This window comes from Caloenas nicobarica, chromosome 1 (assembly GCF_036013445.1).
Source record: "Caloenas nicobarica isolate bCalNic1 chromosome 1, bCalNic1.hap1, whole genome shotgun sequence".
Classification (NCBI taxonomy): domain Eukaryota; kingdom Metazoa; phylum Chordata; class Aves; order Columbiformes; family Columbidae; genus Caloenas; species Caloenas nicobarica.
The window spans coordinates 31,027,300-31,153,101 of NC_088245.1; the positions used below are offsets into that span (position 1 = coordinate 31,027,300).

The following is a 125,802-nucleotide window of genomic DNA, read 5'->3' on the forward strand; positions in this document are numbered from 1 at the left end:
GAATGTCCTGTGAGGAGTAGCTGAGGACTTTGGGTTTGTCTAGTTTGGAGAAAAGGAGGCTGAGGGGTGACTTCATTGCTTTCTACAGCTGCCTGAGGAAGGGAAGTGAAGAGGGAGGTGCTGAGCTCTTCTCCCTGGCATCCAGTGATAGGACATGTGGGAATGGCTCAAAGCTGTGTCAGGGAAGGATCACACTAGTTATTAGGGAAAAATTATTTACCAAGAGGGTGGTCAGACACTGCAACAGGCTTCCTAGAGAGGTGGTTAATGCTCCAAGTGTGTCAGTGTTTAAAAGGCATTTGGACAATGTTCTTAATGATATGTTTTAACTTTTGGTGAGCCATGAAGTGGTCAGGCAGTGGATTAGATTATCGTTTTAGTTGCCTTCCAACCGAAATTATTCTATTCCTGTTCTATTCTATTCTATTCTATTCTGTACTGTTCTGTTCTGTTCTGTTCTGTTCTAATTTTAACAGATCTCCTAAGGTTCTCCTTTGTAATACTTCTGGTTTAGTTGTCCTTTTTCATTCTCTTGGAAACAAGTTCAATTGCTGTATTGATTTTATTATTAGGTCAATATGATTAGATAGTCTGTATTTTTAGGAAATATGTCTCCTTCCTGCTTTCTCTCATTTACTTCAGTGCACAACTCCTGTTTTACTGCATTTAAATAATCCTTCACACATCTATTCCCTCTCAAGTACTGATATGACTGTTCAATAGCCAGCATGAAATTTGATTCTGAAAGAGAAATTGCAATTATTTGGCTTAGCATGGCAATCAGAAAGTTCATGTGCAGCAAGTCCTTTATTTTTTAGCATTTATAAATGGTAGATTTATAACATTATTTATTCTAATTGATCTTTTGAAAAAGTGCTGGTTGTGGCATTCCAGATCAAGAATAGCCCCATCTATAGAAATGCTTTAAGCCTAACTTAAGAGATTGTAAACCAGTCTCCCTTTGTCTTTACTGCTTCATAAATATCAATAATTTTCCTTAAAATTTAATGTTATAGATAAACTAATAGAGAAAATGGTCAAGGCAAATTCAGGCTGGATATACAACATTGCACCAGCAGTATAATACCACATAACTCTCATGAAAACAGGTGTGCAGAGCCTGTCATCCTTGTTTGCTGAAATGCCTAACAAAGTACTTCTACTTAGCAAAAAGAGTGGGAGATGCTGGAGCTAGGATAATTTATGCAAGTTATTTTGAATTACATACCAGTCTACTGGAAAATAGAAAGTTCAAATTCTTTGTCTTGGTCTAGTTCAAGAAATACGCACTACCACTAGGGCATCCACTCTAACCCCGGAAGAGCTACTAGAATTCACACTTCAGAAACACTTCACCTGATGGATCAAATGTCTCTTGTGGATGAAATCAAGCAACTACTGAAAAGCAGAATAAATTCACAGACAGACAATAAAAGAAAAAAAAAAAAAGCCTGGTTAGCAATAGGGGGAACACTTTCCACTAAACAACCACACAATCTCTGACCTCTCAGTCCTGAGCAATAAAGTCAAAATCACCTCAACCTCAAAAGAAGAGGCTGCGAACTACAATTTTTTATTTCACCGGACACTAAAAATATTTTATCTGGTAGAAAAACTGGTTTCATGGCATGTTATTATTTGTGCTGCTTCCAGCTGCAGCAGGTAATAATGTCTCTCTCTGTTTCACAGTGATTCAAGCATTGTTTCTTCTGTTTGCCTTTTTGTCTCATAGATACCAAACACCTACTTTTCTTCTTGTACTGTCTTATTAACATAATTAAACTGAGAGTAATTATTCCCAGCCTATACTTAGTTTGAATAAGGTTGCTTCTACACCAGACCTACATCTGGAAGGCTTATGTGCCTGAAACCTTGTCTTTTTTTCTTCCAGCTACAGCCATGGGTCTAGTAAAAGATACTGCTACTTTATACAGCTTGTTCTTTCTCTGTACCTAGAGACTTACCATTCTTACACCACTATTGAAAAATGCAGTTATTCCACATTTTTCAAGTGGAAATAAAATATAAAAAATCAGAGAGATTGTTTTGGTGGATTTTGTGGTAAAGTGGGTTCCTGCTGAAGTGTTGTGTTTGATGTTGATGTGTATGACATTTCATTTTTGAATACTAGAAATAGAGGCTAAAGGTTGCTCAAAACAACTTTCAGTGTTCTCTGCTCTTGGAAATCCACTCCAGGATTATAATCAAGCGTTTATTTATAAACCACTAAGGTTACAGTAGGGTGATTTGGCATTTATAAGCAAGTCTCTTGTTTGCTTAATTTTATGTGTATATGTGAACACCCACAGAGTTTACACACAGGATATAATTTCCAGAGGTGATTTTTGGCCTGTAGAATGGGAATTAATTTTGTATGGTAACTGCCTTTTCCCAGCAGCTACCATTTCCACAGCTGGTTGCTGTTTCACTCACCCATAGTTTCCCATCACATACTATTCTTTCAGCAGCCTTCTTTTACATCACCAAAGAAAGAAAATATTTATCCAAACAAATAAAGTCAGTGAAAAAATGCCACTGAAAGTGTGCTGTTTTCTTTCACAATTGGAGAAAGCTCACACATATCCTCCTTTGACTTCATTTACCCAACGTTGTAGTTTTAAGAATTTAAGGATCAAGAACTTCGAATTGTGTTTATTTTGACTAATAATATCAAAATTAAATGTTTTATTACACTAAATAACACCGTTGTTTTATTAATACACTTTAAAAATAATTGTCTTAGATAAAGTATTGTTAGGCTTTTATTTCTTTGTTTATCGGAACTTTTTAGGAATATCTGTGACTAAAGTAGAAGAGTGCTGCCTCTCCAAGAGAAAGATTACATTATTTCAGCAGAGAAAATGAGATTAGAAGGAGCTTGAGAAAGCGTTTTTGAGATAAACCTCAAATGTCAGCACACAGAAGGGACTCACTACCTCTGCTGTTGAATCCTACAGAAAAAATACTTATAATAATTTTTCTAAATATTTTTGAAGGACTGAAATGATGGACAGTTGCATTAATGCTTGAAGAAGTCTTGAATGATGAATCAGAGTGGGGGCATTTAAAGCTTTTCTTCATTCCGATTAACTGATGGTAATGATAGATGTAAGCTCAAGGCAATGACATTGTCCCTTCAGGCAAGGACAAAAGTCATCTTGTTTGTTCCAGTATAGGTAAAGCTTTGACTTGCCTGTTTATCATAGTAGAATTGACACAAACTTTAATCATTCAGCTGATGAATGAAGAGATGCAAAGCTATAAGAGATGCATCATTTGTTTTACAAATTAATAAATGTCATATGCACTGAAAATCAGCCTGTATTAAACAGCCTATAACGCTTTTCAAACCATTTTGGTCACCAAGAAAGTGAGAATAACTTAATGATTACTCTAATGTATTATATAGGGGAACAGACAGAAAAGCACTTGTGAGACCTGAGATGTCAGTCGAAGGAGTCTCTGTGTCCTGTCAGGAATTACTTCCCCCAAAATAGAGTCAGCTGGAAGGATTTTGTGCCTGTACTTCGGGTGTGTCTGTACAGCATCCTGCAGCTTGAGTTAAGTGGCACGCAGAGATGGTTTTAAGACAGATGACAGACTCTGCACTCTATGGCTATGGCACAAGCAGGCACTTTGTTCTGTCTGCTCTCCTCAGGGAGCAATAAGCTCCAGGAGGAGGAAGGAGCAGGCAGCCAAGGACAGGTATTTCAGGAAGATTGGTTAGATCTCCCATGTTAATCCCTTATCTTCCTGCATGTGGCTCAGAAGACTACTTATGTCAGCAAGACATATCTTCCAAGGAAGAAAGGATGAAAAGGACAAAATGAAATTTGAGCAGAATATTAAAAACACTCAAAGGGCTATGTTTATATCTCTTTTAGTATCCAATTCTCCTAAGAGTTGCCATTTAGCATTAAGTATTTTGAGACCGTCTTTGACATGGTAATGACTGTCATCAGTAATAACTTTCCTTGGTGTCCAAGCCTTTCATGGCCCAGATGAATATCAGTGCCATTACACGTGCAAAAGTCTATAGTTCCTGTGATCAAAGTGTGTGGCGGGTCTGGCTGTGATGGGATTAGTTTTCTTCACAGCAACCTGTATGATGTTGTTTTGAATCTATGACTAAATAGCATTGATACGGACCAATGCTTTAGCTACTACTGAGCAATTGCACCAAGACTTGCTTTGTTTCTCATCTTGCTTCACTACTAGCAAGTAGGCTGGCATTGGGCAGGAGGCTGAGAGGGATAACAGTCAGGGCAGGTGACCCAATCAACTAAAGGGATATTCCAAGCCTTATAACATCATGCTCAGTAAAAAGGAAACTGGATTTGTTTTTTATAAACTGCTCAGAGAAAGGCTGGGCATTGGTCTGCTTTGTGGGAGGTGATGAGTGATTGCTTTTGCACCTTTTTTTTTTTTTTAATCCTTCCTTCAGTTATGAAACTGTCTTTAGCTCAACCCACGAGTTTTTCTCAAGTTTATCCTTCTTATTCTCGCTCACCTTGCTGGTGAGGAGACTGAGCAAGCAGCTGGTGCCTAGTTGCTGGATGGGGTCAACTCCCCACAAACAGGCATAATCAAAGTCAGTATGACAGCTCATATCTGGCAGAGAATGCAGTACGTCATTTAGATCCTGATAGTAACAATCTTTTCCAGCTTCATGACAAACATACAAATAGGAATGTGCAACTGACTACAAAGAACTCTACAAAGACCTCCTAATCTTTCATAGAAAGCTTTCATTTTTAACTAAACTTATTATTTCTTTGTTTCTAGAATATTGTTAAATTATAGACTGCACTAGCTATAAATACTTCTAAATCATTCCATTTAATCATTTACTACTTTCCCACTTATATCAGCAGTGCTTTTGACTATGGTTAAACTAAGCCCTTATTAATAAAGTTGGATCAAAACCAGCAAAATTGTTAGAGATACAGTGTCTGATTTTAACATTCCTGGTAGAAGTATAATATTAACAAATGTTCATAAATTTGGATTACTCCAGATTTTCATCATAGTTATTGATAGGACACTTCAGACTATTGACTTTTTTCCATGCCTTGAATTTTCTGAAGTCCATTCTTTGTCAATCTTTACTTTTAGATTCAGGAATGTAACCTTACTGTAGCTGATCCCTAATAACACTAAAGTTTATTTATTTGGCACAAGTGGAGATTAATAAGTCTATGGTTTAACTTATCAAGCTAATATAAATTCTATATTTTGGTCTGTTCGTCTAATGGTTCAATTCAGTGTATGTGATCTTAGCGCATCATTTTCAGGCTTAGGTCTCTGCTTTACATCCATCTTATCTGTACAGAATAAAGTGTTTTGAAGGTTTTTGTAATCACAACAGTTAAGGTTAAGATCACAGTCTAAATTTTACTGTCCCAGTAATATATCTTCCTCAGCTCAGAATATGTTATTTCATACTGTGCTCTATCTCCTGTCATGGGCAATGAAGTCTACCTGTTAGCATCATAATCCTTCTGTTGATGAGACAGATTTACCACACTTCCTTATCTTACTTATGTCAGTTCTTTAATCTTTATTTTCTCAGAGGAGAAAAGCTGTACTTTGAGTATTATGTTCTCCATCTTATAATGCTGCATTCTGAAGTTTTCTCCGGCCTTAAAATTACAAGCCATTTCCCCTAACAGTTGTTTAGTACCACCTTTCATAGCTCAATTTCTCAAATTCCCTTATATGTTTCACATTTTATTCCAGTATCACTGGATCAACAGACATTTAATATTTTTTCCGATATTATTTCTCCTTTCTCTTTCAGATTTTGTGATTCTACACTTGAATTTTCCACATTAACATTCCCTTCCACTCTCTGCTTCTACTCCAAAGATTTGGTAACCATGCCATCCCTTTCTTTGCCTGCCAAAAAGTAACTACAAAAGTAAATTTCAAGGAACTGAAAAAGAGAGGTAAGAAAAAGCATCATACATATTAATAAGCCTGAAACAATATTCTACTAGCAACCTACTATTATTCCTTTACATCAAAAGAAAATACAGAATGTAAGCCTGAGAAACTGCAAAAGTGAAATCGAAAATTACACTACTGTCTGACAGAAGAGAGTTCAAGGAAAGAAGTCAAAAGAAAACAAAACAAAAGAATATAAAGTTAGAAGCACTCTACAGTAGTAAGTGCTATATCCCTATAAATGGATAGCAGATTTATCTACCCTTAAATGATAGGTGTGTGAGGTTGCTCAGCCTATAAGCAGTCATTATAGTCACGTGTAAGCCTCCTTAGTTTCATCCACTCTTAAGAACGAGGGAGGAAAAAAGGGATAATGACAAATTCAGAAGACTACAGCAGGAAGAGTTATTATTCATGGAGTTAGCCAAAAAGCCAAATACCAGCACCTCATATAGGCCAAGCCATTCTACACTCGGGCTAAGAAATCTCGTGGCACATAACTCCACAAGAAGTTCCAGTGGATAAAGAGCTTCTGTAGAAAAAAATGTGCTCTCAGTGTGGGTGAGAGTATTGCAATCTGGTCCATGATGTGTCAGAATATATTTGGAGCAGACTGAGGACACCACCTGTTCACATTACCCAGAAGCTTAGCTAATAACTATGTCAATATTATCAGACTAAATTTTAATGAAAAGCGTTAGGAAACAAATCCCGCTTTGCTTGCAAGCTTCTTGTAGGGTATGTTGAGTGATGCAGTGACACCAGAATTTCTGCTTGGCAAAAGTCAGCAGGGTCAGGGCCCCAGTACAACACAACCTGAAATCAAATGGGATCATTGCTTTATCCACAAAACCTGTTAGATTAGAATCAATGTGAGATAGAAGCCTAGTGGGATAGAGTGGGTCTGCAGCTTATCGTAGAATTAGATCTGATTCTTCATTCCCTTATACCACATGACTTTACTGAATCACATTAGATGAAACCTGTCTAAGATGGTTTCAGCCGTTATTGTGGTAAAATGCAATGACACAATGAAGGCTTGGCTTCCGTAATAACAAATAGTATTACTGAGCACTCTGATCATACTAGCTTTCACTTCTGCTATAAAAAGCTGTATTTACCTGATTTTAGCTGAATTCTCTTTAAACCTTATGTCTTTCTTTAACTTCATAAAATCAGATTTGGAAGGATCAGAATGGACCAATGTTATAATCAGTAAGGGTGAAGCACCAGAAGTGGTTTTGGAGACCACAATTGAGAAGTGTCCAGTTCAATCCCAGAAGAGCTAAAATATATGTTCAAGGATTAAAATTCTGAGTACTTATTTATGAACCTTTTAAGTTCAAGATAGTTCAATTTTCAGGGTGAAATGGATGAAATAATCAAACAAGAGCTAGCTGATTTAGAAATTCTAAAATCAGTGTAATCTTTAATAATTTGGAATCAAAACACATTTTTGCTTCTATACCACTTTAATAAAAATGGAATATTATTAATAATCACACAAAAATTATAAAGAAAGATACCGTATGACTGGATGCATTTGTATCTAAACCTGAAAAAATTACCAAATTATAGAAATTCTTATTTCTATGGTAAATATAAGGCTTAATAAAAGAGATCCACAGCTATTTATAAACTCAGAAAATCTGTGTCTATTTTTACAGAGAAATACAGAGCATTCCCTTCTGAATCCATTAAAAGTAAGTCCCCTAAGGCACTGCAAAACTAAATATTTTTGTACAACACTTCATAATAAGTGCTGTACAGTATGTGAAAATAGGCCTCAGGGCAACAACACACATCACCAAATTCCCCTGCATGAAAGTAGGTTAGAATTGTGCTTTCTGGCATACAGATAAAACAGAATTTCTACTCTTCTACTCAAAACTGAAGCCATGTACTGTTTTCTGTTTTAAAGGTGCATCCAAGACATTGAGGTTGTTTTTATAAATGATCAGCTAATGCAAGCATCAGTAATCTCACATCAAAAGAGCTCTGTTTAGATCTGACAATGGAAAAGGAAAACTTGATGGACATAATGTTTGTTGAGTAGTATGTAAAGAAATGCAGATCTTTGTTGTTCTGTTCCTACGATCAGCTATAAAAACAACTCTGAAAAAGCTGCACTAACTCCAGAAGCATCATACATATTAATCACACTGAATCAATAAGGATCTAATCCTGTTTTCCTTTAAGTAAATGGTAAAGCTCCCATAGATTCTGGTAACAACTCACTGTAGGTTTTCTAAATACAATGAAGTGAAACAACTTTTGAAGTGAAGGAAATATTTACTCTTGTAAATTTACTTGTCTTCTTATATACAAAAACAAAGACTTTGTTCACAAACAGTATGCAGAAGTGAGCCTATACAAATGTCTAGAGGAAAGAAAAAGAATTTTATATTTGTTGCAAAATACATGAACAAATTACGTCTCTCTGAAAATAGACAGATGGTGTGGGTTTTCTGGTTTCTTTACCAAAGGATTATCTCCTGTGCACCAAAGTTCCTACTCTTTAATTTTTTATGTGTCTGAAATCACCTTGAGGTCTGTAAGATATTATTTGCCTAGTTTCAGGAAAAACACCCCAGGAAAGAAATAAGATTATTCAATACAGGATGTGAATGAAACATTACATTTGATTTAGTGGTCTCTGTTTGGAGAATAGTTTCATAAGAAAACAGCCTGTAAGTAATGGTTTATTCTGACCCATGAAGAATATTGTCACCATCTTCCTTTTCCATCACGTTGTCAGCCTGGAAAACATAGTAATCCTGGAAAAGAAAAAACAATTCTCTTTGAGTCTGATGTGCATTTTTTCCCTCTTTGTTTTTTTTTTTTTCCTTTCTTTTTCTTTTCATTTTCACTTTTCCTTTTTTTTTAACAAGGCTTTAAAAATCCCTATTCAACTTCCTCATGAAGCTCTTCAGGATTCTGCAGACTTTTCTATATTATCTTTGTAACCATTTTTTAAAGGCTAAATTCTGCAATCCCCTTGGCCGCTCCTCACACTGAAGTCTGTCTGTCTGAGCACCCTTGCTGTCCTTGCCTGAGGAAACAGTAGTGTAAACAGTACCCAAGATGCAGACATTCTGTTTTCTACAGTGGCAGAATGCCATTTGCTGGTTTGTTTTATGTTCACTTTTTCTGATTCAGTTTATTTTACTGGCCCCTGCTCAGTGCGTTTCCATTAAAACACCCTGGTTCTTTTCCTAAGTGGAAATATTTGGTTCATATTTTAATATTGCATCTAGACATTTAAAAGCTTTTTCACATTTTTTATGTTCATTTACTCTGAATTTTATCTACCATGTTAATTATCTAGTTACTTGTATCATGAGACCCTTATAAATCTCAAAAAATTGGGTTTGGTTTTGTTACCCTAACAACTTAGCAGCACTACCAAACCATCAACCCATCTTTCAGTTCCTTTTCAAGGATATTTATAAATTAATTCCTTCGTTTTTTTAGCTTTGATATATAACTAATCTGTGAATCAAGCATTAAATTTTATATTCAAGCCAACACCGGGTTTAATATTAGCTGTGGATTTGACAATTTTTCTTCATCCCATGTTTAAGGAGTGGAGGCTTCTGCAGTTTCCTTATTTGCAGGTCTGCCACCTCATCTTCTTAGTAAATTATTAGTAACTTCTAGATTAACTTGCTGACTTAATCCCAGTTTAACACAGATTAAAGTCTTCAAAGTAAGGTTCTTTATATGCTCATAAGAAAATGATGATCAGAAATTAACATTCTTAAAAAGTCAGTCAGAAACACAGTAACATCTGAAGTGTACTTATCATTTTGTGGAATAAAATGGTGAGATAAAGTAATGCCTGAGTTCTAATGCATGTGGCTGCTACTCCAAAATCTACTTTAACTGGAAGGAGAGGAAGTGCAGAAGAAATGTTCTGATTATTTCCGATGGCTTGTAACTCATTAAATCTATTGGTCTTTTTATAAGTCCATGAAAAGAGAAAACAGGAGAAGAGAAAAAAAATCTTTAAATCTTAATGCCTGCACTGTTGTGCCTTAAGAGCACACAAGTAATGTGAATTAATGTGTGCACTGAATGCAATCCTGACTCCTGAGTAATGAGTAATTAGTACTAAGTTTTACTACATTAAGGACCATTAGGGGATAATACTTCTTCTTAGCCCAGTTTTACTGGGGCATTTCTTTCAGATTAATTTGTTCTGTTCACAGTAAAAAAAATAAATCACAAAATAGATAAAAAGCAACAACAGAACAGTAGGCACAAATAACTTCTTTATATTCCTGTGCTAGTTGCCTTAAAGCAAGCACCAGTGTGAAGTGGAAAGCCTGTGCAGGAAGAAGGACTAGTGGAAGGGGGAAGGAAGACAAAAAGCAGGTGGGTGAATGACTAGTTACTTTCTTCACACGTTGTTAATACATCTGTACCAACAGACTGAGAAAGATATCCTAAACTTAGCGCATATCTCTTCTCACTGGAGTCAGAAAAAAGCTATGATGCCCTGACTCACCACTTCTTCTCTCATCACTCCCCAGTCACTAGTCCCTTCTTTTGGAACTGTGAAAAAGCCACTATACAGTGAGATAACTTCATATGTTAAAATCAGCTATGAGCTACCTGGATTTGTTGTGGGGACACATTTTATTTTCATCTCTCAAATTTGTTACAAATCTGTTTGGACTGTTGTGGCTCCCTTTTTTGAGTTGTCTATGCCTGAAACTTCCCAGGTCCTAAAGTAGCAATAATCTCTCATGGTTTTGTTTAACCGTGGACAGATTGCAAATGCCGTAGTGCCTTTCAGTTGAATATTAAAGCATAAACGTAAAATATGCATTCGTGATTATAATTTTCTAGTGATGGTGTCATCTTACAGATTCTTTGGTGGCAATCAGGGGATAAATTCACGTACACTGTCAAAGAAATTCATGAGTTTACAAGCACTATCTCTCTTTAACCTTATCACCAATTGACAGTAAGACAATTCATGAGATGATCTTTAAGACTAGAAAAATCTGGTTTAACATGTTATGGAACCTGCCCACCAAACATTTGAATTCTTTGTGCTAGCACAAATGCCACTTTAGCTAGGCAATACGTCTGATATAAGTGTAGTTTATTTCTAGTATACCTCTGATATACATCTTTTAGAGCAAGCAACTCTCTGCCCTAGACCCACTAGGACCTTTATTTTGGGTAATTAAAAAGTATTTGAGAATCTTAATTGAGTACTCTAAATTTGTCTGTTGTACATAGACGCTCTCCACTGAACTGTGAATTTAGATGTTAATTTCACTCCCCTTAAATATGTACTGGTTTGATATTTATTGGAACTAAGTTGAATACTTTTCTTCCAGCAACTATATTTCTGAGTATGTATATATCTATATACTGTATAAATAAATGCACTGTATTTATCCATATATGTATCTCTGTTCCACTACTGGGAATTACATACAGGAGAGTAAAAGTTTTGCATGTGATATACCACAAATGTGCTTTTGTTTTGTACAATTAGAGGATTCCGAGTAATCTAAGAAGAATGAAGGTGTGAGGAGGAAGGCCGATATTTTCAAATATGCCTGAGAAATTCAAATGCCTAAGACTTATTTTCAAGAGTGGATAAATGGGCTTTTGAAACTTTCAAGACTGTTTCTAATCTCACTGTCATGCTGGAGTGGGAGAAAAGGAGAAATTACCTACCACAATGTACAACAATGTATAAAGTGTGAAACTTTATAAAGAAAGAGTTCTTCTCTTGTACTGCTTGGCAATGTCATCTTTTTATTTACTTAGGCCTCAGAAACAGAAATTTTACTTAATCTGAATGTTCTGTCTAAGTCAAATAAAAAGTAGAACCCTGAGTGCTAGAAAATAAGGAAGCTAAAATTTTAGCACTTTTTTCTTAATATAAGATTTTGCTTGCCCTAGTGTGGATTTACTAGACAACTTCACTCCTAGCTCCACACATTTCAATATTAACTGAATTTGGATTTTACCTAGTGAAGACGAAGATTATATACTGTAAGTTCAAAACATCATGTTTCATTTCTCAAAACTTTAAGAAAGCCCATCTCATCAGTTGCACTGAAAGTCTGGCCATTCCCCCTATTGAGAGGTACTTGGAGAAGAATAGGCAATATCCTTCTTGTGTGACAGCCAGCTCAACAGTCCAGATGGAAGAAGTCATGAATATTGACACCTAAGCAGGTATCTGAGTCAGAATTGGATGGAGCGTCCTCTCGAGGGCCAGGCTCTCTTCTCAGAATGTAGAGAAAAACAGAAAAAGTGCTGTATGTCTAACATTTTCATGGCTTAAGTTAGATGAGATCAATAATTCCTGTCAGTCTGTGGACACGGGATCACTATAAAGAAAACGTGACTCTGACAAACTTCCTTCCCTGGTTTCCTTAACAGGTTTAGCATAGAGGTAGTTTAGCAACTGCATTTCAACTTTTGATGTTTGTACGGGCAGGATTTCCATAATGGAAAGTATTTCCTGTTTTGCTTTCATACTCAGAAGAAGCAATCTTCCTGATTTTTTTATATCTTTCTTTATGTCGGGTAAGTCAATGGGAGCATATGCTAAACTTTCTTATGGACTAAATAGAAGTCCTCATTGAAATTAAAGTTTAATGGCCAGGTACCTATTACTTTTTTTCTATAGCCGTTCTTTATTCCTATTCTTTTTGATCTATACTTGTTTTCTTTTCTTACTATAGTAACACACTAACAAGAAGAATGCAATCAGTGACACAAGCCTGTGATCCATGCTACAAAAAAAAACCCCTAACATCTAATCCATTTTATTTATGACAGGTTCTGGTGACTCACTTTGCAGACTTATGGTAAACCACTGAAAAATTTACACATCACACAGTATATTGCTAGGACCTCTGAGCTAACTCAGCACTTTTATAGCAGTACTGTTTGTTGGCTGGTTTGACCCTTATGTTACCATTTTCAAAATTATTGATCTCTGAGGGAATTCTGATCCTCCACAAATTCTTAAATTTTCACACCTTTTGTTATTTTTCTTACATTTTAGAGTTCCATATTCTGTAAAGAGAGGATGGAATAATAGTATTAATATAATAATAACGTGATATTCTGTGAATCTGTGATATCACCCTTTGCAATACATATTGTCATGTATCATGAGCTATTTATTGATAGTTACAGACAGAAGAAGGAAAAATTTCGGGAATACTATCTGATATTTCATGGTTAAACCTACTCTCAACAATACTCTGCCCTGGTGAAGCTGCATCTGGAGTACTGTGTCCAGTTCTGGGCTCCCCAGTTTAAAACGACAAGGAATTACTGGAGGGAGTCCAGTGGTGGCCTACGAAGGTGATTAGGGGTCTGGAGCATCTTTCTTATGAGGAGAGACTGAGAGAACTGGGTCTGTTCAGCCTGGAGAAGAGAAGGCTGAGACAGGATCTCATCAATGCTTATAAATATCTCAAGGGTGGATGTCAAGAGGATGGGACCAGACTCCTTTCAGTGGTGCCCAACAATAGGATGAGGGGCAACGGGCACAGACTGAAGCACAGGAGGTTCCATCTGAAAATGAGGAGAAACTTCTTTACTTCGAGGGTGCCAGAGCCCTGGAACAGGCTGCCCAGAGAGGGTGTGGAGTCTCCTTCTCTGGAGACATTCAAAACCCACCTGGACGCATTCCTGTGCAATCTGCTGTAGGTGAACCTACTTTGGCAGGTGGGTTGGACTAGATGATCTCCAGAGGTCCCTTGCAACCCCAAACATTCTGTGATTCTGTGATACCTGGAAATATTTGTCAATCTGCTAGGCCTGACATTTTAGGAATATGTGGCCCTAATTCTTCATCTAAAATTTCTTCCAGGCTGGAATTATAACCAGTGTACCATGTACTTTAATTGTCATGTATAATAGAAAAATCTCTGGAGCTTGCATTCTCTTCCTTTTGCATACCAGTTATACCTCCACAAAGTGGAAGAGTGGGATTTAGTTGTGATGATATTAAAAAAGCTATGAAAAACTGCTACACTAAGACAGAAATATTGCATGCCAACTTCATTCAGAATAAAGCAAAATTAAGGAATTAGGAATTGAACTCAGGAAACATTATCTTTGTTTCGTAGACTAAAATCTCTTTTCTCAGAGACAGCCTACATATGGTTATTGCATAATAAACGTTCTCTACATAGAGAAGTGTAATAGCTTCTATTCTTAACTACTTAGAAAAATAATTATGTGATCTGACTAAAAAATTTTGTATACCTAAATATGGACATATCAAAGACTTATTTTAAACAGACTTGAAAGAGAAAAGCTCAAGAAGCAAATTCCTTTGATTTCCTTCTGGGCTCAGTTCTACAGTGCCTTATGTGACTTTAATCTATAGTATTTGTACTACAGGCTTCAGTGGCAGCGAGGTAACCTCTAACAACTTCTGTCACTTATGGAAGGGTATAGTTGAGGTTTAAACTATTACAAAGAAAAACTTAAATGACTGAGTGAAAAAGCAGGTATTTCACATGCACTAAGCTTCTTAAAGTCATTGACTGAGACGCTAAGGCTGTATCTACTCTGCAAAGTGGAAAGCACAAGGAACTTTACGATCCATTTCCTTCCTTTCCCCTTTTGGTTTTCCAGCTTCTATGTCTATTTATAGCTGGGGCAGAAAACATCCATGCTCTTCTTAGGCAAAGTATATGCACTTGTGGAGTGAGCTTTGCCCTTCAGTGACACTTAAAACCAAAACGAAAAGTTTTCCTAAAAGGCATGTTCCCACACAAAGAGGAATTCAGTCAGGGGAATGCAAAAGGCTCATTACATGAGACCGACTGATAGCAGCAGTGTCGCGGACATCCCACACTATTCACTTATGTAAACCTGAGGTAGATTCACGAAGGACCATTTCTGCCACATGCTGCTGCAAAGGAACCTCAAAAGTTTTCATAATTACCTACAAAGAGGTTTATTTTCAGATTGACAAATATTAATGTCAAATTATATATCATTATAACCATCTAACTCAATATCAAACAAAACATGTGGCTTTTCTCACAGAAATTTCTGGAGAACTTGTGGGTGATTCTTGATGTCTGAAATATCAGTACACTGAGGCAGTTTTGCTTTTGACCACTATGGAAAGAGCTGGCACATTTTTAAGATCTAATCCAAAACCCATTGCACGATGGAAAGCAAATGCAGATGTCTACATCCAAGCTACTGATTTTTCTGCCTTCATAGTTAATGAATATAAATAGACACTCTGATGGCAGTTTATCTCATGCCAAAGCAGATATCTAAAAAGAGCTCTATGAATCACACCTGGAAGTGCCTTTTTCTTTTCATCAACTGTAAAAGAAGCTTAGGATGAAGAGTTCAGATATACACATATACACCATGCACATCTAAAGTTAGATGAAATGAAAGCCTTCCTAAGAACCTTTTTGCAGACTGTAACTGAATTTGGTTCAAACCTGTCTTTGCATTGCTGTTGTATATGAAAGGACTTCACAACACAACAAATGTAATAATTTTTGATATATGTAAAATACAAAGGGTCACCTATAACTCTAGGAGTTGATGAGCGTTTCTTCAGAAATCTTTTCAAATTTAAAAAAAAAATCACTTACTTGATACAGTGATAGCAGTGAAGATACTGGCTAAAACAATCCTACAAATCTGTTTCAGTGAAGAACTGATAACAAATGCATAGTATGCAATATGCATAAAAACTGCTGATTTGTAGCATGTTACAACAAAATAACTGATTTTACAGACTACAAAATATTTGTGCTTATGATAGCAGTATACTTTGAAGCAATATTTAGTATCTTGCAAGAAGTAGAAATGAAACTGTAAAGAACATATAGCTAAATGACAACTGTAACATTTCATCTGTTCAGGTAATCTACACGTTACTTCTATAAACTGGAATGCATTTAATTTCTTCAACATATTGTCTATAAATGCTATGCGAGATTGATGATTTTACAGTCAATGGCCTACATCAGAGATAAAATGCATGCTGATATGGCATTTTGCTCAAGAAATATTCATTTTTATTTCCCTGGTGTTACCAAAAACTTTACTTCTTTTAAAAACTGTTAAAATTAACTACAGTACTTCCTTTGTGTACTCACATCTTCATAATTTACAGTTTACCTGACAAACTGAGAAAGTCATTTCACATTGGGTTTAGCTTGTCTAGATGTTTAAAACAATCTCCTCTGGTTTTATTAAATCAAACAAGCATGTGCAAGACCTTCCGTTAAAATGAAGCAAAGAATATGCAGTTTTGGAGCAATGCTAATAATGTCTGTTATCTGTATTTACTGATTGGAGCAAAAATCACAGTCCTATTTCAGAACTGCAGAAGAATGAATTTTCTTAAATCTTGGAGTTGTATTTTTCATGAGTAATGCATGTGGCTAAAGCCAATACTGTTAGATTTATTAGGAATGTGATGCTCAGTATTTCTAAGAACTTAAATCAACAATATTAATCCGATAATGTTAATTACGGCTCTACTATGCAAACACACATGATTATTCAGGATCAAGAATTAGTTATAGTACAATAAGTCATTTATTTTTCTGTCCTTTTTTAAAAAATAATTTTGAAAGGATCACCATAATACAAAATGGCCTTCATAAACTTTAAGCATTTATGTGGATCCATGGTAAAAATCCTATTTTTAAGAATGAATCAGGGATTTAGGAGTATGAAACGCATTCAGATTTACCAAGGCTTATTTGTTCCAACCCAGCACTATACTAATGTGACTATACTGTTTCTGCACAGACCTGGCTTGCCTCCAGACAGCTTGGGAGTGTCTGCAGCCATCCATGGAGATACACAGTTCAGTACTCAGTATCTAAAGGTCACATTCAGACCAGCGACCAGAGCACCGAGGATGGATGCTGGCTCCTACTACAGCATGCATATTCAAAACAGAGGTTAGCACTTTACATTGCCCTGTTAGCCAGCCTGTCAGGTCCTTTACACATTTTTCTTAGCCTTTTTAAATGATGCACCTCCTACCATTTTTGGAGAAAACACATGCAGTACTGTGTGTTCTCCCATTTTGTGAGTGGAGGAACTGGGATGAGAAAGAAAATACCTAGCATACAGCTCAATTAAGGGGTTTTTTGTTGTTTTGTGGTTTGTTGTTGTTTGGGGGAGGGTTATTTGTTTTTTGTTGTTGTTTGTTTTTGTTGTTGTTTGTGTGTTTGTTTGGGGTTTTTTTGTAGAATACAGTAGCTACTGTTAAAAAGAGGATATGCAATCCATGAAAGTCACTGGTACTTAAATCTTAATGCCTCCACTAAGATTTCCTGGGAAACACAATCTGTATCCTGGGTTTACATTCCATGGACAACTTTGAATGGAGAAAGATGATATTTGGAAGACTTCCAGTGAGCCCGGGTCTTTGGTGTCACAACTACTGCCTCCTTTAAGTACCAAGGTCCCACTCAACTGGAGGCAGCCTGAATCATTCAGTGCTCTCTTAAACATGGATGCCTCAGCAATATGATAACAATTGGCAGGATGTGGCCATATATTTTTTTTCCAAATGTGGTTGACAGAAGGTGGAAACCAGCATCTACAGGGAACAAAAGCACAAAGACAAGGTTATACATATTAGTCTGCTTAGTCACTCTGAAAATCATATATCAGGGTTGAGGGTTTTTTGGTTTGTTGTTTGTTGTTTGTTTGTTGTTGGGTTTTTTTTAATTTAGAATTAAAAGAAACTGATTAAAAGGCTAAAACCTTGGGGAAACTAACACAAAACCAGCTTATTCAACTATACCATAGTTACAAGAAGAAATGAGAAACCATTGGAAAATAAAAAGTGTTTAGGGACTGAATATCATTGTAGTTTACATATATGAGTCTTTTCCTTCACATGACCCAAATAGATTTTTCTGTAATGACAGAATGAAGTCTACTTTTTATATCTTTCTTTGAAGGTATTGAAATCAACACTTCGGTATGAGATGAATTAGTTGCAAGACAGAAAGATTAATTCGCTACGACTGAGGAACTGGATTAGTGTTTTAGAGGATTAGCCAACTCCATCTTTTGCTTCCCCTATGCTGGGAAATATCTCTTCTGTACTATAAATCAGTAGAAGATATTTTGTTTTAACTGCATGGATAAAATAGGAAACATCTCAGGCCAGTTCCTGCTACCCTGAATTTCCTGAAACATTCAGGGGCTAGTACTTTGACTTATTAAATGCCTCTGTGTCACGCATATTAATTGAGAGGACTTTAACTACTAAACACAAAGAATGCTAATTTGTGGTCACAGAGTAGGTATTTGAAAGCTAACTCATACTGATGGATTATAGAGAGAATTTCTTTAACTAGTAAGGTACATAACAAGAATTCTCTTAAATGCCAATATCCTAATACTGGAAATGAGATGATATCTGGCATATGCTGGCAGTGTTAATGTTTAAGAGGAAGAAAGTGGTAATACAGTATTAACCTTGGGACCTAGAAGAAGGAGTCTTATGGCTAGAGTCTTTAAAACTGTGCTGCAATCCAACTAGCAAGGATAAAATCAGCAAAAACATCTGGTACTTGCCATCAGAGGACTGATTCCTTCCTCCGGATAACTGACAACTCCAGCCAAGGGTTTTAAATCTTTATGGTCTATTGATCTAGCTGACACAGCAGAGGCTAAGTTTCATGTAAAATTCTGTTCTCTCTTCAAATCAAATCAAAGAATAGGTGAGTGATTCATAAAATATCTATCAGCTCAAGCAAAGAAAAAAGAAATTGCATTGAAATGGGATGTTTCAAGGGCCATACCTGTGATCATGCCAGAACTTCTTCCACACCACCATTATTTATTTGACACTTCTACAGACTACTAACTATTTTGTACTACTACAGTGAAACAATACAATGGGAGAGTTCATTCTGGCAGAGAAAGAAGAGCCAAACCACAGCCAGTCACCCAGACCATCTTATATCAGTACTCTGCTAACAGAATATATTTCTAAGTGAAACACAGGAAGACTGACATATGAGTCATTTTGCAAAGAGTCCAAAATAACAGGTCTAGTGATTAGAGAGGGATTCCATGAAGGAAATAGATTTTCCTGAATCTCAGATTCATCAAATATCTTTTCTCAAGAAAACTATTTTATGTGTTGCTTGTAGAAGTTTTCCAACGATGAAACAGCAAGTCTTCTTTGCTAGGGGAAAACAAAAAATAAAAGAGCAGTCATATTTCAAGACACAGCCAGCAGAAATTTTCCATAAGGGTTCTGCAACATTTAAATGTTAATCTTTGTATTGTATGACAGAGTTCTCTACTTTTTAGCATTATAACTAAATTTGATACATTGAGGATGTTGTAATACGGTTCAAAAAAAAAAGGCAAAAAAAAAAGGAATTTCAAATCATATGATATACAAATATATCAGGTATTTACACAGTCTGATAAAGAAGATGGAAATTAAGTGGAGGTGAAATTTAAAGACTTATCAATATTTGATACCAAAGAAAAGTATTAGAAAATTTATATACCAACAACATAGCATCTTAATATTTTAGTAGAATATTATTACAGTAAATTGTTTGTGCTCTAAAAGGCTATGACAGTTCAAAAAAGGTTAACACATATTAAAACAATGATTATATTTCTCATTTGATGTGCATCTTACTTTCATAGAGCACCGGAAATTCATTGTCCCCGCTGTGATCATAGATTACAGAAAATAGAGGATGTAGATTGTCATGCTTCATTGATTACATTTTTATTACATTTAATGTTATTTAAATGATTGCAGAGAATACTTGAAAAATTGGGGCTGCATCCTTGCCCAGAACCCTTAATGAAAGGCTATGACTAGAGCAGAAAAATATATGTTAAAGGCTATCCAGTCACTGCATAATGATTGCAACACTTTTTTTCTATTATTATTGTAGTGTACCTTCAACTTATGTTTAATCGCAGCTAAGGAAATAATTAAATAAAAATAATGTTGCATAAATATTTTTCCCCAAGATAAAAAACATATTTTACAAAGTGAATCTGTGAGTATTGAAGATAAAATGAACAGTCTTTCCTATAGACTGTTTGAATTTTTCAGAAATCTTTGTCTGAAAAAATAGAAAGAAACAGCTACACTTTTTAATGGGCACAGATAATCAAAAGAATAAAGACCTTTACAGGCACCTGTCACTATCCAGAATGAAGCCTCCTGCAAGGCACAAAAAGGCTGAGGGATTTCATTGGCTTTTGCTTCACAAAGTTTATGTAGCCATGAAAGGAAACCTGAAAAGATCAGAGAGGCTGTGAGAAAAGACAGCAACGAAACCAGTTCTGAGCAGACAGGTGAGCTAAACTGAGCAAAAGCAGTTCTGTGTTTTAGTGAAATTGGATTTGAGGCTGAAGAGATATAAAAATGCATGTCATTGAACCTCTGATACTGTCATGAGTTTCACCTAACAGAATCAGCCTCCACCATCCTGAATTACTAATTAACGAAACAGAGCAACAACATGCTGCTTGAGCATATGAAATCTTTTCACATGTTTTAAGCACAGATGGATCTGCTGAAAGTCTCCAGTAAGTTTACAACATCCCATTCGTTTGTGAAAACAATGGAGAGACATTGGTTTAGGTATGAATATAGCAAATTAATTCTTTGATCTTAAAACCTATGTTTTAAAATGAAATTTTTAAGTAGAAATTTGCATTTTTGTATGTTTGCATGAAAAAGCAATGACATCTAGTGGCAGTTTAAATTAGTTACTACTCTGTAGTGGTAGTGAAGGACACTGTAAGGAAATCCATCATTTGGTTGCAGTGGTATAGAATTAAATGGAGAAGATCCTGATAACGTTTATCAGTGTCATTCGCTTTGCGCCTATCAGAGCAATTACTGACCAAGACTCTTTCTTTAGAAAATTTGAGAGCATATATGCAGGACTAGACCTGAAAGAAAATAAAATACAAAAGGAGTACATTGTCAAAACAAACTATTTAAACTATACTAACAAATATGACTGCAAGGAAAAAAAAAAAGGTATAGAAAATGTCTTTGTACCTGCACAAAAAACTCTACAACAGTGCAAGCAACTCTCTATCTCTTTGCAAGTTTTGTTCTTTTACATCAATTTTAGGTTAGCCCAGATACTCTTTTGGAAGATAGGGTAGCTAGGAATGCTTTCTGATTCCTGTAATTTTTAAAAAATAAGGTAATTCTTTCTCAGCTACATTGTATAATCTAAATAGATCGCTTGAGGTAACTGCTACTTTTGTACGGTCACTTAGTGCGGTTTTTTTAATTTATTCTTTAAATGATGTAATAAAAAATAATGAGCAAGGCAAAGAATCACATCATCCAAAGATATGGGCCACTTCCAAAAATTTAGATCAGAATATTGAAGAGATCAGGTTTTCTTCAAAGCTTATGTTTTGGGAGCATACACATAATTTTAATTAAACTGTATTTGTTGTCTAATATGCAGTGATTCACTGGGTTATGTCTTGTGTTCTGATGGGAAATATAGTCTACTGAGTCACTGCCATGTCAGATAGGAGAAAGAAAGGCAAAAAGAAATTCAATGTAGTACTAAATGACAGGTAAATTTATCAATTTATATTCTGCTAATTTCTTCTTTGCCTTCCAAAAACTGCAGTATTGTTAGGCAAAATGACAGTCTTCAGTTGATGCTAGATGAAACATTCCGTAAATAGAGATCAGATCCCCTCAAACCTCATTTATTGCCAAAACTTGACTTGTGTTGCAGCTTTGATAAATTACAGCAATTTCCAAATGCATGATTGGGATTCAGAGAGATATGGCATGTGTTATCATGACTGATATACACTTGAAGACTGTCAGGAAGATATATGTAAATTCATAGATGCATTACTTTTTGCACTCTAGTTGATTTCTATGTAGAATATTGGCAGGTGTATTTTGCTTGTCATTTTAATCTCTACTTTTAGAAATATGAAGTTTTAGGAATGGTTCTTCTTTACTTGAAAAAAAACCGCACTAAACAAGACACAATGACAAGCATTCTGATAAGACTGTTTGCATTGCATTTTATCTAAACATTATTAAACATTTTACATTGAAATGATGTCGATGTGATTTCATCTGTAAGAGTCCAGCTTCATAAAATAGTTTGGATGAAAACTAACCATTGATCGGTCAAAAACTGCTCCAGTCCTAATTAATGGGCAACCTGTAGTCTTGGACAATACATTCTCTGTGTCCCACATACAAGTGTCCCACTCAGTAAGTATGCCAGTTCAAGATTTCCAAGTCATAGGCCCACAGAAACTCAGGGGGTTTTTTTGCAAAAGCTTGATAACTCACTTTAAAATTGGCTACTGGCTGCACATGCAGATCCATGTTTCTGCCACAGCATGAATGCCTAAATTGGGATATCTTTTAATATCAAGGGATAATAAATAATATATACTTAGCAATATGCCTCCAACAAAAGCCTTCCATAACAAGTTTGGAACTATTGGTTTTAAGTGTTATTTCACAAGTAATTGAAAAATTTGTCTTAAAAGTTAATCCACTGTCTTTCCTCATGTGTAAGAGTTCTTGATGTCACCCTTAAATTGGGCAAAGAGCATGTCAGGATCTCTCTATATAAGCAGCTATGACTTCATCTCCAGCCACTGCTTCAGTTCCTGTTACAGATCTCACATAAGGTTCTAAACGTAAGTTTTTCTAAAAACAAGAACCAGAAAATTGAATTAAATTATTCCTTGTACACCGACATGTAATTTTCACTCTAAGCCTCTTTCCTGTCAAGCTTCATTAATTATTTCATGTCTTTAGTTAACTACTTCTGTCTCCTTATCACCTTTCTCTTATCCTTCCTTCCTTGTTGCATACTGATACAGTTCTAGTTTTTTTGCCTGCCTTCCATTTCTCCTCTCATCATGTCAGTTTGAATCTAAAAATTTTTCTCAGGTAGTACCTCACATTTCTGGGTGTTTCTGAAGTAACTTCGTTATTGAACATCTATTAACCCAGAATGATGAGGGCGTAATGCCCATTTAGGTAAGTCATTAACAAGCTTCCATGTGTTCCATTATTGATCTGCTGAGCCTCATACAGCAGAACTGCCTAATTCTCATCTGAAATGAGAAAAAGAAATGCAGATTTCAGAGGATGAAGTCTATTATATTAACAGAATAATAAATAATATCTTCTCATTCTCAAACCATAAACACACTGTCTAAAGGTTTGATCCTCTCTGGCTGAAGTTAATGCCAAATCTTCTCCAAAATTTAATGAGACAGGAATAGCTTTCAAATTTCAAACATTGAAGAGCATAGATGACAGAATTAATCAGAATTTCTTTTAATTTATTGCAGCAGTTAGCTATGTTGCCAAAGCAGACGAATCCAAGTGAGATATTTGGCTGTAAACCTTTGGTTTCAGCTTGGTCCGGACAAAGCTTTCATTGCACAGCAGTGCCAGAGCACCATTTTGTACACTGGCACATATCCTTTGATGAAAGTTAATCCTACACATTTATTTTATTGACAATTCCTTACAATAAAATTAGACATTACACAAACTACATCAGAAACATGTAAGTGGCCAACACCACAACTTTGTAAAAGTAATTGTCTTTGTATTTTCTCCCAATTTCTAAATGGGCAAACAGCAACACTTACTTAATTTCAACCAGCCAACAGAAGCAAACTGGCAGCCAGACATGATGAAAATAAAAGTATTTATCTAATGAATAACATGGACTTCCAAATGCTGGAAAGAGTGCACTTCAATAGCAGTCACTAGCATGGGATTTTCAACTGACTTCAGTGATTTCCATGCCAAATAAGCAGAGAGCTCCTGGACAGGTCTTTCTTTCCCCTCCTTTTTTTTTTTTTTTTTTCTTTCAGCTGGAGATATAGATTACATCTGGAAAACAGCTCTTTTGTTGTTATTCACAACTACTGTGCCAACTGGTAAGAAACAACCTATTTCCACTATCACATTTTTTTTCGTGTTGCAAAGACATTAGCTTTGAAGATCTAAATGGATACGTACCCTTCCCCCTCGAGGTAAGACTTGTCCTGGGTAAAATTATGCTGGATCTTAATGATATATCTAAAAGAAGATGTAAGCATGCCATTTTTGCAGCAATTAGCATATTAAAAGGCACAGATAAAGTTCTTCCCTGTAATGTTTCTGGGGTTACTGCACTATTTCACATGCAGAATAAATGAGGCGCAGTAATTAAAAAAAAAAATAGAATTAAATTAATTAAAACAAAGTAAAAAAGTCATTTTCCTTTAGCGATAATGTGACAAAGGAATGATCTTCAGGAACTAAAAAAGCACTGAGGTCTATGGGATGGAGCAATGAACCAAACGCTGAAAGACCTGGATTTTATTCTTGCCTCTGCTGTTTTTCACTCAGGTATTTAACTTCAGCCAAGTTACTTCACAACTTGTGACACATGCCATTTGTCTTAGCTGTTTTGCAGATATTCCAAAGGGCTGAGATTCTGGGTTTCTAGAAAGAAAAATCACCTTTGCCAGACATGCACCCACAAGAGTGTTGTAACTCATGGACAAGAGAAGTTTAGTCACATTTCTGGACTTCCTATTTCCTCTTGGCTAGCTCTAAAGCAGCTTGCTGCTCCATGTGATGGCTTCAGAGATAGGGCCTCAAAGACATTTAACTTTCTCCATTAGGGAACCTATGCATGATAACCTCAGTGCTTTATATCAACTTGTTGAGACCAGGCATCTCACCGCTAAGTGTTGCAAAACATAAGCTACAGGCTCCTTAGAGAAGTGCCCAAAATCTCTCCTTTAGTTACATCATAAGTAGCACACCCTACTTCTGGTGCCTTTCTGCTGGCAACTGAGAGTGGCTTATGGTCTGGACACTGTATTAGTTCAACAAAATGTTTGTCTCTTTTTCAAAGCTTAATTGACTTCTTGAATGTTAATTTTTGTATCAAGCCACTTATTGGGTCTGTCAAAAGATCTGTAAGTCAACACCCAGAAGTTGCTGTATGGCTGCTGTCACCTGTCCCCGTGAAGATTGCTACAGACACACTCCAATACATTGGCCTGTTGCAGAGCCACCAGAAATCTGTGGTAAACTATTCATCCTTCAGAAAATGTTGCCTGGATATTTAGCTGGAGATCACTATCTTAAGGCACAGTAATTTAGCAATAATACAATGGCTCTGTCTGAGCTTTATAGTTTATCAGCTGTGTAGAGACTTTTAAAAAACACATTATTTACCTAATAGGCTATAATGACTCCTTCAGCGCCTCTAGAGAGGCTATATAATTTTTTCTGACTTCATGGATCATTGACATGATAGATGCATTCTCTTTTCACTCTCCTGCAGGCACATAACTTCCATTATCATTAATGAGACTTACAAACACATACTGAGAAGAGAACATATCCCTTATTGGTATTTGTTACCCAAAGCACCACAGTTGAATTAACCTCTCTGCTATGAAGCAGCCAAGGACAGATACTAACAACTAGATTGCACCATGATCTCCACTATCCGTTGTGTATTTAGTTTGTTATTTATTATCACCACAATACTTGAAAAAAATGAATAGTGAAAGAAGCACTAGAACACAATGCAATTAATTTCTAATTCCATGTCTAGAACTAAATTGCTATATGACTTCAGCAAGTTGAAACCTCTTTATTATTTGTATAACAAGGATAGAGCTACTTACCATGTCTCCCTCAAAGGGGCCATCTGATGCTTAATTAATATATGTTTCCAAACCTCTATTAGATCTTTAAACAGAAGGCAAATTCTATGTGGTAAAAGAGCTCTGATGACCCCTCATGGGCATTTTCATAATCTAAATGCAAAGAAATTATTATTAAATTAAACATTTTTCTGCATTGACCCTTCTAATAACATAAACAGAAAGTGAGTTGTTGAAAAGGTTTGCCATTTATATAACAGAAATAAATGTAGGATAGTATGCAAAGGTTTACCTTTGACATAGAAGAGGTCAAATGGTTTTGTTAACAAAGCAATAAAACTTTTCATACCTGCATTAATTAGATTAAAATGAACAACAGATAATGGAGCTCTTTTAGAACTTCAGGTCCTCAAAATGTAAATTTGAAGCTCGGCTTTGTTGACATTTAAAAAAAATGCTTGCACTGCTAAGCAGTCATAAAGCTCCTGTTAATGTTACTGTGATGTAAATGTGATACTAACAAACAAAATCAGGAATCCTAAACAGGTTGGGGGGCACATAACTGCACATAGCTCACAAGCAAGTGTGAGCCTGTGATGGAAGAACTTGGATGAACAAGGAAGAAAAATGGAGCTTTGTCTTGGAGCTGTTTTCTCAAATCCATAACTATTATTGTTTATTTTGTTTCTACAAGACCAAAGAGTCTGGTAGTACCATAACAACCTGCTAGAGAAGTTATTTTATTAGAATGATGATTTTGATCTGTCAATAAAACATATTAATCTTATTTGTTGTTTATTTCTGATGCGCAAGATTATCTTCAAAAGGTAAAAGAGGTTGATTTGCTTATGGAAATCTCATACTACTGTTTTTTAAAATTTGAGAGAAGTTACTGCCCTCCTCATTTGAAGTATAAATAAATCACATAATTTCTTTCTTTTTACATTCCAAAGTAGGAAGTGTCATCATTTTTTTTGTCAGTAAGGTGTAAGCAAGAGAAGGGAGCAAAACATTTAAACAGTCAAAAATAGTGTCATGATTCTGATATTGCCCTATTTCTCCTTGACACACATTAAAGCTGAAATATAGTATCTCCTCACTGTTTTATAATCAATGAACTTCTTGAATTGGATTCATAACACTGCAATAGTCAGTTGTGCATTAAACAGATTATTCAGGCATAGTAGGGTTCTCAAATTATGGATGCGTATCAGGATTCCCCACAAGACAATGGCAAGAAAAGTCTAATTTTTTTTTTTTTTCCTAATCCCATCAGAAAAATGAAGCAATAAGAGAGTGATCTACCACATAAGAAAAATCAGTCCATGATGCTTGTTCTGGCTACTAAGTACACATGATCAGCTTGGGAATTCAGGGAACTAGGTGACATATATAGAATAACATCTCCCACTTGACCTCATGCTAGCCTCAGATTCAAACACAACTTCTGAAATATTTTTCAAAATTTCCATGTGAATCCAGCAGATGCACAAATATTTGCAACCAAATTTAAAATAAACAAATTCATTAAAGTAAATAGATTCACCAACAATTGCTGAGGCCCAACTGTATCACTAGCTTAATTATACAATAATGTACACCAGGGATTTTGATTGACAAAGAATACATGTAAGTCAATGAGAAGAAGTGGCACTTTAACCTTAATCTGAGCTTTGGAAAGAAAACAAAAAGGAAGCCAGGGAAAACCACACAAAATTGCCTTCAGAGAACAGGACACTGGAAAGCAGGAGTGCATTCTTGCACAGAATTCTTCATTAGACCTACCAACCAGTTATGCGCCCTCACTAAAAACATTCCAGAGGATGGCTGCAGAAGAGAAATAAACATTATTCAACAGGATGAAAATTTAAGAAACAAGATATCATCTTTAGAGTGGTGAAATATGGTTTGCACACTCTTCATGTAACCAGTAGTCTGAAGATAGTTTAGGGGATGGAATAATTTGTTAATATGTGTCAAAATGTCTCTTCCCTCCTTTTCAAAGCTCCTGGTAGGGAAAGTTCAGCTAATGTAATTCCTCATCCCTCCTCAAATGGCAATTCTAACCAACCTCTGAAGTAGAGCGTGTGTACAATACTCTTCATTTCCTCTCGCCTTCTACCTCCAGTTCATGCACAGATGGGGAATATCCAGTCTTACCTGAAGTGAAGAGAGAAAAACTGTATTTTGTAAGATCTGACATTTATTTAAGGTCCAAGAAGTTAAAATGCCAGTTTCCCTATGAGGGAAACAGCACAATTGATTTCAAGGTATTCAGCATACATTCTAATTTCCGTTGAGTCTTTGCTAAGATAACTATTAAAATTACATCAGTCTAAGAATGATATTGCTGGGCATGTGTAAGATACAAATGAATTGATATTTAATTCGTTGAGGCAGCCTGACGCCCATGCTATTTTACTGAAAGAATGAAAGATAATATATCATTACCACTGCAGAGCCATCTCCCAAGAAAGGAACATGACTAATATAAAAGCTTTTCAGCCCTGCATTTAAGTGTCAGTGTCACACAGAATAATCCAGAAGCGTTTTGTGTCTATGACCAGGCTAAAAAGTTTGCTCATTTATAATGAAGTATTCGTCAAATGAGTATCCATCTTACACCCATGTTCAGAATAAAAAAGCAGTGGCTGATACTGTGGGAATGAGTAGAAATATAGATGGGTTTCCTTGATTAATGGAATCAGCTGCATTATCTCACTTGTTCCCCAAGCACAGCTAATCTGCATCACGCCTAGTTTGTCATGATGGCATGTTTGTAGCTTTTATTATGTTAATTTTGTATATGCATGTACCAAACATGGATTAATCATAATTTAACTTTTACTTTTGTTCTCTAATTATGTTCAAGCATACAAAGTCTTGCTTTTGAACTCTCAAGCAGTTTTTTAAGCTTTTTTTTTTCCTAAAAATAAACAAGATTAGTTCTAGAAGCCTCTGACATTTTATGTGGGCAGAAAATGGGACATCTCTATTACCTCCTACGGGATGTTGCCTTCTTCACATATATTCTTCTACCTCCCATTAACCTTAATAGGATTTCCTCATGCCAATCCACGAGAACGAATAATATATATAAAATACACTTAATACAATGTTCAAGGGCGACAAGCTTTAAGAACCATTATTCTGAAGGGCTTTCAGTACATAAGGATATATGGTAGCATATCCTTCAGATCTAAACATATGTGTTTTGACAACTTTTTGCATATAGGATCAAACTGGAAGTGGAAAAAAAAAAAAGTTATTTTCACAAAGACTAGATCAGAAAAAATGCCAGAAATGAAAGAGGAAAAAACGTGTTAATCTACCCTCCTTCTGTTCTATAGTATTACTACATTTTTCTCCATAAGGATTCACAACAAAATCAATGAGATACATCAAAACACTAAAATGGAAACTGGTGGAAATAGGCCAAAGTTCCTCATAGTTATTTTTAGTACTAATGGCAATAATGATTCATTCTTATTCAGAATCTTCTATCCAAGGACTCTAAGCATGAATACATTAATTCTCGCAGTCCATCACTGAAGTTTGTCTCAGCATCCTCATTTTGCAGAGGAAAGACGGCTGTGCTGTTCTCTCCTTGAGCTACCGTTTAGGGCACCTGAGATTGAAAAGCTCCCACAGGGCTTCATTCATATGCTTTTCCACTGATTAATCTACTCAAGGCAAGTCTGCATCTACAAAATTGCTTCTACCTCCAGCAAAATGGTAAGACTTGTAGAGGTTTGCCTGACAGAATAAAATTGAATGTGGCTTTTCTTTATGTGGGATAATGTGCTTACAAAGGGCACTATTCCAATGCGTAAGGAAGCTATTGTGGCATCGATTAGACAGAAAAATATAAGGTCTCATCTCAAACTGTATGGATTTCTTCTTTATAATACATGACTGCAAACCACTAAGGGAATGATAATTTTTTTTCTTTTTATGTACATTGTTTAAATGCCATGATATTTTTGTAACAGCATTATTACAGAAAAACTGAACACTAACAGGTTAAACAAAGTTTTATCAGATTTGCCTAAAAGGAATAGCTAATTGTTATCTAATTTATAATCACATGACAGGAAGGAGAACTCTCCTATGGCCAAAATAAAGCCTCACAAAATAAATCTATAACCTTTTTTTCTTTAAGATCAATGTAATTCATAGACACTTTGTTTTCTTCTTTCCGACAAGAAACAGAAATTTCACAACTGCAAAACTCTGTAGCAAGCTAAACAAGATGTCTTTCTAAGTCCAATTTGCTTTTAGCTATTGACAAAAATCCATATTTAAACTTATTTTTATTTCTAAAGAAGATAGAGCCTCTAAAAACAGAGGTTTTATTACCTCTGGGTAAATACTGGTAATATTTCCCAAATTGTTTATATAATTTATACCCACATCTCATGGATATGCTTGTAAATCTATTCCTAGTTGCTATAAACACCAGTGTAGACTTGAAAATGCAACCTATATGCGCACACTAGTTCTGAAAATGTTTCTAGCCTGTGTATTTTACCACAAAGCACTTCTCAGTCTTTCAGTGGTCAAAAATCCCTAAGCTTCTGAAGTTCTTCAAGAAAAAAAAATGTACATTCATACAGTTGCTGGCTGCAGAGTGCATTCATATTCATGAAAACACTTCCGGCATGTTTAATGTTAGGTTTGTTCTTAAAGGTAGTTTGTGTTTTTCCGTCAGGAAATAACCATTGTGGCACACATCTGTGACAGACTGTGCACACGCTCCTTGTTGGTTTGCAGGTGAAAAGCAGCATGACAGCTGACATTTCTATTGGACTTTTGGAATCCATCTGTGTAAATATACTGTGTCTGAGCCTGCCTGCCAGCACTGGGCCTGATCCCCAGCCCGGCCTGGCCTGACATCTCAGCTTGCCCTCAGAGCCGCTGCCTCACCGGGCACTTGCTTGTCCCTCTGGGCTCTTGGCTGCGCCGTCTGCCTGCCCGGGACTGCCCGGCTGGCTATGGGACCCCCTTGTGCTCCCCGTCCCCAAGGGAGCAGCATGCCTGTGCTGCTCCCTGACACCGCTCTCTCACCACCCCCACAAGAGAAAATGTTTTTCCTTAGGCTGAGGTGGCATTCCCCCATTCCAGCTTTTGCCCACTTCTTCGCACCTTTCCCCTCGGTGGGCTACAAATCCATCAGATCCCTGTGGGAGCTGCAAAGCTTCCATGGCTACCAGAAGCTCAACCACCACCTTCTGCCCAGACCACCAGGAGGATTGCTCTAGAAAGGCGGGAAGAGTCTGGTAACTGATTATTAGCAGTAGCTCAGTGCTAGTCCCCGATCTGAGCACAATCATGGCTCAGGGCTCCCCAGAGGAAAAGGACACAGATGTGTGCTCCCTGTTGCAGACGTCTGCACGACTGATATTCCTTCAGAGCAAGGACAGAGAGAGACGTGTATCTAGTGGAGTGCCTCGAGGGTCAGTACCGGGGCCAGTATTATTCGGTATATTCATCAGTGACTTGGATGAGGGAACTGAGTGCACTGTCAGCAAGTTTGCTGGTGACACCAAGCTGGGAGGGGTGGCTGACAGGCCAGAAGGCTGTGCTGCCATCCAACGAGACCTGGACAGGCTGGAGAGTTGGGCGGGGAAAAATTTAATGAAATATAACGAGGGAAAGTGCAGAGTCTTGCATCTGGGTAGGAACAACCCCAGGTTCCAGTATAGGTTGCGGAATGACCTAGTAGAGAGCAGCGTAGGAGAAAGGGACCTGGGGGTCCTGGTGGACAGGAGGATGACCGTGAGCCAGCGTTGTGCCCTTGTGGCCAAGAAGGCCAATGGCATCCTGGGGTGTATTAGAAGGGGGGTGGTTAGGAGGTCGAGAGAGGTTCTCCTCCCCCTCTACTCTGCCCTGGTGAGACCGCCTCTGGATTATTGTATCCAGTTCTGGGCCCCTCAGTTCAAGGACAGGGAACTGCTGGAGAGAGTCCAGCATAGGGCAACAAAGATGATGAAGGGAGTGGAGCATCTCCCTTAGGAGGAAAAGCTGAGGGAGCTGGGTCTCTTTAGTTTGGAGGAGACTGAGGGGAGACCTCATTAATGTTTCTAAATACGTGAAGGGTGAGTGTCACGAGGATGGAGCCAGGCTCTTCTCAGCGACAACCAATGATAAGACAAGGGGTAATGGGTTCAAACTGGAACACAAGAGGTTCCACTTAAATTTGAGAAGAAACTTCTTCTCAGTGAGGGTAACAGAACACTGGAACAGGCTGCCCAGGGAGGTAGTGGAGTCTCCTTCTCTGGAGACATTCAAAACCCTCCTGGACGCATTCCTGTCTAGCCTCATCTGGGCGTTCCTCCTCCAGCGGGGAGATTGGACTAGATGATCTTTTGAGGTCCCTTCCAATCCCTAACATTCTGTGCTCCTGTGATTCTGTTAAGTGCCCACATGGGTTGAGAGCCTGAGTGAGCCTTCAAAGATAGGACTGTCCCCATCCAAACCCGCGAGGTCCCAAGCGCTCCAGTTGGGCAGCAAAACGAAGACACGGACTAGACGACACAGTTTATTAAATAGCAAGCTGCAACAGAACAACTGGAACTAGATGCAGGGCAATGGCTGCACAAGGTGGAATGGAAAGGTTTGCAGGCTTCATTCCTGTCCCTTGTGTGCTCTCTGTTTCCTGGCAGCGACACTTCCTCTGCTCCAGCATCTTCTCATTGCTAATGGCGGAGGTTCAGCAGTGACTGGGGAAGCGTGGGAAAAGAAAAGGCTTTGTATTAGTTTTACAGCAGGCTGGGCCAAAGGCTGTACTGGGAAGTGGCTTCTGGAAGTACAGCACTAATGCGCAGATCCAGATACCAAAAACCGAACACTCAAATGTGTCAACAACAAAGCTACAGCCTGTGGGCTACAGCCACAAGTGGAAAATTGTGTTCCATGGAGATAGGGATCAACTCCTTGTGGTTTTTGCCTTGTTTCCTGGCCAGCTCTTTCTCCCATCTCTCTTTTAGACTGCTTTACTGGGCTGTGACCTACCGAGGGAGTCCCAAATGACTTCTGAGCCTAATCCTGGGTTCTGGACTGGCTCTCCCTGAGCCCCAGGCAAAGCGGAAAAACTTCTCGCAGGTCCTGGGTTGATCTTGCCTGCTGCACGTGTTGTTTCAACTGAATCTCCAGCTGTTGGGAAACGTCAACAACTTGTAGGCGGCAAACCAAAAGCAAGCCAAAGAGAGAGCTCTGAAGTTACTCACTTCTGTGGAAATCCGCAAGGTGGGAGGCCATCGAGACTGCATTTGTCACCTGCTGACAGAATGTTAAAATGTTTTAAAATCCCGGGCTATGATGACGACCCGCTCCGCTCTTCTCGCTTGGCGCCCCTGGGACTGCATCCTGCTTGGAGAGGCCATTGAGCTCAGCAGCCCTGCTGGGACTCCTGGCTCGTGGCTTTTAGCCATCAGGATAACTACATCCGTGTTCCTCAATGTCATCACCATCTAATGCTACAACGGCAGCAGGAGCATCAAGAGAATTCAATCAATTGCAAAATACAGCTAACAGATAATCAGCAACATGGAAAATAGTATAGGACGAGAATCATACAGGTTCCAGCAGAAAAAGGAATCACCTCCAGTCCACCAAACGAACCAGAGCTCACCTTTCTTCTTTGTTTACCAGCTTGCTGGGCCACCTCAGAACAGCTCTTCTTCATGTCTCTCTGGACACTGGGCTGGGACTCTCTCTTCCTCCCTGCGTATTCCATCACCTTTGTCTGAGATGCCTCCAGAAGCGTCTCCAAGCTGTACAGCAAATTAGTAAGGAAAGTGTGACATAAAGCAACAGTCGGTCTTTTTCACCTCCTCTTAGGTAAGCAGCACAGCCATGGCTTGCTTCATCTGTAATGCGCTTGACAGGCCAGGAATTGCTGAGAGCAGCCAGCGCTCCAGTGCCACACATCACTTGGAGGGCTCAAAGTTCACCTGAAGAGAGGAAGAAAAGACTTCCTTCCCTCCCAGCAGAACTGCAGGCAGCCTGCATTTGCAAGGCCTCGTGTAACTTTCTAAAACCAGGGACTCGTGCAAAGAAGCGCCTTACAAGATGGAACATGAGGCTTGAATTTGCTCCCAAGCGGTTAGTATGTGCTGTTACGTTAAGAGTTCAGTAACGCTTGACTACTACTCAACGTGCTGGTTTTTTTAAATCACTAAAAAGCCATGCCTGGTAGGTTCTTCCTCCAGCGCGCCATTACTTCTCCGTGTTTTCTCCGGAAGCGCTTCCAACTGGCGTTTCTTCTCAGACGGCCTCTTCGATTCCCTGCTTTCGCTCCCACGCTTTCAAAATACAAAGATACTTCACACACAGAGCACAGGAACAGGATCCCTATGCAGAACGTCAGACAGATTTCTCCAAAGAAGTCAGGCCTTCAGGATGAAGCGCTCGGCACCACCACAGCCCAAGGAAAGTCTGCAGCTGAAGGTACCAAATGCCTCTCCACAGCCACTGTCTGAAGTGCTGCCTGAGGTCTCAACCTCACAAGTGTTCTAAAGCAGAACACAGCGAAGCCAGTCCCTGTCTGTCAAGTCCTTAACAAAGACGGCATTAGGTGGGACTAAAGTAGGACCGGCTGTAGTCTCATGGGGCAACTCTCAAAGCCAGAAAGCTGGGGAGTGAGGCAGCAGGACTTTCAGGGCAGCCTGTAGTCAGTAGAACAGATGAAATGGTCTCTCCCAGGCTCTTTGGGAAAACCTCTTCTTCAAATTTCCCCACCCGAATATGGACCTAGGCTCTGGTAGCTCGTGAAAAGGGAAGGTTCTGACTAGCTTACTGAGGCAGAGGCTTGCAGGTCTTTGTGAAGGGCCTCAATGGTCTTGGCTTGTTGCTGGGCTGTGGCTTCCAGCCTGGCCATTCCAACTTGGAGCCTGAAAAAGAAGTACAGGTCTTATCACAGAAGTCCGCAAGACCACAAATCCCAAAGGAAGAGTGTGATAGAACCTCATCTAAAACAAAAGCATCTTTGAAAACCATGTAGTAGTATCTTGCCGGGATGCAGGAAGACAGTCCAGTTGTTTTCCCGCAATCGCAGAAAGCAAAGCCTTGCCCCACTGTGTGACTTCCTTACTGTTGCAGGCGTTCTTCCAGCTCTGGGATAGCCGCAGTTCCAGAAGATGTGACCAGAAGGCTCTGCAGGTTCCTGGAAGCTGTTAGCTCCCTCTCCTTATTCTCTATGGCATTCTCCAGGGACTCGGCATAACGCTCGCTCCGGATAAGCCGTTCTTGCAGTTCCTGCAGCTGTCAAACCAAAGCAAGAATCGCCAGCAGTCAGCTTAGGTTTGATAAAAAGGAGCGGACCCCCAACTAAGGCTCTGTTCCTCACTCTGGTTTGCAACAGAAAAGGCCTGGGCCCCTGCCAAGAGACAAGAGACAGGCTTTCTCCCTACCTGAGATTTAGAGCTGTCCAGTTCCTTCTGCAGCTGCAGTTTCTGTTCCTGCAGGCCCCTGCTGTAGCGCTTCTCGGCTTCAAGTGAAGCTTCTGCCAGGGAGTACTTTCTGAAAGTGTTGGCAAGCTCCTGCTGCAGCCATGTGAACCGTCGCTAAAGAAACGGTGTTGCATGAGCATGGAGAAGTCAATAAGAAGATGACAACAGGACACATGCTTTTAGGCATGGGATCATATCATTAGATTGATCTTCAGCATGGCCAGCAGCTGGAGGGAGGTGGTCTCCCCTTCTGCTCTGCTCTGCTCTTGTGAGCCCCACCTGGACTACTGCATCCAGCTCTTGGATCCCCAGCATAAGGAAGACATGGGCCTGTTAGAGTGGGTCCAGAGGAGGGCCACAGAAATGATCAGAGGGTTGGAACCAGAGTGGTGGCACACTGGACCAGGCTGCCCAGAGAAGTTGTGGATGCCCCGTCTCTGGAATTGTCCAAGTCAGGCTGCACGGGGTGTTGAGCAACCTGATCTTTGGAAGATGTCCCTGCCCACAGCAGGGGCTTGGACCAAATGATCTTTAGAGGGCCTGTCCAACCCAAACCATTCTATGCTTCTATGACTCAGTGAATTCAAAGATGAGAGATTTTGGCCACCACCAGCAGGCATCTGCTGGCACCTTTCTCAGCTGAGCACACCCAAACTATCTGCAGCTCATCATGAAGCTTTCTCTTTCCTAATACACAGAAAAGGCTTCCGTATTTTCCTCCTCAGAACAGAGGCTGAGAGGCTGTGCCACCGGCTTTTTTCTAACCGACTGTTTTCCCTCTTTATGCAGCACTTCTGCTTCACAACGGGAACAGAATGAGGTCCGAAATAGACTTCAGGTCCCAATTCAAAAACTGCCTCTCAGCAGCACTCCTAAAGGAACTCCGTAGCAAGAACAGGTCTCCTGACACTGACAGGCTTGCTTTACAGATATCTGCATCAGGCCCTAAGAGTCACCTGACTGTCGCCTTGACAATCGGTTTGTGTCGAAGCCTCCTTCTTGAGCGGAAGCTCTTCTCTCTCCAGCGCACAAACCTGAGCGAGCAAGAGCACAGACCGACAGACAGTGAGGAAAGGCATCTGCAGCAACCCTGCAGCATCACGCTGCGTTTCAGCAGCTGGGCTTAAGAAGCGTAACAATTGCGTTAGCTCAGGAAGACAAAGTACCTCATCCAAAGAAGAGGAGTCAAAATCTTCTTCTTCTTGTGCTGCTCCTGCAGCTGGCAACACATCTACAAAGAGGTAAAAAGCGCCACGCTGCTGGGAGTGCTTATTTCACTCTGCTATTCCCCATCTGCTTCAATCCAGAGAAGCTTACAAAGGGAACCATTTAGTCCGTCAGGAAATTACCATTGTGGCGCTCCTCTGCAACAGGCCGCGCACACGCTCCTTGTTGGTTTGCAGCTGGAAGCAGCACGGCATCCAACAGTTCCGTTAGACCTTCAGAATCCGTCTGTGTAAATATAAAGATACGCGTTAGAACTGCCACTTCCAAAGAAGGGCAATGAAGCTGGTGGAGGGTCTAGAGAGCAAGTCCTCTGAGGAGCAGCTGAGGGAATCAGGGCTGTTATTCAGAAGATAAGGAGGCCAAGGGGAGACCTTATCGTTCCCTACAACTACCAGAAAGGAGGTTGTGGCGAGGTTGGTGTCAGTCTCTGTTGCCCAATGTGCAGTAATAGGACAAGAAGAAAGAGTCTTATGTTGTTCCAGGAAAGGTTTAGATAGGATATTGGGAAAAATTTCTTCACTGAAAGAGTAATCAAGCACTGCAGCGGGCTGCCCAGGGAAGCGGTTGAGTTACCCTTCAACCATACGCTTGGACTCGATGATCTTAAGGCTCTATTCTGGCCTAAGCGATGCTAGGATTCTACCTCAGAATCAAAAGAGGAGTCATCGTCTTCTTCTTGTGCTGCTCCTGCTGCTGGCAACACACCTACAAAGAGGTAAAAAGCGCCACGCTGCAGAGAGTGCTTCTTTCAATCTGCTTTCCCCCACCCGCTTCACTCCAGAGAAGGCTACAAAGGGAACCATTTAGTCTGTCAGGAAATTACCGTTGTGGCGCTCCTCTGCGACAGGCTGTGCACACGCTCCTTGTTGCTTTGCAGATGGAAGCAGCACGGAATCCAACAGTTCCATTGCATCTTCAGAATCCGTCTGTGTAAATATAAAGATACATGTTAAAACTGGCACTTCCAAAGAAGGGCAATGAAGCTGGTGGAGGGTCTAGAGAAGAAGTCCTGTGAGGGGCAGCTGAGGGAAGCAGGGCTATTCAGTGAGGAGATAGGGAGGCCGAGGAGAGACCTTATCGTTCCCTACAACTACCAGAATGAAGGTTGTGGCGAGGTGGGTGTCGGTCTCTTTTGCCAAATATGCAGTAATAGGACAAGAAGAAAGAGCCTTATGTTGCTCCAGGAGAGGTTTAGATGGGTTATCGGGAAAAGTTTCTTCACTGAAAGAGGTATCGAGCACTGCAGCAGGCTGCCCAGGGAAGTGGTTGAGTCACCCTTCAACCATACGCTTGGACTCGATGATCTTAAGGCTCTATTCCAACCTAAGTGATGCTAGGATTCTACCTCAGAATCAAAAGGGGAGTCGTCGTCGTCTTCTTCTTGTGCTGCTCCTGCTGCTGGCAACACACCTACAAAGAGGTAAGAAGCACCACGCTGCTGTGAGCGCTTATTTCAATCTGCTTTTCCCCATCCACTTCACTCCAGAGAAGCTTACAAAGGGAACCATTTAGTCTGTCAGGAAATTACCATTGTGGCACTCCTCCTCCTCGACAGGCTGCACACACACTCCTTGTTGCTTTGCAGATGGAAGCAGCACGGAATCCAACAGTTCCATTGCATCTTCAGAGTCCGTCTGTGTAAATTAAAAGACATGCGTTAGAGGTGACACAGACTCCTTCTCGAAGATCTTAAGGGTCTGTTTCAACCTAAGTGATGCTGGGTTTCCAAGCCTGAGTCAGAAGCAGCAGCAGAAGGTAAAGAGCCAAAAAGTAAGCACGCCCAGCCGGGCCCCACCTTCAGAGAAGGTACCTCAAAATCAGACAGGGAATCAAAATCTTCCTCTTGCTGTGCTCCAGCTTCTGGCAAGGCACCTTCAAAGGAAATAAGAGGCACGATGCAGTTGTGAGTGCTTATTTTACTGTGCCTTCTCCCATCCCATGGGCCCTGCCTTTAACAAAGGGTTCTCATTCCCCTTCAGGCCACAGCGATTTGTCCTCATCACCTCCTCCACGGTGGGAGATCCTACCTGCTCCAATCTGCACAGGTGCTCCCAGGGGAGGGGCAGCAGTCGTCCCAGAGGAAGAGATCTCAGGTACTGCTGCACCTCCTGTGCCTCCTACAGAGCATTCTCCTGTCCTTTTACTTCTTGCGTATTCCTCCAGGATCTTAGAAAGACTATATACAAAAAGGAAGGAAACGAAATTGGTGAACGTACCCCCATACTTGCATACGCTCTCTACTGGAAGTGCAACAGCCATTCTGGAGCCATCGTACACATATTCAGAACCAGGTGCGAAAGGTAACACACACACGCGCACACACACACACGTACACAGAACTGACTGCAGTCCTGTTGCAGACTGAAGTACTCACTACAGGCATGTTCACAGTACAGGTGCCTGTTCCTGTTGATGGGGTAATTCACCCCTGCTGGCTACAGTCTCATGTTATAAACCCCCCTCTTCTCCATTTTGGGGGCCAGCGAGACTGACATCTAACTACAAGGCTTCTACCTCAGTGGGATGCTATACTAATGCTGCAGCCACTCTTCACGCCAAGCTGGGGTAACGTCTCCTGAAACTCCTTCCGGACTTTGAAGGGTTTCAGAAATTCCCATCCTTATTCTGAGGCCCCGAGAGTGTAGAGAGCTCCTAAGTGGGATGCCAAGAGGCCAACAAAGATTGCGGTTGCATTCCAAGCACTGCAGGGGTTAACTACATTGCACAGGTGTCATGTTCTAACAACCCTGGCAGAGGGGCAGTTGGGGCTCTGGAGAGAGACCACTTTCAGGGTTGCTTCATAAGCAGAAGTAAAAACAAAACAAAAAACCCCAAAGAAACAAGAAAACAGTAAAAACATGCTCCAGGCCAAGGCTGCTACGCAAAACGGTGCATTAGCGCAAGACTGCTACTGTGCCAGAAGCCTGCAGCGAAGGAACCAACCGCTTGTTTTGCTAGAGCAATCGTCAAGCATGCTTTGTTCCGAAAGCTGTGGGTTTTTACTCCACGGAAGGAGATGCATCAGAAGATGTCACTGAGCCCAGCTTCAGAAAAGGTCTCAACACCCCATTCAAGCAAAAAGGGCTGTACATCAGCGCGGACATGCTGACAATGCAGCTGCTCTAACAAGGATGTCAAACACTTACCCAGAAGTAAACTGATCGAGATAACCCATATCTGTGAAGTCGTCCTTGCCGTGATGAGAAAGAACAGCACCATGCTGAAGAAGAAGCCGTGCTACATTCGTATTCCCAGCATAAGCGGCAATCTTAAGAGTGGTCCTAAAGCGTCCAAGAAACCATAGGAAATAGATCAGCTTCTGCAGACATTGACTTGCCCTTACTTGACTCCTCCTTTGCTCCTCAAACAATTCGTTTCCCCTCCTACAGGCAGAGTGAAATTACAGCAAAACGTGTGGATGCGTCGGACAATTGAGTGTGGTGGGACCTCAGGAGGCCTCCAGGCCAAGCGTCTCCCCAGAGCAGACTCAGGAGGTCTGTGTGTGTGTGTGCCTGTGTGCATGCGTGCATGTGTGTGCACGCTCACGCGCACGTGTGCGTGTGTTGGCACCACAGCCAACGCTTTCTTGCAGTCCTCAGTGCAGAGATCATCCCCTGAGGTAAGAGAGCAGCAGAGTGTGGGTCTGCTTTCCCAAGTGGCACAGAACGAGCTCCTTCTGGGCAGCTCCTGGTTCTTTTTCAAAGCTCATTCCTATAGCTCCCAACAATCCAATCGGAACAATGCTCAGGAGTCCCACGCACGCTTTTGACAAAACTTCACCTTTGACACTTATCTCGAGCGTTCACGTCAGCTCCGTTTTGAAGGAGGAACTCAACCATCTCTTCACGGCGCTCGATGATTGCAACGGCAAGAGGAGTATATCCCAACTGAAAGGAGAAATCGTCTCCCTTAGAAGAACACAGGAAAGTCAAGCGAGTTTGGGGAAGAGAAGCCTTACCCAAAGCCCAAGCTTACGTCATTCCGAGCATCAATATGGGCATTGTGCTCGAGTAAGAGCTCCACCATCGATTTGCTGGGCATGACAGCAGCCATGTGAAGGGCAGTGTTGCCACCAGCACCTTTGTGGTTGGGGTTGGCGCCGTGCTCCAGCAGAGCAGTCACGCAGTCTTTGTGCTGATGCTGTACTGCCTGGAAACAAGCCACAAGGGAGGAGTAACTTCCAACATGGACATTTCTCTCTCTCACAACTCCTGCATCTTTGCGACACGGGAAAGTACGAGCGTCTTCTAAGATTACGTAATATATGCTCCTTCCCCACTGACTGCAACATACCTGTTTCTACGCAGGCCTACGTAAAGAATCCCGCGAGGCAGGTATCGCTCAGTGCATCACTGACAAGCCCCACGTACAACAGCCTAACGTATTCCACGTACCAGCATCAGCGGCGTTTTCTTAAACATGCCACGAGGGTTTAGCTTGCACTTCTTGCCTGCCAGAAATCGAACGACATCTGCATGGCCGTTCGCACAAGCAAGATGCAGAGGCGTCCTAGAAATTAAATACAGCCAGTTAACACAGACAAGACAGCTGAAGACATCGTTTCGGGCTGCGGTGCCCACCGCCTAGGGCCACAAGGCTCAACTGCCAAAAAGGAAGCCAAAAGCCAGCTTTCTCGTGCCAGAGCCGGTGGCAGCACTTGCACACCCAAAGCCTGGGGCTGGCTAGGCACAATCCTCAGCACATCTGCTGAGCCAGGAGGCATCTCCTAAGCTGTGTCAATGAAGCTGCACGAACGGACTCCTGTGCCCAGGCACTGGTCCCTGCCTCCAGCCAGGCCTGCCCGGCCACCCAGCACAGCAAAGGACATGGCGTCTTGGCAGCCTGGAGCTTCTGGAGGCCACGTAAGTCTACGGAGACCGTGGAGTCTGCGTAAGCTCCTGGCTTTGCCCCCGGCGAGTCCTGCACCGGATGTGTCCTAGAGACAGGGGAGATGGGATTTCTAGCAGCAACGGGAAGCTGTGCCCTGTGGCTCTGCGGCTCCATGTACCGCTCAAGCAAGACCGGCAACAGTCAGGCAAGAGGAAAGGAGCCGTCTCTGCTTGCACAAAGGCCTGCGGAGCTCCACAGAAGGGTCACTACAGGGAGCAGGCTGGCAGAGCAGGCAGAGTGGCGCATCCGCTGGCCCCTGTCCCAGCTCGGGCGGCCCTCCGGTACGGGCAGCGCTGTGGAGCCGGCCTGTCCCTAGGGTGCTTGCGATCGTGCTGGGCTTCGCTGGCTCTTCCAGCCAGGGCACGTGGATCTTCGCTACGGGCACTGCCCGCTCCTTACTGCTTGTTGGCGTCCCGCGAGTTGATGCGGAATCTCTTCCGCCACCAGATTCCTTGCAGCCGGGCGAGGTCGCCGCTGGCGGCCGCGCTGTGCAGCCCGCCCCGGCCCTTCTCCCGGATCTCCGAGGCCCCGGCGGTGCTGGGTGCGCAAGCGCTGTCGGACGGCGGCCGCTCCCGCGCGCTCCTGAGCAATGCCATGAAGCACTGCATGCTTCGCGGCGACGAGGGCACAGCCCGCTCCGGGGTGAGCAGCCGCAGGAGGCGCCCGGTGGACTCTGCCGAGCCCCGGGAGAGCAAGGAGAGGAGGCGCGGAGAGGGCAAGTGAAGCCCAGAACCGAGCCCCTCGTGGACAGTTGTAGAGGGAGCGGAGAGGGCAAGAGCAGCCCAGAACCGAGCCCCGGGCGGACAGTTGTAGAGGGCGCGGAGAGGGCAAGTGAAGCCCAGAACTGAGCCCCGGGCGGACAGTTGTAGAGGGCGCGGAGAGGGCAAGAGCAGCCCAGAACCGAGCCCCGGGCGGACAGTTGTAGAGGGCGTTGAGAAGGCGAGAAGAGCCGAGAAGAGGCGAGTCCCGAGCGGGTCGCAGCTCCCGACGCTCCGAACCACACACGCGCTGCCGGTCCCGCTGTGGCGGCGACAGCACTGAGCGCCGGCGCCTGCAGGGGGCGGCTTCACAGCGGCAGCTCGGGGCGTCACAGCCGGAGGGACGGGGGCGTCACCGCGGGAGGGACGGGGGCGTCACCGCGGGCGGGGGGACGCCGGCCCCGGGCGAGCGGGCTGCGGCTCCGGCGTTGGGGCTCCCGCGGGGCCGGGCGGCCGGGAAGTGCCTTTGCCAATGCGCCATTTGCACAGCTGCGGTTCAGGAGCCCAATTCGCTGCCGTGTGCAGACTGTTGAAGGATGCGTCCGTCTGCGTCGGGCGCGGTTCTGGGGGAGAATACGGCGGGGGTGGCCACAGACGGGGCTGCTGAGGAAGCGCTGAGCGCGCAGCAAAGCTTCGCCCTGTCCCACTGTTGCTAGACAGCCCAAAAAGACCAGACAAGTGACTTCTGTGGGAATCTCGAGGTCCCTTGCCACGTGGCTTCCCCCTCCTTCCCTGCCTTGTGTCACCAGATTGCGTCATGCTGAAGCAGTAGGCTCTGACTGTGTTCAGTGCCACCTGAAGCCAAAACCCCAAGCAAGCCCGACCTTAGAAACTGAAGGGCAGGTACATTTGCAGTCTGCTGGACTGCAGGGCAGGTACATTTTGCATGCAAGAGTGGGTGGGTTATTGAGAGGGAGGCCAAGACCTGTCTTTGAAAATGTGCCATTTACAGCATATGTGCTATTCAGGAGACCAATTTGCCTGCTCCTTAGGAACAAAATGTTGAAGGATGCGCCCCCCTGTGCAGTAAAATGCAGTAGGAGTGGACACAGAGGGGCTTGTTGACAGCCGCTGCACAGACACAAACACACAGTCATTTGCTTCGTGGCGGCCAGAGGTGAAAGCACCTGTTAGCTCCCTCTCCCTCTTCTTTAAAATCACAGCAAGAATCCCCAGTAGTCAGCTTAATTTTGACAAAAAGGAGTGGACTGCTTTGGCTCTCATGTCAAGCCTCACAGGCCATGTTACTTCTTCATCTTGTATACTGGCCCCTCTCCTACGTCTGCAGTGATTTCCTACAGCCTTCCTTCAATGCTGCCGCAACACTCGTCCTCACTGTCCAGGACCCCAAACATCTCATTTGGTGAAGGATCCGACCTGCTCCGGTCAGTGCAGGGGTGCCCAAGGGAAGGACAGCAGTTGTCCCAGAGCAAGAGCTGTCAAGTACTGCTGGGCCTTGTGGGCCTCCCGCAGGATATTCTCCTGTCCTTTCACAGCCGGCATATTGCTGCAGCTGCTTAGGAAGGCTACATACAGAAAGGAAGGAAATGCATTTGGTAAAGATACTGATAACAGGAACAAAAATCCTGTAGAAACACCTAGGCATAATGTAACAAGACTAGGCCTGATGTAGCAAGACCAGGCATAATGTAACAGAAACCTAACAGAGAAACGATAGCTCTAGAGAGACTGGACATGAGGCAAAGTGGGCTATCCTTGGCTTGCAAGCTGGGAAAGCGGAATATTCCACTAAACGAAGAGCGGGGTACGTGACTTTTGCTGAGCAGCAGCACAAAATGACAATATGCTTGCCGAAGAAACTAGGTCAAGAAGCTGACACCGGGGGGGGCACCAGGTGCAAAGACTGCCGGGGACCACTAGAGACCCCCGATGAAGACTCTCGAATACCAAAGATGGACTTCCGGGAAAGGGTGGGGTTATGTAAATAATTTAGGCTTAATGTAGTAACTGAGCGGTAGAGACAAATGAATATGCAACAGGTATATGGAATAAATACCAAAAAGTGCAAATCACGCACACGCTCGATTAGAGGAGCAATCCTCCGAGCGTCCGGCGTACTGTAATAAAAGTGCCTGGTGTTTAAGACTTTCAAAACAGTGTTAGAGAGTCTTTTTTTGCTGACTTTTCGATATCAATACCCCCACACTTGCATACACTGTGTACTGGAAGAGCAACGGTCGTTCATGAGCCATCCTACACATCTTCACAGCCAGCTGATAAAGAGTAAGGCACAGACGCGCACACACACACAAACACACACGCACGCAGGGCTTACTGCACTACTGCTGGAGACTGAAGTGCTCACTACAAGCACTGCAGGGTTTATCTGGGTTGTGTAGCTGCCTCACCTCATGCTAATGGCAGCTCGGGCCTCTCTCCTCTGTGAAGGAGAGATCCGCTTTTGTCTCGAGTGCTGAGGTGGAGGCAGCAGTCCCACGTCTGTGGGAGAGAGAGAGCTGGCAGCAGCTGTGGGGTGGACATGATAGCAAGCAAAGAAAATATTGCCTTGCACTTGATTGCTGTGCTCTCATCAGCTGTTGCTGCGAAACATGGAGGGTGGCTGGGGCAGTGATGTGCCCAGAGAGTCTCCTGCGTGGAGACAAGACCCATGTGCACCCTTTCCCTGGGTGCTTCCAGCACCGACACCCACACACTGTGGGGAACCAGTGCAAGACATGCAGGAATGAAAAGAATTGCTTTCGGTCAGATGTGTTGCGTTCCCTGACGCTACCTGCTGCCAACTAGGGAAGAGATGCTGAGTCAGGCTTTTTGTGACGCCGGTGTTGGAGTTCAGAAGCTACATACTGCCTAGCAGCGACCTGGTGGTGGACAGGAGGAGGGAGGGCCAGAACCATTCTGGTCCTCTCTAGTGCTCTCTGTCACTGGAGCTGTCTCTCTCCCTGCACACCCCCAACATCAGGGCAAGTGCTGTGCTCAGGTGTTGCAGAGGGGTTGAGCAGACTGCTAAGCAGCCAGATTTCACCTGCTTGCACATCACCACGGAACTTACTGCTGCTTATTTCCTTGGCCTTTATGGGGAGTTTGCAGGACTGTTCCTGGGCAGAGGTCTCTTTCTGAGTTATGTGCAGAATGGGTCCAATTTACAGTTTGAAGGTACGTTTGGTATCTTCTAAAGGCTGTTTTGCTGTTAGAGCCCGGAGATCCCTTAACATTCACCAATGTGAAGGGTGGTTGCCTGGAGGGGCAAGTCTGTTTTTGCCAAGTGTGCTTTGCCATCTTTGTGAAGGGCGGCTTCTCGAAGTCGTAATGCCTAGCTGGCTATCTCCTTGCACTTGAAGTAATGAGGACTGGGCCAGGTGGACCTCCAGAGCTGGCCGCTTCCACTGCTGCCCAGCCAGACCTGAAGCACGATGCTGCTTCTGCACTTGCAGGTCTCAAAGCAGGGCTTAGAAATCAAGATTCCCTTGGCTAACTCTATGGCCATTCTTCACTGGTGGCATCAGACCTCGCAACATGACTTGGTGTCTGAGGAGCTTGTTGCCATCTTTGTGCCTGGCGATGCTGGCTACAGTCTGCGGTTGTTTTGTCTGTTGCATGTAGCCCGAGGAAGACTACGGTTGCAGCTAAGCTGAGGTCAGAATCGGGCTAAAGGCTCATTTAGTCGGGCAGGAGGTGTAGCCGAAGGAAAGCGGGCCTGCAGCTTGAAGTTTCCGGACCACAGGAGACATTTGTGCCTTGAAAAGCCCAGCATCATCGAGGGTGGAAGGAGCCTCGTCTCGCCCACCTCGTCGGTCCCTGCCCTGCTCAAAGCAGGGTCAGCCAGGGCAGGTGATATAGGGCCACATCCAGTTTGGAGCATCGCCAAGTGTGGAGACTTCGCAAGCTCTCTGTGGCACAAAGAAGCCACCAGCAGGCTGAGCTGGGGCCTCAGGCCCCAGGCCAGGTGTCTGGGGCCTCCAGCCCATGGGACAAGGAGGCCCACTGAGGCGCAGGCAGAGGCCGCCAGGCCCTGTCTCAGCTCTGTCAGGCCATCCCTGTCTCCACCTCTGTCTCAGCTCTGCCTGGTCCTGGCCACAGCCCTCGGTGCTCCAGACCTGCCCTCGACCTCCCCGTGGCCCTGCCTGGCCAGCACTGGGCTGCGTCTGAGCCTGCCTGCCAGCACTGGGCCTGATCCCCAGCCCGGCCTGGCCTGACATCTCAGCTTGCCCTCAGAGCCGCTGCCTCACCGGGCACTTGCTTGTCCCTCTGGGCTCTTGGCTGCGCCGTCTGCCTGCCCGGGACTGCCCGGCTGGCTATGGGACCCCCTTGTGCTCCCCGTCCCCAAGGGAGCAGCATGCCTGTGCTGCTCCCTGACACCGCTCTCTCACCACCCCCACAAGAGAAAATGTTTTTCCTTAGGCTGAGGTGGCATTCCCCCATTCCAGCTTTTGCCCACTTCTTCGCACCTTTCCCCTCGGTGGGCTACAAATCCATCAGATCCCTGTGGGAGCTGCAAAGCTTCCATGGCTACCAGAAGCTCAACCACCACCTTCTGCCCAGACCACCAGGAGGATTGCTCTAGAAAGGCGGGAAGAGTCTGGTAACTGATTATTAGCAGTAGCTCAGCGCTAGTCCCCGATCTGAGCACAATCATGGCTCAGGGCTCCCCAGAGGAAAAGGACACAGATGTGTGCTCCCTGTTGCAGACGTCTGCACGACTGATATTCCTTCAGAGCAAGGACAGAGAGAGACGTGTATCTAGTGGAGTGCCTCGAGGGTCAGTACCGGGGCCAGTATTATTCGGTATATTCATCAGTGACTTGGATGAGGGAACTGAGTGCACTGTCAGCAAGTTTGCTGGTGACACCAAGCTGGGAGGGGTGGCTGACAGGCCAGAAGGCTGTGCTGCCATCCAACGAGACCTGGACAGGCTGGAGAGTTGGGCGGGGAAAAATTTAATGAAATATAACGAGGGAAAGTGCAGAGTCTTGCATCTGGGTAGGAACAACCCCAGGTTCCAGTATAGGTTGCGGAATGACCTAGTAGAGAGCAGCGTAGGAGAAAGGGACCTGGGGGTCCTGGTGGACAGGAGGATGACCGTGAGCCAGCGTTGTGCCCTTGTGGCCAAGAAGGCCAATGGCATCCTGGGGTGTATTAGAAGGGGGGTGGTTAGGAGGTCGAGAGAGGTTCTCCTCCCCCTCTACTCTGCCCTGGTGAGACCGCCTCTGGATTATTGTATCCAGTTCTGGGCCCCTCAGTTCAAGGACAGGGAACTGCTGGAGAGAGTCCAGCATAGGGCAACAAAGATGATGAAGGGAGTGGAGCATCTCCCTTAGGAGGAAAAGCTGAGGGAGCTGGGTCTCTTTAGTTTGGAGGAGACTGAGGGGAGACCTCATTAATGTTTCTAAATACGTGAAGGGTGAGTGTCACGAGGATGGAGCCAGGCTCTTCTCAGCGACAACCAATGATAAGACAAGGGGTAATGGGTTCAAACTGGAACACAAGAGGTTCCACTTAAATTTGAGAAGAAACTTCTTCTCAGTGAGGGTAACAGAACACTGGAACAGGCTGCCCAGGGAGGTAGTGGAGTCTCCTTCTCTGGAGACATTCAAAACCCTCCTGGACGCATTCCTGTCTAGCCTCATCTGGGCGTTCCTCCTCCAGCGGGGAGATTGGACTAGATGATCTTTTGAGGTCCCTTCCAATCCCTAACATTCTGTGCTCCTGTGATTCTGTTAAGTGCCCACATGGGTTGAGAGCCTGAGTGAGCCTTCAAAGATAGGACTGTCCCCATCCAAACCCGCGAGGTCCCAAGCGCTCCAGTTGGGCAGCAAAACGAAGACACGGACTAGACGACACAGTTTATTAAATAGCAAGCTGCAACAGAACAACTGGAACTAGATGCAGGGCAATGGCTGCACAAGGTGGAATGGAAAGGTTTGCAGGCTTCATTCCTGTCCCTTGTGTGCTCTCTGTTTCCTGGCAGCGACACTTCCTCTGCTCCAGCATCTTCTCATTGCTAATGGCGGAGGTTCAGCAGTGACTGGGGAAGCGTGGGAAAAGAAAAGGCTTTGTATTAGTTTTACAGCAGGCTGGGCCAAAGGCTGTACTGGGAAGTGGCTTCTGGAAGTACAGCACTAATGCGCAGATCCAGATACCAAAAACCGAACACTCAAATGTGTCAACAACAAAGCTACAGCCTGTGGGCTACAGCCACAAGTGGAAAATTGTGTTCCATGGAGATAGGGATCAACTCCTTGTGGTTTTTGCCTTGTTTCCTGGCCAGCTCTTTCTCCCATCTCTCTTTTAGACTGCTTTACTGGGCTGTGACCTACCGAGGGAGTCCCAAATGACTTCTGAGCCTAATCCTGGGTTCTGGACTGGCTCTCCCTGAGCCCCAGGCAAAGCGGAAAAACTTCTCGCAGGTCCTGGGTTGATCTTGCCTGCTGCACGTGTTGTTTCAACTGAATCTCCAGCTGTTGGGAAACGTCAACAACTTGTAGGCGGCAAACCAAAAGCAAGCCAAAGAGAGAGCTCTGAAGTTACTCACTTCTGTGGAAATCCGCAAGGTGGGAGGCCATCGAGACTGCATTTGTCACCTGCTGACAGAATGTTAAAATGTTTTAAAATCCCGGGCTATGATGACGACCCGCTCCGCTCTTCTCGCTTGGCGCCCCTGGGACTGCATCCTGCTTGGAGAGGCCATTGAGCTCAGCAGCCCTGCTGGGACTCCTGGCTCGTGGCTTTTAGCCATCAGGATAACTACATCCGTGTTCCTCAATGTCATCACCATCTAATGCTACAACGGCAGCAGGAGCATCAAGAGAATTCAATCAATTGCAAAATACAGCTAACAGATAATCAGCAACATGGAAAATAGTATAGGACGAGAATCATACAGGTTCCAGCAGAAAAAGGAATCACCTCCAGTCCACCAAACGAACCAGAGCTCACCTTTCTTCTTTGTTTACCAGCTTGCTGGGCCACCTCAGAACAGCTCTTCTTCATGTCTCTCTGGACACTGGGCTGGGACTCTCTCTTCCTCCCTGCGTATTCCATCACCTTTGTCTGAGATGCCTCCAGAAGCGTCTCCAAGCTGTACAGCAAATTAGTAAGGAAAGTGTGACATAAAGCAACAGTCGGTCTTTTTCACCTCCTCTTAGGTAAGCAGCACAGCCATGGCTTGCTTCATCTGTAATGCGCTTGACAGGCCAGGAATTGCTGAGAGCAGCCAGCGCTCCAGTGCCACACATCACTTGGAGGGCTCAAAGTTCACCTGAAGAGAGGAAGAAAAGACTTCCTTCCCTCCCAGCAGAACTGCAGGCAGCCTGCATTTGCAAGGCCTCGTGTAACTTTCTAAAACCAGGGACTCGTGCAAAGAAGCGCCTTACAAGATGGAACATGAGGCTTGAATTTGCTCCCAAGCGGTTAGTATGTGCTGTTACGTTAAGAGTTCAGTAACGCTTGACTACTACTCAACGTGCTGGTTTTTTTAAATCACTAAAAAGCCATGCCTGGTAGGTTCTTCCTCCAGTGCGCCATTACTTCTCCGTGTTTTCTCCGGAAGCGCTTCCAACTGGCGTTTCTTCTCAGACGGCCTCTTCGATTCCCTGCTTTCGCTCCCACGCTTTCAAAATACAAAGATACTTCACACACAGAGCACAGGAACAGGATCCCTATGCAGAACGTCAGACAGATTTCTCCAAAGAAGTCAGGCCTTCAGGATGAAGCGCTCGGCACCACCACAGCCCAAGGAAAGTCTGCAGCTGAAGGTACCAAATGCCTCTCCACAGCCACTGTCTGAAGTGCTGCCTGAGGTCTCAACCTCACAAGTGTTCTAAAGCAGAACACAGCGAAGCCAGTCCCTGTCTGTCAAGTCCTTAACAAAGACGGCATTAGGTGGGACTAAAGTAGGACCGGCTGTAGTCTCATGGGGCAACTCTCAAAGCCAGAAAGCTGGGGAGTGAGGCAGCAGGACTTTCAGGGCAGCCTGTAGTCAGTAGAACAGATGAAATGGTCTCTCCCAGGCTCTTTGGGAAAACCTCTTCTTCAAATTTCCCCACCCGAATATGGACCTAGGCTCTGGTAGCTCGTGAAAAGGGAAGGTTCTGACTAGCTTACTGAGGCAGAGGCTTGCAGGTCTTTGTGAAGGGCCTCAATGGTCTTGGCTTGTTGCTGGGCTGTGGCTTCCAGCCTGGCCATTCCAACTTGGAGCCTGAAAAAGAAGTACAGGTCTTATCACAGAAGTCCGCAAGACCACAAATCCCAAAGGAAGAGTGTGATAGAACCTCATCTAAAACAAAAGCATCTTTGAAAACCATGTAGTAGTATCTTGCCGGGATGCAGGAAGACAGTCCAGTTGTTTTCCCGCAATCGCAGAAAGCAAAGCCTTGCCCCACTGTGTGACTTCCTTACTGTTGCAGGCGTTCTTCCAGCTCTGGGATAGCCGCAGTTCCAGAAGATGTGACCAGAAGGCTCTGCAGGTTCCTGGAAGCTGTTAGCTCCCTCTCCTTATTCTCTATGGCATTCTCCAGGGACTCGGCATAACACTCGCTCCGGATAAGCCGTTCTTGCAGTTCCTGCAGCTGTCAAACCAAAGCAAGAATCGCCAGCAGTCAGCTTAGGTTTGATAAAAAGGAGCGGACCCCCAACTAAGGCTCTGTTCCTCACTCTGGTTTGCAACAGAAAAGGCCTGGGCCCCTGCCAAGAGACAAGAGACAGGCTTTCTCCCTACCTGAGATTTAGAGCTGTCCAGTTCCTTCTGCAGCTGCAGTTTCTGTTCCTGCAGGCCCCTGCTGTAGCGCTTCTCGGCTTCAAGTGAAGCTTCTGCCAGGGAGTACTTTCTGAAAGTGTTGGCAAACTCCTGCTGCAGCCATGTGAACCGTCGCTAAAGAAACGGTGTTGCATGAGCATGGAGAAGTCAATAAGAAGATGACAACAGGACACATGCTTTTAGGCCTGGGATCATATCATTAGATTGATCTTCAGCATGGCCAGCAGCTGGAGGGAGGTTGTTCTCCCCTTCTGCTCTGCTCTGCTCTTGTGAGCCCCACCTGGACTACTGCATCCAGCTCTTGGGTCCCCAGCATAAGGAAGACATGGGCCTGTTAGAGTGGGTCCAGAGGAGGGCCACAGAAATGATCAGAGGGTTGGAACCAGGGTGGTGGCACACTGGACCAGGCTGCCCAGAGAAGTTGTGGATGCCCCGTCTCTGGAATTGTCCAAGTCAGGCTGCACGGGGTGTTGAGCAACCTGATCTTTGGAAGATGTCCCTGCCCACAGCAGGGGCTTGGACCAAATGATCTTTAGAGGGCCTGTCCAACCCAAACCATTCTATGCTTCTATGACTCAGTGAATTCAAAGATGAGAGATTTTGGCCACCACCAGCAGGCATCTGCTGGCACCTTTCTCAGCTGAGCACACCCAAACTATCCGCAGCTCATCATGAAGCTTTCTCTTTCCTAATACACAGAAAAGGCTTCCGTATTTTCCTCCTCAGAACAGAGGCTGAGAGGCTGTGCCACCGGCTTTTTTCTAACCGACTGTTTTCCCTCTTTATGCAGCACTTCTGCTTCACAACGGGAACAGAATGAGGTCCGAAATAGACTTCAGGTCCCAATTCAAAAACTGCCTCTCAGCAGCACTCCTAAAGGAACTCCGTAGCAAGAACAGGCCTCCTGACACTGACAGGCTTGCTTTACAGATATCTGCATCAGGCCCTAAGAGTCACCTGACTGTCGCCTTGACAATCGGTTTGTGTCGAAGCCTCCTTCTTGAGCGGAAGCTCTTCTCTCTCCAGCGCACAAACCTGAGCGAGCAAGAGCACAGACCGACAGACAGTGAGGAAAGGCATCTGCAGCAACCCTGCAGCATCACGCTGCGTTTCAGCAGCTGGGCTTAAGAAGCGTAACAATTATGTTAGCTCAGGAAGACAAAGCACCTCATCCAAAGAAGAGGAGTCAAAATCTTCTTCTTCTTGTGCTGCTCCTGCAGCTGGCAACACATCTACAAAGAGGTAAAAAGCGCCACGCTGCTGGGAGTGCTTATTTCACTCTGCTATTCCCCATCCGCTTCAATCCAGAGAAGCTTACAAAGGGAACCATTTAGTCCGTCAGGAAATTACCATTGTGGCGCTCCTCTGCAACAGGCCGCGCACACGCTCCTTGTTGGTTTGCAGCTGGAAGCAGCACGGCATCCAACAGTTCCGTTAGACCTTCAGAATACGTCTGTGTAAATATAAAGATACGCGTTAGAACTGCCACTTCCAAAGAAGGGCAATGAAGCTGGTGGAGGGTCGAGAGAGCAAGTCCTCTGAGGAGCAGCTGAGGGAATCAGGGCTGTTATTCAGAAGATAAGGAGGCCAAGGGGAGACCTTATCGTTCCCTACAACTACCAGAAAGGAGGTTGTGGCGAGGTTGGTGTCAGTCTCTGTTGCCCAATATGCAGTAATAGGACAAGAAGAAAGAGTCTTATGTTGTTCCAGGAAAGGTTTAGATAGGATATTGGGAAAAATTTCTTCACTGAAAGAGTAATCAAGCACTGCAGCGGGCTGCCCAGGGAAGCGGTTGAGTTACCCTTCAACCATACGCTTGGACTCGATGACCTTAAGGCTCTATTCTGACCTAAGCGATGCTAGGATTCTACCTCAGAATCAAAAGAGGAGTCATCGTCTTCTTCTTGTGCTGCTCCTGCTGCTGGCAACACACCTACAAAGAGGTAAAAAGCGCCACGCTGCAGAGAGTACTTCTTTCAATCTGCTTTCCCCCACCCGCTTCACTCCAGAGAAGGCTACAAAGGGAACCATTTAGTCTGTCAGGAAATTACCATTGTGGCGCCCCTCTGCGACAGGCTGCGCACACGCTCCTTGTTGCTTTGCAGGTGGAAGCAGCACGACAGCTGACACTTCTGTTGGACCCTCAGAATCCGTCTGTGTAAATATAAAGATACATGTTAAACCTGGCACTTCCAAAGAAGGGCAATGAAGCTGGTGGAGGGTCTAGAGAAGAGGTCCTGTGAGGAGCAGCTGAGGGAAGCAGGGCTATTCAGTGAGGAGATAAGGAGGCCGAGGAGAGACCTTATCGTTCCCTACAACTACCAGAATGAAGGTTGTGGCGAGGTGGGTGTCGGTCTCTTTTGCCAAATATGCAGTAATAGGACAAGAAGAAAGAGCCTTATGTTGCTCCAGGAGAGGTTTAGATGGGTTATCGGGAAAAGTTTCTTCACTGAAAGAGGTATCGAGCACTGCAGCAGGCTGCCCAGGGAAGTGGTTGAGTCACCCTTCAACCATACGCTTGGACTCGATGATCTTAAGGCTCTATTCCAACCTAAGTGATGCTAGGATTCTACCTCAGAATCAAAAGGGGAGTCGTCGTCGTCTTCTTCTTGTGCTGCTCCTGCTGCTGGCAACACACCTACAAAGAGGTAAGAAGCACCACGCTGCTGTGAGCGCTTATTTCAATCTGCTTTTCCCCATCCACTTCACTCCAGAGAAGCTTACAAAGGGAACCATTTAGTCTGTCAGGAAATTACCATTGTGGCACTCCTCCTCCTCGACAGGCTGCACACACACTCCTTGTTGCTTTGCAGATGGAAGCAGCACGGAATCCAACAGTTCCATTGCATCTTCAGAGTCCGTCTGTGTAAATTAAAAGACATGCGTTAGAAGTGACACAGACTCCTTCTCGAAGATCTTAAGGGTCTGTTTCAACCTAAGTGATGCTGGGTTTCCAAGCCTGAGTCAGAAGCAGCAGCAGAAGGTAAAGAGCCAAAAAGTAAGCACGCCCAGCCGGGCCCCACCTTCAGAGAAGGTACCTCAAAATCAGACAGGGAATCAAAATCTTCCTCTTGCTGTGCTCCAGCTTCTGGCAAGGCACCTTCAAAGGAAATAAGAGGCACGATGCAGTTGTGAGTGCTTATTTTACTGTGCCTTCTCCCATCCCATGGGCCCTGCCTTTAACAAAGGGTTCTCATTCCCCTTCAGGCCACAGCGATTTGTCCTCATCACCTCCTCCACGGTGGGAGATCCTACCTGCTCCAATCTGCACAGGTGCTCCCAGGGGAGGGGCAGCAGTCGTCCCAGAGGAAGAGATCTCAGGTACTGCTGCACCTCCTGTGCCTCCTACAGAGCATTCTCCTGTCCTTTTACTTCTTGCGTATTCCTCCAGGATCTTAGAAAGACTATATACAAAAAGGAAGGAAACGAAATTGGTGAACGTACCCCCATACTTGCATACGCTCTCTACTGGAAGTGCAACAGCCATTCTGGAGCCATCGTACACATATTCAGAACCAGGTGCGAAAGGTAACACACACACGCGCACACACACACACGTACACAGAACTGACTGCAGTCCTGTTGCAGACTGAAGTACTCACTACAGGCATGTTCACAGTACAGGTGCCTGTTCCTGTTGATGGGGTAATTCACCCCTGCTGGCTACAGTCTCATGTTATAAACCCCCCTCTTCTCCATTTTGGGGGCCAGCGAGACTGACATCTAACTACAAGGCTTCTACCTCAGTGGGATGCTATACTAATGCTGCAGCCACTCTTCACGCCAAGCTGGGGTAACGTCTCCTGAAACTCCTTCCGGACTTTGAAGGGTTTCAGAAATTCCCATCCTTATTCTGAGGCCCCGAGAGTGTAGAGAGCTCCTAAGTGGGATGCCAAGAGGCCAACAAAGATTGCGGTTGCATTCCAAGCACTGCAGGGGTTAACTACATTGCACAGGTGTCATGTTCTAACAACCCTGGCAGAGGGGCAGTTGGGGCTCTGGAGAGAGACCACTTTCAGGGTTGCTTCATAAGCAGAAGTAAAAACAAAACAAAAAACCCCAAAGAAACAAGAAAACAGTAAAAACATGCTCCAGGCCAAGGCTGCTACGCAAAACGGTGCATTAGCGCAAGACTGCTACTGTGCCAGAAGCCTGCAGCGAAGGAACCAACCGCTTGTTTTGCTAGAGCAATCGTCAAGCATGCTTTGTTCCGAAAGCTGTGGGTTTTTACTCCACGGAAGGAGATGCATCAGAAGATGTCACTGAGCCCAGCTTCAGAAAAGGTCTCAACACCCCATTCAAGCAAAAAGGGCTGTACATCAGCGCGGACATGCTGACAATGCAGCTGCTCTAACAAGGATGTCAAACACTTACCCAGAAGTAAACTGATCGAGATAACCCATATCTGTGAAGTCGTCCTTGCCGTGATGAGAAAGAACAGCACCATGCTGAAGAAGAAGCCGTGCTACATTCGTATTCCCAGCATAAGCGGCAATCTTAAGAGTGGTCCTAAAGCGTCCAAGAAACCATAGGAAATAGATCAGCTTCTGCAGACATTGACTTGCCCTTACTTGACTCCTCCTTTGCTCCTCAAACAATTCGTTTCCCCTCCTACAGGCAGAGTGAAATTACAGCAAAACGTGTGGATGCGTCGGACAATTGAGTGTGGTGGGACCTCAGGAGGCCTCCAGGCCAAGCGTCTCCCCAGAGCAGACTCAGGAGGTCTGTGTGTGTGTGTGCCTGTGTGCATGCGTGCATGTGTGTGCACGCTCACGCGCACGTGTGCGTGTGTTGGCACCACAGCCAACGCTTTCTTGCAGTCCTCAGTGCAGAGATCATCCCCTGAGGTAAGAGAGCAGCAGAGTGTGGGTCTGCTTTCCCAAGTGGCACAGAACGAGCTCCTTCTGGGCAGCTCCTGGTTCTTTTTCAAAGCTCATTCCTATAGCTCCCAACAATCCAATCGGAACAATGCTCAGGAGTCCCACGCACGCTTTTGACAAAACTTCACCTTTGACACTTATCTCGAGCGTTCACGTCAGCTCCGTTTTGAAGGAGGAACTCAACCATCTCTTCACGGCGCTCGATGATTGCAACGGCAAGAGGAGTATATCCCAACTGAAAGGAGAAATCGTCTCCCTTAGAAGAACACAGGAAAGTCAAGCGAGTTTGGGGAAGAGAAGCCTTACCCAAAGCCCAAGCTTACGTCATTCCGAGCATCAATATGGGCATTGTGCTCGAGTAAGAGCTCCACCATCGATTTGCTGGGCATGACAGCAGCCATGTGAAGGGCAGTGTTGCCACCAGCACCTTTGTGGTTGGGGTTGGCGCCGTGCTCCAGCAGAGCAGTCACGCAGTCTTTGTGCTGATGCTGTACTGCCTGGAAACAAGCCACAAGGGAGGAGTAACTTCCAACATGGACATTTCTCTCTCTCACAACTCCTGCATCTTTGCGACACGGGAAAGTACGAGCGTCTTCTAAGATTACGTAATATATGCTCCTTCCCCACTGACTGCAACATACCTGTTTCTACGCAGGCCTACGTAAAGAATCCCGCGAGGCAGGTATCGCTCAGTGCATCACTGACAAGCCCCACGTACAACAGCCTAACGTATTCCACGTACCAGCATCAGCGGCGTTTTCTTAAACATGCCACGAGGGTTTAGCTTGCACTTCTTGCCTGCCAGAAATCGAACGACATCTGCATGGCCGTTCGCACAAGCAAGATGCAGAGGCGTCCTAGAAATTAAATACAGCCAGTTAACACAGACAAGACAGCTGAAGACATCGTTTCGGGCTGCGGTGCCCACCGCCTAGGGCCACAAGGCTCAACTGCCAAAAAGGAAGCCAAAAGCCAGCTTTCTCGTGCCAGAGCCGGTGGCAGCACTTGCACACCCAAAGCCTGGGGCTGGCTAGGCACAATCCTCAGCACATCTGCTGAGCCAGGAGGCATCTCCTAAGCTGTGTCAATGAAGCTGCACGAACGGACTCCTGTGCCCAGGCACTGGTCCCTGCCTCCAGCCAGGCCTGCCCGGCCACCCAGCACAGCAAAGGACATGGCGTCTTGGCAGCCTGGAGCTTCTGGAGGCCACGTAAGTCTACGGAGACCGTGGAGTCTGCGTAAGCTCCTGGCTTTGCCCCCGGCGAGTCCTGCACCGGATGTGTCCTAGAGACAGGGGAGATGGGATTTCTAGCAGCAACGGGAAGCTGTGCCCTGTGGCTCTGCGGCTCCATGTACCGCTCAAGCAAGACCGGCAACAGTCAGGCAAGAGGAAAGGAGCCGTCTCTGCTTGCACAAAGGCCTGCGGAGCTCCACAGAAGGGTCACTACAGGGAGCAGGCTGGCAGAGCAGGCAGAGTGGCGCATCCGCTGGCCCCTGTCCCAGCTCGGGCGGCCCTCCGGTACGGGCAGCGCTGTGGAGCCGGCCTGTCCCTAGGGTGCTTGCGATCGTGCTGGGCTTCGCTGGCTCTTCCAGCCAGGGCACGTGGATCTTCGCTACGGGCACTGCCCGCTCCTTACTGCTTGTTGGCGTCCCGCGAGTTGATGCGGAATCTCTTCCGCCACCAGATTCCTTGCAGCCGGGCGAGGTCGCCGCTGGCGGCCGCGCTGTGCAGCCCGCCCCGGCCCTTCTCCCGGATCTCCGAGGCCCCGGCGGTGCTGGGTGCGCAAGCGCTGTCGGACGGCGGCCGCTCCCGCGCGCTCCTGAGCAATGCCATGAAGCACTGCATGCTTCGCGGCGACGAGGGCACAGCCCGCTCCGGGGTGAGCAGCCGCAGGAGGCGCCCGGTGGACTCTGCCGAGCCCCGGGAGAGCAAGGAGAGGAGGCGCGGAGAGGGCAAGTGAAGCCCAGAACCGAGCCCCTCGTGGACAGTTGTAGAGGGCGCGGAGAGGGCAAGTGAAGCCCAGAACTGAGCCCCGGGCGGACAGTTGTAGAGGGCGCGGAGAGGGCAAGAGCAGCCCAGAACCGAGCCCCGGGCGGACAGTTGTAGAGGGCGTTGAGAAGGCGAGAAGAGCCGAGAAGAGGCGAGTCCCGAGCGGGTCGCAGCTCCCGACGCTCCGAGCCACACACGCGCTGCCGGTCCCGCTGTGGCGGCGACAGCACTGAGCGCCGGCGCCTGCAGGGGGCGGCTTCACAGCGGCAGCTCGGGGCGTCACAGCCGGAGGGACGGGGGCGTCACCGCGGGAGGGACGGGGGCGTCACCGCGGGCGGGGGGACGCCGGCCCCGGGCGAGCGGGCTGCGGCTCCGGCGTTGGGGCTCCCGCGGGGCCGGGCGGCCGGGAAGTGCCTTTGCCAATGCGCCATTTGCACAGCTGCGGTTCAGGAGCCCAATTCGCTGCCGTGTGCAGACTGTTGAAGGATGCGTCCGTCTGCGTCGGGCGCGGTTCTGGGGGAGAATACGGCGGGGGTGGCCACAGACGGGGCTGCTGAGGAAGCGCTGAGCGCGCAGCAAAGCTTCGCCCTGTCCCACTGTTGCTAGACAGCCCGAAAGACCAGACAAGTGACTTCTGTGGGAATCTCGAGGTCCCTTGCCACGTGGCTTCCCCCTCCTTCCCTGCCTTGTGTCACCAGATTGCGTCATGCTGAAGCAGTAGGCTCTGACTGTGTTCAGTGCCACCTGAAGCCAAAACCCCAAGCAAGCCCGAGCTTAGAAACTGAAGGGCAGGTACATTTGCAGTCTGCTGGACTGCAGGGCAGGTACATTTTGCATGCAAGAGTGGGTGGGTTATTGAGAGGGAGGCCAAGACCTGTCTTTGAAAATGTGCCATTTACAGCATATGTGCTATTCAGGAGACCAATTTGCCTGCTCCTTAGGAACAAAATGTTGAAGGATGCGCCCCCCTGTGCAGTAAAATGCAGTAGGAGTGGACACAGAGGGGCTTGTTGACAGCCGCTGCACAGACACAAACACACAGTCATTTGCTTCGTGGCGGCCAGAGGTGAAAGCACCTGTTAGCTCCCTCTCCCTCTTCTTTAAAATCACAGCAAGAATCCCCAGTAGTCAGCTTAATTTTGACAAAAAGGAGTGGACTGCTTTGACTCTCATGTCAAGTCTCACAGGCCATGTTACTTCTTCTTCTTGTATACTGGCCCCTCTCCTACGTCTGCAGTGATTTCCTACAGCCTTCCTTCAATGCTGCCGCAACACTCGTCCTCACTGTCCAGGACCCCAAACATCTCATTTGGTGAAGGATCCGACCTGCTCCGGTCAGTGCAGGGGTGCCCAAGGGAAGGACAGCAGTTGTCCCAGAGCAAGAGCTGTCAAGTACTGCTGGGCCTTGTGGGCCTCCCGCAGGATATTCTCCTGTCCTTTCACAGCCGGCATATTGCTGCAGCTGCTTAGGAAGGCTACATACAGAAAGGAAGGAAATGCATTTGGTAAAGATACTGATAACAGGAACAAAAATCCTGTAGAAACACCTAGGCATAATGTAACAAGACTAGGCCTGATGTAGCAAGACCAGGCATAATGTAACAGAAACCTAACAGAGAAACAAGAGCTCTAGAGAGACTGGACATGAGGCAAAGTGGGCTATCCTTGGCTTGCAAGCTGGGAAAGCGGAATATTCCACTAAACGAAGAGCGGGGTACGTGACTTTTGCTGAGCAGCAGCACAAAATGACAATATGCTTGCCGAAGAAACTAGGTCAAGAAGCTGACACCGGGGGGGGCACCAGGTGCAAAGACTGCCGGGGACCACTAGAGACCCCCGATGAAGACTCTCGAATACCAAAGATGGACTTCCGGGAAAGGGTGGGGTTATGTAAATAATTTAGGCTTAATGTAGTAACTGAGCGGTAGAGACAAATGAATATGCAACAGGTATATGGAATAAATACCAAAAAGTGCAAATCACGCACACGCTCGATTAGAGGAGCAATCCTCCGAGCGTCCGGCGTACTGTAATAAAAGTGCCTGGTGTTTAAGACTTTCAAAACAGTGTTAGAGAGTCTTTTTTTGCTGACTTTTCGATATCAATACCCCCACACTTGCATACACTGTGTACTGGAAGAGCAACGGTCGTTCATGAGCCATCCTACACATCTTCACAGCCAGCTGATAAAGAGTAAGGCACAGACGCGCACACACACACAAACACACACGCACGCAGGGCTTACTGCACTACTGCTGGAGACTGAAGTGCTCACTACAAGCACTGCAGGGTTTATCTGGGTTGTGTAGCTGCCTCACCTCATGCTAATGGCAGCTCGGGCCTCTCTCCTCTGTGAAGGAGAGATCCGCTTTTGTCTCGAGTGCTGAGGTGGAGGCAGCAGTCCCACGTCTGTGGGAGAGAGAGAGCTGGCAGCAGCTGTGGGGTGGACATGATAGCAAGCAAAGAAAATATTGCCTTGCACTTGATTGCTGTGCTCTCATCAGCTGTTGCTGCGAAACATGGAGGGTGGCTGGGGCAGTGATGTGCCCAGAGAGTCTCCTGCGTGGAGACAAGACCCATGTGCACCCTTTCCCTGGGTGCTTCCAGCACCGACACCCACACACTGTGGGGAACCAGTGCAAGACATGCAGGAATGAAAAGAATTGCATTCGGTCAGATGTGTTGCGTTCCCTGACGCTACCTGCTGCCAACTAGGGAAGAGATGCTGAGTCAGGCTTTTTGTGACGCCGGTGTTGGAGTTCAGAAGCTACATACTGCCTAGCAGCGACCTGGTGGTGGACAGGAGGAGGGAGGGCCAGAACCATTCTGGTCCTCTCTAGTGCTCTCTGTCACTGGAGCTGTCTCTCTCCCTGCACACCCCCAACATCAGGGCAAGTGCTGTGCTCAGGTGTTGCAGAGGGGTTGAGCAGACTGCTAAGCAGCCAGATTTCACCTGCTTGCACATCACCACGGAACTTACTGCTGCTTATTTCCTTGGCCTTTATGGGGAGTTTGCAGGACTGTTCCTGGGCAGAGGTCTCTTTCTGAGTTATGTGCAGAATGGGTCCAATTTACAGTTTGAAGGTACGTTTGGTATCTTCTAAAGGCTGTTTTGCTGTTAGAGCCCGGAGATCCCTTAACATTCACCAATGTGAAGGGTGGTTGCCTGGAGGGGCAAGTCTGTTTTTGCCAAGTGTGCTTTGCCATCTTTGTGAAGGGCGGCTTCTCGAAGTCGTAATGCCTAGCTGGCTATCTCCTTGCACTTGAAGTAATGAGGACTGGGCCAGGTGGACCTCCAGAGCTGGCCGCTTCCACTGCTGCCCAGCCAGACCTGAAGCACGATGCTGCTTCTGCACTTGCAGGTCTCAAAGCAGGGCTTAGAAATCAAGATTCCCTTGGCTAACTCTATGGCCATTCTTCACTGGTGGCATCAGACCTCGCAACATGACTTGGTGTCTGAGGAGCTTGTTGCCATCTTTGTGCCTGGCGATGCTGGCTACAGTCTGCGGTTGTTTTGTCTGTTGCATGTAGCCCGAGGAAGACTACGGTTGCAGCTAAGCTGAGGTCAGAATCGGGCTAAAGGCTCATTTAGTCGGGCAGGAGGTGTAGCCGAAGGAAAGCGGGCCTGCAGCTTGAAGTTTCCGGACCACAGGAGACATTTGTGCCTTGAAAAGCCCAGCATCATCGAGGGTGGAAGGAGCCTCGTCTCGCCCACCTCGTCGGTCCCTGCCCTGCTCAAAGCAGGGTCAGCCAGGGCAGGTGATATAGGGCCACATCCAGTTTGGAGCATCGCCAAGTGTGGAGACTTCGCAAGCTCTCTGTGGCACAAAGAAGCCACCAGCAGGCTGAGCTGGGGCCTCAGGCCCCAGGCCAGGTGTCTGGGGCCTCCAGCCCATGGGACAAGGAGGCCCACTGAGGCGCAGGCAGAGGCCGCCAGGCCCTGTCTCAGCTCTGTCAGGCCATCCCTGTCTCCACCTCTGTCTCAGCTCTGCCTGGTCCTGGCCACAGCCCTCGGTGCTCCAGACCTGCCCTCGACCTCCCCGTGGCCCTGCCTGGCCAGCACTGGGCTGCGTCTGAGCCTGCCTGCCAGCACTGGGCCTGATCCCCAGCCCGGCCTGGCCTGACATCTCAGCTTGCCCTCAGAGCCGCTGCCTCACCGGGCACTTGCTTGTCCCTCTGGGCTCTTGGCTGCGCCGTCTGCCTGCCCGGGACTGCCCGGCTGGCTATGGGACCCCCTTGTGCTCCCCGTCCCCAAGGGAGCAGCATGCCTGTGCTGCTCCCTGACACCGCTCTCTCACCACCCCCACAAGAGAAAATGTTTTTCCTTAGGCTGAGGTGGCATTCCCCCATTCCAGCTTTTGCCCACTTCTTCGCACCTTTCCCCTCGGTGGGCTACAAATCCATCAGATCCCTGTGGGAGCTGCAAAGCTTCCATGGCTACCAGAAGCTCAACCACCACCTTCTGCCCAGACCACCAGGAGGATTGCTCTAGAAAGGCGGGAAGAGTCTGGTAACTGATTATTAGCAGTAGCTCAGCGCTAGTCCCCGATCTGAGCACAATCATGGCTCAGGGCTCCCCAGAGGAAAAGGACACAGATGTGTGCTCCCTGTTGCAGACGTCTGCACGACTGATATTCCTTCAGAGCAAGGACAGAGAGAGACATGTATCTAGTGGAGTGCCTCGAGGGTCAGTACCGGGGCCAGTATTATTCGGTATATTCATCAGTGACTTGGATGAGGGAACTGAGTGCACTGTCAGCAAGTTTGCTGGTGACACCAAGCTGGGAGGGGTGGCTGACAGGCCAGAAGGCTGTGCTGCCATCCAACGAGACCTGGACAGGCTGGAGAGTTGGGCGGGGAAAAATTTAATGAAATATAACGAGGGAAAGTGCAGAGTCTTGCATCTGGGTAGGAACAACCCCAGGTTCCAGTATAGGTTGCGGAATGACCTAGTAGAGAGCAGCGTAGGAGAAAGGGACCTGGGGGTCCTGGTGGACAGGAGGATGACCGTGAGCCAGCGTTGTGCCCTTGTGGCCAAGAAGGCCAATGGCATCCTGGGGTGTATTAGAAGGGGGGTGGTTAGGAGGTCGAGAGAGGTTCTCCTCCCCCTCTACTCTGCCCTGGTGAGACCGCCTCTGGATTATTGTATCCAGTTCTGGGCCCCTCAGTTCAAGGACAGGGAACTGCTGGAGAGAGTCCAGCATAGGGCAACAAAGATGATGAAGGGAGTGGAGCATCTCCCTTAGGAGGAAAAGCTGAGGGAGCTGGGTCTCTTTAGTTTGGAGGAGACTGAGGGGAGACCTCATTAATGTTTCTAAATACGTGAAGGGTGAGTGTCACGAGGATGGAGCCAGGCTCTTCTCAGCGACAACCAATGATAAGACAAGGGGTAATGGGTTCAAACTGGAACACAAGAGGTTCCACTTAAATTTGAGAAGAAACTTCTTCTCAGTGAGGGTAACAGAACACTGGAACAGGCTGCCCAGGGAGGTAGTGGAGTCTCCTTCTCTGGAGACATTCAAAACCCTCCTGGACGCATTCCTGTCTAGCCTCATCTGGGCGTTCCTCCTCCAGCGGGGAGATTGGACTAGATGATCTTTTGAGGTCCCTTCCAATCCCTAACATTCTGTGCTCCTGTGATTCTGTTAAGTGCCCACATGGGTTGAGAGCCTGAGTGAGCCTTCAAAGATAGGACTGTCCCCATCCAAACCCGCGAGGTCCCAAGCGCTCCAGTTGGGCAGCAAAACGAAGACACGGACTAGACGACACAGTTTATTAAATAGCAAGCTGCAACAGAACAACTGGAACTAGATGCAGGGCAATGGCTGCACAAGGTGGAATGGAAAGGTTTGCAGGCTTCATTCCTGTCCCTTGTGTGCTCTCTGTTTCCTGGCAGCGACACTTCCTCTGCTCCAGCATCTTCTCATTGCTAATGGCGGAGGTTCAGCAGTGACTGGGGAAGCGTGGGAAAAGAAAAGGCTTTGTATTAGTTTTACAGCAGGCTGGGCCAAAGGCTGTACTGGGAAGTGGCTTCTGGAAGTACAGCACTAATGCGCAGATCCAGATACCAAAAACCGAACACTCAAATGTGTCAACAACAAAGCTACAGCCTGTGGGCTACAGCCACAAGTGGAAAATTGTGTTCCATGGAGATAGGGATCAACTCCTTGTGGTTTTTGCCTTGTTTCCTGGCCAGCTCTTTCTCCCATCTCTCTTTTAGACTGCTTTACTGGGCTGTGACCTACCGAGGGAGTCCCAAATGACTTCTGAGCCTAATCCTGGGTTCTGGACTGGCTCTCCCTGAGCCCCAGGCAAAGCGGAAAAACTTCTCGCAGGTCCTGGGTTGATCTTGCCTGCTGCACGTGTTGTTTCAACTGAATCTCCAGCTGTTGGGAAACGTCAACAACTTGTAGGCGGCAAACCAAAAGCAAGCCAAAGAGAGAGCTCTGAAGTTACTCACTTCTGTGGAAATCCGCAAGGTGGGAGGCCATCGAGACTGCATTTGTCACCTGCTGACAGAATGTTAAAATGTTTTAAAATCCCGGGCTATGATGACGACCCGCTCCGCTCTTCTCGCTTGGCGCCCCTGGGACTGCATCCTGCTTGGAGAGGCCATTGAGCTCAGCAGCCCTGCTGGGACTCCTGGCTCGTGGCTTTTAGCCATCAGGATAACTACATCCGTGTTCCTCAATGTCATCACCATCTAATGCTACAACGGCAGCAGGAGCATCAAGAGAATTCAATCAATTGCAAAATACAGCTAACAGATAATCAGCAACATGGAAAATAGTATAGGACGAGAATCATACAGGTTCCAGCAGAAAAAGGAATCACCTCCAGTCCACCAAACGAACCAGAGCTCACCTTTCTTCTTTGTTTACCAGCTTGCTGGGCCACCTCAGAACAGCTCTTCTTCATGTCTCTCTGGACACTGGGCTGGGACTCTCTCTTCCTCCCTGCATATTCCATCACCTTTGTCTGAGATGCCTCCAGAAGCGTCTCCAAGCTGTACAGCAAATTAGTAAGGAAAGTGTGACATAAAGCAACAGTCGGTCTTTTTCACCTCCTCTTAGGTAAGCAGCACAGCCATGGCTTGCTTCATCTGTAATGCGCTTGACAGGCCAGGAATTGCTGAGAGCAGCCAGCGCTCCAGTGCCACACATCACTTGGAGGGCTCAAAGTTCACCTGAAGAGAGGAAGAAAAGACTTCCTTCCCTCCCAGCAGAACTGCAGGCAGCCTGCATTTGCAAGGCCTCGTGTAACTTTCTAAAACCAGGGACTCGTGCAAAGAAGCGCCTTACAAGATGGAACATGAGGCTTGAATTTGCTCCCAAGCGGTTAGTATGTGCTGTTACGTTAAGAGTTCAGTAACGCTTGACTACTACTCAACGTGCTGGTTTTTTTAAATCACTAAAAAGCCATGCCTGGTAGGTTCTTCCTCCAGCGCGCCATTACTTCTCCGTGTTTTCTCCGGAAGCGCTTCCAACTGGCGTTTCTTCTCAGACGGCCTCTTCGATTCCCTGCTTTCGCTCCCACGCTTTCAAAATACAAAGATACTTCACACACAGAGCACAGGAACAGGATCCCTATGCAGAACGTCAGACAGATTTCTCCAAAGAAGTCAGGCCTTCAGGATGAAGCGCTCGGCACCACCACAGCCCAAGGAAAGTCTGCAGCTGAAGGTACCAAATGCCTCTCCACAGCCACTGTCTGAAGTGCTGCCTGAGGTCTCAACCTCACAAGTGTTCTAAAGCAGAACACAGCGAAGCCAGTCCCTGTCTGTCAAGTCCTTAACAAAGACGGCATTAGGTGGGACTAAAGTAGGACCGGCTGTAGTCTCATGGGGCAACTCTCAAAGCCAGAAAGCTGGGGAGTGAGGCAGCAGGACTTTCAGGGCAGCCTGTAGTCAGTAGAACAGATGAAATGGTCTCTCCCAGGCTCTTTGGGAAAACCTCTTCTTCAAATTTCCCCACCCGAATATGGACCTAGGCTCTGGTAGCTCGTGAAAAGGGAAGGTTCTGACTAGCTTACTGAGGCAGAGGCTTGCAGGTCTTTGTGAAGGGCCTCAATGGTCTTGGCTTGTTGCTGGGCTGTGGCTTCCAGCCTGGCCATTCCAACTTGGAGCCTGAAAAAGAAGTACAGGTCTTATCACAGAAGTCCGCAAGACCACAAATCCCAAAGGAAGAGTGTGATAGAACCTCATCTAAAACAAAAGCATCTTTGAAAACCATGTAGTACTATCTTGCCGGGATGCAGGAAGACAGTCCAGTTGTTTTCCCGCAATCGCAGAAAGCAAAGCCTTGCCCCACTGTGTGACTTCCTTACTGTTGCAGGCGTTCTTCCAGCTCTGGGATAGCCGCAGTTCCAGAAGATGTGACCAGAAGGCTCTGCAGGTTCCTGGAAGCTGTTAGCTCCCTCTCCTTATTCTCTATGGCATTCTCCAGGGACTCGGCATAACGCTCGCTCCGGATAAGCCGTTCTTGCAGTTCCTGCAGCTGTCAAACCAAAGCAAGAATCGCCAGCAGTCAGCTTAGGTTTGATAAAAAGGAGCGGACCCCCAACTAAGGCTCTGTTCCTCACTCTGGTTTGCAACAGAAAAGGCCTGGGCCCCTGCCAAGAGACAAGAGACAGGCTTTCTCCCTACCTGAGATTTAGAGCTGTCCAGTTCCTTCTGCAGCTGCAGTTTCTGTTCCTGCAGGCCCCTGCTGTAGCGCTTCTCGGCTTCAAGTGAAGCTTCTGCCAGGGAGTACTTTCTGAAAGTGTTGGCAAACTCCTGCTGCAGCCATGTGAACCGTCGCTAAAGAAACGGTGTTGCATGAGCATGGAGAAGTCAATAAGAAGATGACAACAGGACACATGCTTTTAGGCATGGGATCATATCATTAGATTGATCTTCAGCATGGCCAGCAGCTGGAGGGAGGTGGTTCTCCCCTTCTGCTCTGCTCTGCTCTTGTGAGCCCCACCTGGACTACTGCATCCAGCTCTTGGGTCCCCAGCATAAGGAAGACATGGGCCTGTTAGAGTGGGTCCAGAGGAGGGCCACAGAAATGATCAGAGGGTTGGAACCAGGCTGGTGGCACACTGGACCAGGCTGCCCAGAGAAGTTGTGGATGCCCCGTCTCTGGAATTGTCCAAGTCAGGCTGCACGGGGTGTTGAGCAACCTGATCTTTGGAAGATGTCCCTGCCCACAGCAGGGGCTTGGACCAAATGATCTTTAGAGGGCCTGTCCAACCCAAACCATTCTATGCTTCTATGACTCAGTGAATTCAAAGATGAGAGATTTTGGCCACCACCAGCAGGCATCTGCTGGCACCTTTCTCAGCTGAGCACACCCAAACTATCCGCAGCTCATCATGAAGCTTTCTCTTTCCTAATACACAGAAAAGGCTTCCGTATTTTCCTCCTCAGAACAGAGGCTGAGAGGCTGTGCCACCGGCTTTTTTCTAACCGACTGTTTTCCCTCTTTATGCAGCACTTCTGCTTCACAACGGGAACAGAATGAGGTCCGAAATAGACTTCAGGTCCCAATTCAAAAACTGCCTCTCAGCAGCACTCCTAAAGGAACTCCGTAGCAAGAACAGGCCTCCTGACACTGACAGGCTTGCTTTACAGATATCTGCATCAGGCCCTAAGAGTCACCTGACTGTCGCCTTGACAATCGGTTTGTGTCGAAGCCTCCTTCTTGAGCGGAAGCTCTTCTCTCTCCAGCGCACAAACCTGAGCGAGCAAGAGCACAGACCGACAGACAGTGAGGAAAGGCATCTGCAGCAATCCTGCAGCATCACGCTGCGTTTCAGCAGCTGGGCTTAAGAAGCGTAACAATTATGTTAACTCAGGAAGACAAAGCACCTCATCCAAAGAAGAGGAGTCAAAATCTTCTTCTTCTTGTGCTGCTCCTGCAGCTGGCAACACATCTACAAAGAGGTAAAAAGCGCCACGCTGCTGGGAGTGCTTATTTCACTCTGCTATTCCCCATCCGCTTCAATCCAGAGAAGCTTACAAAGGGAACCATTTAGTCCGTCAGGAAATTACCATTGTGGCGCTCCTCTGCAACAGGCCGCGCACACGCTCCTTGTTGGTTTGCAGCTGGAAGCAGCACGGCATCCAACAGTTCCGTTAGACCTTCAGAATCCGTCTGTGTAAATATAAAGATACGCGTTAGAACTGCCACTTCCAAAGAAGGGCAATGAAGCTGGTGGAGGGTCTAGAGAGCAAGTCCTCTGAGGAGCAGCTGAGGGAATCAGGGCTGTTATTCAGAAGATAAGGAGGCCAAGGGGAGACCTTATCGTTCCCTACAACTACCAGAAAGGAGGTTGTGGCGAGGTTGGTGTCAGTCTCTGTTGCCCAATGTGCAGTAATAGGACAAGAAGAAAGAGTCTTATGTTGTTCCAGGAAAGGTTTAGATAGGATATTGGGAAAAATTTCTTCACTGAAAGAGTAATCAAGCACTGCAGCGGGCTGCCCAGGGAAGCGGTTGAGTTACCCTTCAACCATACGCTTGGACTCGATGACCTTAAGGCTCTATTCTGACCTAAGCGATGCTAGGATTCTACCTCAGAATCAAAAGAGGAGTCATCGTCTTCTTCTTGTGCTGCTCCTGCTGCTGGCAACACACCTACAAAGAGGTAAAAAGCGCCACGCTGCAGAGAGTGCTTCTTTCAATCTGCTTTCCCCCACCCGCTTCACTCCAGAGAAGGCTACAAAGGGAACCATTTAGTCTGTCAGGAAATTACCATTGTGGCGCCCCTCTGCGACAGGCTGCGCACACGCTCCTTGTTGCTTTGCAGGTGGAAGCAGCACGACAGCTGACACTTCTGTTGGACCCTCAGAATCCGTCTGTGTAAATATAAAGATACATGTTAAACCTGGCACTTCCAAAGAAGGGCAATGAAGCTGGTGGAGGGTCTAGAGAAGAGGTCCTGTGAGGAGCAGCTGAGGGAAGCAGGGCTATTCAGTGAGGAGATAAGGAGGCCGAGGAGAGACCTTATCGTTCCCTACAACTACCAGAATGAAGGTTGTGGCAAGGTGGGTGTCGGTCTCTTTTGCCAAATATGCAGTAATAAGACAAGAAGAAAGAGCCTTATGTTGCTCCAGGAGAGGTTTAGATGGGTTATCGGGAAAAGTTTCTTCACTGAAAGAGGTATCGAGCACTGCAGCAGGCTGCCCAGGGAAGTGGTTGAGTCACCCTTCAACCATACGCTTGGACTCGATGATCTTAAGGCTCTATTCCAACCTAAGTGATGCTAGGATTCTACCTCAGAATCAAAAGGGGAGTCGTCGTCGTCTTCTTCTTGTGCTGCTCCTGCTGCTGGCAACACACCTACAAAGAGGTAAGAAGCACCACGCTGCTGTGAGCGCTTATTTCAATCTGCTTTTCCCCATCCACTTCACTCCAGAGAAGCTTACAAAGGGAACCATTTAGTCTGTCAGGAAATTACCATTGTGGCACTCCTCCTCCTCGACAGGCTGCACACACGCTCCTTGTTGCTTTGCAGATGGAAGCAGCACGGAATCCAACAGTTCCATTGCATCTTCAGAATCCGTCTGTGTAAATTAAAAGACATGCGTTAGAAGTGACACAGACTCCTTCTCGAAGATCTTAAGGGTCTGTTTCAACCTAAGTGATGCTGGGTTTCCAAGCCTGAGTCAGAAGCAGCCGCAGAAGGTAAAGAGCCAAAAAGTAAGCACGCCCAGCCGGGCCCCACCTTCAGAGAAGGTACCTCAAAATCAGACAGGGAATCAAAATCTTCCTCTTGCTGTGCTCCAGCTTCTGGCAAGGCACCTTCAAAGGAAATAAGAGGCACGATGCAGTTGTGAGTGCTTATTTTACTGTGCCTTCTCCCATCCCATGGGCCCTGCCTTTAACAAAGGGTTCTCATTCCCCTTCAGGCCACAGCGATTTGTCCTCATCACCTCCTCCACGGTGGGAGATCCTACCTGCTCCAATCTGCGCAGGTGCTCCCAGGGGAGGGGCAGCAGTCGTCCCAGAGGAAGAGATCTCAGGTACTGCTGCACCTCCTGTGCCTCCTACAGAGCATTCTCCTGTCCTTTTACTTCTTGCGTATTCCTCCAGGATCTTAGAAAGACTATATACAAAAAGGAAGGAAACGAAATTGGTGAACGTACCCCCATACTTGCATACGCTCTCTACTGGAAGTGCAACAGCCATTCTGGAGCCATCGTACACATATTCAGAACCAGGTGCGAAAGGTAACACACACACGCGCACACACACACACGTACACAGAACTGACTGCAGTCCTGTTGCAGACTGAAGTACTCACTACAGGCATGTTCACAGTACAGGTGCCTGTTCCTGTTGATGGGGTAATTCACCCCTGCTGGCTACAGTCTCATGTTATAAACCCCCCTCTTCTCCATTTTGGGGGCCAGCGAGACTGACATCTAACTACAAGGCTTCTACCTCAGTGGGATGCTATACTAATGCTGCAGCCACTCTTCACGCCAAGCTGGGGTAACGTCTCCTGAAACTCCTTCCGGACTTTGAAGGGTTTCAGAAATTCCCATCCTTATTCTGAGGCCCCGAGAGTGTAGAGAGCTCCTAAGTGGGATGCCAAGAGGCCAACAAAGATTGCGGTTGCATTCCAAGCACTGCAGGGGTTAACTACATTGCACAGGTGTCATGTTCTAACAACCCTGGCAGAGGGGCAGTTGGGGCTCTGGAGAGAGACCACTTTCAGGGTTGCTTCATAAGCAGAAGTAAAAACAAAACAAAAAACCCCAAAGAAACAAGAAAACAGTAAAAACATGCTCCAGGCCAAGGCTGCTACGCAAAACGGTGCATTAGCGCAAGACTGCTACTGTGCCAGAAGCCTGCAGCGAAGGAACCAACCGCTTGTTTTGCTAGAGCAATCGTCAAGCATGCTTTGTTCCGAAAGCTGTGGGTTTTTACTCCACGGAAGGAGATGCATCAGAAGATGTCACTGAGCCCAGCTTCAGAAAAGGTCTCAACACCCCATTCAAGCAAAAAGGGCTGTACATCAGCGCGGACATGCTGACAATGCAGCTGCTCTAACAAGGATGTCAAACACTTACCCAGAAGTAAACTGATCGAGATAACCCATATCTGTGAAGTCGTCCTTGCCGTGATGAGAAAGAACAGCACCATGCTGAAGAAGCAGCCGTGCTACATTCGTATTCCCAGCATAAGCGGCAATCTTAAGAGTGGTCCTAAAGCGTCCAAGAAACCATAGGAAATAGATCAGCTTCTGCAGACATTGACTTGCCCTTACTTGACTCCTCCTTTGCTCCTCAAACAATTCGTTTCCCCTCCTACAGGCAGAGTGAAATTACAGCAAAACGTGTGGATGCGTCGGACAATTGAGTGTGGTGGGACCTCAGGAGGCCTCCAGGCCAAGCGTCTCCCCAGAGCAGACTCAGGAGGTCTGTGTGTGTGTGTGCCTGTGTGCATGCGTGCATGTGTGTGCACGCTCACGCGCACGTGTGCGTGTGTTGGCACCACAGCCAACGCTTTCTTGCAGTCCTCAGTGCAGAGATCATCCCCTGAGGTAAGAGAGCAGCAGAGTGTGGGTCTGCTTTCCCAAGTGGCACAGAACGAGCTCCTTCTGGGCAGCTCCTGGTTCTTTTTCAAAGCTCATTCCTATAGCTCCCAACAATCCAATCGGAACAATGCTCAGGAGTCCCACGCACGCTTTTGACAAAACTTCACCTTTGACACTTATCTCGAGCGTTCACGTCAGCTCCGTTTTGAAGGAGGAACTCAACCATCTCTTCACGGCGCTCGATGATTGCAACGGCAAGAGGAGTATATCCCAACTGAAAGGAGAAATCGTCTCCCTTAGAAGAACACAGGAAAGTCAAGCGAGTTTGGGGAAGAGAAGCCTTACCCAAAGCCCAAGCTTACGTCATTCCGAGCATCAATATGGGCATTGTGCTCGAGTAAGAGCTCCACCATCGATTTGCTGGGCATGACAGCAGCCATGTGAAGGGCAGTGTTGCCACCAGCACCTTTGTGGTTGGGGTTGGCGCCGTGCTCCAGCAGAGCAGTCACGCAGTCTTTGTGCTGATGCTGTACTGCCTGGAAACAAGCCACAAGGGAGGAGTAACTTCCAACATGGACATTTCTCTCTCTCACAACTCCTGCATCTTTGCGACACGGGAAAGTACGAGCGTCTTCGAAGATTACGTAATATATGCTCCTTCCCCACTGACTGCAACATACCTGTTTCTACGCAGGCCTACGTAAAGAATCCCGCGAGGCAGGTATCGCTCAGTGCATCACTGACAAGCCCCACGTACAACAGCCTAACGTATTCCACGTACCAGCATCAGCGGCGTTTTCTTAAACATGCCACGAGGGTTTAGCTTGCACTTCTTGCCTGCCAGAAATCGAACGACATCTGCATGGCCGTTCGCACAAGCAAGATGCAGAGGCGTCCTAGAAATTAAATACAGCCAGTTAACACAGACAAGACAGCTGAAGACATCGTTTCGGGCTGCGGTGCCCACCGCCTAGGGCCACAAGGCTCAACTGCCAAAAAGGAAGCCAAAAGCCAGCTTTCTCGTGCCAGAGCCGGTGGCAGCACTTGCACACCCAAAGCCTGGGGCTGGCTAGGCACAATCCTCAGCACATCTGCTGAGCCAGGAGGCATCTCCTAAGCTGTGTCAATGAAGCTGCACGAACGGACTCCTGTGCCCAGGCACTGGTCCCTGCCTCCAGCCAGGCCTGCCCGGCCACCCAGCACAGCAAAGGACATGGCGTCTTGGCAGCCTGGAGCTTCTGGAGGCCACGTAAGTCTACGGAGACCGTGGAGTCTGCGTAAGCTCCTGGCTTTGCCCCCGGCGAGTCCTGCACCGGATGTGTCCTAGAGACAGGGGAGATGGGATTTCTAGCAGCAACGGGAAGCTGTGCCCTGTGGCTCTGCGGCTCCATGTACCGCTCAAGCAAGACCGGCAACAGTCAGGCAAGAGGAAAGGAGCCGTCTCTGCTTGCACAAAGGCCTGCGGAGCTCCACAGAAGGGTCACTACAGGGAGCAGGCTGGCAGAGCAGGCAGAGTGGCGCATCCGCTGGCCCCTGTCCCAGCTCGGGCGGCCCTCCGGTACGGGCAGCGCTGTGGAGCCGGCCTGTCCCTAGGGTGCTTGCGATCGTGCTGGGCTTCGCTGGCTCTTCCAGCCAGGGCACGTGGATCTTCGCTACGGGCACTGCCCGCTCCTTACTGCTTGTTGGCGTCCCGCGAGTTGATGCGGAATCTCTTCCGCCACCAGATTCCTTGCAGCCGGGCGAGGTCGCCGCTGGCGGCCGCGCTGTGCAGCCCGCCCCGGCCCTTCTCCCGGATCTCCGAGGCCCCGGCGGTGCTGGGTGCGCAAGCGCTGTCGGACGGCGGCCGCTCCCGCGCGCTCCTGAGCAATGCCATGAAGCACTGCATGCTTCGCGGCGACGAGGGCACAGCCCGCTCCGGGGTGAGCAGCCGCAGGAGGCGCCCGGTGGACTCTGCCGAGCCCCGAGAGAGCAAGGAGAGGAGGCGCGGAGAGGGCAAGTGAAGCCCAGAACCGAGCCCCTCGTGGACAGTTGTAGAGGGCGCGGAGAGGGCAAGTGAAGCCCAGAACCGAGCCCCGGGCGGACAGTTGTAGAGGGCGCGGAGAGGGCAAGAGCAGCCCAGAACCGAGCCCCGGGCGGACAGTTGTAGAGGGCGCGGAGAGGGCAAGAGCAGCCCAGAACCGAGCCCCGGGCGGACAGTTGTAGAGGGCGTTGAGAAGGCGAGAAGAGCCGAGAAGAGGCGAGTCCCGAGCGGGTCGCAGCTCCCGACGCTCCGAACCACACACGCGCTGCCGGTCCCGCTGTGGCGGCGACAGCACTGAGCGCCGGCGCCTGCAGGGGGCGGCTTCACAGCGGCAGCTCGGGGCGTCACAGCCGGAGGGACGGGGGCGTCACCGCGGGAGGGACGGGGGCGTCACCGCGGGCGGGGGGACGCCGGCCCCGGGCGAGCGGGCTGCGGCTCCGGCGTTGGGGCTCCCGCGGGGCCGGGCGGCCGGGAAGTGCCTTTGCCAATGCGCCATTTGCACAGCTGCGGTTCAGGAGCCCAATTCGCTGCCGTGTGCAGACTGTTGAAGGATGCGTCCGTCTGCGTCGGGCGCGGTTCTGGGGGAGAATACGGCGGGGGTGGCCACAGACGGGGCTGCTGAGGAAGCGCTGAGCGCGCAGCAAAGCTTCGCCCTGTCCCACTGTTGCTAGACAGCCCAAAAAGACCAGACAAGTGACTTCTGTGGGAATCTCGAGGTCCCTTGCCACGTGGCTTCCCCCTCCTTCCCTGCCTTGTGTCACCAGATTGCGTCATGCTGAAGCAGTAGGCTCTGACTGTGTTCAGTGCCACCTGAAGCCAAAACCCCAAGCAAGCCCGACCTTAGAAACTGAAGGGCAGGTACATTTGCAGTCTGCTGGACTGCAGGGCAGGTACATTTTGCATGCAAGAGTGGGTGGGTTATTGAGAGGGAGGCCAAGACCTGTCTTTGAAAATGTGCCATTTACAGCATATGTGCTATTCAGGAGACCAATTTGCCTGCTCCTTAGGAACAAAATGTTGAAGGATGCGCCCCCCTGTGCAGTAAAATGCAGTAGGAGTGGACACAGAGGGGCTTGTTGACAGCCGCTGCACAGACACAAACACACAGTCATTTGCTTCGTGGCGGCCAGAGGTGAAAGCACCTGTTAGCTCCCTCTCCCTCTTCTTTAAAATCACAGCAAGAATCCCCAGTAGTCAGCTTAATTTTGACAAAAAGGAGTGGACTGCTTTGGCTCTCATGTCAAGCCTCACAGGCCATGTTACTTCTTCATCTTGTATACTGGCCCCTCTCCTACGTCTGCAGTGATTTCCTACAGCCTTCCTTCAATGCTGCCGCAACACTCGTCCTCACTGTCCAGGACCCCAAACATCTCATTTGGTGAAGGATCCGACCTGCTCCGGTCAGTGCAGGGGTGCCCAAGGGAAGGACAGCAGTTGTCCCAGAGCAAGAGCTGTCAAGTACTGCTGGGCCTTGTGGGCCTCCCGCAGGATATTCTCCTGTCCTTTCACAGCCGGCATATTGCTGCAGCTGCTTAGGAAGGCTACATACAGAAAGGAAGGAAATGCATTTGGTAAAGATACTGATAACAGGAACAAAAATCCTGTAGAAACACCTAGGCATAATGTAACAAGACTAGGCCTGATGTAGCAAGACCAGGCATAATGTAACAGAAACCTAACAGAGAAACGATAGCTCTAGAGAGACTGGACATGAGGCAAAGTGGGCTATCCTTGGCTTGCAAGCTGGGAAAGCGGAATATTCCACTAAACGAAGAGCGGGGTACGTGACTTTTGCTGAGCAGCAGCACAAAATGACAATATGCTTGCCGAAGAAACTAGGTCAAGAAGCTGACACCGGGGGGGGCACCAGGTGCAAAGACTGCCGGGGACCACTAGAGACCCCCGATGAAGACTCTCGAATACCAAAGATGGACTTCCGGGAAAGGGTGGGGTTATGTAAATAATTTAGGCTTAATGTAGTAACTGAGCGGTAGAGACAAATGAATATGCAACAGGTATATGGAATAAATACCAAAAAGTGCAAATCACGCACACGCTCGATTAGAGGAGCAATCCTCCGAGCGTCCGGCGTACTGTAATAAAAGTGCCTGGTGTTTAAGACTTTCAAAACAGTGTTAGAGAGTCTTTTTTTGCTGACTTTTCGATATCAATACCCCCACACTTGCATACACTGTGTACTGGAAGAGCAACGGTCGTTCATGAGCCATCCTACACATCTTCACAGCCAGCTGATAAAGAGTAAGGCACAGACGCGCACACACACACAAACACACACGCACGCAGGGCTTACTGCACTACTGCTGGAGACTGAAGTGCTCACTACAAGCACTGCAGGGTTTATCTGGGTTGTGTAGCTGCCTCACCTCATGCTAATGGCAGCTCGGGCCTCTCTCCTCTGTGAAGGAGAGATCCGCTTTTGTCTCGAGTGCTGAGGTGGAGGCAGCAGTCCCACGTCTGTGGGAGAGAGAGAGCTGGCAGCAGCTGTGGGGGGGACATGATAGCAAGCAAAGAAAATATTGCCTTGCACTTGATTGCTGTGCTCTCATCAGCTGTTGCTGCGAAACATGGAGGGTGGCTGGGGCAGTGATGTGCCCAGAGAGTCTCCTGCGTGGAGACAAGACCCATGTGCACCCTTTCCCTGGGTGCTTCCAGCACCGACACCCACACACTGTGGGGAACCAGTGCAAGACATGCAGGAATGAAAAGAATTGCATTCGGTCAGATGTGTTGCGTTCCCTGACGCTACCTGCTGCCAACTAGGGAAGAGATGCTGAGTCAGGCTTTTTGTGACGCCGGTGTTGGAGTTCAGAAGCTACATACTGCCTAGCAGCGACCTGGTGGTGGACAGGAGGAGGGAGGGCCAGAACCATTCTGGTCCTCTCTAGTGCTCTCTGTCACTGGAGCTGTCTCTCTCCCTGCACACCCCCAACATCAGGGCAAGTGCTGTGCTCAGGTGTTGCAGAGGGGTTGAGCAGACTGCTAAGCAGCCAGATTTCACCTGCTTGCACATCACCACGGAACTTACTGCTGCTTATTTCCTTGGCCTTTATGGGGAGTTTGCAGGACTGTTCCTGGGCAGAGGTCTCTTTCTGAGTTATGTGCAGAATGGGTCCAATTTACAGTTTGAAGGTACGTTTGGTATCTTCTAAAGGCTGTTTTGCTGTTAGAGCCCGGAGATCCCTTAACATTCACCAATGTGAAGGGTGGTTGCCTGGAGGGGCAAGTCTGTTTTTGCCAAGTGTGCTTTGCCATCTTTGTGAAGGGCGGCTTCTCGAAGTCGTAATGCCTAGCTGGCTATCTCCTTGCACTTGAAGTAATGAGGACTGGGCCAGGTGGACCTCCAGAGCTGGCCGCTTCCACTGCTGCCCAGCCAGACCTGAAGCACGATGCTGCTTCTGCACTTGCAGGTCTCAAAGCAGGGCTTAGAAATCAAGATTCCCTTGGCTAACTCTATGGCCATTCTTCACTGGTGGCATCAGACCTCGCAACATGACTTGGTGTCTGAGGAGCTTGTTGCCATCTTTGTGCCTGGCGATGCTGGCTACAGTCTGCGGTTGTTTTGTCTGTTGCATGTAGCCCGAGGAAGACTACAGTTGCAGCTAAGCTGAGGTCAGAATCGGGCTAAAGGCTCATTTAGTCGGGCAGGAGGTGTAGCCGAAGGAAAGCGGGCCTGCAGCTTGAAGTTTCCGGACCACAGGAGACATTTGTGCCTTGAAAAGCCCAGCATCATCGAGGGTGGAAGGAGCCTCGTCTCGCCCACCTCGTCGGTCCCTGCCCTGCTCAAAGCAGGGTCAGCCAGGGCAGGTGATATAGGGCCACATCCAGTTTGGAGCATCGCCAAGTGTGGAGACTTCGCAAGCTCTCTGTGGCACAAAGAAGCCACCAGCAGGCTGAGCTGGGGCCTCAGGCCCCAGGCCAGGTGTCTGGGGCCTCCAGCCCATGGGACAAGGAGGCCCACTGAGGCGCAGGCAGAGGCCGCCAGGCCCTGTCTCAGCTCTGTCAGGCCATCCCTGTCTCCACCTCTGTCTCAGCTCTGCCTGGTCCTGGCCACAGCCCTCGGTGCTCCAGACCTGCCCTCGACCTCCCCGTGGCCCTGCCTGGCCAGCACTGGGCTGCGTCTGAGCCTGCCTGCCAGCACTGGGCCTGATCCCCAGCCCGGCCTGGCCTGACATCTCAGCTTGCCCTCAGAGCCGCTGCCTCACCGGGCACTTGCTTGTCCCTCTGGGCTCTTGGCTGCGCCGTCTGCCTGCCCGGGACTGCCCGGCTGGCTATGGGACCCCCTTGTGCTCCCCGTCCCCAAGGGAGCAGCATGCCTGTGCTGCTCCCTGACACCGCTCTCTCACCACCCCCACAAGAGAAAATGTTTTTCCTCAGGCTGAGGTGGCATTCCCCCATTCCAGCTTTTGCCCACTTCTTCGCACCTTTCCCCTCGGTGGGCTACAAATCCATCAGATCCCTGTGGGAGCTGCAAAGCTTCCATGGCTACCAGAAGCTCAACCACCACCTTCTGCCCAGACCACCAGGAGGATTGCTCTAGAAAGGCGGGAAGAGTCTGGTAACTGATTATTAGCAGTAGCTCAGCGCTAGTCCCCGATCTGAGCACAATCGTGGCTCAGGGCTCCCCAGAGGAAAAGGACACAGATGTGTGCTCCCTGTTGCAGACGTCTGCACGACTGATATTCCTTCAGAGCAAGGACAGAGAGAGACGTGTATCTAGTGGAGTGCCTCGAGGGTCAGTACCGGGGCCAGTATTATTCGGTATATTCATCAGTGACTTGGATGAGGGAACTGAGTGCACTGTCAGCAAGTTTGCTGGTGACACCAAGCTGGGAGGGGTGGCTGACAGGCCAGAAGGCTGTGCTGCCATCCAACGAGACCTGGACAGGCTGGAGAGTTGGGCGGGGAAAAATTTAATGAAATATAACGAGGGAAAGTGCAGAGTCTTGCATCTGGGTAGGAATAACCCCAGGTTCCAGTATAGGTTGCGGAATGACCTAGTAGAGAGCAGTGTAGGGGAAAGGGACCTGGGGGTCCTGGTGGACAGGAGGATGACCGTGAGCCAGCGTTGTGCCCTTGTGGCCAAGAAGGCCAATGGCATCCTGGGGTGTATTAGAAGGGGGGTGGTTAGGAGGTCGAGAGAGGTTCTCCTCCCCCTCTACTCTGCCCTGGTGAGACCGCCTCTGGATTATTGTATCCAGTTCTGGGCCCCTCAGTTCAAGGACAGGGAACTGCTGGAGAGAGTCCAGCATAGGGCAACAAAGATGATGAAGGGAGTGGAGCATCTCCCTTAGGAGGAAAGGCTGAGGGAGCTGGGTCTCTTTAGTTTGGAGGAGACTGAGGGGAGACCTCATTAATGTTTCTAAATACGTGAAGGGTGAGTGTCACGAGGATGGAGCCAGGCTCTTCTCAGCGACAACCAATGATAAGACAAGGGGTAATGGGTTCAAACTGGAACACAAGAGGTTCCACTTAAATTTGAGAAGAAACTTCTTCTCAGTGAGGGTAACAGAACACTGGAACAGGCTGCCCAGGGAGGTAGTGGAGTCTCCTTCTCTGGAGACATTCAAAACCCTCCTGGACGCATTCCTGTCTAGCCTCATCTGGGCGTTCCTCCTCCAGCGGGGAGATTGGACTAGATGATCTTTTGAGGTCCCTTCCAATCCCTAACATTCTGTGCTCCTGTGATTCTGTTAAGTGCCCACATGGGTTGAGAGCCTGAGTGAGCCTTCAAAGATAGGACTGTCCCCATCCAAACCCGCGAGGTCCCAAGCGCTCCAGTTGGGCAGCAAAACGAAGACACGGACTAGACGACACAGTTTATTAAATAGCAAGCTGCAACAGAACAACTGGAACTAGATGCAGGGCAATGGCTGCACAAGGTGGAATGGAAAGGTTTGCAGGCTTCATTCCTGTCCCTTGTGTGCTCTCTGTTTCCTGGCAGCGACACTTCCTCTGCTCCAGCATCTTCTCATTGCTAATGGCGGAGGTTCAGCAGTGACTGGGGAAGCGTGGGAAAAGAAAAGGCTTTGTATTAGTTTTACAGCAGGCTGGGCCAAAGGCTGTACTGGGAAGTGGCTTCTGGAAGTACAGCACTAATGCGCAGATCCAGATACCAAAAACCGAACACTCAAATGTGTCAACAACAAAGCTACAGCCTGTGGGCTACAGCCACAAGTGGAAAATTGTGTTCCATGGAGATAGGGATCAACTCCTTGTGGTTTTTGCCTTGTTTCCTGGCCAGCTCTTTCTCCCATCTCTCTTTTAGACTGCTTTACTGGGCTGTGACCTACCGAGGGAGTCCCAAATGACTTCTGAGCCTAATCCTGGGTTCTGGACTGGCTCTCCCTGAGCCCCAGGCAAAGCGGAAAAACTTCTCGCAGGTCCTGGGTTGATCTTGCCTGCTGCACGTGTTGTTTCAACTGAATCTCCAGCTGTTGGGAAACGTCAACAACTTGTAGGCGGCAAACCAAAAGCAAGCCAAAGAGAGAGCTCTGAAGTTACTCACTTCTGTGGAAATCCGCAAGGTGGGAGGCCATCGAGACTGCATTTGTCACCTGCTGACAGAATGTTAAAATGTTTTAAAATCCCGGGCTATGATGACGACCCGCTCCGCTCTTCTCGCTTGGCGCCCCTGGGACTGCATCCTGCTTGGAGAGGCCATTGAGCTCAGCAGCCCTGCTGGGACTCCTGGCTCGTGGCTTTTAGCCATCAGGATAACTACATCCGTGTTCCTCAATGTCATCACCATCTAATGCTACAACGGCAGCAGGAGCATCAAGAGAATTCAATCAATTGCAAAATACAGCTAACAGATAATCAGCAACATGGAAAATAGTATAGGACGAGAATCATACAGGTTCCAGCAGAAAAAGGAATCACCTCCAGTCCACCAAACGAACCAGAGCTCACCTTTCTTCTTTGTTTACCAGCTTGCTGGGCCACCTCAGAACAGCTCTTCTTCATGTCTCTCTGGACACTGGGCTGGGACTCTCTCTTCCTCCCTGCATATTCCATCACCTTTGTCTGAGATGCCTCCAGAAGCGTCTCCAAGCTGTACAGCAAATTAGTAAGGAAAGTGTGACATAAAGCAACAGTCGGTCTTTTTCACCTCCTCTTAGGTAAGCAGCACAGCCATGGCTTGCTTCATCTGTAATGCGCTTGACAGGCCAGGAATTGCTGAGAGCAGCCAGCGCTCCAGTGCCACACATCACTTGGAGGGCTCAAAGTTCACCTGAAGAGAGGAAGAAAAGACTTCCTTCCCTCCCAGCAGAACTGCAGGCAGCCTGCATTTGCAAGGCCTCGTGTAACTTTCTAAAACCAGGGACTCGTGCAAAGAAGCGCCTTACAAGATGGAACATGAGGCTTGAATTTGCTCCCAAGCGGTTAGTATGTGCTGTTACGTTAAGAGTTCAGTAACGCTTGACTACTACTCAACGTGCTGGTTTTTTTAAATCACTAAAAAGCCATGCCTGGTAGGTTCTTCCTCCAGCGCGCCATTACTTCTCCGTGTTTTCTCCGGAAGCGCTTCCAACTGGCGTTTCTTCTCAGACGGCCTCTTCGATTCCCTGCTTTCGCTCCCACGCTTTCAAAATACAAAGATACTTCACACACAGAGCACAGGAACAGGATCCCTATGCAGAACGTCAGACAGATTTCTCCAAAGAAGTCAGGCCTTCAGGATGAAGCGCTCGGCACCACCACAGCCCAAGGAAAGTCTGCAGCTGAAGGTACCAAATGCCTCTCCACAGCCACTGTCTGAAGTGCTGCCTGAGGTCTCAACCTCACAAGTGTTCTAAAGCAGAACACAGCGAAGCCAGTCCCTGTCTGTCAAGTCCTTAACAAAGACGGCATTAGGTGGGACTAAAGTAGGACCGGCTGTAGTCTCATGGGGCAACTCTCAAAGCCAGAAAGCTGGGGAGTGAGGCAGCAGGACTTTCAGGGCAGCCTGTAGTCAGTAGAACAGATGAAATGGTCTCTCCCAGGCTCTTTGGGAAAACCTCTTCTTCAAATTTCCCCACCCGAATATGGACCTAGGCTCTGGTAGCTCGTGAAAAGGGAAGGTTCTGACTAGCTTACTGAGGCAGAGGCTTGCAGGTCTTTGTGAAGGGCCTCAATGGTCTTGGCTTGTTGCTGGGCTGTGGCTTCCAGCCTGGCCATTCCAACTTGGAGCCTGAAAAAGAAGTACAGGTCTTATCACAGAAGTCCGCAAGACCACAAATCCCAAAGGAAGAGTGTGATAGAACCTCATCTAAAACAAAAGCATCTTTGAAAACCATGTAGTACTATCTTGCCGGGATGCAGGAAGACAGTCCAGTTGTTTTCCCGCAATCGCAGAAAGCAAAGCCTTGCCCCACTGTGTGACTTCCTTACTGTTGCAGGCGTTCTTCCAGCTCTGGGATAGCCGCAGTTCCAGAAGATGTGACCAGAAGGCTCTGCAGGTTCCTGGAAGCTGTTAGCTCCCTCTCCTTATTCTCTATGGCATTCTCCAGGGACTCGGCATAACACTCGCTCCGGATAAGCCGTTCTTGCAGTTCCTGCAGCTGTCAAACCAAAGCAAGAATCGCCAGCAGTCAGCTTAGGTTTGATAAAAAGGAGCGGACCCCCAACTAAGGCTCTGTTCCTCACTCTGGTTTGCAACAGAAAAGGCCTGGGCCCCTGCCAAGAGACAAGAGACAGGCTTTCTCCCTACCTGAGATTTAGAGCTGTCCAGTTCCTTCTGCAGCTGCAGTTTCTGTTCCTGCAGGCCCCTGCTGTAGCGCTTCTCGGCTTCAAGTGAAGCTTCTGCCAGGGAGTACTTTCTGAAAGTGTTGGCAAACTCCTGCTGCAGCCATGTGAACCGTCGCTAAAGAAACGGTGTTGCATGAGCATGGAGAAGTCAATAAGAAGATGACAACAGGACACATGCTTTTAGGCATGGGATCATATCATTAGATTGATCTTCAGCATGGCCAGCAGCTGGAGGGAGGTGGTTCTCCCCTTCTGCTCTGCTCTGCTCTTGTGAGCCCCACCTGGACTACTGCATCCAGCTCTTGGGTCCCCAGCATAAGGAAGACATGGGCCTGTTAGAGTGGGTCCAGAGGAGGGCCACAGAAATGATCAGAGGGTTGGAACCAGGGTGGTGGCACACTGGACCAGGCTGCCCAGAGAAGTTGTGGATGCCCCGTCTCTGGAATTGTCCAAGTCAGGCTGCACGGGGTGTTGAGCAACCTGATCTTTGGAAGATGTCCCTGCCCACAGCAGGGGCTTGGACCAAATGATCTTTAGAGGGCCTGTCCAACCCAAACCATTCTATGCTTCTATGACTCAGTGAATTCAAAGATGAGAGATTTTGGCCACCACCAGCAGGCATCTGCTGGCACCTTTCTCAGCTGAGCACACCCAAACTATCCGCAGCTCATCATGAAGCTTTCTCTTTCCTAATACACAGAAAAGGCTTCCGTATTTTCCTCCTCAGAACAGAGGCTGAGAGGCTGTGCCACCGGCTTTTTTCTAACCGACTGTTTTCCCTCTTTATGCAGCACTTCTGCTTCACAACGGGAACAGAATGAGGTCCGAAATAGACTTCAGGTCCCAATTCAAAAACTGCCTCTCAGCAGCACTCCTAAAGGAACTCCGTAGCAAGAACAGGCCTCCTGACACTGACAGGCTTGCTTTACAGATATCTGCATCAGGCCCTAAGAGTCACCTGACTGTCGCCTTGACAATCGGTTTGTGTCGAAGCCTCCTTCTTGAGCGGAAGCTCTTCTCTCTCCAGCGCACAAACCTGAGCGAGCAAGAGCACAGACCGACAGACAGTGAGGAAAGGCATCTGCAGCAACCCTGCAGCATCACGCTGCGTTTCAGCAGCTGGGCTTAAGAAGCGTAACAATTATGTTAACTCAGGAAGACAAAGCACCTCATCCAAAGAAGAGGAGTCAAAATCTTCTTCTTCTTGTGCTGCTCCTGCAGCTGGCAACACATCTACAAAGAGGTAAAAAGCGCCACGCTGCTGGGAGTGCTTATTTCACTCTGCTATTCCCCATCCGCTTCAATCCAGAGAAGCTTACAAAGGGAACCATTTAGTCCGTCAGGAAATTACCATTGTGGCGCTCCTCTGCAACAGGCCGCGCACACGCTCCTTGTTGGTTTGCAGCTGGAAGCAGCACGGCATCCAACAGTTCCGTTAGACCTTCAGAATCCGTCTGTGTAAATATAAAGATACGCGTTAGAACTGCCACTTCCAAAGAAGGGCAATGAAGCTGGTGGAGGGTCGAGAGAGCAAGTCCTCTGAGGAGCAGCTGAGGGAATCAGGGCTGTTATTCAGAAGATAAGGAGGCCAAGGGGAGACCTTATCGTTCCCTACAACTACCAGAAAGGAGGTTGTGGCGAGGTTGGTGTCAGTCTCTTTTGCCCAATGTGCAGTAATAGGACAAGAAGAAAGAGTCTTATGTTGTTCCAGGAAAGGTTTAGATAGGATATTGGGAAAAATTTCTTCACTGAAAGAGTAATCAAGCACTGCAGCAGGCTGCCCAGGGAAGCCGTTGAGTTACCCTTCAACCATACGCTTGGACTCGATGACCTTAAGGCTCTATTCTGACCTAAGCGATGCTAGGATTCTACCTCAGAATCAAAAGGGGAGTCATCGTCTTCTTCTTGTGCTGCTCCTGCTGCTGGCAACACACCTACAAAGAGGTAAAAAGCGCCACGCTGCAGAGAGTGCTTCTTTCAATCTGCTTTCCCCCACCCGCTTCACTCCAGAGAAGGCTACAAAGGGAACCATTTAGTCTGTCAGGAAATTACCGTTGTGGCGCTCCTCTGCGACAGGCTGCGCACACGCTCCTTGTTGCTTTGCAGGTGGAAGCAGCACGACAGCTGACACTTCTGTTGGACCCTCAGAATCCGTCTGTGTAAATATAAAGATACATGTTAAACCTGGCACTTCCAAAGAAGGGCAATGAAGCTGGTGGAGGGTCTAGAGAAGAAGTCCTGTGAGGGGCAGCTGAGGGAAGCAGGGCTATTCAGTGAGGAGATAAGGAGGCCGAGGAGAGACCTTATCGTTCCCTACAACTACCAGAATGAAGGTTGTGGCGAGGTGGGTGTCGGTCTCTTTTGCCAAATATGCAGTAATAGGACAAGAAGAAAGAGCCTTATGTTGCTCCAGGAGAGGTTTAGATGGGTTATCGGGAAAAGTTTCTTCACTGAAAGAGGTATCGAGCACTGCAGCAGGCTGCCCAGGGAAGTGGTTGAGTCACCCTTCAACCATACGCTTGGACTCGATGATCTTAAGGCTCTATTCCAACCTAAGTGATGCTAGGATTCTACCTCAGAATCAAAAGGGGAGTCGTCGTCGTCTTCTTCTTGTGCTGCTCCTGCTGCTGGCAACACACCTACAAAGAGGTAAGAAGCACCACGCTGCTGTGAGCGCTTATTTCAATCTGCTTTTCCCCATCCACTTCACTCCAGAGAAGCTTACAAAGGGAACCATTTAGTCTGTCAGGAAATTACCATTGTGGCACTCCTCCTCCTCGACAGGCTGCACACACGCTCCTTGTTGCTTTGCAGATGGAAGCAGCACGGAATCCAACAGTTCCATTGCATCTTCAGAATCCGTCTGTGTAAATTAAAAGACATGCGTTAGAAGTGACACAGACTCCTTCTCGAAGATCTTAAGGGTCTGTTTCAACCTAAGTGATGCTGGGTTTCCAAGCCTGAGTCAGAAGCAGCCGCAGAAGGTAAAGAGCCAAAAAGTAAGCACGCCCAGCCGGGCCCCACCTTCAGAGAAGGTACCTCAAAATCAGACAGGGAATCAAAATCTTCCTCTTGCTGTGCTCCAGCTTCTGGCAAGGCACCTTCAAAGGAAATAAGAGGCACGATGCAGTTGTGAGTGCTTATTTTACTGTGCCTTCTCCCATCCCATGGGCCCTGCCTTTAACAAAGGGTTCTCATTCCCCTTCAGGCCACAGCGATTTGTCCTCATCACCTCCTCCACGGTGGGAGATCCTACCTGCTCCAATCTGCGCAGGTGGCAGCAGTCGTCCCAGAGGAAGAGATCTCAGGTACTGCTGCACCTCCTGTGCCTCCTACAGAGCATTCTCCTGTCCTTTTACTTCTTGCGTATTCCTCCAGGATCTTAGAAAGACTATATACAAAAAGGAAGGAAACGAAATTGGTGAACGTACCCCCATACTTGCATACGCTCTCTACTGGAAGTGCAACAGCCATTCTGGAGCCATCGTACACATATTCAGAACCAGGTGCGAAAGGTAACACACACACGCGCACACACACACACGTACACAGAACTGACTGCAGTCCTGTTGCAGACTGAAGTACTCACTACAGGCATGTTCACAGTACAGGTGCCTGTTCCTGTTGATGGGGTAATTCACCCCTGCTGGCTACAGTCTCATGTTATAAACCCCCCTCTTCTCCATTTTGGGGGCCAGCGAGACTGACATCTAACTACAAGGCTTCTACCTCAGTGGGATGCTATACTAATGCTGCAGCCACTCTTCACGCCAAGCTGGGGTAACGTCTCCTGAAACTCCTTCCGGACTTTGAAGGGTTTCAGAAATTCCCATCCTTATTCTGAGGCCCCGAGAGTGTAGAGAGCTCCTAAGTGGGATGCCAAGAGGCCAACAAAGATTGCGGTTGCATTCCAAGCACTGCAGGGGTTAACTACATTGCACAGGTGTCATGTTCTAACAACCCTGGCAGAGGGGCAGTTGGGGCTCTGGAGAGAGACCACTTTCAGAGTTGCTTCATAAGCAGAAGTAAAAACAAAACAAAAAACCCCAAAGAAACAAGAAAACAGTAAAAACATGCTCCAGGCCAAGGCTGCTACGCAAAACGGTGCATTAGCGCAAGACTGCTACTGTGCCAGAAGCCTGCAGCGAAGGAACCAACCGCTTGTTTTGCTAGAGCAATCGTCAAGCATGCTTTGTTCCGAAAGCTGTGGGTTTTTACTCCACGGAAGGAGATGCATCAGAAGATGTCACTGAGCCCAGCTTCAGAAAAGGTCTCAACACCCCATTCAAGCAAAAAGGGCTGTACATCAGCGCGGACATGCTGACAATGCAGCTGCTCTAACAAGGATGTCAAACACTTACCCAGAAGTAAACTGATCGAGATAACCCATATCTGTGAAGTCGTCCTTGCCGTGATGAGAAAGAACAGCACCATGCTGAAGAAGCAGCCGTGCTACATTCGTATTCCCAGCATACGCGGCAATCTTAAGAGTGGTCCTAAAGCGTCCAAGAAACCATAGGAAATAGATCAGCTTCTGCAGACATTGACTTGCCCTTACTTGACTCCTCCTTTGCTCCTCAAACAATTCGTTTCCCCTCCTACAGGCAGAGTGAAATTACAGCAAAACGTGTGGATGCGTCGGACAATTGAGTGTGGTGGGACCTCAGGAGGCCTCCAGGCCAAGCGTCTCCCCAGAGCAGACTCAGGAGGTCTGTGTGTGTGTGTGCCTGTGTGCATGCGTGCATGTGTGTGCACGCTCACGCGCACGTGTGCGTGTGTTGGCACCACAGCCAACGCTTTCTTGCAGTCCTCAGTGCAGAGATCATCCCCTGAGGTAAGAGAGCAGCAGAGTGTGGGTCTGCTTTCCCAAGTGGCACAGAACGAGCTCCTTCTGGGCAGCTCCTGGTTCTTTTTCAAAGCTCATTCCTATAGCTCCCAACAATCCAATCGGAACAATGCTCAGGAGTCCCACGCACGCTTTTGACAAAACTTCACCTTTGACACTTATCTCGAGCGTTCACGTCAGCTCCGTTTTGAAGGAGGAACTCAACCATCTCTTCACGGCGCTCGATGATCGCAACGGCAAGAGGAGTATATCCCAACTGAAAGGAGAAATCGTCTCCCTTAGAAGAACACAGGAAAGTCAAGCGAGTTTGGGGAAGAGAAGCCTTACCCAAAGCCCAAGCTTACGTCATTCCGAGCATCAATATGGGCATTGTGCTCGAGTAAGAGCTCCACCATCGATTTGCTGGGCATGACAGCAGCCATGTGAAGGGCAGTGTTGCCACCAGCACCTTTGTGGTTGGGGTTGGCGCCGTGCTCCAGCAGAGCAGTCACGCAGTCTTTGTGCTGATGCTGTACTGCCTGGAAACAAGCCACAAGGGAGGAGTAACTTCCAACATGGACATTTCTCTCTCTCACAACTCCTGCATCTTTGCGACACGGGAAAGTACGAGCGTCTTCGAAGATTACGTAATATATGCTCCTTCCCCACTGACTGCAACATACCTGTTTCCACGCAGGCCTACGTAAAGAATCCCGCGAGGCAGGTATCGCTCAGTGCATCACTGACAAGCCCCACGTACAACAGCCTAACGTATTCCACGTACCAGCATCAGCGGCGTTTTCTTAAACATGCCACGAGGGTTTAGCTTGCACTTCTTGCCTGCCAGAAATCGAACGACATCTGCATGGCCGTTCGCACAAGCAAGATGCAGAGGCGTCCTAGAAATTAAATACAGCCAGTTAACACAGACAAGACAGCTGAAGACATCGTTTCGGGCTGCGGTGCCCACCGCCTAGGGCCACAAGGCTCAACTGCCAAAAAGGAAGCCAAAAGCCAGCTTTCTCGTGCCAGAGCCGGTGGCAGCACTTGCACACCCAAAGCCTGGGGCTGGCTAGGCACAATCCTCAGCACATCTGCTGAGCCAGGAGGCATCTCCTAAGCTGTGTCAATGAAGCTGCACGAACGGACTCCTGTGCCCAGGCACTGGTCCCTGCCTCCAGCCAGGCCTGCCCGGCCACCCAGCACAGCAAAGGACATGGCGTCTTGGCAGCCTGGAGCTTCTGGAGGCCACGTAAGTCTACGGAGACCGTGGAGTCTGCGTAAGCTCCTGGCTTTGCCCCCGGCGAGTCCTGCACCGGATGTGTCCTAGAGACAGGGGAGATGGGATTTCTAGCAGCAACGGGAAGCTGTGCCCTGTGGCTCTGCGGCTCCATGTACCGCTCAAGCAAGACCGGCAACAGTCAGGCAAGAGGAAAGGAGCCGTCTCTGCTTGCACAAAGGCCTGCGGAGCTCCACAGAAGGGTCACTACAGGGAGCAGGCTGGCAGAGCAGGCAGAGTGGCGCATCCGCTGGCCCCTGTCCCAGCTCGGGCGGCCCTCCGGTACGGGCAGCGCTGTGGAGCCGGCCTGTCCCTAGGGTGCTTGCGATCGTGCTGGGCTTCGCTGGCTCTTCCAGCCAGGGCACGTGGATCTTCGCTACGGGCACTGCCCGCTCCTTACTGCTTGTTGGCGTCCCGCGAGTTGATGCGGAATCTCTTCCGCCACCAGATTCCTTGCAGCCGGGCGAGGTCGCCGCTGGCGGCCGCGCTGTGCAGCCCGCCCCGGCCCTTCTCCCGGATCTCCGAGGCCCCGGCGGTGCTGGGTGCGCAAGCGCTGTCGGACGGCGGCCGCTCCCGCGCGCTCCTGAGCAATGCCATGAAGCACTGCATGCTTCGCGGCGACGAGGGCACAGCCCGCTCCGGGGTGAGCAGCCGCAGGAGGCGCCCGGTGGACTCTGCCGAGCCCTGGGAGAGCAAGGAGAGGAGGCGCGGAGAGGGCAAGTGAAGCCCAGAACCGAGCCCCTCGTGGACAGTTGTAGAGGGCGCGGAGAGGGCAAGTGAAGCCCAGAACCGAGCCCCGGGCGGACAGTTGTAGAGGGCGTGGAGAGGGCAAGAGCAGCCCAGAACCGAGCCCCGGGCGGACAGTTGTAGAGGGCGCGGAGAGGGCAAGAGCAGCCCAGAACCGAGCCCCGGGCGGACAGTTGTAGAGGGCGTTGAGAAGGCGAGAAGAGCCGAGAAGAGGCGAGTCCCGAGCGGGTCGCAGCTCCCGACGCTCCGAACCACACACGCGCTGCCGGTCCCGCTGTGGCGGCGACAGCACTGAGCGCCGGCGCCTGCAGGGGGCGGCTTCACAGCGGCAGCTCGGGGCGTCACAGCCGGAGGGACGGGGGCGTCACCGCGGGAGGGACGGGGGCGTCACCGCGGGCGGGGGGACGCCGGCCCCGGGCGAGCGGGCTGCGGCTCCGGCGTTGGGGCTCCCGCGGGGCCGGGCGGCCGGGAAGTGCCTTTGCCAATGCGCCATTTGCACAGCTGCGGTTCAGGAGCCCAATTCGCTGCCGTGTGCAGACTGTTGAAGGATGCGTCCGTCTGCGTCGGGCGCGGTTCTGGGGGAGAATACGGCGGGGGTGGCCACAGACGGGGCTGCTGAGGAAGCGCTGAGCGCGCAGCAAAGCTTCGCCCTGTCCCACTGTTGCTAGACAGCCCAAAAAGACCAGACAAGTGACTTCTGTGGGAATCTCGAGGTCCCTTGCCACGTGGCTTCCCCCTCCTTCCCTGCCTTGTGTCACCAGATTGCGTCATGCTGAAGCAGTAGGCTCTGACTGTGTTCAGTGCCACCTGAAGCCAAAACCCCAAGCAAGCCCGACCTTAGAAACTGAAGGGCAGGTACATTTGCAGTCTGCTGGACTGCAGGGCAGGTACATTTTGCATGCAAGAGTGGGTGGGTTATTGAGAGGGAGGCCAAGACCTGTCTTTGAAAATGTGCCATTTACAGCATATGTGCTATTCAGGAGACCAATTTGCCTGCTCCTTAGGAACAAAATGTTGAAGGATGCGCCCCCCTGTGCAGTAAAATGCAGTAGGAGTGGACACAGAGGGGCTTGTTGACAGCCGCTGCACAGACACAAACACACAGTCATTTGCTTCGTGGCGGCCAGAGGTGAAAGCACCTGTTAGCTCCCTCTCCCTCTTCTTTAAAATCACAGCAAGAATCCCCAGTAGTCAGCTTAATTTTGACAAAAAGGAGTGGACTGCTTTGGCTCTCATGTCAAGCCTCACAGGCCATGTTACTTCTTCATCTTGTATACTGGCCCCTCTCCTACGTCTGCAGTGATTTCCTACAGCCTTCCTTCAATGCTGCCGCAACACTCGTCCTCACTGTCCAGGACCCCAAACATCTCATTTGGTGAAGGATCCGACCTGCTCCGGTCAGTGCAGGGGTGCCCAAGGGAAGGACAGCAGTTGTCCCAGAGCAAGAGCTGTCAAGTACTGCTGGGCCTTGTGGGCCTCCCGCAGGATATTCTCCTGTCCTTTCACAGCCGGCATATTGCTGCAGCTGCTTAGGAAGGCTACATACAGAAAGGAAGGAAATGCATTTGGTAAAGATACTGATAACAGGAACAAAAATCCTGTAGAAACACCTAGGCATAATGTAACAAGACTAGGCCTGATGTAGCAAGACCAGGCATAATGTAACAGAAACCTAACAGAGAAACGATAGCTCTAGAGAGACTGGACATGAGGCAAAGTGGGCTATCCTTGGCTTGCAAGCTGGGAAAGCGGAATATTCCACTAAACGAAGAGCGGGGTACGTGACTTTTGCTGAGCAGCAGCACAAAATGACAATATGCTTGCCGAAGAAACTAGGTCAAGAAGCTGACACCGGGGGGGGCACCAGGTGCAAAGACTGCCGGGGACCACTAGAGACCCCCGATGAAGACTCTCGAATACCAAAGATGGACTTCCGGGAAAGGGTGGGGTTATGTAAATAATTTAGGCTTAATGTAGTAACTGAGCGGTAGAGACAAATGAATATGCAACAGGTATATGGAATAAATACCAAAAAGTGCAAATCACGCACACGCTCGATTAGAGGAGCAATCCTCCGAGCGTCCGGCGTACTGTAATAAAAGTGCCTGGTGTTTAAGACTTTCAAAACAGTGTTAGAGAGTCTTTTTTTGCTGACTTTTCGATATCAATACCCCCACACTTGCATACACTGTGTACTGGAAGAGCAACGGTCGTTCATGAGCCATCCTACACATCTTCACAGCCAGCTGATAAAGAGTAAGGCACAGACGCGCACACACACACAAACACACACGCACGCAGGGCTTACTGCACTACTGCTGGAGACTGAAGTGCTCACTACAAGCACTGCAGGGTTTATCTGGGTTGTGTAGCTGCCTCACCTCATGCTAATGGCAGCTCGGGCCTCTCTCCTCTGTGAAGGAGAGATCCGCTTTTGTCTCGAGTGCTGAGGTGGAGGCAGCAGTCCCACGTCTGTGGGAGAGAGAGAGCTGGCAGCAGCTGTGGGGGGGACATGATAGCAAGCAAAGAAAATATTGCCTTGCACTTGATTGCTGTGCTCTCATCAGCTGTTGCTGCGAAACATGGAGGGTGGCTGGGGCAGTGATGTGCCCAGAGAGTCTCCTGCGTGGAGACAAGACCCATGTGCACCCTTTCCCTGGGTGCTTCCAGCACCGACACCCACACACTGTGGGGAACCAGTGCAAGACATGCAGGAATGAAAAGAATTGCATTCGGTCAGATGTGTTGCGTTCCCTGACGCTACCTGCTGCCAACTAGGGAAGAGATGCTGAGTCAGGCTTTTTGTGACGCCGGTGTTGGAGTTCAGAAGCTACATACTGCCTAGCAGCGACCTGGTGGTGGACAGGAGGAGGGAGGGCCAGAACCATTCTGGTCCTCTCTAGTGCTCTCTGTCACTGGAGCTGTCTCTCTCCCTGCACACCCCCAACATCAGGGCAAGTGCTGTGCTCAGGTGTTGCAGAGGGGTTGAGCAGACTGCTAAGCAGCCAGATTTCACCTGCTTGCACATCACCACGGAACTTACTGCTGCTTATTTCCTTGGCCTTTATGGGGAGTTTGCAGGACTGTTCCTGGGCAGAGGTCTCTTTCTGAGTTATGTGCAGAATGGGTCCAATTTACAGTTTGAAGGTACGTTTGGTATCTTCTAAAGGCTGTTTTGCTGTTAGAGCCCGGAGATCCCTTAACATTCACCAATGTGAAGGGTGGTTGCCTGGAGGGGCAAGTCTGTTTTTGCCAAGTGTGCTTTGCCATCTTTGTGAAGGGCGGCTTCTCGAAGTCGTAATGCCTAGCTGGCTATCTCCTTGCACTTGAAGTAATGAGGACTGGGCCAGGTGGACCTCCAGAGCTGGCCGCTTCCACTGCTGCCCAGCCAGACCTGAAGCACGATGCTGCTTCTGCACTTGCAGGTCTCAAAGCAGGGCTTAGAAATCAAGATTCCCTTGGCTAACTCTATGGCCATTCTTCACTGGTGGCATCAGACCTCGCAACATGACTTGGTGTCTGAGGAGCTTGTTGCCATCTTTGTGCCTGGCGATGCTGGCTACAGTCTGCGGTTGTTTTGTCTGTTGCATGTAGCCCGAGGAAGACTACGGTTGCAGCTAAGCTGAGGTCAGAATCGGGCTAAAGGCTCATTTAGTCGGGCAGGAGGTGTAGCCGAAGGAAAGCGGGCCTGCAGCTTGAAGTTTCCGGACCACAGGAGACATTTGTGCCTTGAAAAGCCCAGCATCATCGAGGGTGGAAGGAGCCTCGTCTCGCCCACCTCGTCGGTCCCTGCCCTGCTCAAAGCAGGGTCAGCCAGGGCAGGTGATATAGGGCCACATCCAGTTTGGAGCATCGCCAAGTGTGGAGACTTCGCAAGCTCTCTGTGGCACAAAGAAGCCACCAGCAGGCTGAGCTGGGGCCTCAGGCCCCAGGCCAGGTGTCTGGGGCCTCCAGCCCATGGGACAAGGAGGCCCACTGAGGCGCAGGCAGAGGCCGCCAGGCCCTGTCTCAGCTCTGTCAGGCCATCCCTGTCTCCACCTCTGTCTCAGCTCTGCCTGGTCCTGGCCACAGCCCTCGGTGCTCCAGACCTGCCCTCGACCTCCCCGTGGCCCTGCCTGGCCAGCACTGGGCTGCGTCTGAGCCTGCCTGCCAGCACTGGGCCTGATCCCCAGCCCGGCCTGGCCTGACATCTCAGCTTGCCCTCAGAGCCGCTGCCTCACCGGGCACTTGCTTGTCCCTCTGGGCTCTTGGCTGCGCCGTCTGCCTGCCCGGGACTGCCCGGCTGGCTATGGGACCCCCTTGTGCTCCCCGTCCCCAAGGGAGCAGCATGCCTGTGCTGCTCCCTGACACCGCTCTCTCACCACCCCCACAAGAGAAAATGTTTTTCCTCAGGCTGAGGTGGCATTCCCCCATTCCAGCTTTTGCCCACTTCTTCGCACCTTTCCCCTCGGTGGGCTACAAATCCATCAGATCCCTGTGGGAGCTGCAAAGCTTCCATGGCTACCAGAAGCTCAACCACCACCTTCTGCCCAGACCACCAGGAGGATTGCTCTAGAAAGGCGGGAAGAGTCTGGTAACTGATTATTAGCAGTAGCTCAGCGCTAGTCCCCGATCTGAGCACAATCGTGGCTCAGGGCTCCCCAGAGGAAAAGGACACAGATGTGTGCTCCCTGTTGCAGACGTCTGCACGACTGATATTCCTTCAGAGCAAGGACAGAGAGAGACGTGTATCTAGTGGAGTGCCTCGAGGGTCAGTACCGGGGCCAGTATTATTCGGTATATTCATCAGTGACTTGGATGAGGGAACTGAGTGCACTGTCAGCAAGTTTGCTGGTGACACCAAGCTGGGAGGGGTGGCTGACAGGCCAGAAGGCTGTGCTGCCATCCAACGAGACCTGGACAGGCTGGAGAGTTGGGCGGGGAAAAATTTAATGAAATATAACGAGGGAAAGTGCAGAGTCTTGCATCTGGGTAGGAACAACCCCAGGTTCCAGTATAGGTTGCGGAATGACCTAGTAGAGAGCAGCGTAGGAGAAAGGGACCTGGGGGTCCTGGTGGACAGGAGGATGACCGTGAGCCAGCGTTGTGCCCTTGTGGCCAAGAAGGCCAATGGCATCCTGGGGTGTATTAGAAGGGGGGTGGTTAGGAGGTCGAGAGAGGTTCTCCTCCCCCTCTACTCTGCCCTGGTGAGACCGCCTCTGGATTATTGTATCCAGTTCTGGGCCCCTCAGTTCAAGGACAGGGAACTGCTGGAGAGAGTCCAGCATAGGGCAACAAAGATGATGAAGGGAGTGGAGCATCTCCCTTAGGAGGAAAGGCTGAGGGAGCTGGGTCTCTTTAGTTTGGAGGAGACTGAGGGGAGACCTCATTAATGTTTCTAAATACGTGAAGGGTGAGTGTCACGAGGATGGAGCCAGGCTCTTCTCAGCGACAACCAATGATAAGACAAGGGGTAATGGGTTCAAACTGGAACACAAGAGGTTCCACTTAAATTTGAGAAGAAACTTCTTCTCAGTGAGGGTAACAGAACACTGGAACAGGCTGCCCAGGGAGGTAGTGGAGTCTCCTTCTCTGGAGACATTCAAAACCCTCCTGGACGCATTCCTGTCTAGCCTCATCTGGGCGTTCCTCCTCCGGCGGGGAGATTGGACTAGATGATCTTTTGAGGTCCCTTCCAATCCCTAACATTCTGTGCTCCTGTGATTCTGTTAAGTGCCCACATGGGTTGAGAGCCTGAGTGAGCCTTCAAAGATAGGACTGTCCCCATCCAAACCCGCGAGGTCCCAAGCGCTCCAGTTGGGCAGCAAAACGAAGACACGGACTAGACGACACAGTTTATTAAATAGCAAGCTGCAACAGAACAACTGGAACTAGATGCAGGGCAATGGCTGCACAAGGTGGAATGGAAAGGTTTGCAGGCTTCATTCCTGTCCCTTGTGTGCTCTCTGTTTCCTGGCAGCGACACTTCCTCTGCTCCAGCATCTTCTCATTGCTAATGGCGGAGGTTCAGCAGTGACTGGGGAAGCGTGGGAAAAGAAAAGGCTTTGTATTAGTTTTACAGCAGGCTGGGCCAAAGGCTGTACTGGGAAGTGGCTTCTGGAAGTACAGCACTAATGCGCAGATCCAGATACCAAAAACCGAACACTCAAATGTGTCAACAACAAAGCTACAGCCTGTGGGCTACAGCCACAAGTGGAAAATTGTGTTCCATGGAGATAGGGATCAACTCCTTGTGGTTTTTGCCTTGTTTCCTGGCCAGCTCTTTCTCCCATCTCTCTTTTAGACTGCTTTACTGGGCTGTGACCTACCGAGGGAGTCCCAAATGACTTCTGAGCCTAATCCTGGGTTCTGGACTGGCTCTCCCTGAGCCCCAGGCAAAGCGGAAAAACTTCTCGCAGGTCCTGGGTTGATCTTGCCTGCTGCACGTGTTGTTTCAACTGAATCTCCAGCTGTTGGGAAACGTCAACAACTTGTAGGCGGCAAACCAAAAGCAAGCCAAAGAGAGAGCTCTGAAGTTACTCACTTCTGTGGAAATCCGCAAGGTGGGAGGCCATCGAGACTGCATTTGTCACCTGCTGACAGAATGTTAAAATGTTTTAAAATCCCGGGCTATGATGACGACCCGCTCCGCTCTTCTCGCTTGGCGCCCCTGGGACTGCATCCTGCTTGGAGAGGCCATTGAGCTCAGCAGCCCTGCTGGGACTCCTGGCTCGTGGCTTTTAGCCATCAGGATAACTACATCCGTGTTCCTCAATGTCATCACCATCTAATGCTACAACGGCAGCAGGAGCATCAAGAGAATTCAATCAATTGCAAAATACAGCTAACAGATAATCAGCAACATGGAAAATAGTATAGGACGAGAATCATACAGGTTCCAGCAGAAAAAGGAATCACCTCCAGTCCACCAAACGAACCAAAGCTCACCTTTCTTCTTTGTTTACCAGCTTGCTGGGCCACCTCAGAACAGCTCTTCTTCATGTCTCTCTGGACACTGGGCTGGGACTCTCTCTTCCTCCCTGCGTATTCCATCACCTTTGTCTGAGATGCCTCCAGAAGCGTCTCCAAGCTGTACAGCAAATTAGTAAGGAAAGTGTGACATAAAGCAACAGTCGGTCTTTTTCACCTCCTCTTAGGTAAGCAGCACAGCCATGGCTTGCTTCATCTGTAATGCGCTTGACAGGCCAGGAATTGCTGAGAGCAGCCAGCGCTCCAGTGCCACACATCACTTGGAGGGCTCAAAGTTCACCTGAAGAGAGGAAGAAAAGACTTCCTTCCCTCCCAGCAGAACTGCAGGCAGCCTGCATTTGCAAGGCCTTGTGTAACTTTCTAAAACCAGGGACTCGTGCAAAGAAGCGCCTTACAAGATGGAACATGAGGCTTGAATTTGCTCCCAAGCGGTTAGTATGTGCTGTTACGTTAAGAGTTCAGTAACGCTTGACTACTACTCAACGTGCTGGTTTTTTTAAATCACTAAAAAGCCATGCCTGGTAGGTTCTTCCTCCAGCGCGCCATTACTTCTCCGTGTTTTCTCCGGAAGCGCTTCCAACTGGCGTTTCTTCTCAGACGGCCTCTTCGATTCCCTGCTTTCGCTCCCACGCTTTCAAAATACAAAGATACTTCACACACAGAGCACAGGAACAGGATCCCTATGCAGAACGTCAGACAGATTTCTCCAAAGAAGTCAGGCCTTCAGGATGAAGCGCTCGGCACCACCACAGCCCAAGGAAAGTCTGCAGCTGAAGGTACCAAATGCCTCTCCACAGCCACTGTCTGAAGTGCTGCCTGAGGTCTCAACCTCACAAGTGTTCTAAAGCAGAACACAGCGAAGCCAGTCCCTGTCTGTCAAGTCCTTAACAAAGACGGCATTAGGTGGGACTAAAGTAGGACCGGCTGTAGTCTCATGGGGCAACTCTCAAAGCCAGAAAGCTGGGGAGTGAGGCAGCAGGACTTTCAGGGCAGCCTGTAGTCAGTAGAACAGATGAAATGGTCTCTCCCAGGCTCTTTGGGAAAACCTCTTCTTCAAATTTCCCCACCCGAATATGGACCTAGGCTCTGGTAGCTCGTGAAAAGGGAAGGTTCTGACTAGCTTACTGAGGCAGAGGCTTGCAGGTCTTTGTGAAGGGCCTCAATGGTCTTGGCTTGTTGCTGGGCTGTGGCTTCCAGCCTGGCCATTCCAACTTGGAGCCTGAAAAAGAAGTACAGGTCTTATCACAGAAGTCCGCAAGACCACAAATCCCAAAGGAAGAGTGTGATAGAACCTCATCTAAAACAAAAGCATCTTTGAAAACCATGTAGTAGTATCTTGCCGGGATGCAGGAAGACAGTCCAGTTGTTTTCCCGCAATCGCAGAAAGCAAAGCCTTGCCCCACTGTGTGACTTCCTTACTGTTGCAGGCGTTCTTCCAGCTCTGGGATAGCCGCAGTTCCAGAAGATGTGACCAGAAGGCTCTGCAGGTTCCTGGAAGCTGTTAGCTCCCTCTCCTTATTCTCTATGGCATTCTCCAGGGACTCGGCATAACGCTCGCTCCGGATAAGCCGTTCTTGCAGTTCCTGCAGCTGTCAAACCAAAGCAAGAATCGCCAGCAGTCAGCTTAGGTTTGATAAAAAGGAGCGGACCCCCAACTAAGGCTCTGTTCCTCACTCTGGTTTGCAACAGAAAAGGCCTGGGCCCCTGCCAAGAGACAAGAGACAGGCTTTCTCCCTACCTGAGATTTAGAGCTGTCCAGTTCCTTCTGCAGCTGCAGTTTCTGTTCCTGCAGGCCCCTGCTGTAGCGCTTCTCGGCTTCAAGTGAAGCTTCTGCCAGGGAGTACTTTCTGAAAGTGTTGGCAAACTCCTGCTGCAGCCATGTGAACCGTCGCTAAAGAAACGGTGTTGCATGAGCATGGAGAAGTCAATAAGAAGATGACAACAGGACACATGCTTTTAGGCATGGGATCATATCATTAGATTGATCTTCAGCATGGCCAGCAGCTGGAGGGAGGTTGTTCTCCCCTTCTGCTCTGCTCTGCTCTTGTGAGCCCCACCTGGACTACTGCATCCAGCTCTTGGGTCCCCAGCATAAGGAAGACATGGGCCTGTTAGAGTGGGTCCAGAGGAGGGCCACAGAAATGATCAGAGGGTTGGAACCAGGCTGGTGGCACACTGGACCAGGCTGCCCAGAGAAGTTGTGGATGCCCCGTCTCTGGAATTGTCCAAGTCAGGCTGCACGGGGTGTTGAGCAACCTGATCTTTGGAAGATGTCCCTGCCCACAGCAGGGGCTTGGACCAAATGATCTTTAGAGGGCCTGTCCAACCCAAACCATTCTATGCTTCTATGACTCAGTGAATTCAAAGATGAGAGATTTTGGCCACCACCAGCAGGCATCTGCTGGCACCTTTCTCAGCTGAGCACACCCAAACTATCCGCAGCTCATCATGAAGCTTTCTCTTTCCTAATACACAGAAAAGGCTTCCGTATTTTCCTCCTCAGAACAGAGGCTGAGAGGCTGTGCCACCGGCTTTTTTCTAACCGACTGTTTTCCCTCTTTATGCAGCACTTCTGCTTCACAACGGGAACAGAATGAGGTCCGAAATAGACTTCAGGTCCCAATTCAAAAACTGCCTCTCAGCAGCACTCCTAAAGGAACTCCGTAGCAAGAACAGGCCTCCTGACACTGACAGGCTTGCTTTACAGATATCTGCATCAGGCCCTAAGAGTCACCTGACTGTCGCCTTGACAATCGGTTTGTGTCGAAGCCTCCTTCTTGAGCGGAAGCTCTTCTCTCTCCAGCGCACAAACCTGAGCGAGCAAGAGCACAGACCGACAGACAGTGAGGAAAGGCATCTGCAGCAACCCTGCAGCATCACGCTGCGTTTCAGCAGCTGGGCTTAAGAAGCGTAACAATTATGTTAACTCAGGAAGACAAAGCACCTCATCCAAAGAAGAGGAGTCAAAATCTTCTTCTTCTTGTGCTGCTCCTGCAGCTGGCAACACATCTACAAAGAGGTAAAAAGCGCCACGCTGCTGGGAGTGCTTATTTCACTCTGCTATTCCCCATCCGCTTCAATCCAGAGAAGCTTACAAAGGGAACCATTTAGTCCGTCAGGAAATTACCATTGTGGCGCTCCTCTGCAACAGGCCGCGCACACGCTCCTTGTTGGTTTGCAGCTGGAAGCAGCACGGCATCCAACAGTTCCGTTAGACCTTCAGAATCCGTCTGTGTAAATATAAAGATACGCGTTAGAACTGCCACTTCCAAAGAAGGGCAATGAAGCTGGTGGAGGGTCGAGAGAGCAAGTCCTCTGAGGAGCAGCTGAGGGAATCAGGGCTGTTATTCAGAAGATAAGGAGGCCAAGGGGAGACCTTATCGTTCCCTACAACTACCAGAAAGGAGGTTGTGGCGAGGTTGGTGTCAGTCTCTGTTGCCCAATATGCAGTAATAGGACAAGAAGAAAGAGTCTTATGTTGTTCCAGGAAAGGTTTAGATAGGATATTGGGAAAAATTTCTTCACTGAAAGAGTAATCAAGCACTGCAGCGGGCTGCCCAGGGAAGCCGTTGAGTTACCCTTCAACCATACGCTTGGACTCGATGACCTTAAGGCTCTATTCTGACCTAAGCGATGCTAGGATTCTACCTCAGAATCAAAAGAGGAGTCATCGTCTTCTTCTTGTGCTGCTCCTGCTGCTGGCAACACACCTACAAAGAGGTAAAAAGCGCCACGCTGCAGAGAGTGCTTCTTTCAATCTGCTTTCCCCCACCCGCTTCACTCCAGAGAAGGCTACAAAGGGAACCATTTAGTCTGTCAGGAAATTACCATTGTGGCGCCCCTCTGCGACAGGCTGCGCACACGCTCCTTGTTGCTTTGCAGGTGGAAGCAGCACGACAGCTGACACTTCTGTTGGACCCTCAGAATCCGTCTGTGTAAATATAAAGATACATGTTAAACCTGGCACTTCCAAAGAAGGGCAATGAAGCTGGTGGAGGGTCTAGAGAAGAGGTCCTGTGAGGAGCAGCTGAGGGAAGCAGGGCTATTCAGTGAGGAGATAGGGAGGCCGAGGAGAGACCTTATCGTTCCCTACAACTACCAGAATGAAGGTTGTGGCGAGGTGGGTGTCGGTCTCTTTTGCCAAATATGCAGTAATAAGACAAGAAGAAAGAGCCTTATGTTGCTCCAGGAGAGGTTTAGATGGGTTATCGGGAAAAGTTTCTTCACTGAAAGAGGTATCGAGCACTGCAGCAGGCTGCCCAGGGAAGTGGTTGAGTCACCCTTCAACCATACGCTTGGACTCGATGATCTTAAGGCTCTATTCCAACCTAAGTGATGCTAGGATTCTACCTCAGAATCAAAAGGGGAGTCGTCGTCGTCTTCTTCTTGTGCTGCTCCTGCTGCTGGCAACACACCTACAAAGAGGTAAGAAGCACCACGCTGCTGTGAGCGCTTATTTCAATCTGCTTTTCCCCATCCACTTCACTCCAGAGAAGCTTACAAAGGGAACCATTTAGTCTGTCAGGAAATTACCATTGTGGCACTCCTCCTCCTCGACAGGCTGCACACACGCTCCTTGTTGCTTTGCAGATGGAAGCAGCACGGAATCCAACAGTTCCATTGCATCTTCAGAATCCGTCTGTGTAAATTAAAAGACATGCGTTAGAAGTGACACAGACTCCTTCTCGAAGATCTTAAGGGTCTGTTTCAACCTAAGTGATGCTGGGTTTCCAAGCCTGAGTCAGAAGCAGCAGCAGAAGGTAAAGAGCCAAAAAGTAAGCACGCCCAGCCGGGCCCCACCTTCAGAGAAGGTACCTCAAAATCAGACAGGGAATCAAAATCTTCCTCTTGCTGTGCTCCAGCTTCTGGCAAGGCACCTTCAAAGGAAATAAGAGGCACGATGCAGTTGTGAGTGCTTATTTTACTGTGCCTTCTCCCATCCCATGGGCCCTGCCTTTAACAAAGGGTTCTCATTCCCCTTCAGGCCACAGCGATTTGTCCTCATCACCTCCTCCACGGTGGGAGATCCTACCTGCTCCAATCTGCGCAGGTGCTCCCAGGGGAGGGGCAGCAGTCGTCCCAGAGGAAGAGATCTCAGGTACTGCTGCACCTCCTGTGCCTCCTACAGAGCATTCTCCTGTCCTTTTACTTCTTGCGTATTCCTCCAGGATCTTAGAAAGACTATATACAAAAAGGAAGGAAACGAAATTGGTGAACGTACCCCCATACTTGCATACGCTCTCTACTGGAAGTGCAACAGCCATTCTGGAGCCATCGTACACATATTCAGAACCAGGTGCGAAAGGTAACACACACACGCGCACACACACACACGTACACAGAACTGACTGCAGTCCTGTTGCAGACTGAAGTACTCACTACAGGCATGTTCACAGTACAGGTGCCTGTTCCTGTTGATGGGGTAATTCACCCCTGCTGGCTACAGTCTCATGTTATAAACCCCCCTCTTCTCCATTTTGGGGGCCAGCGAGACTGACATCTAACTACAAGGCTTCTACCTCAGTGGGATGCTATACTAATGCTGCAGCCACTCTTCACGCCAAGCTGGGGTAACGTCTCCTGAAACTCCTTCCGGACTTTGAAGGGTTTCAGAAATTCCCATCCTTATTCTGAGGCCCCGAGAGTGTAGAGAGCTCCTAAGTGGGATGCCAAGAGGCCAACAAAGATTGCGGTTGCATTCCAAGCACTGCAGGGGTTAACTACATTGCACAGGTGTCATGTTCTAACAACCCTGGCAGAGGGGCAGTTGGGGCTCTGGAGAGAGACCACTTTCAGGGTTGCTTCATAAGCAGAAGTAAAAACAAAACAAAAAACCCCAAAGAAACAAGAAAACAGTAAAAACATGCTCCAGGCCAAGGCTGCTACGCAAAACGGTGCATTAGCGCAAGACTGCTACTGTGCCAGAAGCCTGCAGCGAAGGAACCAACCGCTTGTTTTGCTAGAGCAATCGTCAAGCATGCTTTGTTCCGAAAGCTGTGGGTTTTTACTCCACGGAAGGAGATGCATCAGAAGATGTCACTGAGCCCAGCTTCAGAAAAGGTCTCAACACCCCATTCAAGCAAAAAGGGATGTACATCAGCGCGGACATGCTGACAATGCAGCTGCTCTAACAAGGATGTCACTTACCCAGAAGTAAACTGATCGAGATAACCCATATCTGTGAAGTCGTCCTTGCCGTGATGAGAAAGAACAGCACCATGCTGAAGAAGCAGCCGTGCTACATTCGTATTCCCAGCATAAGCGGCAATCTTAAGAGTGGTCCTAAAGCGTCCAAGAAACCATAGGAAATAGATCAGCTTCTGCAGACATTGACTTGCTCTTACTTGACTCCTCCTTTGCTCCTCAAACAATTCGTTTCCCCTCCTACAGGCAGAGTGAAATTACAGCAAAACGTGTGGATGCGTCGGACAATTGAGTGTGGTGGGACCTCAGGAGGCCTCCAGGCCAAGCGTCTCCCCAGAGCAGACTCAGGAGGTCTGTGTGTGTGTGTGCCTGTGTGCATGCGTGCATGTGTGTGCACGCTCACGCGCACGTGTGCGTGTGTTGGCACCACAGCCAACGCTTTCTTGCAGTCCTCAGTGCAGAGATCATCCCCTGAGGTAAGAGAGCAGCAGAGTGTGGGTCTGCTTTCCCAAGTGGCACAGAACGAGCTCCTTCTGGGCAGCTCCTGGTTCTTTTTCAAAGCTCATTCCTATAGCTCCCAACAATCCAATCGGAACAATGCTCAGGAGTCCCACGCACGCTTTTGACAAAACTTCACCTTTGACACTTATCTCGAGCGTTCACGTCAGCTCTGTTTTGAAGGAGGAACTCAACCATCTCTTCACGGCGCTCGATGATCGCAACGGCAAGAGGAGTATATCCCAACTGAAAGGAGAAATCGTCTCCCTTAGAAGAACACAGGAAAGTCAAGCGAGTTTGGGGAAGAGAAGCCTTACCCAAAGCCCAAGCTTACGTCATTCCGAGCATCAATATGGGCATTGTGCTCGAGTAAGAGCTCCACCATCGATTTGCTGGGCATGACAGCAGCCATGTGAAGGGCAGTGTTGCCACCAGCACCTTTGTGGTTGGGGTTGGCGCCGTGCTCCAGCAGAGCAGTCACGCAGTCTTTGTGCTGATGCTGTACTGCCTGGAAACAAGCCACAAGGGAGGAGTAACTTCCAACATGGACATTTCTCTCTCTCACAACTCCTGCATCTTTGCGACACGGGAAAGTACGAGCGTCTTCGAAGATTACGTAATATATGCTCCTTCCCCACTGACTGCAACATACCTGTTTCCACGCAGGCCTACGTAAAGAATCCCGCGAGGCAGGTATCGCTCAGTGCATCACTGACAAGCCCCACGTACAACAGCCTAACGTATTCCACGTACCAGCATCAGCGGCGTTTTCTTAAACATGCCACGAGGGTTTAGCTTGCACTTCTTGCCTGCCAGAAATCGAACGACATCTGCATGGCCGTTCGCACAAGCAAGATGCAGAGGCGTCCTAGAAATTAAATACAGCCAGTTAACACAGACAAGACAGCTGAAGACATCGTTTCGGGCTGCGGTGCCCACCGCCTAGGGCCACAAGGCTCAACTGCCAAAAAGGAAGCCAAAAGCCAGCTTTCTCGTGCCAGAGCCGGTGGCAGCACTTGCACACCCAAAGCCTGGGGCTGGCTAGGCACAATCCTCAGCACATCTGCTGAGCCAGGAGGCATCTCCTAAGCTGTGTCAATGAAGCTGCACGAACGGACTCCTGTGCCCAGGCACTGGTCCCTGCCTCGAGCCAGGCCTGCCCGGCCACCCAGCACAGCAAAGGACATGGCGTCTTGGCAGCCTGGATCTTCTGGAGGCCACGTAAGTCTACGGAGACCGTGGAGTCTGCGTAAGCTCCTGGCTTTGCCCCCGGCGAGTCCTGCACCGGATGTGTCCTAGAGACAGGGGAGATGGGATTTCTAGCAGCAACGGGAAGCTGTGCCCTGTGGCTCTGCGGCTCCATGTACCGCTCAAGCAAGACCGGCAACAGTCAGGCAAGAGGAAAGGAGCCGTCTCTGCTTGCACAAAGGCCTGCGGAGCTCCACAGAAGGGTCACTACAGGGAGCAGGCTGGCAGAGCAGGCAGAGTGGCGCATCCGCTGGCTCCTGTCCCAGCTCGGGCGGCCCTCCGGTACGGGCAGCGCTGTGGAGCCGGCCTGTCCCTAGGGTGCTTGCGATCGTGCTGGGCTTCGCTGGCTCTTCCAGCCAGGGCACGTGGATCTTCGCTACGGGCACTGCCCGCTCCTTACTGCTTGTTGGCGTCCCGCGAGTTGATGCGGAATCTCTTCCGCCACCAGATTCCTTGCAGCCGGGCGAGGTCGCCGCTGGCGGCCGCGCTGTGCAGCCCGCCCCGGCCCTTCTCCCGGATCTCCGAGGCCCCGGCGGTGCTGGGTGCGCAAGCGCTGTCGGACGGCGGCCGCTCCCGCGCGCTCCTGAGCAATGCCATGAAGCACTGCATGCTTCGCGGCGACGAGGGCACAGCCCGCTCCGGGGTGAGCAGCCGCAGGAGGCGCCCGGTGGACTCTGCCGAGCCCCGAGAGAGCAAGGAGAGGAGGCGCGGAGAGGGCAAGTGAAGCCCAGAACCGAGCCCCTCGTGGACAGTTGTAGAGGGCGCGGAGAGGGCAAGTGAAGCCCAGAACCGAGCCCCGGGCGGACAGTTGTAGAGGGCGCGGAGAGGGCAAGAGCAGCCCAGAACCGAGCCCCGGGCGGACAGTTGTAGAGGGCGCGGAGAGGGCAAGAGCAGCCCAGAACCGAGCCCCGGGCGGACAGTTGTAGAGGGCGTTGAGAAGGCGAGAAGAGCCGAGAAGAGGCGAGTCCCGAGCGGGTCGCAGCTCCCGACGCTCCGAGCCACACACGCGCTGCCGGTCCCGCTGTGGCGGCGACAGCACTGAGCGCCGGCGCCTGCAGGGGGCGGCTTCACAGCGGCAGCTCGGGGCGTCACAGCCGGAGGGACGGGGGCGTCACCGCGGGAGGGACGGGGGCGTCACCGCGGGCGGGGGGACGCCGGCCCCGGGCGAGCGGGCTGCGGCTCCGGCGTTGGGGCTCCCGCGGGGCCGGGCGGCCGGGAAGTGCCTTTGCCAATGCGCCATTTGCACAGCTGCGGTTCAGGAGCCCAATTCGCTGCCGTGTGTAGACTGTTGAAGGATGCGTCCGTCTGCGTCGGGCGCGGTTCTGGGGGAGAATACGGCGGGGGTGGCCACAGACGGGGCTGCTGAGGAAGCGCTGAGCGCGCAGCAAAGCTTCGCCCTGTCCCACTGTTGCTAGACAGCCCGAAAGACCAGACAAGTGACTTCTGTGGGAATCTCGAGGTCCCTTGCCACGTGGCTTCCCCCTCCTTCCCTGCCTTGTGTCACCAGATTGCGTCATGCTGAAGCAGTAGGCTCTGACTGTGTTCAGTGCCACCTGAAGCCAAAACCCCAAGCAAGCCCGACCTTAGAAACTGAAGGGCAGGTACATTTGCAGTCTGCTGGACTGCAGGGCAGGTACATTTTGCATGCAAGAGTGGGTGGGTTATTGAGAGGGAGGCCAAGACCTGTCTTTGAAAATGTGCCATTTACAGCATATGTGCTATTCAGGAGACCAATTTGCCTGCTCCTTAGGAACAAAATGTTGAAGGATGCGCCCCCCTGTGCAGTAAAATGCAGTAGGAGTGGACACAGAGGGGCTTGTTGACAGCCGCTGCACAGACACAAACACACAGTCATTTGCTTCGTGGCGGCCAGAGGTGAAAGCACCTGTTAGCTCCCTCTCCCTCTTCTTTAAAATCACAGCAAGAATCCCCAGTAGTCAGCTTAATTTTGACAAAAAGGAGTGGACTGCTTTGACTCTCATGTCAAGTCTCACAGGCCATGTTACTTCTTCATCTTGTATACTGGCCCCTCTCCTACGTCTGCAGTGATTTCCTACAGCCTTCCTTCAATGCTGCCGCAACACTCGTCCTCACTGTCCAGGACCCCAAACATCTCATTTGGTGAAGGATCCGACCTGCTCCGGTCAGTGCAGGGGTGCCCAAGGGAAGGACAGCAGTTGTCCCAGAGCAAGAGCTGTCAAGTACTGCTGGGCCTTGTGGGCCTCCCGCAGGATATTCTCCTGTCCTTTCACAGCCGGCATATTGCTGCAGCTGCTTAGGAAGGCTACATACAGAAAGGAAGGAAATGCATTTGGTAAAGATACTGATAACAGGAACAAAAATCCTGTAGAAACACCTAGGCATAATGTAACAAGACTAGGCCTGATGTAGCAAGACCAGGCATAATGTAACAGAAACCTAACAGAGAAACGATAGCTCTAGAGAGACTGGACATGAGGCAAAGTGGGCTATCCTTGGCTTGCAAGCTGGGAAAGCGGAATATTCCACTAAACGAAGAGCGGGGTACGTGACTTTTGCTGAGCAGCAGCACAAAATGACAATATGCTTGCCGAAGAAACTAGGTCAAGAAGCTGACACCGGGGGGGGCACCAGGTGCAAAGACTGCCGGGGACCACTAGAGACCCCCGATGAAGACTCTCGAATACCAAAGATGGACTTCCGGGAAAGGGTGGGGTTATGTAAATAATTTAGGCTTAATGTAGTAACTGAGCGGTAGAGACAAATGAATATGCAACAGGTATATGGAATAAATACCAAAAAGTGCAAATCACGCACACGCTCGATTAGAGGAGCAATCCTCCGAGCGTCCGGCGTACTGTAATAAAAGTGCCTGGTGTTTAAGACTTTCAAAACAGTGTTAGAGAGTCTTTTTTTGCTGACTTTTCGATATCAATACCCCCACACTTGCATACACTGTGTACTGGAAGAGCAACGGTCGTTCATGAGCCATCCTACACATCTTCACAGCCAGCTGATAAAGAGTAAGGCACAGACGCGCACACACACACAAACACACACGCACGCAGGGCTTACTGCACTACTGCTGGAGACTGAAGTGCTCACTACAAGCACTGCAGGGTTTATCTGGGTTGTGTAGCTGCCTCACCTCATGCTAATGGCAGCTCGGGCCTCTCTCCTCTGTGAAGGAGAGATCCGCTTTTGTCTCGAGTGCTGAGGTGGAGGCAGCAGTCCCACGTCTGTGGGAGAGAGAGAGCTGGCAGCAGCTGTGGGGGGGACATGATAGCAAGCAAAGAAAATATTGCCTTGCACTTGATTGCTGTGCTCTCATCAGCTGTTGCTGCGAAACATGGAGGGTGGCTGGGGCAGTGATGTGCCCAGAGAGTCTCCTGCGTGGAGACAAGACCCATGTGCACCCTTTCCCTGGGTGCTTCCAGCACCGACACCCACACACTGTGGGGAACCAGTGCAAGACATGCAGGAATGAAAAGAATTGCATTCGGTCAGATGTGTTGCGTTCCCTGACGCTACCTGCTGCCAACTAGGGAAGAGATGCTGAGTCAGGCTTTTTGTGACGCCGGTGTTGGAGTTCAGAAGCTACATACTGCCTAGCAGCGACCTGGTGGTGGACAGGAGGAGGGAGGGCCAGAACCATTCTGGTCCTCTCTAGTGCTCTCTGTCACTGGAGCTGTCTCTCTCCCTGCACACCCCCAACATCAGGGCAAGTGCTGTGCTCAGGTGTTGCAGAGGGGTTGAGCAGACTGCTAAGCAGCCAGATTTCACCTGCTTGCACATCACCACGGAACTTACTGCTGCTTATTTCCTTGGCCTTTATGGGGAGTTTGCAGGACTGTTCCTGGGCAGAGGTCTCTTTCTGAGTTATGTGCAGAATGGGTCCAATTTACAGTTTGAAGGTACGTTTGGTATCTTCTAAAGGCTGTTTTGCTGTTAGAGCCCGGAGATCCCTTAACATTCACCAATGTGAAGGGTGGTTGCCTGGAGGGGCAAGTCTGTTTTTGCCAAGTGTGCTTTGCCATCTTTGTGAAGGGCGGCTTCTCGAAGTCGTAATGCCTAGCTGGCTATCTCCTTGCACTTGAAGTAATGAGGACTGGGCCAGGTGGACCTCCAGAGCTGGCCGCTTCCACTGCTGCCCAGCCAGACCTGAAGCACGATGCTGCTTCTGCACTTGCAGGTCTCAAAGCAGGGCTTAGAAATCAAGATTCCCTTGGCTAACTCTATGGCCATTCTTCACTGGTGGCATCAGACCTCGCAACATGACTTGGTGTCTGAGGAGCTTGTTGCCATCTTTGTGCCTGGCGATGCTGGCTACAGTCTGCGGTTGTTTTGTCTGTTGCATGTAGCCCGAGGAAGACTACGGTTGCAGCTAAGCTGAGGTCAGAATCGGGCTAAAGGCTCATTTAGTCGGGCAGGAGGTGTAGCCGAAGGAAAGCGGGCCTGCAGCTTGAAGTTTCCGGACCACAGGAGACATTTGTGCCTTGAAAAGCCCAGCATCATCGAGGGTGGAAGGAGCCTCGTCTCGCCCACCTCGTCGGTCCCTGCCCTGCTCAAAGCAGGGTCAGCCAGGGCAGGTGATATAGGGCCACATCCAGTTTGGAGCATCGCCAAGTGTGGAGACTTCGCAAGCTCTCTGTGGCACAAAGAAGCCACCAGCAGGCTGAGCTGGGGCCTCAGGCCCCAGGCCAGGTGTCTGGGGCCTCCAGCCCATGGGACAAGGAGGCCCACTGAGGCGCAGGCAGAGGCCGCCAGGCCCTGTCTCAGCTCTGTCAGGCCATCCCTGTCTCCACCTCTGTCTCAGCTCTGCCTGGTCCTGGCCACAGCCCTCGGTGCTCCAGACCTGCCCTCGACCTCCCCGTGGCCCTGCCTGGCCAGCACTGGGCTGCGTCTGAGCCTGCCTGCCAGCACTGGGCCTGATCCCCAGCCCGGCCTGGCCTGACATCTCAGCTTGCCCTCAGAGCCGCTGCCTCACCGGGCACTTGCTTGTCCCTCTGGGCTCTTGGCTGCGCCGTCTGCCTGCCCGGGACTGCCCGGCTGGCTATGGGACCCCCTTGTGCTCCCCGTCCCCAAGGGAGCAGCATGCCTGTGCTGCTCCCTGACACCGCTCTCTCACCACCCCCACAAGAGAAAATGTTTTTCCTCAGGCTGAGGTGGCATTCCCCCATTCCAGCTTTTGCCCACTTCTTCGCACCTTTCCCCTCGGTGGGCTACAAATCCATCAGATCCCTGTGGGAGCTGCAAAGCTTCCATGGCTACCAGAAGCTCAACCACCACCTTCTGCCCAGACCACCAGGAGGATTGCTCTAGAAAGGCGGGAAGAGTCTGGTAACTGATTATTAGCAGTAGCTCAGCGCTAGTCCCCGATCTGAGCACAATCGTGGCTCAGGGCTCCCCAGAGGAAAAGGACACAGATGTGTGCTCCCTGTTGCAGACGTCTGCACGACTGATATTCCTTCAGAGCAAGGACAGAGAGAGACGTGTATCTAGTGGAGTGCCTCGAGGGTCAGTACCGGGGCCAGTATTATTCGGTATATTCATCAGTGACTTGGATGAGGGAACTGAGTGCACTGTCAGCAAGTTTGCTGGTGACACCAAGCTGGGAGGGGTGGCTGACAGGCCAGAAGGCTGTGCTGCCATCCAACGAGACCTGGACAGGCTGGAGAGTTGGGCGGGGAAAAATGTAATGAAATATAAAGAGGGAAAGTGCAGAGTCTTGCATCTGGGTAGGAACAACCCCAGGTTCCAGTATAGGTTGCGGAATGACCTAGTAGAGAGCAGCGTAGGAGAAAGGGACCTGGGGGTCCTGGTGGACAGGAGGATGACCGTGAGCCAGCGTTGTGCCCTTGTGGCCAAGAAGGCCAATGGCATCCTGGGGTGTATTAGAAGGGGGGTGGTTAGGAGGTCGAGAGAGGTTCTCCTCCCCCTCTACTCTGCCCTGGTGAGACCGCCTCTGGATTATTGTATCCAGTTCTGGGCCCCTCAGTTCAAGGACAGGGAACTGCTGGAGAGAGTCCAGCATAGGGCAACAAAGATGATGAAGGGAGTGGAGCATCTCCCTTAGGAGGAAAGGCTGAGGGAGCTGGGTCTCTTTAGTTTGGAGGAGACTGAGGGGAGACCTCATTAATGTTTCTAAATACGTGAAGGGTGAGTGTCACGAGGATGGAGCCAGGCTCTTCTCAGCGACAACCAATGATAAGACAAGGGGTAATGGGTTCAAACTGGAACACAAGAGGTTCCACTTAAATTTGAGAAGAAACTTCTTCTCAGTGAGGGTAACAGAACACTGGAACAGGCTGCCCAGGGAGGTAGTGGAGTCTCCTTCTCTGGAGACATTCAAAACCCTCCTGGACGCATTCCTGTCTAGCCTCATCTGGGCGTTCCTCCTCCAGCGGGGAGATTGGACTAGATGATCTTTTGAGGTCCCTTCCAATCCCTAACATTCTGTGCTCCTGTGATTCTGTTAAGTGCCCACATGGGTTGAGAGCCTGAGTGAGCCTTCAAAGATAGGACTGTCCCCATCCAAACCCGCGAGGTCCCAAGCGCTCCAGTTGGGCAGCAAAACGAAGACACGGACTAGACGACACAGTTTATTAAATAGCAAGCTGCAACAGAACAACTGGAACTAGATGCAGGGCAATGGCTGCACAAGGTGGAATGGAAAGGTTTGCAGGCTTCATTCCTGTCCCTTGTGTGCTCTCTGTTTCCTGGCAGCGACACTTCCTCTGCTCCAGCATCTTCTCATTGCTAATGGCGGAGGTTCAGCAGTGACTGGGGAAGCGTGGGAAAAGAAAAGGCTTTGTATTAGTTTTACAGCAGGCTGGGCCAAAGGCTGTACTGGGAAGTGGCTTCTGGAAGTACAGCACTAATGCGCAGATCCAGATACCAAAAACCGAACACTCAAATGTGTCAACAACAAAGCTACAGCCTGTGGGCTACAGCCACAAGTGGAAAATTGTGTTCCATGGAGATAGGGATCAACTCCTTGTGGTTTTTGCCTTGTTTCCTGGCCAGCTCTTTCTCCCATCTCTCTTTTAGACTGCTTTACTGGGCTGTGACCTACCGAGGGAGTCCCAAATGACTTCTGAGCCTAATCCTGGGTTCTGGACTGGCTCTCCCTGAGCCCCAGGCAAAGCGGAAAAACTTCTCGCAGGTCCTGGGTTGATCTTGCCTGCTGCACGTGTTGTTTCAACTGAATCTCCAGCTGTTGGGAAACATCAACAACTTGTAGGCGGCAAACCAAAAGCAAGCCAAAGAGAGAGCTCTGAAGTTACTCACTTCTGTGGAAATCCGCAAGGTGGGAGGCCATCGAGACTGCATTTGTCACCTGCTGACAGAATGTTAAAATGTTTTAAAATCCCGGGCTATGATGACGACCCGCTCCGCTCTTCTCGCTTGGCGCCCCTGGGACTGCATCCTGCTTGGAGAGGCCATTGAGCTCAGCAGCCCTGCTGGGACTCCTGGCTCGTGGCTTTTAGCCATCAGGATAACTACATCCGTGTTCCTCAATGTCATCACCATCTAATGCTACAACGGCAGCAGGAGCATCAAGAGAATTCAATCAATTGCAAAATACAGCTAACAGATAATCAGCAACATGGAAAATAGTATAGGACGAGAATCATACAGGTTCCAGCAGAAAAAGGAATCACCTCCAGTCCACCAAACGAACCAAAGCTCACCTTTCTTCTTTGTTTACCAGCTTGCTGGGCCACCTCAGAACAGCTCTTCTTCATGTCTCTCTGGACACTGGGCTGGGACTCTCTCTTCCTCCCTGCGTATTCCATCACCTTTGTCTGAGATGCCTCCAGAAGCGTCTCCAAGCTGTACAGCAAATTAGTAAGGAAAGTGTGACATAAAGCAACAGTCGGTCTTTTTCACCTCCTCTTAGGTAAGCAGCACAGCCATGGCTTGCTTCATCTGTAATGCGCTTGACAGGCCAGGAATTGCTGAGAGCAGCCAGCGCTCCAGTGCCACACATCACTTGGAGGGCTCAAAGTTCACCTGAAGAGAGGAAGAAAAGACTTCCTTCCCTCCCAGCAGAACTGCAGGCAGCCTGCATTTGCAAGGCCTTGTGTAACTTTCTAAAACCAGGGACTCGTGCAAAGAAGCGCCTTACAAGATGGAACATGAGGCTTGAATTTGCTCCCAAGCGGTTAGTATGTGCTGTTACGTTAAGAGTTCAGTAACGCTTGACTACTACTCAACGTGCTGGTTTTTTTAAATCACTAAAAAGCCATGCCTGGTAGGTTCTTCCTCCAGCGCGCCATTACTTCTCCGTGTTTTCTCCGGAAGCGCTTCCAACTGGCGTTTCTTCTCAGACGGCCTCTTCGATTCCCTGCTTTCGCTCCCACGCTTTCAAAATACAAAGATACTTCACACACAGAGCACAGGAACAGGATCCCTATGCAGAACGTCAGACAGATTTCTCCAAAGAAGTCAGGCCTTCAGGATGAAGCGCTCGGCACCACCACAGCCCAAGGAAAGTCTGCAGCTGAAGGTACCAAATGCCTCTCCACAGCCACTGTCTGAAGTGCTGCCTGAGGTCTCAACCTCACAAGTGTTCTAAAGCAGAACACAGCGAAGCCAGTCCCTGTCTGTCAAGTCCTTAACAAAGACGGCATTAGGTGGGACTAAAGTAGGACCGGCTGTAGTCTCATGGGGCAACTCTCAAAGCCAGAAAGCTGGGGAGTGAGGCAGCAGGACTTTCAGGGCAGCCTGTAGTCAGTAGAACAGATGAAATGGTCTCTCCCAGGCTCTTTGGGAAAACCTCTTCTTCAAATTTCCCCACCCGAATATGGACCTAGGCTCTGGTAGCTCGTGAAAAGGGAAGGTTCTGACTAGCTTACTGAGGCAGAGGCTTGCAGGTCTTTGTGAAGGGCCTCAATGGTCTTGGCTTGTTGCTGGGCTGTGGCTTCCAGCCTGGCCATTCCAACTTGGAGCCTGAAAAAGAAGTACAGGTCTTATCACAGAAGTCCGCAAGACCACAAATCCCAAAGGAAGAGTGTGATAGAACCTCATCTAAAACAAAAGCATCTTTGAAAACCATGTAGTACTATCTTGCCGGGATGCAGGAAGACAGTCCAGTTGTTTTCCCGCAATCGCAGAAAGCAAAGCCTTGCCCCACTGTGTGACTTCCTTACTGTTGCAGGCGTTCTTCCAGCTCTGGGATAGCCGCAGTTCCAGAAGATGTGACCAGAAGGCTCTGCAGGTTCCTGGAAGCTGTTAGCTCCCTCTCCTTATTCTCTATGGCATTCTCCAGGGACTCGGCATAACACTCGCTCCGGATAAGCCGTTCTTGCAGTTCCTGCAGCTGTCAAACCAAAGCAAGAATCGCCAGCAGTCAGCTTAGGTTTGATAAAAAGGAGCGGACCCCCAACTAAGGCTCTGTTCCTCACTCTGGTTTGCAACAGAAAAGGCCTGGGCCCCTGCCAAGAGACAAGAGACAGGCTTTCTCCCTACCTGAGATTTAGAGCTGTCCAGTTCCTTCTGCAGCTGCAGTTTCTGTTCCTGCAGGCCCCTGCTGTAGCGCTTCTCGGCTTCAAGTGAAGCTTCTGCCAGGGAGTACTTTCTGAAAGTGTTGGCAAACTCCTGCTGCAGCCATGTGAACCGTCGCTAAAGAAACGGTGTTGCATGAGCATGGAGAAGTCAATAAGAAGATGACAACAGGACACATGCTTTTAGGCATGGGATCATATCATTAGATTGATCTTCAGCATGGCCAGCAGCTGGAGGGAGGTGGTTCTCCCCTTCTGCTCTGCTCTGCTCTTGTGAGCCCCACCTGGACTACTGCATCCAGCTCTTGGGTCCCCAGCATAAGGAAGACATGGGCCTGTTAGAGTGGGTCCAGAGGAGGGCCACAGAAATGATCAGAGGGTTGGAACCAGGCTGGTGGCACACTGGACCAGGCTGCCCAGAGAAGTTGTGGATGCCCCGTCTCTGGAATTGTCCAAGTCAGGCTGCACGGGGTGTTGAGCAACCTGATCTTTGGAAGATGTCCCTGCCCACAGCAGGGGCTTGGACCAAATGATCTTTAGAGGGCCTGTCCAACCCAAACCATTCTATGCTTCTATGACTCAGTGAATTCAAAGATGAGAGATTTTGGCCACCACCAGCAGGCATCTGCTGGCACCTTTCTCAGCTGAGCACACCCAAACTATCCGCAGCTCATCATGAAGCTTTCTCTTTCCTAATACACAGAAAAGGCTTCCGTATTTTCCTCCTCAGAACAGAGGCTGAGAGGCTGTGCCACCGGCTTTTTTCTAACCGACTGTTTTCCCTCTTTATGCAGCACTTCTGCTTCACAACGGGAACAGAATGAGGTCCGAAATAGACTTCAGGTCCCAATTCAAAAACTGCCTCTCAGCAGCACTCCTAAAGGAACTCCGTAGCAAGAACAGGCCTCCTGACACTGACAGGCTTGCTTTACAGATATCTGCATCAGGCCCTAAGAGTCACCTGACTGTCGCCTTGACAATCGGTTTGTGTCGAAGCCTCCTTCTTGAGCGGAAGCTCTTCTCTCTCCAGCGCACAAACCTGAGCGAGCAAGAGCACAGACCGACAGACAGTGAGGAAAGGCATCTGCAGCAACCCTGCAGCATCACGCTGCGTTTCAGCAGCTGGGCTTAAGAAGCGTAACAATTATGTTAGCTCAGGAAGACAAAGCACCTCATCCAAAGAAGAGGAGTCAAAATCTTCTTCTTCTTGTGCTGCTCCTGCAGCTGGCAACACATCTACAAAGAGGTAAAAAGCGCCACGCTGCTGGGAGTGCTTATTTCACTCTGCTATTCCCCATCCGCTTCAATCCAGAGAAGCTTACAAAGGGAACCATTTAGTCCGTCAGGAAATTACCATTGTGGCGCTCCTCTGCAACAGGCCGCGCACACGCTCCTTGTTGGTTTGCAGCTGGAAGCAGCACGGCATCCAACAGTTCCGTTAGACCTTCAGAATCCGTCTGTGTAAATATAAAGATACGCGTTAGAACTGCCACTTCCAAAGAAGGGCAATGAAGCTGGTGGAGGGTCGAGAGAGCAAGTCCTCTGAGGAGCAGCTGAGGGAATCAGGGCTGTTATTCAGAAGATAAGGAGGCCAAGGGGAGACCTTATCGTTCCCTACAACTACCAGAAAGGAGGTTGTGGCGAGGTTGGTGTCAGTCTCTTTTGCCCAATGTGCAGTAATAGGACAAGAAGAAAGAGTCTTATGTTGTTCCAGGAAAGGTTTAGATAGGATATTGGGAAAAATTTCTTCACTGAAAGAGTAATCAAGCACTGCAGCAGGCTGCCCAGGGGAGCCGTTGAGTTACCCTTCAACCATACGCTTGGACTCGATGACCTTAAGGCTCTATTCTGACCTAAGCGATGCTAGGATTCTACCTCAGAATCAAAAGGGGAGTCATCGTCTTCTTCCTGTGCTGCTCCTGCTGCTGGCAACACACCTACAAAGAGGTAAAAAGCGCCACGCTGCAGAGAGTGCTTCTTTCAATCTGCTTTCCCCCACCCGCTTCACTCCAGAGAAGGCTACAAAGGGAACCATTTAGTCTGTCAGGAAATTACCATTGTGGCGCTCCTCTGCGACAGGCTGCGCACACGCTCCTTGTTGCTTTGCAGGTGGAAGCAGCACGACAGCTGACACTTCTGTTGGACCCTCAGAATCCGTCTGTGTAAATATAAAGATACATGTTAAACCTGGCACTTCCAAAGAAGGGCAATGAAGCTGGTGGAGGGTCTAGAGAAGAAGTCCTGTGAGGGGCAGCTGAGGGAAGCAGGGCTATTCAGTGAGGAGATAGGGAGGCCGAGGAGAGACCTTATCGTTCCCTACAACTACCAGAATGAAGGTTGTGGCGAGGTGGGTGTCGGTCTCTTTTGCCAAATATGCAGTAATAGGACAAGAAGAAAGAGCCTTATGTTGCTCCAGGAGAGGTTTAGATGGGTTATCGGGAAAAGTTTCTTCACTGAAAGAGGTATCGAGCACTGCAGCAGGCTGCCCAGGGAAGTGGTTGAGTCACCCTTCAACCATACGCTTGGACTCGATGATCTTAAGGCTCTATTCCAACCTAAGTGATGCTAGGATTCTACCTCAGAATCAAAAGGGGAGTCGTCGTCGTCTTCTTCTTGTGCTGCTCCTGCTGCTGGCAACACACCTACAAAGAGGTAAGAAGCACCACGCTGCTGTGAGCGCTTATTTCAATCTGCTTTTCCCCATCCACTTCACTCCAGAGAAGCTTACAAAGGGAACCATTTAGTCTGTCAGGAAATTACCATTGTGGCACTCCTCCTCCTCGACAGGCTGCACACACACTCCTTGTTGCTTTGCAGATGGAAGCAGCACGGAATCCAACAGTTCCATTGGATCTTCAGAATCCGTCTGTGTAAATTAAAAGACATGCGTTAGAAGTGACACAGACTCCTTCTCGAAGATCTTAAGGGTCTGTTTCAACCTAAGTGATGCTGGGTTTCCAAGCCTGAGTCAGAAGCAGCCGCAGAAGGTAAAGAGCCAAAAAGTAAGCACGCCCAGCCGGGCCCCACCTTCAGAGAAGGTACCTCAAAATCAGACAGGGAATCAAAATCTTCCTCTTGCTGTGCTCCAGCTTCTGGCAAGGCACCTTCAAAGGAAATAAGAGGCACAATGCAGTTGTGAGTGCTTATTTTACTGTGCCTTCTCCCATCCCATGGGCCCTGCCTTTAACAAAGGGTTCTCATTCCCCTTCAGGCCACAGCGATTTGTCCTCATCACCTCCTCCACGGTGGGAGATCCTACCTGCTCCAATCTGCGCAGGTGCTCCCAGGGGAGGGGCAGCAGTCGTCCCAGAGGAAGAGATCTCAGGTACTGCTGCACCTCCTGTGCCTCCTACAGAGCATTCTCCTGTCCTTTTACTTCTTGCGTATTCCTCCAGGATCTTAGAAAGACTATATACAAAAAGGAAGGAAACGAAATTGGTGAACGTACCCCCATACTTGCATACGCTCTCTACTGGAAGTGCAACAGCCATTCTGGAGCCATCGTACACATATTCAGAACCAGGTGCGAAAGGTAACACACACACGCGCACACACACACACGTACACAGAACTGACTGCAGTCCTGTTGCAGACTGAAGTACTCACTACAGGCATGTTCACAGTACAGGTGCCTGTTCCTGTTGATGGGGTAATTCACCCCTGCTGGCTACAGTCTCATGTTATAAACCCCCCTCTTCTCCATTTTGGGGGCCAGCGAGACTGACATCTAACTACAAGGCTTCTACCTCAGTGGGATGCTATACTAATGCTGCAGCCACTCTTCACGCCAAGCTGGGGTAACGTCTCCTGAAACTCCTTCCGGACTTTGAAGGGTTTCAGAAATTCCCATCCTTATTCTGAGGCCCCGAGAGTGTAGAGAGCTCCTAAGTGGGATGCCAAGAGGCCAACAAAGATTGCGGTTGCATTCCAAGCACTGCAGGGGTTAACTACATTGCACAGGTGTCATGTTCTAACAACCCTGGCAGAGGGGCAGTTGGGGCTCTGGAGAGAGACCACTTTCAGGGTTGCTTCATAAGCAGAAGTAAAAACAAAACAAAAAACCCCAAAGAAACAAGAAAACAGTAAAAACATGCTCCAGGCCAAGGCTGCTACGCAAAACGGTGCATTAGCACAAGACTGCTACTGTGCCAGAAGCCTGCAGCGAAGGAACCAACCGCTTGTTTTGCTAGAGCAATCGTCAAGCATGCTTTGTTCCGAAAGCTGTGGGTTTTTACTCCACGGAAGGAGATGCATCAGAAGATGTCACTGAGCCCAGCTTCAGAAAAGGTCTCAACACCCCATTCAAGCAAAAAGGGCTGTACATCAGCGCGGACATGCTGACAATGCAGCTGCTCTAACAAGGATGTCAAACACTTACCCAGAAGTAAACTGATCGAGATAACCCATATCTGTGAAGTCGTCCTTGCCGTGATGAGAAAGAACAGCACCATGCTGAAGAAGAAGCCGTGCTACATTCGTATTCCCAGCATACGCGGCAATCTTAAGAGTGGTCCTAAAGCGTCCAAGAAACCATAGGAAATAGATCAGCTTCTGCAGACATTGACTTGCCCTTACTTGACTCCTCCTTTGCTCCTCAAACAATTCGTTTCCCCTCCTACAGGCAGAGTGAAATTACAGCAAAACGTGTGGATGCGTCGGACAATTGAGTGTGGTGGGACCTCAGGAGGCCTCCAGGCCAAGCGTCTCCCCAGAGCAGACTCAGGAGGTCTGTGTGTGTGTGTGCCTGTGTGCATGCGTGCATGTGTGTGCACGCTCACGCGCACGTGTGCGTGTGTTGGCACCACAGCCAACGCTTTCTTGCAGTCCTCAGTGCAGAGATCATCCCCTGAGGTAAGAGAGCAGCAGAGTGTGGGTCTGCTTTCCCAAGTGGCACAGAACGAGCTCCTTCTGGGCAGCTCCTGGTTCTTTTTCAAAGCTCATTCCTATAGCTCCCAACAATCCAATCGGAACAATGCTCAGGAGTCCCACGCACGCTTTTGACAAAACTTCACCTTTGACACTTATCTCGAGCGTTCACGTCAGCTCCGTTTTGAAGGAGGAACTCAACCATCTCTTCACGGCGCTCGATGATTGCAACGGCAAGAGGAGTATATCCCAACTGAAAGGAGAAATCGTCTCCCTTAGAAGAACACAGGAAAGTCAAGCGAGTTTGGGGAAGAGAAGCCTTACCCAAAGCCCAAGCTTACGTCATTCCGAGCATCAATATGGGCATTGTGCTCGAGTAAGAGCTCCACCATCGATTTGCTGGGCATGACAGCAGCCATGTGAAGGGCAGTGTTGCCACCAGCACCTTTGTGGTTGGGGTTGGCGCCGTGCTCCAGCAGAGCAGTCACGCAGTCTTTGTGCTGATGCTGTACTGCCTGGAAACAAGCCACAAGGGAGGAGTAACTTCCAACATGGACATTTCTCTCTCTCACAACTCCTGCATCTTTGCGACACGGGAAAGTACGAGCGTCTTCTAAGATTACGTAATATATGCTCCTTCCCCACTGACTGCAACATACCTGTTTCTACGCAGGCCTACGTAAAGAATCCCGCGAGGCAGGTATCGCTCAGTGCATCACTGACAAGCCCCACGTACAACAGCCTAACGTATTCCACGTACCAGCATCAGCGGCGTTTTCTTAAACATGCCACGAGGGTTTAGCTTGCACTTCTTGCCTGCCAGAAATCGAACGACATCTGCATGGCCGTTCGCACAAGCAAGATGCAGAGGCGTCCTAGAAATTAAATACAGCCAGTTAACACAGACAAGACAGCTGAAGACATCGTTTCGGGCTGCGGTGCCCACCGCCTAGGGCCACAAGGCTCAACTGCCAAAAAGGAAGCCAAAAGCCAGCTTTCTCGTGCCAGAGCCGGTGGCAGCACTTGCACACCCAAAGCCTGGGGCTGGCTAGGCACAATCCTCAGCACATCTGCTGAGCCAGGAGGCATCTCCTAAGCTGTGTCAATGAAGCTGCACGAACGGACTCCTGTGCCCAGGCACTGGTCCCTGCCTCCAGCCAGGCCTGCCCGGCCACCCAGCACAGCAAAGGACATGGCGTCTTGGCAGCCTGGAGCTTCTGGAGGCCACGTAAGTCTACGGAGACCGTGGAGTCTGCGTAAGCTCCTGGCTTTGCCCCCGGCGAGTCCTGCACCGGATGTGTCCTAGAGACAGGGGAGATGGGATTTCTAGCAGCAACGGGAAGCTGTGCCCTGTGGCTCTGCGGCTCCATGTACCGCTCAAGCAAGACCGGCAACAGTCAGGCAAGAGGAAAGGAGCCGTCTCTGCTTGCACAAAGGCCTGCGGAGCTCCACAGAAGGGTCACTACAGGGAGCAGGCTGGCAGAGCAGGCAGAGTGGCGCATCCGCTGGCCCCTGTCCCAGCTCGGGCGGCCCTCCGGTACGGGCAGCGCTGTGGAGCCGGCCTGTCCCTAGGGTGCTTGCGATCGTGCTGGGCTTCGCTGGCTCTTCCAGCCAGGGCACGTGGATCTTCGCTACGGGCACTGCCCGCTCCTTACTGCTTGTTGGCGTCCCGCGAGTTGATGCGGAATCTCTTCCGCCACCAGATTCCTTGCAGCCGGGCGAGGTCGCCGCTGGCGGCCGCGCTGTGCAGCCCGCCCCGGCCCTTCTCCCGGATCTCCGAGGCCCCGGCGGTGCTGGGTGCGCAAGCGCTGTCGGACGGCGGCCGCTCCCGCGCGCTCCTGAGCAATGCCATGAAGCACTGCATGCTTCGCGGCGACGAGGGCACAGCCCGCTCCGGGGTGAGCAGCCGCAGGAGGCGCCCGGTGGACTCTGCCGAGCCCCGAGAGAGCAAGGAGAGGAGGCGCGGAGAGGGCAAGTGAAGCCCAGAACCGAGCCCCTCGTGGACAGTTGTAGAGGGCGCGGAGAGGGCAAGTGAAGCCCAGAACCGAGCCCCGGGCGGACAGTTGTAGAGGGCGCGGAGAGGGCAAGAGCAGCCCAGAACCGAGCCCCGGGCGGACAGTTGTAGAGGGCGCGGAGAGGGCAAGAGCAGCCCAGAACCGAGCCCCGGGCGGACAGTTGTAGAGGGCGTTGAGAAGGCGAGAAGAGCCGAGAAGAGGCGAGTCCCGAGCGGGTCGCAGCTCCCGACGCTCCGAACCACACACGCGCTGCCGGTCCCGCTGTGGCGGCGACAGCACTGAGCGCCGGCGCCTGCAGGGGGCGGCTTCACAGCGGCAGCTCGGGGCGTCACAGCCGGAGGGACGGGGGCGTCACCGCGGGAGGGACGGGGGCGTCACCGCGGGCGGGGGGACGCCGGCCCCGGGCGAGCGGGCTGCGGCTCCGGCGTTGGGGCTCCCGCGGGGCCGGGCGGCCGGGAAGTGCCTTTGCCAATGCGCCATTTGCACAGCTGCGGTTCAGGAGCCCAATTCGCTGCCGTGTGCAGACTGTTGAAGGATGCGTCCGTCTGCGTCGGGCGCGGTTCTGGGGGAGAATACGGCGGGGGTGGCCACAGACGGGGCTGCTGAGGAAGCGCTGAGCGCGCAGCAAAGCTTCGCCCTGTCCCACTGTTGCTAGACAGCCCAAAAGACCAGACAAGTGACTTCTGTGGGAATCTCGAGGTCCCTTGCCACCTGGCTTCCCCCTCCTTCCCTGCCTTGTGTCACCAGATTGCGTCATGCTGAAGCAGTAGGCTCTGACTGTGTTCAGTGCCACCTGAAGCCAAAACCCCAAGCAAGCCCGAGCTTAGAAACTGAAGGGCAGGTACATTTGCAGTCTGCTGGACTGCAGGGCAGGTACATTTTGCATGCAAGAGTGGGTGGGTTATTGAGAGGGAGGCCAAGACCTGTCTTTGAAAATGTGCCATTTACAGCATATGTGCTATTCAGGAGACCAATTTGCCTGCTCCTTAGGAACAAAATGTTGAAGGATGCGCCCCCCTGTGCAGTAAAATGCAGTAGGAGTGGACACAGAGGGGCTTGTTGACAGCCGCTGCACAGACACAAACACACAGTCATTTGCTTCGTGGCGGCCAGAGGTGAAAGCACCTGTTAGCTCCCTCTCCCTCTTCTTTAAAATCACAGCAAGAATCCCCAGTAGTCAGCTTAATTTTGACAAAAAGGAGTGGACTGCTTTGACTCTCATGTCAAGTCTCACAGGCCATGTTACTTCTTCATCTTGTATACTGGCCCCTCTCCTACGTCTGCAGTGATTTCCTACAGCCTTCCTTCAATGCTGCCGCAACACTCGTCCTCACTGTCCAGGACCCCAAACATCTCATTTGGTGAAGGATCCGACCTGCTCCGGTCAGTGCAGGGGTGCCCAAGGGAAGGACAGCAGTTGTCCCAGAGCAAGAGCTGTCAAGTACTGCTGGGCCTTGTGGGCCTCCCGCAGGATATTCTCCTGTCCTTTCACAGCCGGCATATTGCTGCAGCTGCTTAGGAAGGCTACATACAGAAAGGAAGGAAATGCATTTGGTAAAGATACTGATAACAGGAACAAAAATCCTGTAGAAACACCTAGGCATAATGTAACAAGACTAGGCCTGATGTAGCAAGACCAGGCATAATGTAACAGAAACCTAACAGAGAAACGATAGCTCTAGAGAGACTGGACATGAGGCAAAGCGGGCTATCCTTGGCTTGCAAGCTGGGAAAGCGGAATATTCCACTAAACGAAGAGCGGGGTACGTGACTTTTGCTGAGCAGCAGCACAAAATGACAATATGCTTGCCGAAGAAACTAGGTCAAGAAGCTGACACCGGGGGGGGCACCAGGTGCAAAGACTGCCGGGGACCACTAGAGACCCCCGATGAAGACTCTCGAATACCAAAGATGGACTTCCGGGAAAGGGTGGGGTTACGTAAATAATTTAGGCTTAATGTAGTAACTGAGCGGTAGAGACAAATGAATATGCAACAGGTATATGGAATAAATACCAAAAAGTGCAAATCACGCACACGCTCGATTAGAGGAGCAATCCTCCGAGCGTCCGGCGTACTGTAATAAAAGTGCCTGGTGTTTAAGACTTTCAAAACAGTGTTAGAGAGTCTTTTTTTGCTGACTTTTCGATATCAATACCCCCACACTTGCATACACTGTGTACTGGAAGAGCAACGGTCGTTCATGAGCCATCCTACACATCTTCACAGCCAGCTGATAAAGAGTAAGGCACAGACGCGCACACACACACAAACACACACGCACGCAGGGCTTACTGCACTACTGCTGGAGACTGAAGTGCTCACTACAAGCACTGCAGGGTTTATCTGGGTTGTGTAGCTGCCTCACCTCATGCTAATGGCAGCTCGGGCCTCTCTCCTCTGTGAAGGAGAGATCCGCTTTTGTCTCGAGTGCTGAGGTGGAGGCAGCAGTCCCACGTCTGTGGGAGAGAGAGAGCTGGCAGCAGCTGTGGGGTGGACATGATAGCAAGCAAAGAAAATATTGCCTTGCACTTGATTGCTGTGCTCTCATCAGCTGTTGCTGCGAAACATGGAGGGTGGCTGGGGCAGTGATGTGCCCAGAGAGTCTCCTGCGTGGAGACAAGACCCATGTGCACCCTTTCCCTGGGTGCTTCCAGCACCGACACCCACACACTGTGGGGAACCAGTGCAAGACATGCAGGAATGAAAAGAATTGCTTTCGGTCAGATGTGTTGCGTTCCCTGACGCTACCTGCTGCCAACTAGGGAAGAGATGCTGAGTCAGGCTTTTTGTGACGCCGGTGTTGGAGTTCAGAAGCTACATACTGCCTAGCAGCGACCTGGTGGTGGACAGGAGGAGGGAGGGCCAGAACCATTCTGGTCCTCTCTAGTGCTCTCTGTCACTGGAGCTGTCTCTCTCCCTGCACACCCCCAACATCAGGGCAAGTGCTGTGCTCAGGTGTTGCAGAGGGGTTGAGCAGACTGCTAAGCAGCCAGATTTCACCTGCTTGCACATCACCACGGAACTTACTGCTGCTTATTTCCTTGGCCTTTATGGGGAGTTTGCAGGACTGTTCCTGGGCAGAGGTCTCTTTCTGAGTTATGTGCAGAATGGGTCCAAATAACAGTTTGAAGGTACGTTTGGTATCTTCTAAAGGCTGTTTTGCTGTTAGAGCCCGGAGATCCCTTAACATTCACCAATGTGAAGGGTGGTTGACTGGAGGGGCAAGTCTGTTTTTGCCAAGTGTGCTTTGCCATCTTTGTGAAGGGCGGCTTCTCGAAGTCGTAATGCCTAGCTGGCTATCTCCTTGCACTTGAAGTAATGAGGACTGGGCCAGGTGGACCTCCAGAGCTGGCCGCTTCCACTGCTGCCCAGCCAGACCTGAAGCACGATGCTGCTTCTGCACTTGCAGGTCTCAAAGCAGGGCTTAGAAATCAAGATTCCCTTGGCTAACTCTATGGCCATTCTTCACTGGTGGCATCAGACCTCGCAACATGGCTTGGTGTCTGAGGAGCTTGTTGCCATCTTTGTGCCTGGCGATGCTGGCTACAGTCTGCGGTTGTTTTGTCTGTTGCATGTAGCCCGAGGAAGACTACAGTTGCAGCTAAGCTGAGGTCAGAATTGGGCTAAAGGCTCATTTAGTCGGGCAGGAGGTGTAGCCGAAGGAAAGCGGGCCTGCAGCTTGAAGTTTCCAGACCACAGAAGACATTTGTGCCTTGAAAAGCCCAGCATCATCGAGGGTGGAAGGAGTCTCGTCTCGCCCACCTCATCGGTCCCTGCCCTGCTCAACGCAGGGTCAGCCAGGGCAGGTGATATAGGGCCACATCCAGTTTGGAGCATCGCCAAGTGTGGAGACTTCGCAAGCTCTCTGTGGCACAAAGAAGCCACCAGCAGGCTGAGCTGGGGCCTCAGGCCCCAGGCCAGGTGTCTGGGGCCTCCAGCCCATGGGACAAGGAGGCCCACTGAGGCGCAGGCAGAGGCCGCCAGGCCCTGTCTCAGCTCTGTCAGGCCATCCCTGTCTCCACCTCTGTCTCAGCTCTGCCTGGTCCTGGCCACAGCCCTCGGTGCTCCAGACCTGCCCTCGACCTCCCCGTGGCCCTGCCTGGCCAGCACTGGGCTGCGTCTGAGCCTGCCTGCCAGCACTGGGCCTGATCCCCAGCCCGGCCTGGCCTGACATCTCAGCTTGCCCTCAGAGCCGCTGCCTCACCGGGCACTTGCTTGTCCCTCTGGGCTCTTGGCTGCGCCGTCTGCCTGCCCGGGACTGCCCGGCTGGCTATGGGACCCCCTTGTGCTCCCCGTCCCCAAGGGAGCAGCATGCCTGTGCTGCTCCCTGACACCGCTCTCTCACCACCCCCACAAGAGAAAATGTTTTTCCTTAGGCTGAGGTGGCATTCCCCCATTCCAGCTTTTGCCCACTTCTTCGCACCTTTCCCCTCGGTGGGCTACAAATCCATCAGATCCCTGTGGGAGCTGCAAAGCTTCCATGGCTACCAGAAGCTCAACCACCACCTTCTGCCCAGACCACCAGGAGGATTGCTCTAGAAAGGCGGGAAGAGTCTGGTAACTGATTATTAGCAGTAGCTCAGCGCTAGTCCCCGATCTGAGCACAATCATGGCTCAGGGCTCCCCAGAGGAAAAGGACACAGATGTGTGCTCCCTGTTGCAGACGTCTGCACGACTGATATTCCTTCAGAGCAAGGACAGAGAGAGACGTGTATCTAGTGGAGTGCCTCGAGGGTCAGTACCGGGGCCAGTATTATTCGGTATATTCATCAATGACTTGGATGAGGGAACTGAGTGCACTGTCAGCAAGTTTGCTGGTGACACCAAGCTGGGAGGGGTGGCTGACAGGCCAGAAGGCTGTGCTGCCATCCAACGAGACCTGGACAGGCTGGAGAGTTGGGCGGGGAAAAATTTAATGAAATATAACGAGGGAAAGTGCAGAGTCTTGCATCTGGGTAGGAACAACCCCAGGTTCCAGCATAGGTTGCGGAATGACCTAGTAGAGAGCAGCGCAGGAGAAAGGGACCTGGGGGTCCTGGTGGACAGGAGGATGACCGTGAGCCAGCGTTGTGCCCTTGTGGCCAAGAAGGCCAATGGCATCCTGGGGTGTATTAGAAGGGGGGTGGTTAGGAGGTCGAGAGAGGTTCTCCTCCCCCTCTACTCTGCCCTGGTGAGACCTCATCTGGAATATTGTGTCCAGTTCTGGGCCCCTCAGTTCAAGGACAGGGAACTGCTGGAGAGAGTCCAGCATAGGACAACAAAGATGATGAAGGGAGTGGAGCATCTCCCTTATGAGGAAAGGCTGAGGGAGCTGGGTCTCTTTAGTTTGGAGGAGACTGAGGGGAGACCTCATTAATGTTTCTAAATACGTGAAGGGTGAGTGTCACGAGGATGGAGCCAGGCTCTTCTCGGTGACAACCAATGATAAGACAAGGGGTAATGGGTTCAAACTGGAACACAAGAGGTTCCACTTAAATTTGAGAAGAAACTTCTTCTCAGTGAGGGTAACAGAACACTGGAACAGGCTGCCCAGGGAGGTAGTGGAGTCTCCTTCTCTGGAGACATTCAAAACCCTCCTGGACGCATTCCTGTCTAGCCTCATCTGGGCGTTCCTCCTCCGGCGGGGAGATTGGACTAGATGATCTTTTGAGGTCCCTTCCAATCCCTAACATTCTGTGCTCCTGTGATTCTGTTAAGTGCCCACATGGGTTGAGAGCCTGAGTGAGCCTTCAAAGATAGGACTGTCCCCATCCAAACCCGCGAGGTCCCAAGCGCTCCAGTTGGGCAGCAAAACGAAGACACGGACTAGACGACACAGTTTATTAAATAGCAAGCTGCAACAGAACAACTGGAACTA

General features: G+C 49.0%; 5 protein-coding genes and 1 pseudogene across 5 annotated transcripts; all 6 read right to left on the reverse strand.

Annotated features, from left to right (window-relative positions):
- Nucleotides 1–32,626: 32,626 nt before the first annotated feature.
- On the reverse strand, nt 32,627–41,148 carry LOC135984413 (POTE ankyrin domain family member B-like). The gene is made up of 17 exons (XM_065626742.1): nt 41,080–41,148; nt 40,715–40,903; nt 40,296–40,469; nt 40,101–40,207; nt 39,467–39,601; nt 38,348–38,496; nt 38,116–38,192; nt 36,443–36,545; nt 36,260–36,324; nt 36,050–36,127; nt 35,055–35,207; nt 34,736–34,905; nt 34,442–34,535; nt 33,835–33,947; nt 33,275–33,416; nt 32,871–32,919; nt 32,627–32,796 (listed from the first exon to the last, which is right to left on the reverse strand). The coding sequence occupies exons 1-17, from the start codon at nt 41,146–41,148 to the stop codon at nt 32,627–32,629; spliced, it is 2,037 nt and encodes a 678-aa protein (XP_065482814.1).
- Nucleotides 41,149–48,235: 7,087 nt separating this feature from the next.
- On the reverse strand, nt 48,236–56,758 carry LOC135984486 (POTE ankyrin domain family member B-like). The gene is made up of 17 exons (XM_065626857.1): nt 56,690–56,758; nt 56,325–56,513; nt 55,906–56,079; nt 55,711–55,817; nt 55,077–55,211; nt 53,958–54,106; nt 53,726–53,802; nt 52,754–52,856; nt 51,870–51,934; nt 51,660–51,737; nt 50,664–50,816; nt 50,345–50,514; nt 50,051–50,144; nt 49,444–49,556; nt 48,884–49,025; nt 48,480–48,528; nt 48,236–48,405 (listed from the first exon to the last, which is right to left on the reverse strand). The coding sequence occupies exons 1-17, from the start codon at nt 56,756–56,758 to the stop codon at nt 48,236–48,238; spliced, it is 2,037 nt and encodes a 678-aa protein (XP_065482929.1).
- A 7,030-nt stretch (nt 56,759–63,788) lies between these two features.
- Nucleotides 63,789–72,311, reverse strand: LOC135984550 (POTE ankyrin domain family member B-like). The gene is made up of 17 exons (XM_065626988.1): nt 72,243–72,311; nt 71,878–72,066; nt 71,459–71,632; nt 71,264–71,370; nt 70,630–70,764; nt 69,511–69,659; nt 69,279–69,355; nt 68,307–68,409; nt 67,423–67,487; nt 67,213–67,290; nt 66,217–66,369; nt 65,898–66,067; nt 65,604–65,697; nt 64,997–65,109; nt 64,437–64,578; nt 64,033–64,081; nt 63,789–63,958 (listed from the first exon to the last, which is right to left on the reverse strand). Exons 1-17 carry the CDS (start codon nt 72,309–72,311, stop codon nt 63,789–63,791), a joined length of 2,037 nt encoding a protein of 678 aa, XP_065483060.1.
- Nucleotides 72,312–73,460: 1,149 nt separating this feature from the next.
- Nucleotides 73,461–89,208, reverse strand: LOC135984598 (ankyrin repeat domain-containing protein 20B-like; annotated as a pseudogene).
- Nucleotides 89,209–94,994: 5,786 nt separating this feature from the next.
- LOC135984713 (ankyrin repeat domain-containing protein 20B-like) lies at nt 94,995–104,814 on the reverse strand. Its single transcript, XM_065627194.1, has 20 exons — nt 104,690–104,814; nt 104,421–104,626; nt 103,975–104,248; nt 103,471–103,621; nt 103,080–103,268; nt 102,661–102,834; nt 102,466–102,572; nt 101,832–101,966; nt 100,717–100,865; nt 100,485–100,561; nt 99,513–99,615; nt 98,629–98,693; nt 98,419–98,496; nt 97,423–97,575; nt 97,104–97,273; nt 96,810–96,903; nt 96,203–96,315; nt 95,643–95,784; nt 95,239–95,287; nt 94,995–95,164 (listed from the first exon to the last, which is right to left on the reverse strand). Exons 1-20 carry the CDS (start codon nt 104,812–104,814, stop codon nt 94,995–94,997), a joined length of 2,724 nt encoding a protein of 907 aa, XP_065483266.1.
- Nucleotides 104,815–110,599: 5,785 nt separating this feature from the next.
- LOC135984768 (ankyrin repeat domain-containing protein 20B-like) lies at nt 110,600–120,423 on the reverse strand. The gene is made up of 20 exons (XM_065627329.1): nt 120,299–120,423; nt 120,030–120,235; nt 119,584–119,857; nt 119,050–119,230; nt 118,689–118,877; nt 118,270–118,443; nt 118,075–118,181; nt 117,441–117,575; nt 116,322–116,470; nt 116,090–116,166; nt 115,118–115,220; nt 114,234–114,298; nt 114,024–114,101; nt 113,028–113,180; nt 112,709–112,878; nt 112,415–112,508; nt 111,808–111,920; nt 111,248–111,389; nt 110,844–110,892; nt 110,600–110,769 (listed from the first exon to the last, which is right to left on the reverse strand). The coding sequence occupies exons 1-20, from the start codon at nt 120,421–120,423 to the stop codon at nt 110,600–110,602; spliced, it is 2,754 nt and encodes a 917-aa protein (XP_065483401.1).
- Nucleotides 120,424–125,802: the final 5,379 nt, after the last annotated feature.

What these genes read in the sequence shown, in the direction of transcription:
- LOC135984413 (XM_065626742.1), bottom strand. Translation starts at nt 41,148, where the DNA reads ATGTCCTTTGCTGTGCTGGGTGGCCGGGCAGGCCTGGCTGGAGGCAGG. An exon ending in ACCAGTGCCTGGGCACAGGA is followed by an intron (nt 40,904 to 41,079) that starts GTCCGTTCGTGC and finishes TTGTGGCCCTAG; the next exon opens with GCGGTGGGCACCGCAGCCCG. An exon ending in CTCGATCAGTTTACTTCTGG is followed by an intron (nt 38,497 to 39,466) that starts GTAAGTGTTTGA and finishes TTTTGTATATAG; the next exon opens with TCTTTCTAAGATCCTGGAGG.
- LOC135984768 (XM_065627329.1), bottom strand. Translation starts at nt 120,423, where the DNA reads ATGGCGCATTGGCAAAGGCACTTCCCGGCCGCCCGGCCCCGCGGGAGC. An exon ending in TTGAGGTACCTTCTCTGAAG is followed by an intron (nt 115,221 to 116,089) that starts GTGGGGCCCGGC and finishes ATATTTACACAG; the next exon opens with ACGGATTCTGAGGGTCCAAC. An exon ending in CTGGAGGAAGAACCTACCAG is followed by an intron (nt 111,390 to 111,807) that starts GCATGGCTTTTT and finishes TTTGCTGTACAG; the next exon opens with CTTGGAGACGCTTCTGGAGG.
- LOC135984550 (XM_065626988.1), bottom strand. Translation starts at nt 72,311, where the DNA reads ATGTCCTTTGCTGTGCTGGGTGGCCGGGCAGGCCTGGCTGGAGGCAGG. An exon ending in TGGACAGCTCTAAATCTCAG is followed by an intron (nt 66,068 to 66,216) that starts GTAGGGAGAAAG and finishes TTGGTTTGACAG; the next exon opens with CTGCAGGAACTGCAAGAACG. An exon ending in CTGGAGGAAGAACCTACCAG is followed by an intron (nt 64,579 to 64,996) that starts GCATGGCTTTTT and finishes TTTGCTGTACAG; the next exon opens with CTTGGAGACGCTTCTGGAGG.
- LOC135984713 (XM_065627194.1), bottom strand. Translation starts at nt 104,814, where the DNA reads ATGGCGCATTGGCAAAGGCACTTCCCGGCCGCCCGGCCCCGCGGGAGC. An exon ending in AGAAAACGCCGCTGATGCTG is followed by an intron (nt 102,835 to 103,079) that starts GTACGTGGAATA and finishes GCTTGTTTCCAG; the next exon opens with GCAGTACAGCATCAGCACAA. An exon ending in ATATTGATGCTCGGAATGAC is followed by an intron (nt 102,573 to 102,660) that starts GTAAGCTTGGGC and finishes TTCTCCTTTCAG; the next exon opens with TTGGGATATACTCCTCTTGC.
- LOC135984486 (XM_065626857.1), bottom strand. Translation starts at nt 56,758, where the DNA reads ATGTCCTTTGCTGTGCTGGGTGGCCGGGCAGGCCTGGCTGGAGGCAGG. An exon ending in ACCAGTGCCTGGGCACAGGA is followed by an intron (nt 56,514 to 56,689) that starts GTCCGTTCGTGC and finishes TTGTGGCCCTAG; the next exon opens with GCGGTGGGCACCGCAGCCCG. An exon ending in ATATTGATGCTCGGAATGAC is followed by an intron (nt 55,818 to 55,905) that starts GTAAGCTTGGGC and finishes TTCTCCTTTCAG; the next exon opens with TTGGGATATACTCCTCTTGC.